This window comes from Spea bombifrons, chromosome 5 (genome assembly GCF_027358695.1).
Source record: "Spea bombifrons isolate aSpeBom1 chromosome 5, aSpeBom1.2.pri, whole genome shotgun sequence".
Classification (NCBI taxonomy): Eukaryota; Metazoa; Chordata; class Amphibia; order Anura; family Pelobatidae; genus Spea; species Spea bombifrons.
Window position 1 is genome coordinate 70,175,766 of NC_071091.1, and position 144,179 is coordinate 70,319,944.

A 144,179-nucleotide genomic window follows, 5' to 3' on the forward strand; every position below is an offset into this window, starting at 1 on the left:
GTGTGTCTGTCTGCATTTGTGTCTGTCTCGGTATATTAGGGAGTGTATCTGGCTATGTGTGTCCAGGTTAGCATGTTTGGGTATATGTGTGTCTGTGTGTGTGTGTGTCTACCTAGATTTGTGTGTGTGGGTACATTTTGGAGGGAGTGTGGTAATTATTCTTTGTGATGAATTTTAGAAGAAGGAAATGCTTGAAAGTATGAAAATGTTGAGAACATCTCTTATATTCTAAGTAATGATGCTAAGTAATAAACAGTTGCTAATTTTCTTTTATGTAGAGGACTAGAACAAAGGATCTTTGGAGCCACTATAATAATAGTATTTATACACTATTTTTGAACTTGAACCCACTATTATTTCTCTTGAGACAATCCTCCCTTTGATTAACACAGATGCATCTTTCACGCAGGTCAGGAAGCAAATTCAACATAAAAAATATGAACAAATTATATATACCGGTATATATATATAGTGTTTACCATCTACAAGAGTGCCGTATCGTGCCACTGGAGAGCTATGAGTACATTGCTCATGTGATGAAATCCCAAAACGGGAGGAAAATAATATTCATGTCAATAAAACGGCTGACCCTTCTCAGGGTTCATCACTGCAAAGATTCCATATGTCAAAAACATTGAGTGGAATATGCCTTGGGCAGCTGTAGAAGTAATTGGTTCAGGTTTTGGATATTTTGAAAACTCATTTATCAATAAGAGAAAGTATGCTTTCACCTTCCAAACAGCAGGGTGTCCAAGTACACATATAGCTTTACTTCTACTATCGCCTCAAGATTTACAAATACAAGCGGCATTACAGGTGTAAGCGCTGCTGTTTCTTGTTAAGAAAGACATTATTACATGTATAACACTAATACCTAAATAAAACGCTATTTGTTAGAACTATGAGAAGTGTGTCGACTTAAACTAAATTGAAAACGGAATCAAATGGCGCATTTATATAAGGCAAAAGGCAGAATTTGAATAAGAAAAACTACCGGTATATTACATTTTCATTTTAATCTAAGGTTAGAAATAGCTTGTTCTAGGCCAGCAATGTTGTTTTTTTATGGAGTGTGTTTTAAATAAGACACACATGAATAGAGCATTAAGTATCTGCTACATGACACACATGTGATCGATAAAACCAGCTTTTGTATACAATTAGATTTTGCTATGTACCCAATGGAATTTTCCAGTAGATTTGTCACACGGGCATCTACCAGAGAAGCGATGATCTAAATCAACACCAAAAAGTACTTTTGTAAACAGGAAAAAAGTGTGGAATCTTGGCAACCAAAAACTCTATGGTATAATGATGTATATCACATGTGATATTTAAGTATTATGGCTTTTTTTGATAGCCGAGGAACATAGACCATCATGAAAGATCTGGCATCAGTCAGTCCAGGGGGGCTTATCTAGCCATGTGGCCTAGTAATAAACACACACTTGGCAGGCAACACAATCGATGTGCACTGCCCAATCCTTTCCAGACACATTTGCAGAAAGGCAATGCATAGAAAACCCATAAAAGGAACATGGAAACCATCCAATCAGCATACCAGTGCAGGCTAAAGTCCTTGTAGCCCTAGACACCCTGGTGTCTATATGTGGAGTTACAAATAAAACACACATTGAAATAAATGATGCATTGGACATTAAGGAGAGGAATAAAATATTATCCTTAAGATTAGTGATATTTCCATCAGATCCTTGTACAATGCGACTTTAAAGGGAACCCACCAGCCATCATATACACATTAATGCACACAATACCTGCATGATCAGTTTTGTGTAGTCTGTTTGAGTATCAGGTGTCAGGTAAGAGCTTTAATTTTATTTTAGTTTCATTTTTTAAGAATGCATATTAAGGGGGGGGTAAAGAACACAAAACTGTGTTCAAACAATTAGCATCCTAGCTAAAGTCTACTCCATTGACAAAAAAAACAGGCAAAACAAACAAGGCACCAACAATTTCACCTTTCTTACCCCAGATTTCAGCCGTCTCATAGTAGCACCACTCCCTACAGATGCTGGGGCAGAATTCAGCCCTGCACCAGTTCAGTCCTGCAGTTAACCAACTATCTAACAAGGATATACGTAGGTGAACCAGTAACCACTGACAGGGCCAGGTCAATGAAAACCCTGGACTATAATCCAGTAATACAAATTCAGTGAAAGTTGAAATGGAGGCCCCATTCTTTTAACTTCACCACAGGAACCGTAAACATCTTTTAATACTTCATGCTGAGAGCTCTACCTCTGGTTGCCTCATCAGGGAAACTTACTAAAGAACATTTTTTATGTATTAACATATATAACAGTCAGCATTCGGTTAATATGTATATAATATATCAAACCAGATGACCATTGTGTAAATTGCCGTACCCCCAAATGTTATGGGCGGTTTGCCAGTGGGAATTTCTGGATTGATCCCCAGAAATCCACTAAGGGAGACTGAAGAAAACCCCACACTGGTAAACATAATAATACAAATAATATTTGTATGATTAAACTATGTCCAGTCATATTTAACTTTTAAAAAAAATTGTAAAGGTCACAGAGCTTGGCTTTCCTTTTGGCTATGGATGTGTACAAGCAGACTTTTCAAAACCACTGAAAGGTTTCTTTTGACCCCGGCAGTAAAGTTTACCCTAGGGATTTAATTAACTGTTGCAGTTGGCTTTATCTTTATACAGGAGTTGACTCATTCATAGTGAAAGCCTTCAATACTAATTTTGTACTTGAAATATAAAAAAACACATTTGGTTATTTGAAATAACACTTCAGTATTTGCTATTAGACTAGCATTTCAACTACATTTTCAGCTTTTTGGTTTTGTGCTTTTACTGGGGAAAGAAAGAGTATAAGCTATTTCGTGTGCGACTACATGTGTGAAGAACACATATCTTGATGAAATGTCATAACCCACTTACATTTAAAGCAACTAGTACACAAAGCGATAAGTGTATTAAACTGTGTATATTTCAACGGCTAATAGTGTGGTGACTATATAAAGGTATCTACATTGTTTCATTTCATTTTGCATGTTATGAGTGATTAGCTCCTGACTTCAAAAATGTTTCTTAATGGATTCACATAGAAAATTAGTAGAAGTATTATTAAACACTCATCTACAGACACCAGACAAGCCAGAAGGCTTGTTTTTCCCTCAGAAAAGTCAGAGTCTATAGGAAGCAGTGCATTTTAATGGGTGCAGGGAAGAGTGCCATGAAAATGTGTGCAAGGGCTCCTTAATGGCAACTCTAGACTCATTGAATGGAAAACCAAACTTGGTAAAACCAATGTTATACCATCAAGTGCCATCTCATTGATACAAAGAAATTCCACATATGTATTTATATAAGGTATCTCACAAAAGTGAGTACACCCCTCACATTTTTGCAAATATTTTATTATATCTTTTCATGTGACAACACTTGACACTCTGCTAAAATGTAAAATAGTGAGTGTACAGTCTGTATAACATTGTACATTTGCTGCCCGCTCAAAATAACTCAACACAGCCATTAATGTCTAAAACTTGGCAACAAAAGCAAGTACACCCCTAAGTGGAAAGGTCCAAATTGGGCCACATTAGCGAATTCCCCTCCCCAGTGTCATGTGACTCGTTAGGGTTACAAGGTCTCAGGTGTGAACGGGAAGCAGGTGTGTTAAATTTGGTGTTATCGCTCTCACACTCTCTCATACTGGTCACTGGAAGTTCAACATGGCGCCTCATGGCAAAGAATTCTCTGAGGATCTAAAAAAAAGAATTCTTGCTCTACATAAAGATGGCGTAGGCGATAAGAAGATTGCCAAGACCCTGAAACTGAGCCGCAGCATGGTTTCACAGGACAGGTTCCACTCAGAACAGGCCTCGCCATGGTTGACCAAAGAAGTTGAGTGCACGTGCACAGCGTCATATCCAGAGGTTGTCTTTGGGAAATAGACATATGAGTGCTGCCAGCATTGCTGCAGATGTTGAAGGGGTGGGGGGTCAGCCTGTCAGTGCTCAGACCATACGCCGCACACTGCATCAAATTGGTCTGCATGGCTGTGGTCCCAGAAGGAAGCCTCTTCTAAAGATGATGCACAAGAAAGTCTGCAAACAGTTTGCTAAAGACAAGAAGACTGAGGACATGGATTACTGGAACCATGTCCTGTGGTGCGATGAGACCAAGATAAACGTATTTGGTTCAGATGGTGTCAAGCGTGTGTGGAGGCAACCAGGTGAGGAGTACAAAGACAAGTGTGTCTTGCCTACAGTTAAGCATGGTGGTGGGAGTGTCATAGTCTGGACCTGAATGAGTGCTGCCAGCACTGGGGAGCTACAGTTCATTGAAGGGAACCATGAATGCCAACATGAACTGTGACATACTGAAGCAGAGCATGATCCTCTCCCTTTGGAGACTGGGCTGCAGGGCAGTATTCCAACATAATAACGACCGCAAACACACCTCCAAGACGACCACTACCTTGCTAAAGAAGCTGAGGGTAAAGGTGATGGACTGATCAAGCATTTCTCCAGACCTAAACCCTATTGAGTATCTGTGGAGCGTCCTCAAACAGAAGGTGGGGGAGCACAAGGTCTCTAACATCCACCAGCTCCTTGATGTCATCATGGAGGCATAGAAGAGGACTCCAGTGGCAACCTGTGAAGCTCTGGTGAACTCAATGCCCAAGAGGGTTAAGGCAGTGCTGGAAAATAATGGTGACCACACAAAATATTGACACTTTGGTCCCAATTTGGACATTTCCACTTTTGTATTCACTTTTGTTGCCAAGGTTTAGAGTTAGTGTTGAGTTATATTGAGGGGACAGCAAATTTACACTGTTATACAGGCTGTACACTCACTACTTTACATTGTAGTGTCATTTCTTAGAGCCGGCAGGAACGTGAGTAAAAAGGGCAGTGTAGGATTGTTGGTACTGAGTTCTAAGGTTCTATAACAGATTGTGGAACATTGCAAAATAGGAAAAAGACTGGAGGTTACAATAAAACAGAGTCTAGATATATTGGAAATAGTCGTATAAGGTGTTTATAAGGACTTGTGAGTGGCTATTATGGAAATGAACTCGGAGGGTGTATGTGCAGGTATACAGTGTTCCTGACTTTCTCATACCAGAAAACACCAGCAGGTAAATTATCCCTTGGAACACTGTTCAGATAATAAAGAGATATGGATACCAGAGCAATGCAATGTTTGTTTTACTAATTCCTAAGTTAAATTAGGCATGAATACCCCTTTAATATGCTTCCTATTTTTCACACCGCTGAGTGGCATTTTGACATTTTAGTTAAAGGTCCAGAAGGTCCAGCTGCCACTTATTCAAGGAATAGATGAATCAGTGTCTACAGATAAATATGCGTCTATGGAAATTCAAAAATGTCCCTTTGTGACTCAGTTCCCATTCCTGAGGCATTTACCACACCAGTTTTCAGAAGCATACAAATAATTCTATTTTATTTCCATCTATTCTAGAAATTATGCTTGAAGCATACAGTAGGCTATAACTTAATAGCTCTCTCTGCCAATGTACTTACTCCAGTACCTGGTTGTAAGCATATTGGTGTTGGCAAGCAAGAAAAGTATTTACTATTTTCAAATTCACTCACAGAGGAGGAAAATTATAATTCTTTACTCACATAACGCCATTTTTAGTGGATCAACACTGTACCTGTATTCAAATAACTAGGTATTGCCTTGTTTCTAAGTGCCGAAGGAGCATCAGACTATTGATTAATTAAAGAACAAGGATGTTAATAGTCAGGGTACTATAGTAGACACTGAGCCACCCAACTCCCCATGCAGAGACAGAGCAGTATATATATACTTATATATATATATATATATATATATATATATATATATATTTATACAGTATATATATATATATATATATATATATATATATATATATATATATATATATATACCTCTTTGGCATCTAGTGGGCAGGAGGCGTTACCTCTCCTTTCTCGACCTTCACTTTGTTTGTCAATGCACAAATTGATTTTTCCCGAAGGTGATCTAAATAGCTATGTAAATATGTGGATACTAGGTTTGTAACATTATTGTTCTTAAACTTTTTGTGGATTTGTTTGGTGGATGGTATTTCTATGAAGCGTTAATTAAAGGAAGATTGAATTAAAATTTTTAGAATATGTTTTTTGTTTTATTTTCACAAATAATCGTTATGGTTTTAGAAGAATCCACTGTGGTGCCGTTGTATACATTGGCATAGCTTTTTAAATCCTGAATATGAGTTATATTCAAATGTGCCTGGCCAAGGGAAGATAGGATATAGTGTAGACTGCAATTTTGGGTAAAAAAAAAAAAAAAAAGTTTTAGGTTTACTACTCCTGCCTTAATGCATTTGGGTGGTCGTTTTTTGTAATTTTCAGTCATCTTGGCAAGATATATATTGAGTTTGCCTCTGGTTTTCATTACATTAATCAAGAGCCAGTTTTGGTACATACAGAAAAAAAGTGAATTAAAGAAAAGAAATTGTCCTTTGTGTGTGGGTAGAAATGTTCTTTATTTTATAATTCCTGATATTCAACAGTTTGATGAATGGAAGGATGTATTCTATGTTTTCTACAATTAGATTTTTCATGATTTTTGTGATTTAAAACTATGAAAAAAGTCTTGGTAAAACAAAAATTACCTGCAAATAACTGAGTGATTTATGTGCCAAAAGTCCAAAATTATATTTTCAGTACATACATACAGATTTATTACCGAAATCTGAGTAGTCTCAATATGTCCTGTTAGACTGCACGTCTGAAGAAAGGCATGAATCAACTAAGGGTTTATAGGAAGTAATAGCACACACAATACTTTTAATGTTAAATGCAAAACAGGTGTTCATAGTAGCATAGTTTGGAGTTACCGATAAGATGAGCAATGTGGCACTGAAACTCTTGGGAAAGGATTTGTTCTCTTTTGGTTACTAGGCTGTTCCGTTCATCTTAGAGGGAACGCTTGCCGGAAGGTAAAGTCAGCATCTGGGTATACCAAAGAAGAGTAAAACTTTTTGAAAGCTTGTTGGGCATGAGGGGTCTGATGAAATGCAATGTACATTGGTTGGTGAACCACAGGCATTGCTTATGGTACAGGTCACTCTACGATCATACATTTTTACAGGGGTCCATCTTAATGTTGGGACAATGCTTGATGTACATGTTTATGATGTTCCTCTAATATTGTGAAGAATATTAGTCAAAGTATGGTTCAGAAGATGACATTTAGGGCATTTATAGAGTGCTTTATAAGAAGAAATGCACACTTGTAGGTGAGTATTGAAATCAGAGGATTGGCCTTCCACGTAGACAAACAAGGATTTGATTGTAGAAGTAAGATACAGTGAGCCTTAAATATATGCTTCCTTTTTTCTTCCCCCCCTTTTATTTTGTTTTTGTTTTCTCGTCTTTTCTACCTCTCTTTTTTATTCTCTTTGACTAAACAGTATTCATATGCATTTATATTTGTCATGGATTTAATATTGTATTATACTTTTTCTTTCTGTACCTATGTAAAATTATTTTTTCTGAAAATCTCAATAAAAACTTATTGCATTGAAAAAAGAAAAAAAAAATATGTGAGGATTGAAGGTATGTGGAAAGTAGGCTGTGAACGTGGGTGCTGTGAAGGGGTCCAGGAATACACTGAGAGTTTAGAGCAAAGATGAAAGGGGCAGAAGCTAAATGGATAACTTTTGAAGTAGGACCTTTTTTTAAGTGAAATTGTGCTTAACCTCATCTCCCAAGAGAAGACTGCAGACAAAAGAAGCATATTAAGACAGAGATGGCTCTGAGAGATTGGTTTACAAATGAAGGAAATAGGAATGCATTAGGCTGTCATGGTGGGATAATGGTATGTCTTACTGGCCAGATTTAAAAACAAAGTGTCCAAGAGTTTGACAATTTTATTTAAAAGACAATCAGAGTATTTTACTAGGTGTGAAATATAAAGTCAAGGACATGGATACGTATTTCTTTTTATCAGGTACTGTATATGCTAGACTATATTTATTTTTAGGATACTTCAACCAACTAGGGAGTTTACTTGCTAAGTAGATAAAAAAATTAGGTGGTCACTGGCGGCCCTCCACTATGACACCATGGTGAGCCCATGCTACATAAAAGGAGGTCTTTACTATTGTGTATAAAAGACGCTTTCAGCATATGCTGGAAGTCAGGCCTGAATCCTGCTCGCTCTTGGCACTGGGGCCAGGAGAGTCTGGCTTTCAGGCTAGACAGAAATGGAAGGTTATATGTCTACTCAGTTGCAATTAGCATCTACAAACGATCTCTCTTATTAACGTGCACGCCTTGAGACAGATCTTTGCTGCATGGCTCTTACCCTATTCAGCTTACTTTTCTGCTTTTTTGTCCAGCTATATATAGGGGCCAGCTTTGATTTGCTTTCTGGCCGATGCTGAAACACCAGGGAACAACATGAAAGTATGGCTAAATAATGACAAGTTCTGTCATATTCTGCACCATACCTGGGACTGCTCACAATATGTCAGCATCCATATTGTGGTTAAAGGAACAGTTACCTTTATTTTCATGTCATTGAATGAATTTGTGTACACATTGAAAGCCTCTCTGTGCCTTGCATAGCCTTTCTTCACTTCACTGCTCATACAGTAACCACCCTAGACTATCTCACTGGTTTCTGTGAAAGTTGCCCATACAGGATACCACTGAGCCCTTTGGTGATTCCGGACTTGGCGTTACCTAACTAATGTCAAAAGACAGTCAATGGATAAATAACGTATCTGAAAACATATTAAGGCTGCTCCCTCTGTAGCTCTCCCTCTCTTGCTCCACAAAAAAGGGGACAGGGCTAGCCCAAACCAGCTTTGAAAGAGGGATATTGGAGGAATTAGCTTCCCCTACCTCATTGAGTGTTTCAAGATGACCCTACCCATTTGTTGTTTAATAGTTCATTAGCCTGTTCAGCCAGCTACAGTCCCAATGGCAAAGTGGAGTCCAATTTAGACTTTTCTGAGACTGTATATGGACTAAGGCATTTTTTAGTTGCTGAACAGAACTAATGGCAATAGAAAAAATTATAGCAATACTGTAAGGATAATCTCATCTTAGGTTGCACTGAAAAGATACTAGGAAGGCTGCGCAGACCTCAGTGGTATATATGGATTCAAAGAAAATCTCCAATATCCCCAACTGACTCACTGAAGGCTGCAGCCTACTAGGGAGGCCAATTGCCCAAGTGGGGCATAAACGATAACATGCAGCCGCCTGCCACTACATGGTATTACTGGCTATGGCTGAGTTCCATGTAATGTGGATATAATGTGATGTATGCATACTGTTTGTGTTTATGCTTAATTATTCTTATTATCTTCTTCTTTCCAGGAAGCAAAAGTCTACAATTCTATTCAATCTATTGATAGGTGGTTAAGATATGGAAATGTATACACTAATAGAAGGCTATACTAGACGTTTAGAGATTGAGTTAATTTAACGAAAGGCTTGGGACACTTAATAGGATTTATATGGCTTGCAAAGTATAGCAGATTAAATACCTTCCAGGCAAATCTTTTCTCTCTCTTTCTCTCTCTCGGAGACACCTAAACCTGTGCTAGTGTCACATTTCCATGTTTATCCATACCACATCTAACCTAGACTGCTAAAAATGTACTCTATAAAAAATAAAAGTTCTGGGAGAGGCAGCTGGTTAAAATGATTAAATGAAGCATAGTTTTCGATAACTGCCTAAACAATCAATTAAATCACAAGTTACATAACTTAGCAGGCATGATCTGAATGAATCATATAAGAGCATGTCTGTGAAAGATCCGAATACGTTTCATGTTCTGGAGGGTAAAAGCTATATTCCCATATCCTATTTAATGTTTCTTCTGACCCCTGCAGTTGAAAGAGAATTATCTGACCCTGCCAGGGAAAGTATTGTTTCAGCTTTCCTATACTTCCTTGGGAAGCTGTGCTGATCTGTATTAGCTCTTGTTATCTCTTTATCGACCCATGGCAGAAAAACACCCCGATGAATGCACCAGATCTTTTATCAAACTGACCAAATATAATAAATATTTTTTTTATATTATTTCTTGGTTAACATAACATTTTCTTATCTTGCATTTTTGCAGCACGATAATAAGTATGTCTTGTTGATACTATTTAATAAACATTGTCTGGAACAAGGTGGTTCCTCATGCCATTCAGCTTAGGTTATGAAGGAACGTAGATTTCTCCACGCAGGGTACATGGATGCTGGGGTAGCTCACATCTTATTTTCATGGAATACAGGTAATGAGTTTTTTTTACAGAGAAAAAAAAAGTTTTCAGGGTTAAGCCTTTTCAAATCTGAATTGTTTTGGCTTTTGTGAAGATATTTAGTTCTCATGGAGCTTTCTTATCCTCACAGATGCCAACCGAGTTGGCATCTAATCACCAATAAATGTGAAAAATGTATCATTTACATAGATGATAATGCATAGCATAGTCCAATATAAGCTTGAATGCCTGTAGGCTTTACAGCCTCATAACTCCTAATGTAACTCAGTTTGGGTCAATGTGTGACCAGGCTTCATTCAGAATGTTTGCAACTGAACATACATCTGTAGATCACTAAAGAAAATGTGTTGCCTCCTTTCTCCTGGTGTCTGCAGATGAAATGGGCTTGAATAATTGTATACAGCATGTAGAAAACAGAAACCTGACAGTGTATAGTCAACAGAGTTCAGGAAAGTTTGGCATGTGCATAAAACTATATTACAACCTGTAAGAATCTGACCATTTTTCTAAGATTAAATTATCACTTGCCTGCTAATGCAGCAATCCAAGCATTGCACCAAAGAAGTAGAAGAGGAAGAGCCCTGTAGTTAAAGGTCCTGTTTCACCTACTGCTGAACTTTTGCTGAACAGTTTTGTAACCAAATAGAGCATACGAAACCTAATTTCAAGTAGTGTTGAATGTAGAGGCACACTAAGACAATGTAACGTATGCTACTTGACCCCACAGTAGTAGGGAGACAGCAGCGCTGCAGGTTGCACAGAGAGTGCAAGTTGCAGTGAAGACAGAGGTCAGAACAAGGTACGAGCGAGGGAGAAATGTGTGAGCTGCATGAATAATGGAAGATAGTGTGTGTATGTCTGTGTATGTGTGGTGTTAGAGTGTGTATACATGTGTAATTGTATGGTGAGTATATACTGTTAGCACATGTAAATATATACTGTTAACATGTGTGCACATGCTACAGTATGGTGTTAGAATGTCTATGTTATTGTCAGGGGTGATCCTGTGGTTTGTGGTGCAAGGGAGAGGAGGGAGATAGTTTGTGTATATGTGTGTAAGTGTAGGGTGTGAAAGTGAGTGGTTGTTAGTGCGAGTTTGCATGTCGATGTGTTTTAGTTACAAAGAAATACTGCGCCATTAACCCTAGGCTCACACCTGATTGAATGCTCAAATGCTTTCCTGAAATGATTCTCTAAACAACTAAAATGTAACATCATTTATAGGTTGTTCCTGGGACATTTGTCATGTGACACAAGCAGGTTGTTTTGGGGATGTTACTATAGAAACTGAAAATGCTTATTAAAGGTTTATGTGTTGCTTTTGTGTGACAAAACCTTTTAAAGGAAATACCTCAATTACCTAAAGTTAGTGGACCATTCAATACATTTTTTGTCTAAGTGAAAAGGCAATATTGGCTGTCCTGTTGCCAGTCCTGCCTATGCAGCGTTATTTTCCACTCCACTTGTGGTCTCACATATTACATTTTAGCCTTTACCCTGACAACACAGCCTTTTGTTTTTGGGTTCTTTTTTGGTGTATGGGCTTCCAACTGCCCAGCAGTATAAATCCATCCCTGACTGCAAACTGTTTTAACTTTTTATTATCTATCCCGAGAAAAGATCCACTTTTCCCCTTTATCTTCCTCATCGTTCCCTTTATTTAGTAATTATCAGTAGCAATACAATTTGTTGGAGTTTTACCATAGCAAGTACCCTTTGTGTGCTGAATATGCTGTGCATTCCATACTTTCATGGCTGCTGAACTTGATCAGGCCTAAGAACACCTCTTAGATTGTTGCACTCGGACAGCCACATAATTACACTACTCTTTCCATTCACTTTACTTGTACGGCAGACAATTCACCCAAAATGTGGGGGACAATATAACAAAAAAGCACATTACTACCAGAAAAACTGAATATCCATAGTAAATATAAAAGCGCTGTAAGTGTATCGCAAGCCATGATATCTGAGGCTTCCCTTGGAACAACAATACTGTGTGTCCTTACCTGATTTCTGTATTTGTAGACTGACACTAAACACGATCACCATAAAATAGACAAAAAACATGTACACACAAAGTAGGCACAAAGTTACACATTCCATACTGGCTCCATAATATTGCTTTATTGGATATTGTAGATTAGAGTAGCCAGCAAAAGTTGTCTCTGAGCACAGAATGTACTACTCTGCAATTTACTATACATACATCATGCAAATCCTATAGTGCTATATATATATACTGAGTAAACATCTTTGATTACACATGAAAAATAAAAAGATAGTTATTACAATAGCTAATAGCACTGGTTTTTACAGAAAGCCATACTATCTACTCATTTTTTATCACAGTACTGTGCAAATATTAAATATGGCTTTTTCAAAAAAAAAAATGTAAGACATTATACACAGATTTCTACTTATCCGAGACAATTAGTCTGTAATTCAGGCAGTTTTCCAGAAGAGGGCATTAAGTACTAAGGCACAACAATAGTTATATTTAATTTCCAATTAAACCATGCTAGTTTGGTTACATGAAGTTAAAAAGTCATCACTAGTGATATATAAGCTGCTACTTACAATAGTCAGTGAGCAGAGTCATTCTATCTATGCATCTGAATTCCACTCCAAATTACGTCAACTAAGACGGGCAAATATTACATAGCACTGCTTTGTCAGCCATTGTTTTTGGTAACGTTTCCCAAAGAGAATCAGAGTTATAAGGCTTTTTGTGGAATAGCAATCTCCGAACCAAACAAATATTTACAATCTTATAGTCATTTATGTACATTTTGTTTATGTTTTACTCATTTTGGTGCTTGATTATGCAACTTCTCCTGTCTGTCTAAAGTGCTTGCTTTTTTTTTTTTGTACTACGGTAATCCTTTGTGTGCAGAACAATCGTCTCGATGGATGGAGATAAAAATGACATCGCTAAAAATAAACTCAACATGTATTAACAGAGAAAGAAAAAATGCCTGTATGTTACCATTTTTTTTTAGCATGCTATATTAGTTTTTGAGATTAAAGCCCACCTGTTGGGCATCACTCCTAACATCCTTCTGCTTCCTATTCTTTTCTTCAATAGAAAAATCTCTATTGCAAATACCCTAAAACCTTCTATATAGCGTGCTAAAAATGCAGGCCGTTCATATGCTCTACTGATTAATGCCATGTGACGTGACACCTCCGATTTCAGAATGAGGGGTTTTTAGAAAGTTCAATGGTAATTCAGATGAAAAAAAAATGAACCTCCTGTTGAAATGTATGTTTCCGTACTTGATTGTTGACTATTATTAGACAGCTTTTTTTTTTATATATAAACTTAATTTCCATAAAATTAATAGAAATGAAGGCTGTACACTGTACATTTGCATATAAATCTTATTGTGCATTAATAGTGTACTGGAACTGGGTATCTTGTACAATATGTTATATGTAACGTGTGGGATCCCATGTTGATTAGCTTGATATTGCTCCTAGGTAATCTTGGTTTGAAATCATGCTGTAATAAGCCCGTGTATACATATGAGTAACATACTACTGATTCTGTAAACAAAATATTCGCCACAAGTTTCACAGTCAATTTGTGCTTTTCTCCCACTTTGTTTCCTAACATTGTTTTTGTAAAAAAAAAAAAGACTGGGATTCCTTAATATGTTAGGTACAAATGCAAAAACTGGTGCTTTTTTGAGGCATGGCGATTAAGGCAGTACACTTTGATTTGCAGCATTCAAAGAGCTTAGCAAGATTTACAAGGATATCTATTTTTTTCCCTTTATTTTTTCATAAAACAACATTGCATCCAATTTTCATCGCAAGCTGTGGGTGGCGTTGCTTCGTCGTTTTTTTTTCCTTTTTAATATATATATATATATTTTGCACCTAAAATACTTTTTTGGTAGCAAACAGAAAACATCTTTTAAAACATCCTAATGCCACAAATATGAACATTTAAGGCACTTCCGGCACTCAGCGGTGCCAAAAGGATCAGTCCTGGTTCCAGATCATCTGCTTTTGTCAAGTATTTCAGTTATATTCCATAAAATACACTGTACATTTCTTCTTGGTTTTCTTGAGATGATAATTCAGCTTCTGAAGATCAAGCACTTCTGCTCTATTAGAGGAGTTCAGTTTATGAGGACAGAAGGCCATACGTAGTTCTCGTTTAAGCCATTCATTAGTCGATCTTCATTCTGCTGTGTTTACCGATAATTAACATTCTGTGTAAGGTCCATGATTGTCAGAGCTATGAATGAACGTTGGTGCATGAGAGGTCATTTCTGATTATTTCATTTACTGTAAAAGAAAAAAGAAAGCAGAATATTAGAGTCAAGATTTTCACGTATGCCGTCCAACGCCAAAAAAACAATAGATAATCAAACATACGGTAATTATTGGGCAACAAATGGAAATCAGCGTCACACACACACATCCGCCATATCCCTGACATTAATAAGAATAATTATACAATTGCTAAACTGAAATGAACAATGCATTATGTTAAGTAAACAATTTACATATTTCAAAAAGAAAACTACACGATTAACAGAGCTCATTAATCTTGTTTTTTTAATTATACAATACTAAAAAAAAAAATCCCGGTTACAAGACCTTTTGAGATGTCAAGCTCGGTCATGGTTTATGTGCATTTGACGCCATTTACCCAAATATAGACCCAACAGACTAATGGCGTTTACTCATATGATATTCAATTAGAATGAGATAAGCGAATATTCTAAGAAGGACATTTTGTTTACTTAACATTTGTTAAAAGGTGAATCATTAATGACAATAGAGGGGAAAAAAGGCAAACAAACTCTTCTGAGTCTTTGATAATACATTGCTATATCATATGCATGCTCCTCTTCTTTCGTTGTCGGATTGTCCTGTAGACTGTCAAGCTATACAGTTCCCACACTCTTAATTCCCTGTTAATTTATCAGCTTGTGTTTTTTGGCAGACAGAGAGGAAATGACTGAACCTGGCAAAGGCCATCCAGAGCAAGCTGTACAACGTCCCTTCTGTTTCCACCTCTCTCTCCCCCATCCACCCACTCACTGCCACCACTGCCACCATCGGCACCTGATTAACACACAGATATGCAAAATGTCAATATGCGTAGGTACCTTCATTTGTTATTCTCTGGGACTCGACTCTTTCATGAATTTCCACTTCATGGATGTAACATGAAATGGCTAAAGTTTGTTCTAGGCCGACAGAGATAACGTAGTCAATCGAGATAATTGAAATGTTTCTGAAACAGATGCTCAGGATATGGTAACATCAGCTTCCTAAAAAAACATCAAACGCTGACGGCAAAGGCTACTAGTGTTAAAAATAATAAAAGGTATTGCTTGTAGAAAATCCCTCTGATGATATGAACAGGAGTGCTGCTAGACTTTACCGTTAAGATTACTTGCTTGGTCGGGGCCCTTCTCACCCTTTGTCTCTGTAAATCCTAATTGTTATGTGAAGCTCTACTGGATTTGTTTTTTTACAGTGCTGTGGAATATGATGGCGCTACATAAATAATCGTAATACATTACACATTCTCCATATACATGTAAAAAAACATGTAGTAGGCGTTATGAAATAACAGCTATTAACAGAGACCAGACTACAGAAGAATAGAAGTGGTATGGTGCTGTAATAAAGACATTTGAAATATATTCTTGATTCTATCAGTGGATCTAATGGACTGGCTTTTTCTTAATAAGCATACTGTACTGCCATTTCAGAGAATTGTTTTCTGGTGTTGAAAGGTATTTTCATTCCTTTATAATGAAATGCTTTTGTGTAGCTGACCTATTGCATATGTAAAAATAATAGTTCTTGATATTTTATTTCAAGGGAAACCTCCAGACTGTCCAAAAGCTCCCGGACCTTTTTTCATAGATCCTTATTTTTTTTGTTTCTGCTCTTTCAGTAAGATTTTCCATATGCATAAAGATTAGAGATACATTATGTGTGAACTTGTTATTAATCCATTTTATTTAAATATGTTGGATTTTTATAGCATTTTTGCCTGTGACTGATTGGTGAAACCATACATATGCAATGTGATAACATACCAAGTTATAGAGATGTGTAGGTCTGTGATTTTGGGTTTGTATGAATGCATGCAGTTTCTTCAAGGTTTTCACTAACATTTCTATTTATTCAGCCCTGCTCAATGCCATATACTGCCCCCATTCAAGCCCCTACCCCAATCAGGGCAACTTGTGACATCACATCCTACCTCCTAATAATATTATATGCAAAGGTCAAAACATAGAAACCCATGTTCCAAAAAAACAGCAGTCAAAAATACAACATTTTATCAAAACGAGTTAACATATAAAGAACCAAATGAAGCTTCTCTATTTAAAGCCAAATTAAAAAAGGATGTGCCTGTTTATACTGTATTCCCCTGAGGATGGTATTGTTTGAAGGCCAAAAGAGATCAGAGTTGTTTTTGGCATCATATTTCATTAGATAAATATGGTCCTTTTCATACCCAAACCTCTGGATTATAAAAATAAATTCATTTCAACATAGATATACACATTTTTAGTCGTTCTCAACACATAAACATATATAACTTAAGTGAAACAATATAGTGAATAGATGAAAGGGTAAATATACTCAATTCCAACATTACCCCTGCTGCATTCCCAGGCGTTAAATCAAAATGTATTATGTACAATTAATGGTGCATATTTAATGAATTTAATTAATCAGACATCCGAGATACTGTGCTGGACTGAATGGTGAACAGCCAGGAAATGGCTATGATTTCTATATCTTCATATTATAGTACTTTGTGCCATATTGTCTTCATGCAGTTCATGTAACACCAAGCACCTTTAACTGATAATATTACAGCCTTCAAATTCTCGGCAATTCTCTAAACATATAAGAATGTCCAACCAGGTCTTCTACTAGATACAGAGCTCCACTGGGGATTACTAAGCAGCCCTGGTATTGTAATGCACGGTAAGGCACTGCAGCCATACAGTATGGGGCGCTATAAGCCAACAACCCACCGGGCATTTACCTGGATAAATATAACCATAACATAATTAGCACATTATAGATTGTATAAAAAATAAATAAATGTAATTTTGGTGAGGGTCATCTCTATAGAATGTTTCTAATTTTTTCTCCACTTTTACCTGCTTGCACCAGAATGGCACTTTATACAAAACCGGTGGGCAACCTCCCACTGACCCCTTGAACTATGCTTTGACTACAACATTATGTTACAGATGAATCTGATGTGCCCATGGTAGGTGAGGATTGTAATACATAAACTATAAAAGTATAAAAGTTAGCATGGTCATCCCTGAGCTTTCAACTGCTGACGCACTTAAAAAAGCTCTGAACACATTCTGTGATTAGTAGTACTAGTAATATAGGCTTAGGAAGCTGGCCAAGTTACAGTGTTTGTTAGTTTTTAAGGTAACATAAAACAATATTTACTAAAAGCAGGCAAACCGTAGGTCACCACATGGGTGCAAAGAACTTCTGATTTTGATGTGTTCCATCTCCCAATTTTCCAATATAATCACAAAACCTGAAAACTTTTCACACGATCTCAAAGTCTGTAAAAGTAAGCATGTGAACAGACAAATAGAAGACATAACATCTGCTGGAAATAGAAAGAGGAAGGAAAGGCAAGCAGAAGAAACCAAAAATGGGCTTCCCCATCACTACCCACCAGAGCACCTGAAAGATGTGCTGTAGGGAATACCCCTGTGGGCGATAATGGAAACACTATCCATATGTTTCCCAGCTCCATCTGTTTGACATACAGCTGAATTACAAGACTTTCGTTCTTTCTGTGCAGGGCAGCAATAGGCACTTAAAATGAGCAAAGAACAATGAAAAACTGATGTGTGCAGTGTCAAGATGGTCATGAAACTATGCTAAAATTAGGACACATACAGAGGCATAGAAATAAAAAGCCATACTGACCAATGGACAATCCTAAAATATATTTAACAACGTGTTAGCTTGAACTTGCTAACGGATGAGGTCTTGACGACTGGACGGGGTCCCTGAGAGCTGACACAGACGTAGCACAAGCGTAACATCTCCATACATGGTAGACACACTGCCTGAGTTAGCAGACCTGTTAACGTTAGCATCCGAGCTGCATAATACACGGCCAAGGTCTCGCTACCCTGACACGTTCAAGTTACCTGGAAATCCATAATGCTTATTACCGTATTTATCATTGCTAGAATCATAATACAATTTTCTTGATTTTTATTTAGGGTTTGGTCTTGATCATTTTTTGTTGTTGTTGTTAACTCCTCCGTGTCCCCACAGTAACCAGTAAAGTACTTTTTCCATTTCCATATTTCACCTTTCCACTTATAAAGAAAAAAATAATGTTTAAGTAAGTAGAAAATGTCAGATAACCTGTGACGCTGACTGGCATTGAATGTTAAATTACAGAATGATTCTGTGATGCTGTAAAGAAAGATACCAAACAGGATGTGGCAAACTGTTACACCACATCATACAAGTGTACTCTATAAAACTTTTTTTTCTTCTGCTTTCCTCCCACATGTTTCATTTCTTCGACTTCGAAAATGGAAACAGAGAACAGCAAATCACAGCAATCTTGCTATGTTTTTAATATTGCTCTGATTTCACTAGCAGTATATTACTTTAGTTTTACCAATTTGACTACAATTTTACAAAAATGACAAGTATTAAAATGACCTTAAGCAAGTTGAAAGGGATTTCCATGGCCTAAAAAATGGCCTGCACGTCTAGCACAGGTGGTGCTAAGCTTTCATTGTTGAAGATTTAGGCGCTAGAGACTATGATGTAATACTTAGCTCACTCATAGAGTTGTTCAGTTGAAATATTTCCCGATGCACTATGAAAAACTGACTCTGGCAAGTTTGCCCTGGGAAATGGGCTGGCCCTGCATAATGTAGCATTTAACTTTCAGTAGATTTACTATGCCTGATGATTATCTAACTCAACTTTTCTTGAAGGAGAAGTTGGCTTTATTCACTTACCACGATGTACAGCTTTAGGGAATAAACCCCTTAGTGTCCACAGACTTGCAAAACAGGTCTTTTCTGCCAATCTGGGTAACTAGTTTTAGGGGTACCTGAGTACATAATTAATGAGCCTTTTGGGAGATATAGTTTCTTTTTATCATCCAAACTTCCATAGGTTTCAAGTCCTCTTCAAAAATTAATTTATAAATGAAAACCCATTCTTCTAGTTAAACCCTGTATTATAAAATGTTGAATCGGCGACATTCACTTTTAATAAAAACTGTTTTGTATAAGCCGAAGCAGAAACATTCATACTGTATGTTGAACGTTCTTGTATTGTCAGAAAAGGATGAAGTTTTCTCCAGTCCTAATTTAGATACTCTTAAAACTAGACATCCTCAAGAGCATCCCTTTTCCCAGTTAGCGCACATCTATGATGTGGATGAAGAAAGTCAATTCTATAAGAACATGAACATTTCCCAAAATTCAAGCAATATACCGTATTTAAAGTGACTTTGTAATCTGAAAAGAAATGTAAGCTATGTTTACGGTTTAGCGGCTCCTTACGTAGGTTGCTTAATTTTGTAAAGGGTAATGCACCCAGGAAAACTATTTCTCAAGACTAAGAGGTCTCTACTTCCTCTTCTTCTGTGATATATATGTAGCAACCACAATTGTACCAGTTCTGCTTTGATGTATACCTTGCGTCCTCCATTTTTTTTTTTTATAAAAGTTGGTTGAGATTCTCAATGTTTGTAATGTGGACAATTTGTCCAAAAAGCTGATTTATGTTTTAAACGGAAGGTGGCGTACAGCGATGGCTTCACAGGAGGGTGTTCCATGGAGTATTAGTTAAGGTGTTGTTAGTTGTGCTGTAAACGGTTGTTATTAATATTAAACAGCTCACAACACGAGTTTAAGTAACCTGTCTCATGCACTGTATGTGAAAAGGAAGTGAGAAGTGGATGCATCATATTGTTTTTCCTTTGTAGTTACAAAAATAGACACTGTCTTCAAGTAACATGCTCGTGTTCTATATTTAGTCTATTGTGCCAACCACAATTATCAGGTATCTGATATTTATGAGCTGATTATTGTTTCATATTCTTGCCCACTGCTTTCCTGTGCTTGCAATGCTTCTGGGCAACCTACGCGTCTCCAGCTGCTGTTGGAGAACAACTCCCAATACCCTCGTCCATCTGCAATCATTGAAGTTGTAAAAAGTTGTTGGCTCTTCGAAATTAAATTGTAATATTGCTTGTAAAACAAAAAAAAACTACAAAGTAAGTTGACAACCTAAACGTGCTCCTTTGTTTCTAGATGCATGTGGATGTTCCTGAAGCCAGTGGGGCGGCCGAGGGGGTTCAGTAGAGGCAGGCAATAGTGGGGATATAGCTTTGCCTGAATGGATATAAAGTGTGCAAAACCAGAGTAGACAGGTCTAAATGCCACTAACCTCCCATGAAAGTATGGGCTCTCCAAGATGCCTGGTTATCGCCCTTGATACTTAAAACATCCAATGCAGATCTGGTACAGCAACGGGTGCACCAATTTTAGCAGCTTGGTGTCCTCAGACACCTGCTTCATTGAGATGTGGGGAAAGATGTAATTCCCACCCGGGTAGCTATATTTGGGCCATAAAACTGATAATGGCCCCCTTCGGAGCAGTCTAGAGAGCAGTTGACCTGCCTCTCCTTACCAGCCCCATCCCTGCAATCATTGTCGGCCAGTTCTTCTCTAATTAAAATAGCATTGAATAAAATAAATACAAAAATATTGATTATTGGATAAACCGTGCCCTTTGTCTCCCTGCCATACCACAAAGTGGAAAAAATGCTGTCCTCTTATTTTAAATATCTAATGGAAATGTGTTCTGTAAGCCACCTAACAACACAATGATTAAAGAGTTTTACTATTATAATATCTACCTGAACATGGAACATTACTAAATAGACCCTTTGCCGGAAGGCTGAGCAACATATAAGAAGATAATGTGTTAATCACTCTTCTTTCATTCACGGGGTTAAAGATGAGGTAAACCATTTCAACACGTGAGCTTAAATAATATGAGAAAGTTGTGAAGTCATGGAAAATATTGTGTAACGCATTCTTGCAAGAGTTCAACCTTCTATTTTTTGTTGTCGTTACCTTAGGTGCATTGGATTTATTTAAAGGTTGCACGATTTGGATCTGTCTAATTACAATAATCTATCGCCGCCGGCAATGCTGTTTTTGGAAAGGTGGATAAGTTAGCTGACAACAAGTAGCGAGGTATAATAAAACCTGATCCCTCCCTTCTGCATGTGGTTTTGGCAACGATGACTAGTATTGTCAGACGTGACTGTCAAACAATTAGGCAAAAAACATTTTCCTACCTCCAGCACCCATTCTGTTTCTGGGGAGGGTGTAAATGAATATAATGCAAAGGACTCCTAGAAGCAAAAATATAACGAAGCCAAAAAAGGATTCTCCGTGGAACGTGACGAGGGGCCATACGAGTGGGAGACAGTAAACTGACAGGGAAAACCTAATAACAAATGGCTTAAAACCTCATAGTCTCCTGGCACATGACTGGTGTGTTTACCTTATACATTCACTATCCGACACAAGACTGGGAGGGAACATATTCCATTTCTATTAATACCTTGGCTGTTTCTTTTTACGCCTCCACTACGCTCTTTTGATGGTTTCCAGCTTTTCCTGTGCTTATTCTCAGACTTCGGGGAGAATAAATAACACGTGACTTTTTAAAAATTCTGCACATGTTAAAATGTAACGGCGAGATTAAAACATTTCTATTACGTAAAAGCGAAGGGCATTGCTAAGTAACTTAGTGCAAGCAGTTTATATTCGGTTGCAGGTGTCTGGAAATTAACATAGTTTAGTACAGTTAAAGCATGTGCAACCACGTGTCTAAATTTAGAAAATACATTGATTTGAATGATTATTCTGCGTAAAGTTACAGGGCACTGTTCAGACTCCCAATGTCTTTTGCCATTCAACCTTTTTATTCCCAAAGACATTATATGGTTACTCCAATCTGCAGGATTGTGCATTCTTTTTCATTTTCTGAGGAGAATGTATTAAGATTTGTACCAAGCTTAGCCATACTAACATTCAAACCGCGCTGAATCACTCTACAGCTCCTCTGGGGTGTTGCTTAATGGCTAGTCCAACTTGGTTGCCCCATCAGGTACCTAACTTTGGTCAACTCATCAGTGCTGTGAACAGTGGCATAACACACAATCCTGGGGCCCCTGCAAGCTGTGATCAGGGCACCCCCCCATGTATGTATCATGTTTGGATGTCAATGGATGTAAATATTATGGAGCCAGTGGTATGTTAACAAACACACTAGGTATGCTCAGGAATGGAAAAGATAAATACAGACATCATTAGTGCTCACTTCTTCTCCAAGAAGCCTTGGGGGATCCCCAAGACCAGAGGTTTGTGTTAGGCCTGCAACCATCTTAGAGGGTATATTAAGTAACTGAATGTGCTTAGTCAAGTATAGGTTTAGTCTCCCTTTGGTTGAATTAACTAAAATGTGAGTTGGAAAAAAATATCTCACCGCAATATGCAGTTTGATGGACTAGCTGTTAGAAAGAAAGATTCTGGGATCCCAATGAGTGTTTAAGAGCTTCAGCAACTTTCTTAATTTATGTTGCTAATGCGAGTACGTCGAACTTTTGTTCCGTGTAGTTAATGCAACAAGATGAACTTTGAAATCACAGTTTAATCAACAACAAAGTACACTACTTGAGTTAGTAGCCAAAAAAACTAATAGATCCCAGTAACACAAACACACATGGAAGCATACATGCATTATTAAGGCTTATCTTTGCCAATGATTAGAAAGTCAGGAATATCCTTCAATAACAGTGCAGTTTAACCCTTTGTAAACAAATCAATGTATGAAGATTGTCATACAGAGGTTTGTTGTGATTCACATGAGAAATAAGCAGCGATGTAGACATGAAAACTATACCCTACAATGCAACAAGTGCTTCATTTGGCACATCTGGCACCATGCAATCTGTTTATTCTCAATGTTTCATTTAACTTGCCACAGGCTATGTACCATGTTGTGCCTAGCATTTTTTTAAATCACATGGGAATGAATTGTATGTTATGGCTCATGAATGGAAAATGCTGCCTCAAGTTTCTTACAAGTTGCCACTTTTAAAAACACCCTTTATGCTTCTTTCATATTCATGACTTCTCCCCGTCATCAGAATTCAATGTTACCTGAATGTTTTTTTTTAGGCAAAAATAATATTCTGTATTTGTCAGTCTTTATTAGGTCTAAGGATATTGCTTTGACCACACAAAGGTCATTCTGTTACTTATAATCATGAAATACTGGAGATTAGTTAAATTGAATTGGGAAGCTCATGAATTAATTTGATTTGACTGTAAGCAATATTACTCTACTCTATTATTGAAAATGGTCATAAGAGAGTACTAAATGAGAATGTAAATCGGAAGTCGTTTTAATGTGTATAGATACATGCATGAATGAAGACCAAAATGGTTTGGCCACTTTATCGGCCAAGTGTCCTGATTATGGGCAGACAATTTCTGAATCAGATGCCCCTTTTTTTTTTCATTGGAACTCATTTTTGTTGTGTATGGGTGTTGAACCATGTATGTTTCCTTTTCTTTTCAAATACATTACCAATGCATTTTAAGGAGAGAGTCTAAATAAACACAAGTAATACAGTCATGGGAATGCCAGGATAAATTACCCTACTACAGACTCCTTTAAACTTCAGTTAGGTGGAAATGCAGATATAATTTAACTTATAGTGATAACTGAACAAGAGTCCTTTATAACAATCCAAGGAACTTGACAGGGCCAACAACATTCCTGAAAATTGGTTAAAACTGCATAGAGGCACAATACATTTTTCAATCAACAATGTGCCAGTGTCAATTAAATCATCAATTTGTTACAAAACTCTAAAAATGAAATGTGATCACCCTAACACCACCTGGCTCTGTCTAAATATATTCCTCCTTTCTGTATGCGTCCCACAAATACCACACATACCTAAATATTATTCTGTGTATATATATAAATATATATATATATATATATATATTGTCCTCTTGCACTGTCAGTTTTGGGTGTTTTTGCTAGAATTCCAGTCTGGTTCCCTAGCTCCCTGTTAAGTCTCGTAACAAAATACGCATCACCCATCGTGACAAGGCAAGACCATAACATTCTTATCCAGCGTTTCATAACCGCTTTCCCCATTTTTTTTTCAACTATGAGAGGTCACAAGTTAAATTTGCAGTAGTAGGTCAGATGTATTTGAGCAGCTGGGAGACATCTGTAGCAAAAGCATGGGATTCTCGGCTAATGAACAACAGTGCACTGACTTTCCTGTGACTATTAAGGGTCTAATCTGGCTGGTATTCTCTGCGAAGAAGCTGGCAAATTGTTGGCAACCGTTGACAGATTGACATAGACGTGAAAGTAAACAGATAATGCTAAGCCACAATTGTTAGTCACAAGCAGGGTCGGCAACTGACACTCCCAGCTACCACTCTCTTCAGCCTCAGACACCCTGTGAGTCAGGGGCTTTTCTGTCCCAGACAACTGTTTAAATTGGGCGCCTTTAAATAAAATAATGTGTACTTGGCACTGCTAAGGGCTCCTGCAGCTTGTGTCTCAAAGCAGCTGCCTGGTTTGGCTTTGTGGACGGGCCCCGGCAGAGGCGTGCAAGTTGCACAACTCTCCAATAAACTAATCCGACAACACATATTTGCAGCTTCTATTTATATCTTGCTACTAATTTCTTTTCGTAAATCTAATTTATGTAACTATTGATCCTCTTGCTATGATGACATTTTAACACTGACTCTCTCAAAGGGAAAGACAACACGGAGTACATTTGGTTCTGATTTTGCTTCTTAGACTCTTTAAACTATAGGTATGTATAGGTATGTATAGGTCTGCATTCATTGGGGCATATCTGCCAATGATAAGGATCAGCTTAAAAAAAACAGCGAAACTTCAACAAAAATCCAAAGAACAGCCCAAGACTGGGGTCCTGTGAATTCCCAGCTCTGCCAGCTTTCTATTATCATTATTCAACATCCTAAACTTTGTAGTAGAGGATGAGGTTGTAGGCAGGGGCGTTCATAGTGCTTGACAAGTCAGGCAGCTGCCTGATGGAGGAACAGTCACCCCACAAAATGCCCCCAAAACGTAGAAATCTGTCTGGCGCCAGCATTATTACGAGAAAACATTACTGGCACACTTAAGCTATATTGGTCTTCCACTGGCACTTTTTATTTCTGTAATGCTTTTAAAGCACATTGCTGTAGCACACAAAATATGATTTTTTTTATACTATAGTGAAAACAAATCTATTAACAACGTCGTTGTTTGAGGATCTGGAGCTTCAAAAGAGAATAGATGATATCAAAACAATCTATAGGGGACTGCTCCTTTATGGCGGTGTATCCTTTCTATATTACATGCATTGACTATAAGAAAGGGAAAGTTTCATGTTGTTCCACATGAGTTCTTACTGTACCAGGTGTAGAACAGGTAATCCAAAATTAAACTTTAAAGAAAATAGTGCGTATATAGGCCCTATGAAAAAGTTCCTAACGATACAATACAAATAAATGTATACAATACAAAAAGTAGGTATTACATTGTGGATCAGGAATGTATATTGGACTGTAATATGAGGCTGGAAAATGGAAAGTTGGGTAATTAGAGGTCTGTAGACGAGAGAACAGGTGGTAAGTCTAAGACAGTAATTATCACCCTTCTCTCTGAAATGTTCCCCAATATTATCTTTCACCTGTAAAAATAACCCATATTTTTTATGTATTTATTCTAAAAGCTATTATTATTATTTAATTTAAACAAAGTGTACCCGACACCAATGAAAACACCCTCTAGAGAAGGTGTACATGTGGACTATGCTGTGTATCTGCTGGTCAGTGCTTGGTCAATGCAGTAGGACAACTATTTCTGATGCATTCATGCAGGAAGCTATGGTGACGCCTGGGACCAAGGCAAGGGCTCTCCTTAGCAACATCTACCAGCTTATTGAAGACGCGTTAAATAGGCGGTACCCAGGGACAAAATTGTTCTGGATTATGATGCCTTGTTCACCCACAGACACATCTGACATCCTGTGGTGATATGTTCAGATTGGTCATGTGTCGTTTCCTACCTCCCCCACATTAAAAATTTTAGCGACATTAGATTCAGAGACATAAAAAATGTGTTGTCATCTATAGAGCTTTGAAACAAAGTCTTTCAGAGCTTTTTGCATAAAATTCTATATTTTGTTGAAACATATTATTGTGATATTGTGATCGAATTTGCTCTTTTTTTATCTTCTGAATTCATCAAGAGGAGCAGCCTTATCTCGTTTCAAACTACGAGAGGATTGGATGACCTCCTAAACATCACAATGCATTGGTATTGTATATTGTGACCTATGCACTCAGATGAACCAGGGATATATATATATTAGCCATATAGTACAAAAACACAGACGGATAGAATTTGAAAGCGGATAAGGACCATTTGGCCCATCTAGTCTGCCCATTTTGCTGATGTAAGACGCAGACCTTAATACAATTTGGTGCCAACTCCTAACGTGTTTTTGTTTTGTTTTTTAACCAAAGATGACTCTGAGTTGCTTCATTGGAAACTGATTGTCGTACTTAAGTTTAAGTATTTATCCGTTGCCCTATATACATGATGTTTAGAACTGCAAAGAATTTTAGTTAAAATTTTAAATATATATATATTTAAACAAGTTTATATTTAGGATTAGGAAAGTATAACTTTATAAGTAGATTGGTGGAATTGTCCATGATTTAGGCAGATGAACTGGTTTTCATACTATCATGTGTCCATAAAGAGGGAAGGGAAGGCAGGGTGTCACATTTTTATACATAAATATTTCATATAATGCACACAATTCTTCATTTTTAATAAGAATAATCACACACTGTATCTTCAGGATCTTCAGATTCATCCAGCAATAAAAAGGTTAATGACTACACTGTGCTTTCTGGACACGTAAAAAAAAGGACTGGGAGACACCGTTTCCTCCCAGTTGATTTTAGCTCTCCATCTGACACATCATTTAATACAACCAAGCCTTTTTTTATTTTCCGCCGTCAGCCAAAAGGAAATAACTTTTTCTGTGCTGGGAGTCTGGGGTTCCTAAGGAACTATCTCAGCTCCTTAAAGATAATTGAAACCCTTACGCTCTGCTCCTATTCTGAATTTTATTGCTTTGTCAACATGAGATTAATTTGTTTGAAAGTTTGGGTTTTTAAACCGGAATGATATACGGTAGTATGCAGTTTTCTGGCAATAGCTACTGTTGATTAAAAAAACTATATAGACAGAGGGGGATATGTTGGATATAAAGGTAGTTGAGAGCCCGATGCTATAAAGCAAAGAACCCATTTAAAAGAGGCAAATAATACGGCTTCCCCCATCCCAGAAGGCTGTAAGGAACGCTTGCTATTGACATCTGTCGCTATAGGATACATTCACCAGCTCTGACAAATCTCATCTGGAGACCGTAATTAAAATGAAAACATCTTAAAATGTAATTTCTCTCTCTTAAACAGTTACAGATGTTAACTAGATCGCTATAGTGCAAAAGGCTTCTGGGTGTGTTTCTTTTACTATACGGATGGAGTGAATCATATTCATGCGTACACAGAACGGTTTACTGAGAAGACAATTACATCTGTGTGTGTGTATGTGTATATATATATATATACACTGTATATATATATATATACACTGTGTATATATATATATATATATATATATATATATATATTTACATATACAGTGTATATGTAGATATAGGTATATACACACTGTATATATATATATATATATATATATATATATATATACTTACACATACAGTCACAGGCTACTTGATTATTAGAAAACCCTTTTGCCATTATGTTACACGGTTAACTTTTCTTGTTTTCCATAATATATATATATGTATCATTTAAAGTAACTCTGAACACAGTCTCAGGAGAGTAGATTCATACCTAGGTGGATCTTTAAACCATATATATAAAATTATCTTTTGTTTGTATAGCACCAACAATTGATGCAGTGCTTCTTACAATAGATATATTCAAGGGAAATGACAAAACTAGAATTTACAAATTAAGAGAGCACTTCTTGCAAGATTACACTCTAGCATGCACGGATCCGGGAGGCTGCGAGGCCAAGTCCAACACATACCTCCCAATATTTCTAGTTTCAAGAAGAGGCGGGGACAAGCTGACGTAAGGTAAGTAAGTTGCGTGTGTGTCAGTGTATCTAGTTGTGTTAGCATCTGGATGTATGTGTTAGTGTGAATGTCTGGGTACGTTAATGTGAGTGTATGGTTGTGTTAGTGTTGAATGTCTAGTGGTGTTAGCGTGCGTCACTGGATGTGTGTTTTAGTATAAGCTTCAGAGTATGTTAGTATGTATGTTTGGGTGTGTGTGAGTACATGTGTGTTGAGTGTCTGGTTGTGTGAGTGTCTCTTTGCGTATGCGTTAGTGTGTCTGGTTGTGTTAGCGTGAATGTCCGGTTGTGTTAGTGTTTGAATATGTGTGTTAGTATGAGTGTCGGGGGTTGGCATTACTATGTGTTAGTGTTGTGTGTCTGGATGTGTGAGTTACTGTGAGTATCTAGATGTGTGTGTAAGTGTTACTGTGAGGGCCCCAGCGGAGGCCAGGCTCTAGATCCGCATCTCCACTATAGAGTATATATGTGTGTGTTTACATTTATTTATACATGTTTGTAGTTTTGCGTGTGCATCTGCTCCTACACCTCCCCAGAACACGTAAATTAGAGTACAATATTACAACATCAAACTATTGCAAATTGTAAATACAAAACTATGCCATTACGTAACCTAGCCTCTGTATTGCGATCACTGTCCCTTATAAATCTGCTTGCGGAATTGAACATAATTTGGCAGTATTAGCTTGTCTCAGTCTCCAAGAATTAAACCGAATAATAAAACCAAAAAAACTGCAGCCCAAATATGTATAACACTAATAATAAAAAAAAATCACTCGAAGTGCTTTGGATTCCAACATGCATTATACAAAGGGGTTTTCTCAGCTGGCTAAAAGGCTGAACAAGCGCAAGTTTCCCCACTGCACACGTGTCAGTTCCACCTCTGTAGTGCAAGTGAAGTGGAACTTTTTCAGTGAGCCAAGCACTCCGAGCTTTACCGAGACATATCATATAACTCCGGAGTACCATACAGAAGGTGATGGCTTAATGCTCCATCCTGACATCCCCACGCCAGACAGATATGTCTACAAGACCCCCCCCCCTTCCTTTAGCAAGTGGCTTTGATTGGAACCAGAGCTTTGGTAGATCAGGAGAAACGTTCTACTTTTTTTTTGTATTATTTCTGTTATTTATTTTTCTATCCACTCACCATTTTCCGGTGCCTACTTCCTGCCATATCTAAAAAAAACAGCAGCTGTATGGCTCTGATAGAGAGGAGTCCCAGGGTAATGACTTTTTTTTTTACAAATGAGGTGGAAAACTACAAATGCGTTTGGGAAAGCAGAATAGGACACTTTAAAGGGGGCGATAACGCGGGCACAACATCAGATCTTCACAACTGAAGCGATAACTCCAATGCCCCCATGATGTCTGCAAACAACAAAACAATCCACAGCGATAGAGACGTGACAATGATAGCTTAAAGTGCATGCAAGGATAATGAGACTTTCTGCGTACAGGTCCTATTGTATTTCATATCAAGTCCAGATTAGAGAAAGTCCCATGGTACAAGATAAAAGAAACACATTTTTCAGGCATGTTACAAAAAAACATTTTCATCCCAGTCCTAGGCCGCTGTTAATTCTGCAAATATTAACCCACACAATGTTAAAACTCCTGGAGATACTTAGCGTGGCCCTTCGGTAAACATAGAGCAGTTGTGAAATGTGTCTTATCACACACATGTAAAATTATTAATGTCACTTTATTAGGACCAGCTTGACAGCTGTACCAAAAGTAAAACATTAACTGAAAAAAAACCTGTTTGGGTTTTGCTTGAATTGTTCTCTGCTTTGTGGGTATAGATGTGCTTACTGGGGGCTTTGCACCAGAATATTTTGTTAAATATATAAAAATCGAACCCCCCGAATCTAATTTGCTCGCACACTGTGACATCCAATACATTTTAAACAGCAGTGCAAAGTTTTCAAAGGTGAAGAAGCTGATTCACAATTCCCCTGTAACCTCTCTTGTCAGCTCTCCATTTAGTGAATAAACCCTAACAACTCAGCAGGAAGGAAGGCAGCCGTGATGTGAACGTCTGGGTGCACTGACCTGGGTCAGGCTCGGCATGCCAAATTTAACCAATTTTATTTTATTCTGTAGTGCAGCCTGGAAATAATAAAGGATTAAATATTTTAGGACATGCTGTGCTGTCTTAACGGAAGCTGGACAGCTGTTGCTAGATACCTGTGGATGATGGCAACTTTAATCCACCAATAACTGGTAGGACACAGTTGCACTTGTTCTTCTTTAATGTGCACTTGTCACTGAAAAATGACACGGCATCACAGTGTAGTGAATTTCAACCTATGCATTGTGCTTCCAGATGTATTGATGAAATGCTATCTTACCTTAATGATTTTAGCATTAATCTCTAATCTCTTGCCAGCGCAGAGATAAAAAAATATGGCCTCTGGACAGACCATTTACCCATACACTATATGGACACCTGACATAGACATTAATATGAAGTTGGTTCCCCTTTTGCAGCTATAACAGTTTCCTCTTCAAAGGCTTTCCACAAGATTTTGGAGTGTTTCTGTTGGCATTTTTTGCCCATTCATCCAGTAGGGCATTTGTGAGGTCAGCCACTGATGTTGGACAAGAATGCCTGGCTCGCAATCTCCATTCCAGTTCATCACAAAGGTGTTAGATGGGGTTGAGATCAGGGCTCTGTGCGGCCACTCAAGTTCTTCCACAACAAATCCAACCTACTCATCCAACCATGGATCTTGCTTTGTACACCACTATATGGATAAAAGTGTTGGCATACCTCATAATTATTGAAATCAGGGTTTGGGCTAGGCCTAGTGCAGGAAAACGCTTTGAACTTTGTGGGAACAGGAAGGGCCCTTTTCTATTCCAGCACGACTGTGCCCCAGTAGACAGAGCAAGGTCCATAAAGGGCTGGCAACGGAAATAGGTGAGGTCTATCCAATACAGCCACTTCGCAAAGCTCAGATGCAGAACATTGCAAGGTGGCCATATGGGAGCTGCACAGACTTAAAATGATTTTACCACTCCTTGTGCCAGTCAGGTTAGATCTAAAAATCCCCTAAATAGCCAATGATCCGGTCTACCTGCAAAAGTGGGACAATGGAGCAGCTATGCAGGAAAGTGATTGGGACTGTCCTGTGAAAGCCATGACTGCTGAGAGGTATGTCTCTGCCCTACGCTAGTCCTAGACAGTTATGAAGAAATCAGAAAAGTGTCTATTACATGAGGTTTTGTTTTGTTACGCAATATCAGATTTGTCTTTTTGCTGCCACATTGCCAAATATAATGCTTTATTTATTGAGATGTTGTAAGGGTTGTGCTCATTTCCAGACATTACAAACCCAATGCCTTGCAGATGATGTGATGTTGTGCTCAGCAGGACCTCGTGATTTCATTTCCCATATTTGCTAAACGTATCTAAATATATTAAAAAAAACAGTAGATAACATGTTACTGGGGGCATCACCTTCACTTTAGCTACAGATGGAAACATTTAAAAAAGTATATTGGAAATAGTATTGTTTGGCTTACTCAAATGTACCAGATGTGTGGTGTCTTGTGACATATAACCCGCTAGGTTGTCTACCTACAAGACACATTTGAAGGAGATACATTGAATATAAATGGTGACTTTAATGCATATGATAGCCAAGTGTGACCTTTAAATTACCCTTTTTGGCATTCCAGTGGGAAGAGGGATTTATCAGAATTTTATTTAATTAATTTGTTTTTACTTTGCTGCATTTAAGTGCATTTACATTTGGTGAACCTGCTTGGAGCATCAAACTGTTTGAGCATGTGTTTTTTTTTCTCCTTAATGCTATATGAGCCAGTAAATAGACGTCCTCGAAGAATCCCAGCACTTAAAATACTATACACAATATATTTAACATGTTGTTTTTCTTTTCATCTTATATAAATAGTATCAATTAATAATTAGCTCAGTTATTTTGAAGTTGGAGGTTGATCACATGAAATGTTACAACTTCCTTCTTAGGTGGATAGTAGGATTCCAATGGAATCTTCACATAGGGATCACATAAAATTAAGCCAAATTAAAGACATTAATGGCAGATGCGATAGCTGGGAAATCTAAGTTCGAACAATTTATAAACAAAATATTAAAAATAAATACAATGAGTAGATGGTTTCCAGTGCTGGATACTAATATGGATTTTGTGAGAGTTCCTCTTTATTGGGAAAGAATGACACCCTAGTAAATTGACACCCTTCTCTTAACCCCTTAAGGACAACGGGTGGTCCCTAAACCCATTGAAAACAATGCATTTTGAGCCCGTACATGTACGGGCTTTGTCATTAAGGGGTTAAAAGAATATCAAAACTACAGGATTAAAATGCATTCTTCATAAGCGCATCTTTGAATGGATTGACTAGCTCACCTTGTACTCAAAATGTTAAATACAACTTAAATCTAAATGTTGGCGTTCTACAATCTGTGATTTTTTTCTTTTTCTTAACACGGGCTTTAAGCACAAGTGAGGCTCATTGGCATGTCGTATTCAGAGCAAGTTATCCGCCTGCAGATGTGGGATCTCACATGGCCACCTGCCCCTGTCGATTAAGTTGCACAGGCCAATCTCTTTTGCGAGCCTCCGGAGAGCTGTGGAGCATGAGGGCCACAGGTTAAACGGGGAGAGGCAATCATGATATCTTGGCGGTCTGATTTCTTTTAATGCTCCCTGCCTTTAAACCCATTAAAGATCTGACCCTAATGAATTATTCTTGCTGTTTATTATTTATTTTTTCAAGCCATCAAATCTAAAACTGCATCTCGAATGTTAACGACTCAGCATGTTTTATCACAGCATGTACTCTTTCAATCATCATTAAAAATGCGGAGGGCCCGGGAATTGGGCATGGAGCCAGATTAGTAAAACTTTCCATGAAGAAACCTCTTTTTCACCCCCCAAAGACTTGGTATTAAAAGGAAGTGGAAGGTTCGGTATCCAGACTGAAGGGGACGCGTAACTTTTCATGCTAACGGCATGTTGTTTTAATGACATATTGACTACTGTAAACCCAGCGTGGATGGCCTTTCAAAAGACATATTTGTGTCAGCCCAAAGCTGATCATAGTAATTGTGATGCCTAAGCACAGCATACAAAAGGATCCTCACTTTACACAAAAGGTATTTAAGTCTTTTGTGTATTACTCAGAACATCATATTCCCCATTTAGGAATCAACCGTTGTCGTGCTGCAACACGTACTGACATTTCTATGATGTCACACTTCTTGGTCTTCCGGCATTTCCATGTCTACCTAAAGCCAGAGCAATCTACATCATTTCAGTTTGATCACAACTCCTATCACTCCTTGACAGCCACTGAAGTAACCAGGAAATAATTACATTCTGTTATCCTCTTGCCATATGTTTAGATCTCTGAGTTTCTGCTGGGGTTGTATATTTTAGGACCCCTGTAACGTATAACACTAAATATGACTGATTCATACCTCCCAACACTCCCAGTTTTTGCGTCCCACTGTCACACTGTTCTGGGTAGCTGTTGGTGACATGGGGAGATTGGGGTGGGTTTTTGTTTAAGGTGGTGTTTTTTGTAGATTAATAAACCAACAAGTAGAAATGCCCATGCACCTTTTATGGAATGCTATACCAAAATATATAAAAAAAGAGTGCATTAAATGCAGCATGCTGACACACTTGCAGTATACTTGCTTTTTTTATGTCATATTTTTTCAGGTTAAATGCTACAGAAGTCCATGTTGCATAAACTCCAGTATTTTTCATTGCATGTAGATTGGTGTCGGCATTCTTTAGTTATTGGAGTTAGAAAACAAGTCTCATTCCCCCCTCCCCCCGGCTGCCTCTGCTGAAAGAAGGTGGGTATCTAAGTACACTTCCTGTGCGTGCTTGGTGGCATTCCCCTTGTACGCAATAGGAACTGAGACTATTGTGCATTACAATGTGTACAGCAGCTCTTGTGCACCAAAAAGCAGTTAGTTACTTGGTAATAATGGCTGACCATACCTGATTGGCAATAATAGCAGGTTACGTGGTCAAAGTAGAACTACAAAAGTCTACCTCATGGTCAGTAGGGGCATTTCCAAGGTGTTATTTGATTTAGTCAGGAATATTCCACGAGTCTATAAAAAAGATCCATACCTCTTGCAGATGCCAAGGGCCAAGATGGCTGCAGAGTCTCCTGGGACCCAAAGGTGCATTTATGGCAATTGTATGTCTGTTAAGGTCCTAAGTAGGTTGGATTTCTAATGTATGTCTTCGTATTCATTGTGTCTGGGTAAACTGTAATTACCTTTTCTAGATATATTTAACATTTAAGGTAAAATATATCACTCTATGTTACATCTGTCTGTATATTTTGTTATTCATATATTTGACCAATACACTTTTTAAAATAATATTATCTTGGAGGCACGATTAGTTCTGCTGCAATTCAAACAAAATCGGCAGGATTAGTTGTCTGCGATTCACAACATGTGCTTTAAGATCAGCAGGTCTCTGCACTATATGGGCCTATATTTGCTGTATCACCAACCTACACTGCATTACAATAGATATAAGGGTACAAACTTTACAACACGTTTAATACATAATAAATGAATCATTGGAGTGTAGGCCATGACATGGAAAGCTGGGTATAGAAAGTGCATGAGTCTGATGATGAGGGACGCCACTCAAACCCATTGTAATCCCTCAAGAATATTACAAGGAAAGTCTAAATATTCAGCTAAGCAGAAGAAAGGGCAAGACCTATTAACGACCAGCACGTAATACAATATGTACACCAAATACGCTTCTGTTTCTTGACTTCTCTGAAGAAAAAGTACAACCCCAGGAGAAATGTAAGTTCATGGACGTTTAGGTGATGCAGACGGCCCTAATTATTTGAGCATTCACTTTGAATTTTCTGTGACCTTTTATGATTAACACAAGCCAGACGTACCTGACATTCCTCCTGTCCTTGTTCAAGCTAATGACTGGCTGTCATCTCTTACCTGGTATGAAGTTACAAAAAGCTCCCGTTTGTCTACAATGACATATTTCTTCTAGGCTCCGCTACTCACATCAAATAGCTATAAAGCTCTCAGATTGAATGCACACAATCTCTCGCATCACCCCGCTCAGCTTCAGTCTGTACAATCTCACCAGTCTAATGATTGAACCATCCCATGGGCATATGAAAGATGAGCTACTGTTTACACGTACACACTACTTGACCTCCTTCACTCGGAGAGCCCCAGACACACTATTATCTCCTGCTCCAAAACAGCTACATTTATCAAGATCCTAGGAAATGAAAGAATGTGTGGGTCATATAGGTTCAATGCATAAAATATAACGGTAGAGTGTGTGTTGCATTTATTTCCTATGATTATTAGTTGTAAAAAGAGGAAAAAGTCACTTTTAAAGAGGGGATACAGGCATGTTCATGTAAGACAAACTGATTAACAAAGCCAGATCAGTAGTCAACGCAATCTGGCAGTTTGCAATAAGTTTCCCACTAACTAGCTAAATTGTGCGCATACACTAATGATCATATATTGACACACTTAGTAGACAAGCAGCTTCCCCTCCGAGCGCCTGTATTTGAGGACAGTTGCATTTCCCCAAATCCATCTGTCTCTCTTTCTTCTTGCCCTCAGTTCATATCTCATAATCTTTCCTAGGTATGAGTACATGACCAGGTTTTATAGCCCTAAATATCACAGTAAAGGGTATATAAACATGAAAACGTATTGGTTTTGAAATTAAATTGAGCAAATAAAATAGCCCACCAAGTCACAAAAAATAATTAAAATTAAAGATATTCGAGTTAAAGTAATAAAGAGAAATAACTCGATCCTATCCCCCACAGATGATAGAAATAAGAGCAAGCAAGTAAACCTATGGTGAGTGACAATTGTTTTATTTGATGCATGACGATGCTACGATTTTGAGTTGCTCCATAGAAATACACGGCAAAAGGTAAAATTAAATCACTTTAAAAACCCAATTATTTTTACATTATTAGTATGCAGAATCGTTACTAGCAGGTCAGGTCACGGGAAATGTACCAAAGTTAAATATTAATATAACTTTTGGAGGTTAAAAGAATGCTCATTCACATGACACAGAAGAACCTGCAATGAACTAACATCCCTTATTCATGCACTAGTTTCTTCATGCAGCCCACAGCGCTTAGCTACAAGCTGTTATATATTAGCAAAATTCATTAGCAAGAGCTACAAAATCATATTCCAAGTTGGAATAAAGAATTAGAATGAGTCTGACTTTTTTTATTGAACTTTGCAGCTGAAGTAATAAGGAAATGTGTTTTTGTCTGGATAGTAAAAAGCTTCCCTTGTTACTCAGACACAGAGCTAATCATTTTTTTTTTTAAATCAGCCAGAATCGTGCTGGTTTAAATGTATGCTTAACAATGTCTTATGAAAGACACAATGAACCCTGTTTTATTTTATATTTTCCCTGAAAGACAATCACATTCAGATGTGGCTTGGCACCAATTAGTTAAAGCAGACAAGTCCAGAGCATATCTGTTTTCATATAGTCTGTAACATGCAACAGTAAATTATAATCCCGTTAAAACAAAAAACTGCTTGTGTATCACGGTAATGCAAAAGTTCAGAGCACTTTGGGGATACTCAAAATAATGAGAGTTAAATCACAGTGCCGTGAGGTCACATAATCACATTTCACATTAACCTTTCAAAACATCCTAATAAATCTTTTAGAAGCAAACCGTGTTCAGTACAGAATTGACAATTTTCATTTGCATGAAATAGGGTTTTATGTTGCTTTTGATGTAGCTACTGAAAGGCACAAAGTCAAGTTTTCATGGATTTTTAAATATACTTCCCACCCCAAAAACTAAATAACTAAAAATGTTTTCCATAAAATATTTTAGTCACTTCTGTAAAATATCAGTGTTCGGTGTTGCTTAGTGTTTTTAGGTTATAAACTATATCGATTGAGGAATTCACCGGACTCATAATGGTTAAACCTTAACAAAGCCAGGTTGGATTAGAATACAGGCTGATGGAGCTGGATGCCCATGTCTCCTTAATAGGCCCATCAGCCCTACAGCAGCCGCAAATAAAACGTTATGAAATCATTTATAGTTGTAAGATGTTGTAAGATCGATGGGTTGGTTGTCAAGGAGTGCTGTTGGAGGAGAGGTGGTTTGGTGGACATAGAGTTCTACCTGGACCCCATTAATTGCTGTACAAGTGAGGCTGACCAAGTGTGTGTGTGTGTATACATACATATTATATATATATATATATATATATATATATATATATATATATAGTTCCCTGTGCCACTCAACTAATTATTACTACTTTTTTAAGTCGTTTTAACATTTCCTCTTTACATATTACCATGATAGGGCTTATCCAGGTCCATGAATCCATGAAAAATTTTTAATAACGGAAGGCATGAAACTCCAGAAGCTGTACAAACTCTTTTAGGGAGCAAACACTGCCAGTTATACAGTCCTGCACTATACTAGAGTGTGGAGTACAATTTGGACGTAGGGAACTGGTTTTCTTCTCTGGATTATAAAATATGCCTCCATATATGTGGGCTATATAAAATGCTATATGATTGTTTTTGTTCGTTTATATCCAAATCAGAAGTTTGTATGTCTCTTGCATAGTTGCCATTTTTCCAATTATCTGTTGAAAGACACGAGGAAGCTGATCGTTACCCCTTCAAAACAAATTTTCACCTCCGTTCTATTGTTATGGATGTTAACCTTCTTTGGTCTTTAAGAGCAGACAATTTAACTAGCGCTATTGTTTGACCAAATGAGCATAGCTTTTAAATAGGAAAACAAATTCAGGATATTTTGTCAAATATGTTTGTCACCCTTGTATTTTAAATAGGACAAGAAAAATCTGGATTTTCTGAAAAAAATAATGACAAAATACATTGGTTTTGTATGGATTCATGACTACAGACAAAGAAAAATTATGAATACTGTAATGCCATCATTTCACATTTTTTTTTGTTTTGTTTTGCTAGACTGCTCCAGCAGGACTCACCGTACCGGAGAATTAAACTATTGTCCTTCTACACAGACGTTATCAGATCACCTGCATGAGCTAACAGCATATGGTTGCAATTACTTCTGTGTAGCAATTGGTGGTTAAGCTACCTCTGTGGTTACGAATGGCACTTAATGCTTAATATACACAGTATGAGAAATGCTACATTAGGAACAGTTTCAATTCCCCCTTCTTACTTTTATTAATTCTAAATGGACATATTTCGGCACCGTCTCCCTGTGCTGTTAATTTATGAGTGCTCCTGGAAGCATCTGGTTAATAAAGAACTTACTGATACAGCAAATATAGTGGAATGAATGCCTCAACAGCTGTGGAACACTTACCATCATCCAAGTACAACTGATCCAATTCCTCGGGTTCACGCTTGATCGTTACAGGAATAGGGGCCAAATTATGATTACTGTCCTCATGCAACTCTGGCAGTGACAGTGGTTGATTGGTTGGAGACTCATTTCTCTGAACCTTCTGCTGTTGGTGCTGCGGTTGGCCCATTACTGATGAGTGGGTTGGACTGCACGGCTGCAAATAGGATGGCTCTTGGGTAATAGATGGAACTGGAGAAGAGGGACTGTTGGGATAGACTGTTTGTTGATAACCAATGGGACAGCTACTGCTCTGATGGAGACTCACCTGCGGCTGCAGCATGATGTGGGAGGATTGGTCAGGTGAACTTGGGTGCACAACTATAGACCGTGGCACTTCCTGTATGGTGGGAACACCTCCAAGGGGCTGCTGAATTCCCAGCTGAGTGTGACCAGAGCATTTGTTGTATGCAGAAGTTGAAAGGTCATGAAGCTTGGGGCTTGAGTTTGGAGATGATGACATCACAGTGTTTCTTTGCTGACAGGATGTGAAGCCAGGAACAAGGCACGAACCAGGATCAGGGGGCATCATGATCTGTTGGCTGTAGTATGGCTTTGAGAGTTGAGTTAATCCTTGGTTCATTGGGCCACAGGTTTGAGCTGACTCATAGTCATCAGCAGGCTCTGTTTTTATAATTGGAACTGTTAGAAGAGAAGAAAAAAATTAAATAAACACAAGTTGCATTTTGGTAAGATCAAGTTGGCTTGTGGCTAGGATACCCCTTGCAAAACAAACAACGTCTTGAATAAGGCTCTGTGTGTCTTTTGCCTCATTCTCCCACCCAATAAAAAAACCTATGAGTCATCAGGCATAAGAAAGTTACAGCTGCTTCTAATATTCAGAAGAACTATTTTCTTTGGAATCTGCTCCAGCTCTAATGTGCTATAAAAATCTATTTGCAAATAACCATGTTGCTGAAGAAGCTTTGGACCCAAGGGCTCCATGGATTTGTAATAATCAAAGCAAAAAATTTAACTTGGATATATTATTGCCTTTCCTTCTGCTACTGATGGTCTATTTGATAAATGCATGCACATTTGGTAAAACTGTAGTCAGACTAAACAGATTCAACTCAATCAAGACATAAATATACACACACATGTAAATACAGTTGTGGTTTATGATGTCATGAGCAACCGGGATAATTATAAATGATATAGCATCCCATGCTGGTGAATGGGTTCAGCTGATGAGTTTTCCAGCTACTGGGGGCTACAGTGTGTCCATAACAAGATATGATATTTGAATGCAAAAGGTCATGTCTAGTGTCAGTGCTGAAATTAAACATGTTCCACTTTACAAGTTTGTTCCCTTACTCTGGCCCCTTCCTCACTACTGAGAGATGAAATGTTACCACTGATTAAATAATCCATCGAATGACCCAGAAAATAAGTCGGAAAGTTACCTATAAGGAAAGGTTTTTTTAATGCTAGATGTTATGGAATAAGTAAATTACACCCTCCACATAAAACGATATACTCAGTTAAGGCTCTAATCTTGATTTCAATCACTGCTGCTACTATAAATTAAAACTGTGCAATGTGTTAATTTCTATATAACATATTAAAAAAATATTGCTGAATTAGTCGAAGGAAAGGTGAATATGTTAATACTGAAAATAAATTCAAAACGGCACAATATTCATTTGCATCCGTTCTTTTGGCTATTCGGAGCTGTATGCCTGGCAAGTGTCGAAATGGAGTACACTCTTGGCTTGGAAAGTCAAGACCTGAAAAAATACTTTGTAATGATATATAAGGGAATGGTACCAACAATTTTGTAATGGTAGCAAAACAAATGAAACCCAATTCCGAGTTCAAGGAATAGCTTGTTGGTTAAGGGATGTCAGTTCTAGTTACGTTGAGCTCTCCAATATTTCCACACCTCTGTGATTGTGGGCGCAAGAAAGACAAGGAAGGTCAGACGAGGGTGAAAGGGCAGAGTTGAGACACTGTGTTAAAAGAGTATTACTAGACAAAGGTTACCCTGTTAAAAGAGACGTTCCACTTAGAGGTCATATACATTTACATAGGGGGAAGAAGTGAAAGGGACTAAATGGAAATGCCGTGCAAGCCATTACCCATTTATCAGATTACATAATGTGAGTTAGAGTCACGGTGTTACAGGAACTGTCCCAATGTTTTAGGCTATGTTGTTCTATGGCAATCATTGGCATGACAGTGATTGATTGAAGGAAGGACCAATGTAGGCATTTGACTAACCCCTGCACCCAGAAAAAACAGAGAGTCAGAAGAAAAAATCTCCATTCCTCTAAATATATGGATTACTTCAGTGCCTTAGTTGTTTGTGTTATATAAAATTGCTGCAGTTGTGGTATTTCCTTGCCAGATTTTTCAACAGAGGAAGTTGGGGTTTGATGCATTGGGTCTGGTTATAGAGTATGCAGGAGAGCTGTAGTTTCATGTCCCTATGCATTATAAAGGGTTAAAAAGGGTTATCTTATTATAAAGAGCCAACCTTCATTGGTTGTTAAAATAATGCTTTGCACAGAGTTATCCAAGCTATTCTTGGAGCAGATACTCAGTGTGGTTGGATCTTCATAATGCAAAAGAGATTAAACTCCAGCTCTTCTGCAAACACTCCCTTTAATGAATAAACCCCTGAAAGATGAGGCTACAATAAGCAGGGTGGATAGCCTACATAGTATATATGGAAAAGCTAAAGTGATCACCATATTGCATTGTGTATTTTGAGGGTTATTCCTTTTTATTTTCCGGTGCGTACACAGACTGTATAATAGTTGCAACAATTTTGTTAAAGCTATCATTGTGTTAAACTCCATATTCCTTCTGGTCAGACCAATGCCCCTGCTTTCTAATCTAGTAGATTTAACTAAAGACTGGTACGGGAACAATAGGATGGAAAAACACAGAACTGCTCTAATAAGAAGTGAAATATTGGCAACAATTTATTAATTTATATTAAGAGATACATTAAAAAGTCAATAATAATACATATGCACATACATATACAAATAATTGCTCTGCCTTGCATGATAACATTATACACAAATTGAAAATAGAACCATATTTAGAATGATGAGTTTAGCTTGTTAACTTTACTATGTATACTAACTTATTATTTTTTATTATTATCCTCTATTTATTAAGCGCTAACACATTATGAAGCACTCTATAACATAAAGATGGGGTGGTTAACAAATACATACAGATACAATTACACATGAAAATTCAGTTGAGGACCTTGCCCATGAGGCTGTCATCTAGCTTTATGGGACTCATACAAAGTTCCTGGCAAGAATAGTGGGTGTTTAAAGGGTCCCACTTGTGAGCTTGCAATCCAAAAAAAAATATGGTTAATTTGGACAAAAGGAGTGGTAAAAAGGGAGTGGTAACTTCTTTAGGGGTAATTAGGGGTAAGTGGTTGCAGGATGCCAAACAGAATGAATAAACAAAATGAACAGAGATGGGTGGGTGAAAACAACAAACAACCAACACAACTTAAGCAAATGAAGTGGTAGTGTATGTATGTGTCCTGCCATTTTGAGCCTTTAAGATTTTATCTGTTGGTAAATGGTGGTGAGGCCAGACACAGGACATATTGCCATATGATGTCATATGCCTTAAACCCATCTGGCACTCAGCCTTTCTCTACTTAACTATTGCATGTATAATTTGGAACATTCCCTGATCTGTGTTGGAAATAGTATGATTGTAATAAAAAACGAGCATTGGAAAAACCAAAAGAGACAAATGCAAAGAATAGAACTATTTGTCAGCATTTAAAGAGTCAGCGCTATATTATCATTGAGTTGTAAAAATGCTTCACCAGTCCTAGCAAGTGAGAAACCTATAAACTTTACCCCCTTGAGATTATGATGTCACCGCACAAGACCAGACTGAGACTTGGCCACAGTGAATGAAGCAAAGCATACGTGAGATAATTTGTTTTGATTTTTTTTTAATATAGAACTTCTAGGGTTATATAGAACAAATAAATAAAATGTTAAACATGTTAACTGGTTGGCAGCTGCACAATCAACATTATTTTTATGGTGATCTAGAATTTAACACTATGCCATCCAACTTCACTTTGCAGTGAAGCGATATTATGGACTTTCCAATAATAATAATCTCATTTTTGATTATAAGAGAATTCACATTTCTGACATTTTACACTGATCAAAAAGTGGGTTTCCTTTTACCCTCAGTGCCTTCAATTATTCATATTATATTATATCTAACCTCTAGAGATAGAGGACATTAAAGCCATCAACCTTTCTGATATTTCACCAAGAACTGAAAGGAAGTATTAATGAAAGACACTGGTAACTAGTTACATGTATACATAATTGAGCAGAACTGCATTAAAAAACCATCACAGTTTCACCACATCCACTTGCTCAATTACGTTTAGCTAAGTACTTTAGTTAATCAGGATTAGGCATTTCTAAATTATGTCGTGGTTCAGTCTGCTTTAGATCATCTAAGATACCAGTAATTACGAGTCTATGTAGAATCCTGTCTACAATATACATGTAATATATCAGAGACCACTTAGTTCATTATTCAAGTAACACAATGGTCCAGTTACCAGTTTTACTACATAATGTCCGTACTAGATTGAAGCAGGAGTAACATAACATTTTGTAACATTCCAATCTTCATTTTTCGAGTAGTAGAAATAAAAAAGGCAACCTTTCTATGGAGAAAACTTAGTTATTCTATATTGCAGATGTCTTAATGTTTTAAACAAACGCTGTCCTTGATTATTGGGAAACTGATAGTGTTTGAAAACATTGTTACACTTAATACAGTCATCATTATGAAATAATATATGTTTTACATTTATTTTCACATGTAAACTGTCAATATGGATATCTAATGCTGAAGAATACACATAACTGGGAATGTTCCAGTAGACGGGTATCGCAGTGAATTACGCCTGGAGCCTTTCTTTGGTTTCTGTGGCTTGGCGGCTGCTCCCAACCAAGTCTCCATATCTTTCACAGCTCACTCAGGATAAGCACTGCCCTACGAACGGTTAGTCACATCTCCTTGGCCTGGTATGGCCAGGTGGGGTAACCTTGCAGAGGGCAGGGCTAATCCCGAGGAAGGGGGAAACCTCCGGGCCAGGATACTTGGTAAGGTGCCAACAGCCTTGGTATTTTCTATAGAGCTCTGTGGATGTCCCGGTTTTAAGTAAATTGGCTCTAAATTGCATCTGCTATGGTCTGCTGAACCCAAGTTCAACATTCGTTAGCCTCTTGGGAAATAATATGCAAGGGTTATATAATGTTGATGTCATGTTTCATGGTGTGTAAAAGTGTAAATGTAAACATTGGTCCTTTCTTAAACCTGACCCTGGCTTGGCAGATGTGGAGGAAAAGACATAGATTAGTAATCAGTGTTTTGCAAGGCTACAAATCTACAGAATTTTGCTCAACCTTCACTTAATTCTGTGCCCTGGTGCAACACATTGAGTTGGATTCAGATAGAAATCTATCACAAGCCTGAGATGTATCTCAGTTATTGAATCTGGGCTAATACCGCTATATCTGCTTTTCATGCCAGTGTCTTCCATTGCAATCTATGCTGTCAGAGAATCTAGCCTAGTTATAAACTGTATTTATATACAATTGTTCCTGGTTGTTTCCAAAGGTTTCCAGAACACAAGATCTCCCAGCAGATACCATAAATTCCAAAGTCCTAAAATTTCAAAGCAATACATGTTTACTTGCTGATTTAATACATTTTACTTAATTCATTATATAAAGGTAAAATGGGACCCAAATCCTGTCATTTAGAGCAATGCTTAGTATAGGCTAATACATTAAACTACAAGTGAGGTTTTCAAAAGGGGTACAGTATATCTGGTTTTCACGTGAATATGCAAGGAACACATCATGATTGTGTGAAAGTGCCATGAATTATCCCTATTCTGCTGTTTAACCTTTTATTACAAAGTACAGATAACGGTTTAACGTGACACGTCATCAAGGGCAAGTTAGATCCAGCTATTAAATAACAGCAGATCCTATACAAGAATAATATGCGCACCCCAAGTGGCATAAACTGCTAGAACAAACCCTTTTTGACCCTATTTGCTGATAAATAAAAAAATAAATATTTTAAGAATATTCTACTATTAGAAAAAACACTTAATCTCTACCAAGATAACTGGATGTATCTGGTGCTAAAGTAAGCTATGTTTAGTAGAGGTTGGTAGAATACCCATCTTGAAACATATTGTTCCTCGACATCAAAAAAGCAGCAAAAGTTCAACTGAATGCTTATATGTGATATAGTGATAAACACTATGGAAATAAATACAATAGAAATGCATGGAAATCAATTCATGTATCAACTGAGTGTTTTTTACATCTGTTATAAAGATCATGATTTACCCTGCAACTCATGGCTCCTGTGGTGCTCAGATATAAACATCTCCATTTGCGTACAACTTATATCACTTACATTACATAAAATATTATGGATTACCGGCCCCAAAATTATTTGTTTAGCACAAGAGTCTGATAACCACATCTATATCCTGCTATTGTATTTCATATATATTTTCAATTAAATTACAATTCAAAATGCAGACGTCATCCTATTAGGTGTCCCAATTTCTGTCATTTTTGATTAATAATATGTGCTCGCAAGAGACCACATATTGATTTTAAATTAAGTCTGCTTTAAGATCTCTTGGTTCTCCAGAAGTGTATCCTGTGAAGAATGTCAAGTTAATCAGAGAAAGCAATGCTGGACTTTTGTTTAGCTTACAGCATAAGGACCTTACAAATAATAAAGAATTTTGAGAAAAATTAAACTTTTTACTATGATGAACTGTGGATGGGTTATTTCCAGGGCTGTGTTTAATGGGAATGGGTGTTCGAGAACGTACATTAATAAATGCAAAAAAGACCTAAAATAACCGTTCCTTTAAATGCTACTGCCTATCCCCTAAAAAAAGCATGATTGCCAGAAGATGTTTTTGACTTCTCGAAGAAGCGTGAGCCAACGCACAGTAAGGCACCTGAATTCTCATTCATTTATATAAAATAAATTCAATAAATGGTAGGACCGTTAGTCAGACTCAAATTCTCAGCTGGGACAGCCAACAAATGAGGGTGTGGGCCTGAAATGTCAATGTACAAAGAACCTATTCAGAAAGCTCTCCCTGCCCATGACTTCAAGGAATCAACATTTTAGGTTAATGTGGAAGTTTACTGAAACACAGAAACATAAAAGTTATTGCAGTTCGGTAAAGAAAGTGCTGCAGGTGTTACCTGTTTATTGCTGCCAGCTTAAAATATTAATAGCTTCTCAGCTCTATTACATCAGGTAGGTTTTTATTTGGTTTTTAAAGCCCTTTGCCATTAATACATCACGCAGCATGGGATTTCAAACAGGGCCATGTTAAAACCTTTCTGAGGTAAAACGGCCTATTAAACTCTCCTCACATCCCAAATAAGGTACGCTAAAGTGTCAGGAAGTTAGTGATTTATGGGAAACGCTACGAGTGGGAGATAAATAGGTAACCAGCCGTCTGCTCAACATCATACTGGAATTGTGCTAAATGCCATAATTTCACTTAATTACTTTCTGGTCTTTATGGGAGTATTTGGTGCGTGTTTTCTTAATGCTGATTCATGGGGTAATTCAGCTTAGTTGGAATAGTTGCAGGTTAGTATTCTGAGGATGCTTCTGAAAGGTCCTACAGTACATGTCAAGTAAGACTCATGAGCACCCAGAAGCCTTCTGACTGTACATCACAATTTCCTTCAGCGATGTGTACTTAAAGAACATACTTTCCCTTTATAAAATATCCATTGTACAGGGTAGCACCGGTCACCTATAAAAAGCAGTGACATGGTGTTCGTTCCAAACTGTCATCCTTGTCTGCGTCGAGGAACAAACGTGTAGCAACAGGTCTCAAGTTACTAAAATTACCTGCACTAGGCAACTATTATACAATGTCATGTATAATTAATTAAGTACCAAAGCTTTTTTTAGACCAAAATACAAAGAGGAATATGTTATGCTTTCCAATTAAACAGTGAGAAGGTTAATGTGTTTGAACATCTCACATATAACCCACAAAACAATAAATAAATATATGCAGGCCAAAACATCAATATACAGTTTAAAAAACCACAGAAGTCTGGTTACATTGCTATTTATTTGCTAATGAGCCAAAGCCCATGCAAATTAACAAGTCCAATAATGGCTCAACAAAGAATTTGATCAATTTATTTTAGGGGGAAAAGGATTACAAAGTTGTTACGCTTACAGCACCCTGTTTTTTTACATCCAAAATACCCACAGGTTTTATAAACCTAATGCTTCTCGGTGATATGTGGGTATTCACATTAGAGTACACGCTAACACTAGCATAACTTTTGTACAATAGTCATATATGTTCTCTTTCACACACTCCTCATTTCTACTCCATACTTAACATACTTCGGACCTGTGATGCCTTTCTTGTGCATGATGTAGATTTGCCTCAGAGAACTGACCTTTGTATTCTCCTTTTGCAATTTTATCCTTGTGAAGCACAGCATTGGGGTCGCTACCAGAATGTTAATGAATGGCTAAATTCATCTCGGTGAATGCATGTGGCTGAATGTGCAAGCAATTTAGAAATGGTTAAGGTGGTGTAGTAATCACTGTGACGGGAGTGGCAAATTGAAGGTATTAGTTGGATAATTTGAGAATTTGACAAGGTGAGCAATTAGGTGACTGCATTTTTCATAATACAGCTTCAGATACCTAAGCTAAGGTGCTCATTCCCGCTCAAAGATCTAAATGAAACATTTAAAAAAGTGGTCTACAGAATAAAAATGTATTAAGTGGAAAGTGGTCTTAAACATTGTGTAATAACCTACTAATATTTATATACAAACTAAATGGAAATCTTTCAATCAAAATCAAAATAACATTTTTAGTCCTTTCAAATCTATTGTACTGGTAGGATATTGAAGGGAGTCTCCTGCCATATTTTTATATCCTTTTGTTATTGTCCTACGGTTCTCATAGTCTCATAAACAGTAACTTTGTAATGTATGTTTAGGTGTCATGCAAGTACTACCATGATCCTCTGCTCTTTGTGAAGCTAGTTCTCCCAAGCCTAGAAGCCTCTTAGAAATTGGACCATGGCACCAAGTGCATCACTCATGATACAGGGTGTGATGCAATCGAATGCATATTTATGCTGCAAATAGCATCATACGTCCTTACACGATCCACTTATTGTGGAGAAAAAAATTAGAAAAATATGCCAGTATTTGCAACAACCCTTTGGCTTCCTGTACAGCACTTCCAACACCAGCTCAGGCTAGTACTGTCCCTTAGTTTATGAAGTCCAACTGGAAAAGGTGACACTCAACTGTGGCCAACACTGGATTTAATGCATCTAAATCCCACTATGAAGACCAGCAACTAAGGAACATACATGCAAAATGATATCTAAATTGCCCTGCTTTTCTGCTTTAAGTAACATCAATGTACTTAGCTTACATTATTAGGTAACGTACAGAAAAAAATGATATTTCTGTATCAGCCCTAGACAACATGGTGTGCGTAGCTCAACTTTATACTTTTTTCTTAGTTCTTGGATTAAACTATTTCAAAATGTGTTATTCTTATTGGCTTTTGCTAATACAGCTGACTGGTGGTAATTAAATACAACTGCAGGTGTACAAGGAAAAATCCTCCCTCAATCAGGCCAGATTTTAAGAGTCCTCAGGAAACGGGGTGACTGGTACTAATCTAAATCATCCGCTGAACATGAAGTAATGACATCATCCATATAGCATGCATTGCATTTAAACTCATCCTTCATCACCCAACATTTTTTTTCAATGTTGTGTCGACAGCATAAGGTTAATATATAATGTCATGATATGACATCACTTGCAATAGAGGCGTTTGTCCGGGGATATATCTGATCCTATAAATCTGGTAGCAGTTTCACTAGCATAATACATAGATTAAAAATTCCCCATCAAGTGCCTTAAAGCAATTTTCCCATGAAAGGTACACTGTAATACACACCCCAGGCAATCACAAGCATTTTGTAGTTTATTCTTATTTAAATATTTACTTAAAATAATTGACCATATCTGATTTTTTTTTTATAAATCATTAACTTTGTGTTTTCGTTTCTTATCCTATTATTGTCATTTAAGCTTGAAACACAGCTTTTGAGTTGATTAAACAATTGGTTAGTGTATTATTATTAATTAATTCAAGTGCAGAAGTCCAGGTTAAAAAAGTCCATCAGGCACAAGTAAAAGTCATCTTTGTGCATGCTTCAGCACATTGCTTTAGCACATTGTCAGCCTTAGCAAATATTTCATTCTCGTATTATCGCACTTATAGGTTTAACTATACTAAGTTACTTGAAACTAACCCAATATGGCTGAAAACAATACATTCTACTTTATTTGTTTATTTATTATTACTAAAATACCAAAACAAATTAAAATAAGCATTGGGAGTCAGGGCTCCAATTAAATATAAGATAATTTGCCAAATAATTATTTTGTCATTTATATGATACCACTGTTCCTTAGTTTTATGTATGCCACATATGTCCTGTGGAGAGAGTTTAAGGGAATTTAATCTACATAATATACCGTATTTGCTCGATTATAAGACGAGGTTTTTTTCAGAGCAAATGCTCTGAAAATTACCCCTCGTCTTATAATCGGGGTCGTCTTCTAATCAGACCTCAAATAGAGGTCTGATTAGGAGACTAAGATCCAGATCCCCCGCACCGCTGCAGGGGACCTGGATCCTCCTGTCGTCGCCCCCCCCCCACACACACACTTACCGGTGCTTCCGGAGGTGAAGTTGGCAGCGGGGGTTTGTATGCGTCCGTCGCAAATACCTTCCCCGACTGTCAGAGATCAGAGTTCCAGAGTTCCTGATCTCTGACAGCCGGGGAAGGTATTTGCGACGGACGCATACAAACCCCCGCTGCCAACTCCACCTCCTTCCGGCTGCCGCGGAATGAGACGTCAACCCGCTGCCCCGGCAATACAGCAGGAAATTGGAAGCACCGGTAAGTAAGTAAGTGTGTGTGTGTGTGTGTGTGTGTAGGGCATTTCTAGAATGCCTTACACACCTATATGCCACTCTGGCACTTAGGGGGTTAAAAGGCATATTATGGGGCAGAGTGGCATATAGGGAGGTATAAGGCATTTCAGGAGGCAGAGTGGCGTTAAGGGGGCATTTAATAGTGCACTCTGCCTCCTGAAATGCCTTATACCTCCCTATATGCCACTCTGCCCCATAATATGCCTTTTAACCCCCTAAATGCCAGAGTGGCATATAGGGGTATAAGGCATTTCTGGAGGCAGAGTGCTCTATATAATGCCTTTTAACTCCCTTAATGCCACTCTGCCTCCTGGAATGCCTTATACCTCCCTATATGCCACTCTGCCCCATAATATGCATTTTAACCCCCTAAATGCCAGAATGGGATATAGGGGTATAAGGCATTTCTGGAGGCAGAGTGGCACATAGGGGGTCAAAAGGCATACCATGGGGCACAGTGGCATATAGAGGGTTAAAAGGCATATCATGGGCCACAGTGCCATATTGGAGTGGCAAGCCTGGGGGCAGATGTGCGTAACTGGGGGACATGTTGGAAAATACAAGAAATAAAAACAAAAAAAAATATTTTTCTCAATCATAGCTTTTATTAAAAAAAATAGTTTACATGAATTAACATTTACTGGTAAAACTTTTTTCCTTTAGGGTCGTCTTATATTCAGGCTTTTTCTTTTTTTCCTAAGTTAATATTCAGATTTTGGGGGGTCGTCTTATAATCAGGGTCGTCTTATAATCGAGCAAATACGGTATATACCAGAAAATCTGGTCTCCCCATTAACCACTCTCCAGTAGGAGGCCCACTAGAATAAGAAAATTATTCCCACCAAGGGTTCACACTCCATTTGCCACCATCAACCATTTGCCAAAGTTCTTTTAAAATCCATTGTAATTGTGAGTGTCTATCTTACTTTAGTACTACCCATAGACTGACCAAGTAAGTTTCTAGCTAGCCTATCTAAGTCATTGTTTCTTATGTTTAACTTACCCATATTGTACTTTAAGAAGTCCACATGGTCACCTTACCTATATTGTAAGTTAGAGGTTCCAAGGGTTACCTTACCCATATTGTATTTTAGAAGTTCACAGGGTGCCCTTAAATACATGCTAGTTTGATTGTTAATGCAGGCTATCAGGGGCGCATGTTGGACACATTTATTAACAGAAATGCTTGGTGGTTGAAATTTTTTTTGTTTTTTTTTTTGCTTTTTCTTCTATCTTCTTGGTAAGGACCCAATAAGTATATGCAAATGGTTTTAACACGGTTTTTGAAGGTGATTTATTATGTTCTCTTATCTCGATGAATGCCCTTAAACTATTGCAACCTTTCTATCAAGTGTAATAACTATGTGAAACGAATGATTAATTAATACCTTGTCCTACACTGTTTCATAAGAATCTCTAGAATCTGAATTTGCATGTAATGTTAAGGGTTGCCTGTTAAAGTCAGGAAAATCATTTTGGAATAATCCTGCATTTTTTCTCTTAGATAATAATTCAAATTAAGTGCCCCAGTGACTGGTTACAAATGTTTGTAAAGCCTTAAGCCTTATAAAATGAGGCCATAAATAATAAGATGCCTCGCAAAATAACTTTTACGCAAACAGTATAAAGATGCATATAATGCCACCTGTATAATTCTGTGCGTATGGGATGAAAAAAACTTGGAATTTACAAGGAGTGGTGCAAAGCATCTTATTTATTCATGGAATCACGGAGGAGTGGAGAACTCCATCACTCTCACTCAATCACTAAAGGAATGTCATTGGAAGAGCTGTTTATTATCTAAAAAACATTAAAGGATCATAGAAATAGCTATTTTTTTTATACTGTTTGCATTTGAAAGATTTTCGTAGAAATACACTTGTTTTGTGTAGAGACCGTAGAAAAGTTTGCTAAGCTCGTTCTAAATGAATTAGAAGACATAGTCTCTAGAATATACCGGTAGTCCAAATTGCAACATTTAATTAATGCATCCACGCCAAGTGTAGTGATCTTGCCTCGCTATGTGTTCCAGAAGTATGAAATTCTTTGTGGATCTCAAAAGAAGCCAAAAGATGTCTCAAACAGAAAAGCCTGCCCTCTGCCAAGTCTATGAAAGCTCTCTAATGGCATCCCCCCCTGATACTTATAATAGATCCTGCCCACCTAAACTTATTTATAACAATCAAGTATGGCAATAAGCCTAAACAAACTATTGCACCCAGTTCTTCCATCCCACCAGTTCAATGCCAAAAAAACAAACAGGGCAAGTAGTTTTGAATCACCTTGCTTCTTAGACCAACTAAATTATTATTTATACTGTTTCTGGCTGCTTAACAGGGGATCCTCTGTATAAGAGCATAGCAACTTTATATTATAAGAAAGGCAGAAAAAAGGACATTTCAGTCATCATCCGGTTGGGGAGATCTGATCAGATCTATCTTGTAACCAGCCCATTCAGATAAGTGGTATTGCCCAAGATACTTCCTTCCAGTTTTGTGGCATTAAGACTGCTGTCCCATAGACCCGGCGTACGAGGCCTAGGCGTAAGCGGCCTAGACCATAATACCTCTGTGTATATATACCTATGTGTGTAGCTTTGTTTTAAAAACGATTTTTTTAAGATTTTTACTGCCTCTAGGTATCTCATTGGTTATTTCCCATGGTTCTGGATTTTCACACTGACAATACTTGAGGCATGGCCAGGGAGACTTTCTAGGTGACTTTGGAACCTAATGATAGATACCAATATAAATAACTATGGAAGAAGAAGAATGTAACTTGTTTCCATAATTTCAGTTATAAACACATATTCTGACGTTTCTGTATGCTATAGACTAGGATTACGGAAAACTATGATAACACCAATTAGGGATATAAATAGAATAATATTAATATTTTAGAGCTTCTTGATCCAAGGAGAAATCCGATTGCCTCTTGGAGTCAAGAAGGAATTTTTTTCCCCTGATGGCAGAATTCGAAGTAGCTTAATTAGGGGTTTTTTTTGCCTTCTTTTGGATCAAGAATAGGAAGGTTAGGTAGAAGGGTTGAACTTGATGGACTTAGGTCTTTTTTCAACCTTATGAACTATGTAACTATGTAACTATGTAACCAAGCAAACTTTCAAGTGCCTAGAAAAGAGGTCCATCAACAGATAGTTAGCTTTGTTTATATCACGGCCAAATGTGGAGCAAAAGGAAATGGATATACCTCCATTAATAAATTGTGCAATCTCTTGACCTTGTGTTAAATTAAATGGTTATAGCTACTGGACGAGTTTCAAATAGGCAACACTGCCTTTTTATATCCTATTTAGTCCACGACAGACATAAATTAACCTGCCCAGGCAAAGAAGGTGAAAGTAGGTTACTGTGTCCTCACTGGCTAGCTTTATTCTTGAAAGGGTGCTTGTTTTTTTCATTTTTTGCTGAACACTCAAGAAACAAATTTAGGTCTCAGGAAGGAAGTCGAGTAGGCAGTGTGAAGACAACGACCTGCGTTTAGCATTGCTATCCATTTTCAGTAACAAAGTGCATTCACTTTTTAAATATAAATAAGCACCGACAAGTAATATATACCACAAAGCTACTGAAACATTGTGGAGTCTGTTTTCCAAAACACAAAATAAATGGCACTTTTGCTTATACATGAACCCAGACCTGCTTCAGTCTTTAAAACTACACCCAAAAAGTAATGGTTTTATACCATCATATGTATTTTATTAAAAAAAAAACCCTGAAACATACTGAAAATTTACTGTCGAATATACCGCTCCTTTGACCTATGATACATCAGTATGTATAACCATAAACAGCAGAGCCATGTCTTCCAGGTGTACAAACAAACAAAAAATGACTTAATCTTACCATATTTACTTAAATTGTACCTTTCTCTAAATTCTCTAACTGGAAATACAAAAAAAATAAAATACAAAAGCCCTCCACATATTCTGTTTCTGTTCACATATGTAATTTAATATATAACATCATTGTACCGAAAAAAGCTACCAAATGTGTAGGATCTATATAAATAAATAATGATAAAAAAGATTAATAAGTAATGAAATATATTTTTATTATTTTTTTTTTTATAAGAACACCCACTTTGGGATATGCTTCTTGATACCAATAAATACAATTTCAACTCAAAGCATAAACTACTACTCCTAAAAACCAGTAGTTGCTCAGTCTTTATTCCAAGACAATTCAACACATTAATCTCATGGTAAGGATGGAAGAGATAACCATATAGTTAATTACGGAGTCAAATCAGAGACCAGTGGACTGTAGTTTATGACCGGGCCTGTATTCTGTCACACTACTCCTTATTGTTTATCATAAACCATTCGCACGCTCCCCAGGTCCCTTTTGGTGATCTCATTCACAGTCAGGTGTTAAAATATTTAGTGGTAATGAAAAGGGTCTTTAACATTAGCAAGTATGATGTCACAGGGCTGGAACAGTCTTCCTGGATGTTGCAAACTTTGCTAGCTTATAATAATTGTGTGCCATTATTTGAAACCTTAGCATTATTACACACAGCTTACTTGATAAGCATATGGGAACTATCTGAGCAGATTTAAAACTTTATTTATGGAAAATTGAAGAGTATTACTCTACAGCAGTTAATGCATAAGTTTTGGGGAGCTACATTTTCAAGTTAAAAAAACAACTCTACATGTGGTCTGGTAAGTTTCTATCCCTTTTCGTGTGGGTACAGTACTAGTTTCTTCTTCCAACTAACTTGTATTAGTTAGAACCAGACACTTGGGCTCAGTGACCGGTTTAAACCTTAATTGGTGTAACAGTGGAAAATGCGTGGTTTGCGATTCGACTCCCTGTCTAAACTCAGCTTTGCGGAAGCAGATTTTAGATTGTGACAGCAATAAATAAATAAAACACTGAAAGCCATAGAAAACATTCGCTACAAAGTGATTCAGTGCAGTGCACTTGTTAACATATACATTTCAGACCACAAAAAAGTTGTCTAGAAATGCTTAAGCACTGTACAAAGCTGAAACACACCCAAACGTACGGAATACCACTTACATTGTGCCAATACAATTTACCACCCTACACCTGCATCTATCTATCCGTCACCATTACTTACATTTATAATCTACCAATCCTGAATAATTACCTTATCAAAATATAAGACTTTCATTTTTTATCAATCTCTACAAATGTGATATAATAAAGTACAAACAACTGTAACTCTGAAGATCTCTGGACATTATAGTTACACGACTTCACTTTGAAATGTAAGGCTGGTTCATCAATTATTGAGCTTACTTTGAATGTTTTCTTTGATCTTATGGGAGATGTAGTGGTTGCTTCAAATCACTGCATGCTAGTCTGTGATTCAGCATTGTTATGTAGATTTAATTGCTCAGTGTTAATTTTATAGATTTATAGATCTTTAAAAAGAATCTAGCACTTTCTGTCTAGATTCAACTGCCCAAAGTGGTTGGTGTTTATCACTGGGGGTGATTCCCAGTATTATTATTATTTATTGTTTTATATAGCGCCATCAAATTCCGTAGAGTTATGCCTATGGACTTTTCAGACATACTTGCCAACCTGCTACAAGTAAAATAAAAATAAAAAAACTAGACACATCTGAACACTTCCCAACATTTCAATTGCCAGTTCTGTTTCAGGGTTGTGTTTAGAGTCATGACCAGGTGACAGGGCTTTAGAAGGACCTATTTATAATGATTTCTTTTAAAAACACTTTATAATTACGTTTTCCACTGTTTCAATATTCATTATTGTGACTTTTAGGGCTGTAGAACACTGTGATACACCCATACCCAGCATATATTCTGAGCTCCTAGAAGGACATTGGTGTGTGTGTGGGGGGGGGGGGGGCACAATTTTTCATTCTGATTAATAAATTAGAAAACAACTGTAATGTTCTATATTTTGTCTTTTTAAGAAAAAACATCAAATAGTTCCAGAACATGGAAAGACAGACAGGACACGTAACAAGTTAGGAAAACAAAGAGGCCTATACTTATGAATGGCTCCTGTTGCACGGAATTATATTTACTCGTCATGTTAGCTGGCAGAGCATTAGTCCTTAACCTGGCACCAGTGTCTGAGATTATCAGATTTTCAAGGTCAGTACTTTATATGTGTGGGTATGTGTGTTGGATGAGAGGTTATTTTAATACATGGTATTAATGGTAACGATACATTTAATTGGTATTGAGCCACTGTGACTAATCATGATGACCACAGCTGTTTAACAATGCTTGTTTATTTAAATGGGAACAGGGCCATTTGCCCAGGCTACTAACTGGGCTTAAGTGGACATGGGCTTTATTTATTTTGATGCTGTGTTACAGGACTGATGTTACATGTAGAGATTTGAATACGAAATCTAATATTAATCAAAAGCAATGTCTTATTTTATTTTCTGGAACAACTCAGAAAGAAAGTCTCCTATTCCATTCTATTCCATTCTAAAAGCTCTTGGTTTTGGACTATTCAGCCTTCTGAGCACCAGAAGGGCGAGAAATTAATGCGTTTAGTGACTTTAAGTATTTATCGTTCTCTATGCTCTCTAAACTGTTATAGTCAGATGTTTTCCAGTATATTAACCCAATTACTCAAACATTTGAAAATGCATTTCTCCTAAGCTTTGCTGGCCAAATTCAGATACCATCAAAAAAGTTACACCATGATAGTGTATTGTGTCCTCCCAACTCTGGCCAAAGTGTTGGCCCACCAAATGCTTGTCAGTGTCCTACAGTAATAGGAAACCAATTAGCCCCAGCCACATGCAATTATTTGTGTGTCAAAGTTTAGAATTGTGTGATTGAAGCACAATCATTTACACGGTAAATTAACTAAACAAGGTCACGCAGATTATTAAAGCACTAAAACCAAAATAATTTAACAGTCCCGAATGTTTTACTATATCTGCCTATTTGTTTTCACCTGGGAGCCTACATTGACTGGGACTTCAAAAACCCATACTGCAAGTGATATATCTGGAGGGGACAGATAAAGAGAACATTTAACATCAACAAGAGTGGTGTATGATACAAGAAATGGAGCAGTTTGGTAAGTTCAGGGCGGTCCTCATATCTAATGGGGCCCAGGGCAAGCATGCCCACCACGAGCCCAATCATATCTAAGTGCAAGGATGGTGGAAGTTGGCACAGATCTCTCCACTAACACTTCCTCCTTTCATGGTCTGTGCATTGGTCAACGATGTCAAATCCCAGCACTGTGCTCCAGCAGGCCATGAATGAGGAAGCATTAGCAGGAAGGTCTGTGATGGCAGATGCACAGACCTCCACTACACTTTGGTGGCTGATGACGAGGACACCTGTGAAACTGCCCTATTAAGATCCCTGGGTAGTGTTAAGAAATGGACAGTGTGCTTGTTGCATCAGGGGCTTATTAACAAGCTATGAGGCGTTCAAATAAATATATACATCCCACCCATACATTGGTGAATAGGGCCCAGAATTTGAGCTGCACTGCTGCTCAGTGATTGGTTGACTGAGATTCTATTGTACATCAGTGTCACTGTGCATGGGGCGCAGTGCTCTGTGACCATAAAACATCATATATCTTCACATCTTCTGGCTTTTACAAGAAGCCACATTACCCATACACAGAAAGAGACAAATAAATGTTACTTTTGTAAATGACTACATGCGATTAGCAACCAGTGCACTGTAAATATTTGGCAAAAAATGATTTTATTTCACATATAAAAATCCACATTATCTTACACAAATTGCATCAGATTATTTGGTCGAAGCTTAAAATATAAACATGATTTCAAAACTTGAGGGGTGTTTAAATATTCTTTTTTGTATAATTTTCCTGTATTTGTCTGTATAAGTGAGACATACCTATATACATCAAATTGCAATCAGGTGTGGCCAAGCCCTTTTTGGGGGGGTTGGCGTTTAACAAAAAAAAACATGCCTCAAAGTGGGCATTAATCTTTACACAGCCCTGTAGTATACATATTATATATATATATATAATGCTTTTAATAATTTACTTAGGTCATCCTCTTGCAAAGACTGACCTGAAACATACTAAAACAGCATTTATCATGTCAAACAATATTTGGTTACGTGGCATACAATTCTTTCCATCAATAACAGTGCAGCCTTTACATCAGATTTGACAGAACAAAGACTTTAATGAACAAATCCTGCAGGGCTGGGCTTGGTGAAATGAAATTCTATTAAATCCACTTCTCTTAGTGTGAAAACAAATAGCTTTCTTCTAGTTAGAGATAGCTGGACCTCTAGCCCTGGCAGGGGAGAAGAGTCTCCGTACGCCTGTTCCCTCTTCGGCCGCACCCCGATCAACAACCATTGTCACGGTTCTACTAGGTTTGTAGAGACCTGTGCCAAAAATGGGGGTGAGTCTATTCTTCCTATCCCCACCCGATTTTGGTGGCCCACCCAGGATGCTTAAATCTATCCTTAAAGGAATTATTTTGTTAATCAGATTAAATGCTAAGATCTCCATAAAGCTCTTCTTATCACAATAAAATGAAAAGCCAATCACTTCTCTAAATCTACATTTGTCTTCTATAAAGTGAATGCTGTCAGCTGAAATACTATAGGTCACACAAGTCCTTCAATTAGCTAGCAGGCCATGCCATCGAGGACAGTAAAAAGGCTTCAGCGTATAAAGCATATCTCTGAGCTTCTGGCAACTAAACAGGATGTTTGAAAAGGGAAAGGTAGGGCAGTGTGCTTTTCACATCAGTAAGAATAATACAAGATACACACAAAAAAACCCTTATTTTATGACTTTCCCATTTTTATGGTAAAGTTTAACAGGATCTCAATTGAAACACAAAACTCCAGAGACATAAGAAATATTTTCATGAGTCAGTGTGTTACCATTGGCTGGCAGATAGGTGAAAATCTGGTACTGGCTTCTTTTCCTCTTGCCGTTACAGACATAAAAATTGACTTGCACGGGGCTGGATATTCTCTGGTTGCGAAAGGGCGGGATCTCCACAACTAGTGAATTCTGTCGTTTAAACACACGCAAAACCATAAGTGTCGGTTTAAATGGTTCTTCACACGTAGAACCGTCAATAAGTCATAAATGATTATTATGCCTAGTAGCCTAATAAATTGGTGCTTCCTATTCGAGCTGGGCAGCTATGGCTCCCAAAACGTTATCATGACATTATTTTATAAGTTCCAATTTATATGGGAATATAACAACATATGGTTCAATAAAAGTCAATTATAGGGAAGAATTTGCATGCAAATTATGTTGTATGCATATGTATAATTTGCAGACTTGATAAAAGGAACACTGCAGTCATTAATGCATTTTATAAGCCACGGGAGATATATGGCTTTTAAAGAAACACAGCATGCCCACAAATACCAATTGTATGCAGGGAATTTAAAAAACAATATTTTTTTTTACCAACAGGGGAGATCTGACATTTATCAGGTAATTAAATACCAAGGAATGGTAAAAATGACAATACTATACAAGTAAGGCACAAAGTTACATTTGGCTATCTACCTGTCCTTTGGACCAAGTATTAAAATAATAATATTGATGATGCCTGAAATTGTTTGTACTTACAGGCTTATACATGTCTTTGTCAGTTTTTGCTTCCATTTCCCATACGTGGTGACCATCTAGAAATAAAACATACACAAGTATGTGAACAGTGGTAGTGTTTTAATTTGTAAATAAGTCGGTTGCAGGCTCTAATTAAATAACGTCCTCAGCATTGGGCCAATGGAGCCAGATGCAGTCTTCTCCTTCTACTAAAGACTTGCAACACAAGGAGATAAACGTTCTTCTCGCCATCGACGTTCTTCTTCAGTGAAACAAGCAGATTTTCACTCATAAATACTGCTCTTTTACTTAAACGGCGGTTTGGTCACCAGCACTCCCTGGCCAAATCAGAGCGCACATACAGACACCTACAGTAGTGTGTTATAAATGCACCCACAGCAGTATCACTTTGCCACGTGGGTGTCAGCAGAATTCAGTTCAGGTATCCAAAATGGCAACTGAATGCCAGCTGGCTGAACTGTCCAATGTGAGTAATTTGAGAAGCAGCAGAACAATGGGGTTCTACTGATTGATTCATGCACAAACACTCTGCAAGGACAAGCTGCGTGAATGAACAGCAAGGTTCCATCTGTACACTGTAAACTTACGTCAAACCCTGGGTTAGGTGAATGAACACCAGGAAGTTTGCAGGACAACAGACATCGTCAGATATAAGACTACATGAAGTACGGTATTTTGCACAGTGTACATACATGCCTGATTCTGCAGAAACAGAGATAGATTACCCCTTCATAGTTAATATGTGAATATGCGGTTAATGTGGAAAAAAATCATCCTAAAGAAACCACTTATTTTAGCGTTTAGAACATTCCTTAGTTGGAACAAATCTCATAGCGTGATGTAATATTACATTAATAGGATAAAATTGTTAAGAAGTAGAAAATGAAACCTGGAACTTCTATTTATGTCAGAAAATATTTCAGTGAAGATTTCACTGATTCATCTATCTATCTAAATACAGTATATGTAGTATTTATTTTTTTTCAGCAAACCCAGAGCCAGTTCCTATTTATCTTACACAGATGGATGGCTTTCTGGAATAAGCACCCTTTACTGGAGTATGAGCAAGCTGAGAAAAGTGGGTGCTCAATAAGAACTCTGCTGATATTATAAAACATATATGTTTTCAATTTAACAAACTAAAAATTTCCACAAATTATTGGCAGCACCATGGGTTCCATTCACTGAAATATAATTTAGCAACCAAATTAGGCACCCTAACTCAGAAGCAGAAACACCTGAAGTCAGTGGTACACACCAGTATCAATCTGAGGATTCTGGTGATGAAGCTCATGATGTTATAAACTAAAGAAAAAGTGATGGTTAGACACTGGACAGCAGTGGCCACATTTCCTACCCTATATAAAAGTACATTCAATTTAGAAGGGAATGAAATGCTAGAGAAGGTAATGGGTCCACGAAAGGACAAAGCATCCATGGCAATCCTTTTGGGAGTTAATAACACATGAGAAGTATTAAAGTCAAGTGGCCATTACAAAGCTTGGAAACTTTGTCTATCATGTGTGTTGGTAACCAAAAGTTTTACTAATAATTCAAAATAATGCCTAAAGCAAATACCCCACAGAGATATCCATACCTGAGTAAAGGTAGATATAACTATCTGCACTGTCTAGTGCTTTTCCCGTACACACTAAATGGCGTTCATAATGCCTGGGATGCACCCACCCATTACATTCACCCAGCACTAATTATATTTAACTTGAACAACTCTCTTTTGTTTAATCAGCTTGCCCAAACGAGAGTCACCCTCCCTCATTCCGTGGATATGTCTTGGTAGCAGCAAAAAATCATGTTTTCCTGATCACTTATTACACATTGTACAACGGTACCCATTGTTATATATTGGGTATTACAGGCCAATTAAACTAAACCTCTGACAGCTCCGTGGCTACTAAGTCCCAACACCACTGGTTTAAGGGATCTGGGGGCATCATTTTAAAACCTCAGAACAATGAACAGTATAAAATATTGGCTAGTGAAGAATATCCAATCCAAAACAAAACTTCTACCAGAGTTTGCAATATTGTCATGATTAAAGATTACACAGAAACTCATGAATTTCATATAAGGAATGTCCTTGATCTCATCTTAGATTCAGGATTACCATATGCCTATCACATGCATGATTAAATGTTATTAAAAGCCACTCCAGAGTACACTGATTGCCCCAAGACACAATATTCACAAACTATTTGTATTGTTAGTAGAGGTGGCATGATCTAAAAAATACTTCTTCAATGGCAAACTATGTGTAATGTAATCTGAATCTATATGGCTGAGAAAAGACTGCACTTAACCTCTTATCTGCCATATGTGAATATTGTTCTTGTCATATATCCATCATCCCCAGTCTCCACTAAACAACCCTTGGTTCAGCCATTCAAGGGAGATCTCAGGATACCAGATACCACCTGTGGACGTCAGTAATCCGTTGCAACCCTTTCAGGGTATGTATGTCAGCATGCAGGCAATGCAATGCAAATATTAGTTATTTTGAACTTGACCGCACAGCCTTTTGCATGCTTTAAAAAAAAACAAAAAAAAACAGTCTTTCGGAAAGCTCTTACTGAAAGCCCTTTTTGTTCTGTACGGACTCTCACGCCCCATACATACAGACTATTCACATGCAGAGTGACCTGATTTATTGCAAACGTCTGAAATAATCATATTTTGTGTACAGAAGTCTCTTTGTGTAAAAAAAAAAAAATCTGTTTTAAACAGAACTCAGATATTTGTGTTAGTTCAGAATATCAGACTCGTTTGCATTCTCAGGCAAATGACTTTGGAGCTCTCATGTAAAGAGACCTGCCCTTCTGTAATGAAGTGCTGTGATTCTTTTTTTTCAGTTTTACACTCCTATGTTCCCAAAGCTCAAAGCTATAAAAAAAAAAAAAATAGAAAAAAAAGGTTGAATAGATTTTGCAGTGGTTGGAGGAAAAAAGTATATGCAATGCCAGTATTCAGATCCTTCTAGCAGTAGTTTATATTAGGTCTGCCAGAACTAAACAAAATGAAAGTTTAAGGGCTTCTGGGGATCACTGCACAGATTTATATACCAGATGTTATTTTTTTTAATCATTGGCAAAACTGGTTTTATTCTTTCTGTCTGAGATATATAGTGCTTTTTATTAAAGTAAGTGCCAGGCAGAAACTGACTATTTATACTCCAATGCTGCTTAACCCTACGCTGACATGAAAGAGCACTGAATTAGCAGTCCCTCTTCCAAGATTATTATTAAATGGATAATAACAATTGTAATGTTAAATTAGCTTATCTTCATTTGAAAGAGCTTTAAAAAAAAAACAGTTATGCGGACAAGCTTTTGCATCTTCTCATCTGTCACCATGTGTTCAATGCTAAAGCTTACCACCACCACCATCTCATTACTCAAATGTGACTGCAGTAGAGTCATTATATAACATTTCTTATCTGTTGTATCCATTGACCTTCAGATACAGTGGAGCATGCATGGTACAAGTTACATGGAAAAGCTTGCAGAAAATATGCGTTAATCACACATCATACAGTCTAGAAAAAATATCTATTTGAACTGCCCCAAGTTCATCTTTCTTGTAAATCTGGAGTTGTCTTCGGCGAGTCTTAGAAGAAACTCATTTGAAACTACTTAACGCGACTCTTGAATATTTGCTGTCAAATGGAACTCAAGTTGAGCCGAGTTGGCCTGAGTTGAGCTTGAGCTGGCAACTGTTTATTTAATATACAAGTTGTTCTTTATCAAGTACCTTGACAAGTTTGCATGAGAGTAGCAACCGGATAATCAGTATGGATGAACTTGAACTACAGGAACAGAACAAAATCTTACCAAGAATTAAAGAGGATAAACGGTCCAGCAGGAGTATTATGCTCATTTTACCCACCATAACTTATTAATAAAAGTATATTTCTATATAATATAAGATTTAATGAAATGGTATATCATTCTTGTGTAAACATACATGTATATCAGACTGCTTAAACATGCTGTAGTACTCTGACACGCTTCTGGTTTTACCTATACCTGGAGACTGTCTGAGATTGGCAATCAAAGTAGATTACCAGGTCTGGGGGTCAGCATTGGTGGTTTATATAGGGGAAGTAGCATTTGGCCTCCTTTAAATCTTTTGTGGAACAGTCTTGCTTTTTGAATCTATACTGCCAGGCATCTTTGGTCCAGGAGAGAAATATTCCAGTAATATAATGATATACTAAAATGTAATCTTCTTTATAGGGAAGAATCCCCTCACGGTTTTTCTAATTTGGATGGGGTGGGGGCAATTCAGACTAGATCCAATAACATATGGTCAAGCAAATTTACATAAACTCAAACCCCCTGTCCACTCTTAACCATCTCAACTGATCATTCTCACACTCAGTGGCACAGACTCACATTGCCCACACTTTGCCACACTGACAGAAACCTAGATGACCACTCAAAACAATGCCGACCACTCTCAACCACATCAACATAAACAAACAGACAACTCTTATCCACACAGAAGCCATTCTCAGTCACACACACACCACTGAATGCACAAGAAGTATCTTAAACAACTTATCTGATCACTTTTTCTCCCATCCAGTGGTAGCATCTGTGTGTCTAGTGCAGGATTACATGACTCACTAAACACAAGCTTTCCAGGTACTGAAAGGAGAGTGATCCAGCATCACGGATCACCCTCCTTTCAGAAAACTATGCTGCAAATGCTTACTGGTTGCAGCCTGAGCTGGCATTGCACACACGGTGATCTTATATGCAGTTCTTCCAGTTGTGACTCCAATATGAGGCCCTTCTATCTTAATAAAGGTTTACAGCTGGTGTGGTGTTGACTGGGTAATGTGTGTGATGGGCACGGTAGGGTATGCTTAGAACAGACATTATTTGTAGACTAGCCTTGACAACTCTTAACCAACTTTTAAATCAGTTGAGGGTGAGATCTCTCAAGGTCAAAGTTTTACAATAGTATCCTGTACACACATCATATCAGTTCACCTGCTCATCTTGGGAATTATTTTGGTTAAGCACCAAGCACTTCATTATTACTTAAATCAAAATGCTAAGAGACATCATTATGCCTTTAATTTCTTATTCACATAAAATGCACCATGTCTGTAGATCATATGAGCCAAATTCAAATGTATCACTTTCGCTATATTTTTTCTTAATTAATTATAGATTAATTATAATCTATTCAAGAATTGCTATTGAAATACTTTATCTGTGGCACCAAATCCAGCCTAATGTCAGATTTATTTTGGATGCTATGATGGCTTTGCTAGCTTGTTATAAAAGGTATGTTCTTGTTTAGTTTTTTCTCTTTGTTTTATGTAAAAAAAATATCATATTTTGCATGTAATCTGATTTAATAAAATAGTACTAATTGAATGTAGATTCTACAACACGTTAGTATTTTAGCAACTTGCTTGTGTTTAAGTCAAAACTCAAATTTTAAAAGCATCAGCCTTATGGGTTTTCCCCCCTAAAATTTAAGTTCACTAAATTACACTTTAAATACGTATACACCGTGCAAGTAATATTTCTTGGCAAAACTCCTAAGAGCCACTGAATTATTTTCATTATTATTATGAAAAGGGCAAATTTGAAACAAAAATGAGTTTATATCTTAAAATGCACAATGTTATACAAAAATAAAACCTGAACTCTGTTTAGTCTTTTGGCCGTCTGCTGGAAGCTAATAAGAGAAATAGTTTTAGTTTCTGCAGGAATTCTACTGAGAATGTCCAGACCTTTTCAGTTGTAAAAGGAATAGTCTACTCATTAAGAAGTAGTGACATTTTATTTAAGAAAAACATAAAGAGCGGGAGCTGTTATGATACAGACGTAGAGGGGGAAAAAAAGTAGACAATTCCTCATATTACGTCTAGAGAACCAACAGGGAAATCTCAACGCCCATGAGCTGGGAGCAAGTCCAGGAGGGAAACCTAAGACCGCTACGTCAGCCCCTTACAGTAAACATGTTTTGCAGAATTGCACACATACGCCAAAAAAAAGGGGAATAGAGCAATTTGTGGGGGCCCATTTATGAAAATGACCCTGCAGAACAGTACAGGCTTTTTATTCTAATGCCTACGTATATTTTGCAGCCCACAAACTCAACAGGACAGCCTCTCTCGTTAGGATATGCCTGAGGACATACAAGCCACAGAAGTTTCCATTGTAAGCCTGCCACATCTGCTCTATGGGGGAGGATTATATACTTTGCTATTGGACTTCTTGCAAAAACAGTGACTGTATTTTTTGCTCATTTTCACTTGATTTCTGCAGTACAAAAAATAACACAATTACAGAAAACTTTTTTTTTTTACAATATTAAGGTGTTTCTCATATGATTTTAATATCTTTAAGGATCATGGGTATTCGATTTTCCAGCCCTATTGAATACCTTTGTGAATGGCAAAACAACATATTCAGGATTATGTACCCCTACTGCAAATAGCCATGGTAAAAGTAGAAATGATCCTACAATTTGGAAAAAAACGTAAGTAGAGAACATATAAAGAAATATACATACAATAATCTGATGAGCATTCTTAATTAATGGGTAGATATCACCCTCACAGCTTTTAGCTACTTGTTTATTTTAATCTATAAGCACCATTACATATGTTTGTTTACTGCATAGAGCCATAAAGCATATGATTTGGTAAAACTGACATATGGGCTTTAAATGTATTTTTATATGTTCGCTTAGTAACCGGAGAGATGCCAACTTCCCATAATCAATAAACAACAAACTGTTGCTAGCTGCCACACTATTTTGGGGTTGGAAGTTGGCAGTGAGGAGTGGAAGAAGTATGATGACCACCAGATGCTTTGCTGTGCTGCTGATCTTGCTTATCTAGTGGAAGAGATCAGGAGGGGGGGCAGATATGTACAGTTTGCTTAATATTCTGGACAATTGTGTATGTAATAATCTAGGTAACAACATATACTAAATGTATGTATATAGAACTGCCAATCAGCCTTTAAAATTAGAACAGCCTTAATAATTGACAGTTGTGCATTTGGATGAAAATAAAACTCAAATGCAAACATGTTCAAGTGGATACCTGGAGTATGGAGAGGACAACTTTATGGAAGATTTTGGTGGAGAAAATTAAAATTGCAGGTACAGGGCTAAAATGTGGGTAATGTATCCAAAAGGACTATGACTCAATGGAGCATGTAGAAGAAGATGAAGCCTTGTAACATCATCAGAAAAAGGTTAGGTTAGGCATAGAAGAGACGATAACAGAATGAGGTACAAGATATATTACACATCAACCAAGGTCCATATGTTTGATTGGATTAAACCAAAACATTTAAACCTCATACAACCATCATTGTGTCAAGCATGGCTTTGACATTTGAGTCCAATACATTTGAAAAATATTTATTAGTTATATATTTTTGCTTTACCTATATTTTATGAAAATCCGCCTGCTTACTTAAATGATCATCAATAAAAATATACCTCAAAACTAAAAAAAAAAAAAAAAAAAAAGATATTCAATATGTTAAAATAGGAATTATTTTTAGAAACCCTACCTTTATCCCACCCTGAAAATCTCAACCAAATCACTGGGCAAAAACCCAAGACGCTAAACAAGTAGAATTTATACAATTTCAAATGCAAATAATTTGACTTGCAGACATAACACAGCTGGAACGGTCGCATGTCAAGCGTTACTCGTGTCAGGACTTTGCTGCTGAATATAAGCAATTGTAATCCTGTCCTTGAATTTTGACATTGTAGGTCTTACGTGTTCTGCTCCATGTGATCTCCTACACTTGATTCTACGGGGATAATTTAATTGAAGACTGCGTGCACTGTGCATTTCCACTGTATCATTTTACTCCACGGTTTATAAGTTAATCTAAATGGAGGCATGCACTGCTATTGCCCTCATTCTATTTCCTCTCGCTAATGATGAAAAACTTTATCCTGTATAGCTTTTGCAGGTGAATACAAAATGTATATAACATGGTGTTTTCTGCAGCATTTTCAATTTATGGGGACACTTTGGTGGCAAATGTCCCCAAAGACAAAACAAAGCAATAAGACTACTATAGAACTATAAATATTTACAGCATTCTTGCACCGATGAACTCCCAAATACATGCCTTTAAATGTAATGGATTTGAAAGATCAATATACTTATATATATTTATAACTAGATATATATATCCATCTATCCTATCAATCTAATCATTAATTTGAATTATGGGAATTTTTCCTTTCCTAATCAAATCCTGCATATAATATATGCTCTTTTATAATACACATTCTCAATTTAGAACAAAATTGGCTGGAAAGTTTTTATATTTTTTAATTGGGACCTGCATATAAAAACAAGAAAAAAAAATCGAATCTATCTTCTACTTTCCATTACCAGCATCAGAAAAAACAAATTCAAACCATAAATCATATGAAGACTTATCGGTTATTAATACTGCTTTGTGCCATAAAGGGAATGCTATATTTAGTAACAAATTAAAGAAATTGTATTTATTGAGAACGCTGTGTGTTAAGTAGCGTACCCACAGGCTCGGAAACTTCCCGAGAATGAAACTCAGTAGTCACTTGTGTCGTTGTCACTTTCTTACTGCCTCTGCATTCACAGATCGGTTTGTTTTTGCTCCAGCAACAATAAACGTCGATCCAAATATAGCACAGCCACATAAATGTAGTGCTTGCTATTTTTGCCCTGGTACAACTTTAGCCTGTCCTGAACCAGTGCTGACCTGGTTGCTTAAATGAAGCTAACCCAGATATGGCCGCTGATATTTTGAATGAGTGTGATAAGTTGTCATTTCAAAAGGACGTGGTTTATGACAAATCTACATCCTGTTTTTCCTAATCATTGGTGCCCTAGTTAAGAAAAATGAATCTAAAATATAAAATGAGTCTAGACTAACAATTTACTTTATTCATCTTAATCACCAATTAAACATATATAGGTTTATTATAAAAGAACAATGAAATAAATATGTCATTGTTGTTTTAACAATATTAATATTGTCATTAATGTCCTATAATATCATTTGTTGTCCATAACATTGGACGCACTATTGCTCTATCACCTTGCCCTTCTGTTCTGAGTCCTAATCTACTCTACCCTCTGTTGGTTCCTTCTGCCTAAACTTCTCCAATACAGGAGAAAATCTCTTCTCTCACTTCCCATCTCTTTACTCGTGCTCTATCATCTGCCAATCTTTCTTTCTTCCTTCATTCTAAAAAAAAGTCTCCCCACCTTTTTTGTTATTCTTCTCCATTTTGCCTTCCCATCCCATTCAATGTCTCTTCCCAAGCCTAGGCACCTTCCAAGAGCCATTTTGCTCTCTGTCTTTAAAATATTGCTGCATATACAGTATTTGTGTGATATATATTAATATCCTACTTTCTGACTCTTAAAAACAAGTCAACCTGGCTATGAAAAAATGCATGCCTGGTTCCTAAATGCCATTGTAGTTCATTATGTAGATGCACAGGGGTATAATAATAATGCTCATCATAATAATAATACAGTCATATCATGGATGTAACAGAACTAATCTGTTTGACAAAAGACCTAGAGGATCTGAAGGAGATGTGGAATTGACACAGCTTTTGATATAAGACAATAAAAAACAGCTTTCAGCAAATGCAATGTTCCACAATAATGTCTTTCAATATGCGTGCTACTAGCAACCATAAGAGGAAGTAAGAGATTGAAAACAGGAAGCCAAAGAGACATAGGTGTGATCAATATGATTATGAACCATAACGTACAATTTTCATTTAAAAAAAAAAATCACATGATACTTTTCTTGGTAATATATCAGTTTGTTCTCATGTTCAAAAAAATTATTATGAAGTACAGAAGAGCGTAAAATTTGATTCTACCTATTAATGAAGTCTAATTAACCAGAGTGTTCCAGAGTATGTCCTCGAGTACCATCAACAGTTGAAGTGTGCAGACTACAGAAGAATTGTTAAAATATACTGAAAATGCAAAGTATTCCCTCTGCATTAATGATTGCCCACACATTATGTAGGGAAGAGGTAGCCAAACACAGAGACTTAGTGAGAACCACTTGGCCCATCTAGTCTGCCCGGTTTCCCTCATGTAGAGATTCAGACCTTAATCAGTCCTTGGTTCCTGTCCCTTTCAATGTAGCTCTACAGCTGTTGTAGGACTACAACGTCCATGTTCCATTGCCAAAATGTAAAAGAAAAATGGTGTACTTGTAAATGATGGGAGCTAGCTGCTGGTTGCCAGTGTTGCATATATTGCTTTTACCTTAATTCTGAGAATGTCTGCCCATATTTTTTTTTCTTTTTTAGACTTGGCGATTGGCGATACTATTTGTATCTAATATCCCATTTAGTCTTAGCTGTAATTTTTACTTGTATATCCCAACCAACGATCCCCTTTCCTTGGCTAGGAAACATGATGTATGGCAATTTGCTATATTTGCTTTGGATTTAAAACTGTGCTTAAGAGAGAAAACAGCTTCATTGAATCATTGCTGATGTTTATGTATATTTTTTGCACATGAATTATATTTTGATTACGAGTAGAAATGTGACACTTTCCTGTCCACTGGCCTTTTAACTATGACTGCTATTGGCAATGAGAATAGCATGGAAAGACCTCTAAGAATGTTATATCTCTTACCAGATGGAGCTTGGCCAAGATTCAGCTCCATCAGCCTTCACGTCACACGTCGTCAAAACACCACTTGAAATCTTAAGCCTTCGATTGCATCTGTGCTCCAATTCAAATAATCATTACAAGCAAGTATAAGAGGAACCTAGTCAACCACAGTTATGCATGGAACAATCGCTCACAGATTAATATTATAAGTACTCTTGTTGGTATACCTCTTAGCCACTAATCAACTTAATGAAATATTCCAATTCAAAAGTAGCACTTTAAAAATGCATTTATTTTGGAGCCATTCTATTCTCTTTTTTTTTTTGCTTGGAGATCACACTGATATAAATCATGCAATCTTATTAGGCGGTCAGAAATACACATCCATAAATGTAAAAGCTGTTAAGGCATTAGAACCTAAGCAAATAAGAGAACAATTATGCCACAAATTCTCTGTTCTGTAAATTACTATTGGCCACTGATTAACCCTCATTCATAGTAAAGCTAAACAGTATATAACCGTCTTATATATAATATAAAATTCATAAACAAAGGAAGAGATACTACTTTTCATAACATCTACTAGTGCATGCGGATTATATTTCATAAATCCTTAATTGCATTAACAGATGAAAAAAAGATGATTTTTCTGTTCATCCATAGTTCATTAAAGGGACACTTCAGTCATCACTTTAATGCATATGATAGCTGAGAGGTCCCACTACATTTCAATGGTGTCCACCAGCAAATGCATGAGGGGATTATATGGAACCCCTCAATATGCATTTGCCCCTTTTCTTACCCCAACAACCCCCCCCCCAAGTTGCTGTGCAAGAGATGTGTTTGGCCAAACACATGACTTACAAATGCTAAGGTGGGAGGTGTATTGAGACCCCTGTGTTTATGAACAAAAAGTGATCCTGTCTATTTCAATGACATTGTTTTTCTGCAAATGAAATCTTGGTTGCAACTGCTTAGTCTATATTGAAGAAAAAGGCATACAGTGGACCTAGTGCAACTGATTAATTTACCGCATTTAAATAAATCACATTAGAAGCGACATTCCACGACGCGTGCAATGATGTCTTCTGAATTCCCCCATCAAGCTTATGTTAAAAAATGTACTCGGTAAAGGACCAGTGTTTTTATCAATGAGCGAAAACTGTGAAAGTTAAATAGGGAAAAGGCTGAAAATACATGAAAGAAGGACTTTCTTTACGCAGAAAAAGGAACCAGGAAATGGAAAGTGTAACTAGGGACGCAACAGTGGTGTGAGATTGTCTGAACGAAGCCCTAATGCATAGCTGGCTTTCAGATGTTACTGGTGGCTGGGGGCTGTGGTTCCCTGAAGCTTATTTAACTTGGATAATTGACACTGGAAAACATGGGCAGAGCTTAATGCTGTAAAATGTTGACTAAAATTCTTTGGATTCAGGAGCTATTTCCACGTATTTATGGGGATTTTTATTTTAAGCTTGCAAACCCTTCATTGTTAAAGCAAATGCCATTGGAAATGCAGTATATGGCTTATTAGACATATAGCCAACAAGATCCTCCTGGAATAAAGTTCTACAGAACCAACAAGTTAATTTGCTAGATAAAAGAACCAGGTTTTTGGATCCCTATAGTGACTTTAGGTTTGCAATAAATACTCTTTAATTGTTATTTATTTTCTGTCTCTGAAAAACATGCTTAATGAACCCATCTAAATCCTGTTGCAGCTTCTAAAAACCTACAGTCACTTCTGGCCTTGCCTGGGTAAATGGAAACCACTATATTTGCTTTCTCTGACATATGTGGCTGGAATGGAAGTGGTTAATAGGGAGATGTTACATACCTTGAATACACGGATACAAATGTATACTTGCAATTTATGTTACCTTTCAGTATTGATACTAAAAGTCAAATCGCATTTTTAGAACAAAAACCTATTAATTCAATGATCACGCATTGAATTATTTTTCAAAGGGGCAAAAACAATAATTCTTCCACTTTCCCTTCTTCATGACCTTCATTAATTCAACTAGTTGTTCCTCTTATTTCATTTAACTCATATTTGTTTTGTTTTTAGTTTCAAGTAGGGGGCCACCCAGGGTTTCCTTCTTTTGAGGTAGGGGCTTCATTAGTGGTGGCTCTGTGCCCAGTTAGCCATTAGTGGATGGGATGTAGGCAGTAGTGGGCAGGTAGTAGGTTGAACCGGGGCAGGGAGTGGGCACAACCGAACACCACTCCCCTAGCCAAAGACTGAACAATTGTGTTTCTAAACATACATTAACATCAGAGGTTCCGATGAAGCCCCCGGACTATGTGGAGACCCTAAGTGGCTGCTTAATCCTTTTTTATAGTGTAGTGCCTCCACCGATTTCAGGTCACTCTGCTTTTTAAGCCTTCCTCCTTACAATTCTTCCTGATTGCTTCCCTGTGTATTCAAATTGCCCTGGAGATTTAATTGGCAAAATCCATGAGAAGGCCTACCATGAATGATCAAGATAACCTAAACTACTAGTATATTTTTTTATCAAGTATTACAGTCTGGAGTCTGATGGTCTTATGACAATAATACAGATTGCAAGGAAGCACGGGGTTAATTAGAAAAGGCAGCTATCCAGTATTGAAGTTCAAGCTCTGACACGATTGTTCTTTTGGGATTCCCTTGGAATGAGTCATTGTTAGTACAGAGACCCGCTATTCACCAGCACAGGATAATACCATGCCTCAGGAGACTTCAGCTGAGAGCTAGTCTTGCAACAGACAGGAGAAATGTCAGACGGGCGTGTAACAGGCCACCAGCACCTTGAACACCTTTTCTACCCAATAGCATTAGCCTATTATTTGATCATAACTCCGGGTAACACAATTACGTTCTAGCCAGTGTTTACATGGCAGGAGGCGAGCCAGCATACAGTCCTTACATCAACATAGTTCTGTATTGATCAGCAGCTCTGAAGACTCCACAGCTCCCAGCCACAGACATGAGACACGTCGCAAACTTGTAATATATGTTACTCAGAAGAAAAATTTGATCTGTATATGACTCACTGCACGCATATAGTGCTGCATAGTAGGAAATGTGTTCTGACGGTATGTAACGTCTAGTGGGCTGGAGAAATAATATGGAGCCAGACAGAAATTTTTAGGAGTCAGGTTCATTTTTTTTTTTTGGAAAGTATACATTCACCGAAAGCAATATAGGATGGCACGGACATTTGGGAGCTATCATTAAGTCATTGAAATCTGGGCAATTACACATCTCGCTTGGTCCATATAGACATAAACTACACAATAGTCAGCGCTTGTTGTTGCTGTTAGATCTGTTTCTCATAGAGGTTGTCCAAAGTAGGGTTTACGGAGGGTGGGGGCACTTATAAATACTGTAATGTGCAGAGGTGTAATGATTTTATTACAGCCCGGATGCATCATACATTTTTCTTACGCATCTGGTTGGCCTATAAGCTATGGCATATGTGCAACACATGTATCAGAGGTTCAGTTCCCTTTAACTAGGACCAGTACATAGCGAGTACTTAGCACCACATTTTACGCTGCATACAGAAGCATCTGTCACGGCAAGGCTTCCATGTGCTGTAAACAGCCTCAAACCTCCAAGGTGTCTGTAAGTACAATCCTCCAGGACCTAATCTACAGGATGTTATGTATGTTTGAAACGCTGAGGTGTTTTAACCCTCTGAGAGCCAAAAGGGAAAGAGCCACACATGTAGCATGATGGAGAACTCCTTCTAGCATGTAGAGAGTTAAACCTCTGGGAATAAAACTGTTAAACAAGGACGGAGGTGACCATTCCATGATCACTTCAACTGCCCTTTCTTTGCAGCTTATTTTAGGTAATTGCACCCCTACTGCTCCCCTTTCAATGTTGCTTACTACAGATTATAATTACCCATTAAAATGCTGATTTTTATGGAATTGCAAAATAGCAAGTGAGGAACCTTTTGAATCCACCTAGTATGATTTATTTTATTTTCTAAGGAAGCATTCATTATTTTGCATGATTTTACTAAGGTATTTATAATAATGACTAACCTTCTCTAATTCTATTAGCCGAAACCCACTAGGAATGTTATTAACTTTTAAGTTAATTTTAATTTTCAAAGAACAAATCTCCTTAGTCGTCAAATGAATAGGAGACCCCCCAGCAGCAATACGCAGGGTGCCTGCTACCTGCTTCCCTTGTTTGTACTCTTGAAGGTAAGAAGAAAGCACCTGGTGCCAGAGATACTGCAGCTGGCTAATTAACTAAAATTACTATTATTATTATTTTTTTTTAATTTCAATTACATTTAAGTGGCCGTGCGCAAAATACAATTAAAACAAGCATTGCTTTAGAATGATGCATCACCATTGGATACGCAAGTATTTTGTCTCACATTAATTGCCATTAAAAGCTAAGTCCAGGATATTTACGAAGGAGGTAAAACCCTTTCAGCATGTAGAATAGCAACTAATTATTTTCTTTTCAATAACATCATGGGCAATATGATGCAAAAACCCACCCAACAAACCATGGGTTAAAAAGACACGAAGGGGATGATTAAAGAAGGGCTCACCTTGAGGCCTTTTTCTTTGCTTTTAACGCCTATTGAGGGGGTTGAATGGGAGGCTTTTTTCGGAGTGGGTTTTCTTAATTGGCGCACAATACAATTACTCAAAGTATATGTTTACACAAATCAGTTAATCGCAGCAAAGTGCTCCAGATAATGTAAACGTGAAGACCAAGATAAAATAACAATTCTATTGAATGTGAATGGTGCGGTTCAGCTGTAACTTAAAACGGAGATCCAGAGGCCGGTAAATGTAAATCAGAGGCATATATAAGGATATAATACGTATTTGCATTGAGCCTAATAGTAAAGCTAGGCGCATTGTGTATTAGTATTTTCAAATGATAACCCTTTAACTCTTCTACTTATTTACTGTATCTGTAACCAGTCCAGCCTCCACTATACAATGTACTATGTGAATGTGGATTATTACTATCAAAGGCTTGGTAGCCACTGCTAATAACTCATCACAGTTTTTTGTATGGAAGTTACTTGTGAGACGTTCGATTCATATTTCTTAATTTAAAAAAAATAAAAAGATTTGTCCCTCATCTACCGAAGGTCAGATAAAGTGCCTTTTGATATATAGCTGAATATGTCAGGTGTAATAGGCCTACAGGGAAACAAGGTGTGCAATGTACAAGTGATGACTTATTCGTATCACAAAATTGTCATTATAATGCATACCTGGTGCTTTTTCTACAAAAATCACTTTAGAATCTTGATGGAAGTTATGTCCCGTCAAAATCATTTTTTTACCGCCAATCACTGGGAAGCTGTCTATGCTCTGTTTTTCCACCAAAGGTAATTCTTGGGCTGACCTCTGGGCTGTAAAAAAATATTACACACAATATTAAAGCAATTAAATAATGGACTGTATACATAGGAGACGATTAGATCTCCAGAACACCATGAAAACCTTAAACTAAATGCAAATTAGTTAAGGGTAAGATGATTATTGGGGTGCAACATACCTTTTTGAAGCTCACACAGAAACAGTCAAATCAGTTCACATATTAAATATGAAAATATGTATATTTGTATATTTTTACACGTCGCAAAATACTTGTTTGAATATAAATATTTGGACACAATATTCTTTTAGGCTTGTATCACTTATTGCTTTGGTTGTATGTATGAATGCAGATACACTTATCCAACAAATGTGATTTATTATCCACAATAATTCAGTTATTTATACTTAGCTCTATACGTTTCACCTGCAAGGTATAACGCTTTTCTTTTTAGGGGATAAGAAATGTAAAAATAACTCACAACATTCAATGGGATTTGAAGCCACTTGTAGGGTTAGAGTTCTGCCGTTGGCTTGTGGAATGTGTACACGGAATACCAGGCGCACTCTTGTATTCTTTCTTCCAATATCGGTCTCTCCTTTTCGCAGTTCGATGTCAGAATTACGAAGCTTTAATATACCAGCACAATCAATTCTGGAAAAGAAAAGGTGATACATTTTTTTCAGCTCAATAATACAATCCCATTCTATATGTGTCCACGTTCATCGTAAATTAACGTTCAACATTTCAGCTGCCAGCCCATAGGATGGATGTAGCCTTTAAGGCTTCCTGCGTGGCCTTCAGCCAGTGTAAAACCACCGCAGATTGTATCATATGACATCATTCCAACATCATTCAAGCCTAAAATATTTGTCTCACCCCATGGTAATATTGGATATCACTGAAGTAGAGCTTGTTTATTCCAGTGGGTTTGGAACTAGAACTATGGAATGATAACAGTGAAAATGCCAGACTAGGAGGACATTTCAGTTATCTGTATACTTGTGGACTATATAGATCTAACCTTTTCCCATCGTATACATATAATCACATACCTATTCTTAAATACAGTCTTTGTGCATCTCTAAATAGAACTGTACATAGTAATGATGGAGGTGATGAGCCAACAATTACACTTTTCATAGCTTTTTTATTCTTGTTAACCAGTTCACGGTTCTTGCCTTGGTTCTGGATGGAGGTAAGGTTCCAGATATTAAGCACAGTTCTTTTTGAAATGTTGGTACTATTTATGAGTGTGTTACTTATTCCAGCACAAAATGCACCTGTGATCTTTAAAACGATGAAATCACAAAGTGCAAATTTAACCAGTTAATGACAAAGAATGAATATTTACTGCACTGCTATATATTTGTTTCTCTTGTGGAGTTTAATCGCAGGCTTGAAAAAGCACTGCACTTCAGAATACAAGATCCAATAAGTGTCCCGCCATAAAGTGAACACTGGGGCTGAAGTGGAAGATATTTACAGCTCTGTAACTGAGACACGTTTTAAAAAAAGCAACAGGCACACAAGCTGAAACACGAGAACCAAAGGCAATCGGTGCTCAGAAACATTCTGGAGGTTTATTAAGGTGGTAAACTGGGGAGAGGTACTTCAAAAGAGCTTTGCTGGCTTGATTGAGAAAAGCTGGATTATTTATAGGATTTATGTAACAAAATTAGCACATATTGAAATCCCTAAGGGGCTAAAGACTAAGGGAGTGTGCCTGGCAAGCAGGTGGCTGGGGGCTTACATGGCTTTCATATTGTTCTCAGGCAGGAGTGGAATTTCCAAGACTTTGGTGTTGGAGATGATTGTTTCATGGCTTGTGGTGGAAACCGTCTTGCCGGTGATGCGATGGACCTGGTAGAAGGCATGGGGCCGCAGCAGGCGATCGTCTGCTGTCCCAATGAACAGCTGGATGGTAAGCGGCTCGCTTTCTAAGTACCCGTGTAGCTGGCAAGAGAACAGAAGGGTCAGGCATGAAAATTGCACATATTAAACTGCTCGGAATAAATTAAACCCTTTATAACGAAAACTATAATTTTAAAACGGGAAGAAAGACTTACACACCCCTCCTGCCACCAGAAAGAAACCCCACAAAATCCAGACAGGTGTGTACTGTTAGGCCATCATTCTGCCTGGCAATATTGGTGTAATAAAAAAGGTGCAAGTCAGAAAAATGTCTCATTATTTCAGTGACCTGAGGCATTTGGGAGAGATTTCATTTTAAAATATCAACTATTATAAGGGTTCAGGGGCGACAGACTGTCTGTAACTTTAGAGGGAGCCCAAATGCTTCCAGCCTTTTTGGGATAAAATTAAGTATTCGCTCTCTAACTCCTTTGTCTCATCAGCGTTGCTTCCAGAATTTTTTAATGGCCCTGCTGATTATTTCCTATGGTGATCAACCACTTTTAAAAATGTGTAAAAGAACCCATTTTTATACATAAACTCCAGAGCAATTAACTATATTCAGGATCAGACTGGGCATTCTAATAGCCCCTTGAGGCCGGTGGCTGCTAAAATGTGGTTGCCGGTTCCTTATAAGTAGTTGCACGCTATGTTCCTTAGCTGGGTGCGACTGTGTATATTCGACACGCGGGATCTCCCATGAGAGGTAAAAAAGGTACACAGTGGGCACCGGCATTTGCCTGATTTGCCCATATGGTCAGACTGTTAACTTACATTCATTTAACAATGAAACATATAAAGCAGATATATACATTATATATATATATATATATATATACACCTAGACAAAAAAGTACCATAGCATGCAAGCATCAGAATAAATTATTATATAATATTATTTTAAGTTGTTCTCTTATATTATTACTTTTAATATTGCCATTTATTTTAGCATGTTTTTTTGCAACATTTGTAGGGAAATTGATATTATATTATATTATATTTCTGTACTTCACGTTTGTTATTGTTCATTTTATAAATGTTGTTGGTAATTTTGTATTCTTCCCTCTTAGTGCTGCAGAATCTGATGCCGTTTGTAGTGGTTGTAATGTAAAATGTTTGGTTCATATATATATATATATATATATATATATATATATATATATATATATATATATATATATATATATAAAGATGAATTTAAAGCCCAGCGCATGCAGAGCCATGTGCCACTGAATGATTTTATCTCTACATCCCATTTGCAGGTGATTTTTTTTTTTCATAGGTGCAAGCCGAATCGTTCCTTTCTTCCGTTACTTGAATAACATGGCTCATATGGAAAGCCGTCAGCTATATGCGGCAGACACGCTTTTCCTCTCTATACTGGCTCTGTCTTTTTTCTCCCTGAAGGAAAATCCTTTTCTCTTTTGACATGGGGTTCTCCAGCCTTTTAAGGAAGTGAGGATGAACAGGTATTTCTGCCGTTATTAAACACGACAGCAAGAAAAAAAACACACAGCATCTAATTCTGCAGATGTCCTTATTAGAGGTAAATCACATTGACCCTGTAGCACTTAATACAACAGGTTTTTCTTTACCTGCCCTGGAAGTGCAACAGATCTATTAGCCAATGGATATTCATGCATTAACATTTAATATATTATTATTATTATCTTTTATTTATATAGCTTTTGGTTTTCTATGTGCTGTTGGGACAGAAGACGCCACTATTATATATATAACGTTATATATATAACGGCTCAAACTGTGTATTTGGATATGTAAAGCTTGGCCATAAAGACCATTACAATATGATATATAATTTAACTGCTTCAGTGCCGGAAAGGTAACCAGTGTATTGTGCAGTAACCGCATACAAGCAAGATTAACTATAACACATGGATATTTATAACAGTGATCAAGAGTATGCTCTGTAATTAACAGTGTTCTGTTCATATTCTTTCTATTAACCCTCCGACACAGGAATGCATTACAATGTAAGCGGCTAACTCTCTGTACACCAAAAATGAGTTAACCCTTTCGGTGCAAAATGTAGTGTGTTGACGCCACATTGTACTTCTGCAAAAATCCTTATGCAGTCAGGATATTCGACAATTTAGTTAAATACTTTCAAAACACTGATTCCACTGATTCCTGTCTGACACTTAAATGGTTAACCTTTACTAAGTGTTGCTCAACAGTTTCTGGCACAGAAAAGCTTCAATTACAGCAATTTCCTATCTGCATGCAGCACAGCCACATACTACACATGTGCGAGTGTTGCCACAAAGTTTTACTAAAGCAGTCAAGTAACACAATTCTCTACGCTAGGTGTAAATGTGTTAACTGTGCTCTTCCCGCAGCCATTCACCTTCCTGTTCACAACCACAGCTTCGGCAACTACCATTGTTTAGTTAAAGAGTCAATTTCTAATGGACCGTTTTCTGTTTGTTGCTCCATAATTAGTACACGGTTGCAACGTCTTGAGATAAAATAGCCCTCCAAAAGAGTATAGTTGTAGGCCGAAATTTAACAAGACAGGGCATAGATATCCGTGTGTATATATTTTACCTGCCAGCATCGAAACCTCTGACATTTCGAATGCATCTTTGCTAACTCCATAATTATCCGTTGTCAGAACAAAGGTTCTAATTATTGTCGGATCTGTTCAGACCTCCCTAACTGGCTTACTCACTTAAGTATGCATTGGAATCATGTTCTACTAATGATTCCTTCACAAAGAAGCCCTTCTTATTAAGTCCCCAAGAAGAGGAGCCATTTACTCGCAAGTACAAAGATTCAGAGGCGTATTCGGATTATTGTGGGTACAAAGCATCTATTTTTCTAATTTGTGCCCATCTCAAACAGCTTGAACCTGCCACTTACTTGGCCGCGTTTCTGTGTGGAGGCTTTTAAGAATGAAAACAAGATGACATGTTGCTGGTATGATTTATCCGTGCCATATCCCTCTGTTAAATTCTGGAATGCTGGTATTTTTCGCTTTTTTTTTTTTAAGGCCCCGAGAGATAACAGCTTGAATGATGATTCTCCCCGAACTACAAGCAGCTACCATAGCTGCCAGATTATTAATGATATCATTCATGCATCCAAACAAGTAGCACAATACCAAGGCAAGCCAAAAAACAGCTTAACAGTGAGCACACACCACTCAACTGAACCTCCGAGCGGAATTAGACATAATAACATTCTTTTTCTGCCACCATGTAACCATTACTTGTTAATCGTCACTTATGGATACCAACCATGTTATCAGCCGGAAAATGAATTAAAAGTAAAAATAGTCAGAAGCTTCTCAAAGGTGCTGTTGCAGACAAAATGATCCCTCATTTTATTTTGTCTGAAGGTATTTTACATATGAAAACAACATATAAACTTTTAAGAAGGCTTCTCCTTTGCTTTCTATAATAATAACCTATGAGTGCCTGCTTATATGTCACATGACAATTAAGCATTCCCTAAAAAAATACATGATTACTTCTGGAGAAGTTTTGAACATTCAGCCGCACTGGGAATGATCATTCTGTTACATTTAGGTATAAACGTGTTAAATGTGGTAGAGTAGGTGGAGTAGGTGAATGCACAGTTTTGCATCAACTAGTTATGCATGAAACGTGTTGATTGAGGATTACAATTTATGGGCGCTATTTTGTTGCCTATGAGGATACGTAAATCTAAAGAATTAAAAATGGAAACAAACGACAGGAGACTGCAGAGGCAGCGCATGGTATTAATTATTACTATTTTTTAAGGCAGTGTCCTGCTCGTTACTCATATTCCTGATAGTGATTAATCTCGCGTTTCTGGCAAATTGATCTTATTGATAGCACACAGCCACCTGTGGCAAGATATTACAAAAGGGGAATGGAAGCCAGATGTTCTGTTTTAGTCAGACATATAAAAATGTATCACTTGCCTCATGTTGTATACCCAGCACTTGGCAGGTAAACTAAAAATAATGGTGTGTCTGGTTGTTGGCTGAGCCAAACTATACAGCAACCTGGCTGCTACACGTCATCGCGCGTTAATCCACAAGGTCGGCTGTGTCCACTTATTGAACGCCTCTCATATGGATTCTTTTTATTTGTAACCAAAATAACACAGCTAAATGATAAAAAAACGGCATGCCCTTTGTGCGCTGGACATCTGTTCTTTGTTCGTTTCACTTTATTGTAAGTGATTTTTTACACGCACACACAAAAATAGTTCACACCTCTTCAAAAAATATTATGTGCAAGGGTGCCTGTCTGCGTGATGGCGGTTAAACAATCATTTCATGAAAGACTTATTGGAAGCAGAGCTGGCACCTACTCCAGCATGTTGAGTATCAGTAAATAAATACTCATGTGTATACGCTATTGACTCTCAATTTGTACATCCACTGGATGTGTGTTTGATCTGTGAGGTCCTTAGATATCTGATGTACTGTCCCCTACAAATGTACTACTTGTCACCAGCGACGCATACGGAAACCCTAGCACTTGCAAGCCCTAACTCAAGTGCATGTTAACGCTTACTAGACGTTCGTACCCAACATACATTTTGAACTCTGCATCAGGAACTCACACCTTAGGGGACCTAGACCATATTAGCGGACCATTCAGCTCAAAGTGCTGTTTGATCATCTCACGAGGCAGGCATCTTTCAACTAGAAGGTTTACGTCGGACCTGCTGAACCACTGTTTACATAAACGTCTACAAGGTGCTATTTACATAGGACTGCACAGTGTGTAAAGTGTGTTTAGCGTTGAATAATTCGTTCACACTATTCACGGATACACACGGAATCGGTCGTCGACTGTTCACACGAGTTGTTTCCTGTTCCCTTTCATATCTCGTGTTTACTTGTGTTACCTAATTCCAACGCAGTATTTCAGAACAAATATTTAAATGAATGCGTGATTCACTTACTAATTTGCTTAGTGGGGGTATGAGCTGGTTATGTTTGACCATTGTCACACACTGAATCTTTTTATACAGTTTCATGCATAGTGTTCTGCGTCAAAGTGAACATACAATGCACTCAAGGGCAGAATATACTTGGGGTTAAGAATAAATTATTCTTATTATTGTCTCAATAGCAAAGATTTAGGCGACATCGTCCATCTGACGTCTATGCAGATTGATGAACGTGGGCAACGGAAATGTATATATGTTCTCATTATTAATATAACAGCTTGAGCTCAGTGTACAACCCAACCCATGGATATAGGTATACACCAAAAAAGTGAGCCTCTATGAGCTGGTTAGTTGTGTTGGTAAAAAAAATAAGCCTCTGTGTAAAAAAGGAAGACAATGGGCCCAGACCCAAAGCTATAATTTATTGCTCCAATCTGATGAAATCATTTACTTGAATGTAATCTTTTTTTTTTGAACTCAGAATATGTGCGAATGTATTATTTGGCAACTTGTAGCCGTGTGAATAGCGTAATAACCTGTGTGGAACGGCTGGTAAAAAAAAGTGCCAGCCGTTTCTGATTGAGCTATAAAATGTCTGCTTTGTGCTGTGTGCCTGGCTACGTTAACGTGTAATAATTGCATCCTGGCTCACAGATGTGTGTTAATGTCTTATTTTCTTTTTTGCACCTCACATACATTATAGGAGCATATGGCTAATAGACACGCTTACAACGTGCAGGCGGGAATGCTCAGGAAACATGGGTGGGGTGCATTTGGTACGGCGCTGCCATTTTTTCTATTATCCTGACGTAATTCATTGGTAACTGGTAATGAAAATAATTAATACACTCCGTGCACTCATTTGAAATGTTTTCTTTCTCGTTTCTACTCTTCCCCTTTCCTTCCTGACTCACAGCTACACCAATATTCAGCTCATTTCAAATTTCCTAGATCCTATTATCATTTTTATTCATATTCTTACTATATCTTTCAGTTTCGTAATATGCTCCATAAACAGATGGCATTCTTTTCGTCAGGACGGAAATTGAAGTTCATGTTCCTGTTAACTACTCTTGCTCCAAAATGTAGGATGCAGGAGTTCCCAGGTATAAGTGTATACATGTATGTATGTATGTATATGTATAAGAATCTACAGATATGTGGTGGCGTCTTTGTGTTCTGTGTATGTAGTGTGTAAGCAAGGTCCGCATGGTAGTGTCTACGTTTTAATTGTAAATCTACCAATTTCACAAATCCAGTGCTGGTGTCCAGACCCGCAATGATTGAGCAAACAGATGAGTCTGACTAAAAACAACTACTGCTACTTCCGACTAACTATATCTCGTTACAGTACGTGCGTTATAGAAGCTGACACAGTCACCTGCCGTCCAAATATATACTATTTTGCTTAACAAAACATTCCTTAGATTCCTTCCGTGCATCAGAACATGTGAAAAATAAAGCCGGGTGTGTGTTTTTAATTTATTCCTTATATGTGTTTTATTAAATCCTTTACAGTGTCATCCATTACATTTATTACGCAAGGAACACGGATTGTTGAATTGCAGAATTCATTCTGGCCACCCAACTTTTGGGATGCAATTTATGAAGGCGAAAAAGCAGCCACGATAACACTATTTTATTTGCTGAGTAGTTTAATTCTTATATACGTTTCATTATATTAGGTGTTTTGATGTTTCCTGTTCCTCACAATCTTAAACCTCAAAGAATTTGTAAGATGTGTTTGTGTTCAGTGTTAGCCCACGCGGAGATCGTACAAGGTTTTTATTTACATAAACAGCGCAAACCTACCACCTACGTCTCCAAAAAAGGAAGAAAATTACACACACACACACACACACATATATATATATGTATGAGATTTTTGGGAAACAAGGTAACTTGCTGCAAAAAAGGGCATGGGAAGGCCAGTCATTGATTGTATATAATTTTAGGTCCGTTTGTTAGTTTTAAGGTAATACTAACATTCTTTTGTGTACGGCATTGTTAAGTATGCCACTTCATTCTTTATTTAGCTGATATTTTTAACCCTGTGCTTCTCCACCACTCATTATCTGCCCTCCTAGACCAACCTATGAAGATGTATGGTTGACCACTGCAAAGAAATGTACAATATAAACCTAGCATCTACTGATACATTTTCCATATTTTCATATTGCGTTGGCTGAATCTACATCAATGCAGAAAAATGCTAACTTATAGTGTTTTTGCGTAATCAATTAAGACATATATATTGACCATTTGCTGGTAAACCCTTGTGGTTTTATGCTACAATCTTGTCGGTCAATTGTTTTTTTGTCCAGAGATCACATCATTTTGAAATGTTTCAGGCACTGAGGGTGGACTCGTCTGGGAAAGTCCGTTTCTGTTCTCTCCCTCGGCCATTAACTAGTAAATGTTATGAAATGATTTCATCGTGTGCCAGGAAAAACAGTGCGTCCTATCACTTGCATACCTGCACTATGGGATGTCCTCCAGTAGATGCCTTCACAGCCCCTCGGCTTCCTTCCGTCTCATAATGAGCTCTGTGATGTGATTTGGGCTGCACATCAATCCGGAGTTCGTAAGGTCCTGACTGGGACGGCAAATGCCAATCGAGAGCAGGCATAGAGGGGCTGTAATGGAAAAGAACAGCTATTTAACAACCATTAAATATTAATACAAAGTATATTATCCCACACCGCAGGAATTTTGCTCTATTACTTTGGAGACCGTGATTAGCAGTTCATCGTTCACTATCTTACATTTGGAATGTCATCAATTGATCCAGTGCTATGACACAAGTAATTTAAAAGTTCACGCAGTAGCCAAAAACCTCTTTCTGCTTTATGAAGATGAATAACTCGAGACTAGCTGTTGCTTTGCTCGCTGTCAAACATCCTACTTAGATGGAAACTCTGTGTGCATTGTTTTTCTTTCCACAAATACTGCTGCTTTTACTTGTCCGGAGTCTGAAAATCTAAATAAATTACTAGCACTTGGATCTACGAGCAACAATCTAGATCTTCACAAAGCAGAAGCTCTCAACAGCGCAAACCAGATTAATGGAACGACTCAGTGATGACAGAGTTAACTGTTTAAGTGCGTGTTATTTAGAGGAATTTAAAATCCCTGGAGGGATATCGGCCCTTTAAAACTTTAAAAAGCACAACAAATGTAAAGGTTTACATACCTATAAAGAACAGGTCAGTTACCAGGACTACTTTAATATTTCTTTAAGACACTATTAATAAAGGATTACACTAATTTTCCCCCAAATGATTGTATGTTAAGTTACCGTACATTATGTATTGGATTTAACAATCAACCAATTACAATGTCTGGGTTTGGTAAAGGGATCATATTTCCTTAAATGCAAATGATAGCTGAGAGGTCCTTCACAATTGGCAAGAATAGTCGGGCCACAGAGGGGGCAACGGCAGATCTGCAGTTTCTGCCTCCACTACGTGATTTATTTATTTACAAGAATGCATATTCAAATACTGACAAGAGTACTTTATTAAATCAACCTCATATATAGCTACATGGCGATTTTTGAAAGTATAAAAAAAAAAGATTTGGATTCTATTTCAGACATGTAACAGAATATTTCTCATATATAAGGGACCCCATGACATTTTCAAGAAAATGAATGCAACTTCAGATGAAAGTTGCATATCCTCACTGAATAACAATCCTCAATCAAATGATTTTTTCCCCAAGCAAAACAGAAAAAGTAACTTGTTCAATTAATTTGATATGGAAACAAAAATGCTATTGGCTGTATACTTTGGCACAACAAACCTTTAAACGGAGGAGCTGGGTTTAGAGAGCAATCTAAAACTTTTTTTTAAAGTATTACAGCTATAAAATGATTATTTTAATACTGGGTGTATCTTGCAGTCTAGTTTACTCTACTAACTAGTTCCCAGAAACACAATGTAAGAAAAGAATATAAAGATGATATACACATAATATTTTGCCTACAGTGCATATAGTTTTCATGCTTACTGTATAAATTACAAGACCTGGTTGAGCTTTGTCAATCTGTCACTCAGGATAAAGCAAGATCTGAGCGAGATCTGTAGAGGATTCATGCAAAGTGATTTAATTAATTGTTAACAATGTGGATTTATCAGCTTTTGCGTATATTATTTAAAAAAAGTCACCTTTTTTTTTTTTTTGCTTTTATCTTTCTCTTACTCTCTCGTTACAAGACATTCTATCCCTGTTTCAGTAGTACAGTAGTATAAGGAGCACTTTTCTCGAAATAGCAGTATCTTGATTGAATTATATTTCCCAAAGTCTCTGCCTGATATTGGCCATTGGGTCACTTATTTTGATCTATGTCACTTGAATCCTGATTTCTTTTTCCTTAGTGGATTAGCTGTCAGGAGGCAGAAACTGTCACTCTGATGCATGACAACCTACATCACAAGGGACAGAGGTAACTAGGAAGCGAGCAGTGTAACGATAGTCACACAAACACAGATTCTCCCCCGAAAGGAACTGCTCTGCTATTTTCTATTGCACACATCCCTGACCTTACAGCTTGGAGCAGGGCTGGGAGAAGAGTTTAAGGGCTGGAAGAAGAGCTTAAGGGCTGGGAGAAGGACTACTGTTTAAGCAGAGACATCTGCATTGAAAATGCATAAAAAATATGAATTAAATCACCAAACTTCTAAAATGTGTTGTTAATTGGTTAAAACAAAGTGTGCTGTAGGACCAAAGTACGTTTCCTAGTCTAAGTCATTAAACCAACAGTGTCCCTTCTTGCTAGCATGGTTTCTTGGCCCAAGTCTTAAAATGCTGCTAAACTCAAAAGAGAGTAAATTACCAAACCCTAGTCACAAGGCAGCACATCACTTTCGGGATGCAATAAATAATGGGTATTATTTCTTCTTGAATGAACATGCATGCCTGTTTTAAATGCGGTAAAAGCAGATCTAAATACTCATGTTGCTTGGAGAAAATGGAGTTAAAGTTAATAAAATTGGTAACGCTTTTTGCAATCAAGTATAATGTGTGGTAGAATCTTCTCATGTGAACATATCCCTGCTGATGTCCTAAGTCAGATGGTAACAAATGGTAACACTGGTAGGATCATTCCCCAGGCTTTAGCTAGTTCTATTTTTACTTAGCCTAATGTAAAAAAAACTGTTAAAAGTCCTTTTTAAACGTTGGGGTTTCCATTCATGTTGACTGTAAGGAACACTGCAGTTTTTGTTCACAATAACATTGTTACGCTTACAGGCAATTTCAAATGAGTCCATAGTGATAATAATCACACTTGCGAGAGGATATAGCAGTGAGGGAGATGCTTCCTCTTCCATTTCTAACATCTGGGAAGCAACTGTCTCTGCTATGTAAAAATATCTCTGAATGTGTCTATGTAATGAAGGCCACACACTGTACGCACTTCCCACAGGCCCTCCATAGCCATTGGAGATGACTCAACAATTGAGGCTCCCAGTATTACTCACAGTGGTATGACATTTCTCATTTCATTCAAGAAATGTATGATATCATAGCCATAGGTACACTGTTTCCAGAACAATTTTTGCTCCTTTCATTTCTGAGAATGTTTGATAAATTCAGTGTATCAGAAAAAAAGCATAACTCACCTCCAACTTCAACTGTGTATGCGTGTGTAAAACGTTCAGAACATTTATAACAATGTGTGTATGAAACAACAATGCTCTCTGAGTTTAGTCTGCACCGGATACATCTATTTTTCAGAAAGCAGGTCATCAGATGGAAGCCTTCAAGTAGTAGGACAAGGAACTATAACGCAATCAGTTCAATGTTCTATTCAGAGGTTAAGAATGATACATATACTGGGGCTGTTTGAGTACTGAGCATAGATGACACAATGGATCTGCTTTCGAAAAATGTAATTTTACAGTTGGAAAGAAGGTTAGTTAATATGATGATTCTGCCCTCTTTTGCCCCCCCTGATTTCAGCTTCCATTAGGTAAAATAGTCCATTTTAAGCCAACTAACTACAAAAACCCGAGTACAATAAAAAGCTATAGGTATTAATATTAAACGTATCTAGGTAGGCCAATGGTCTCTCACATTCTTAATTGTCCTAACTGAAGGAGATCTCCTCAACTGTGAGAAAAAGTGTGTTGCGTTTCTTTAAATGGCCCAGTTTTATCATATTTCTGAAGTTAAAAGCCTGAAACAGAACATGAGAAATGTTAATTATAGGATGAGAAACAGCAGCTGAACTGGAGTAGAGGTATGATGGGAACTTGTTGGTCACCGTGAATCACTCAGCGTGATATTTCTAAATGCTGAGAGTTAGTCAGATTCTAACAGTTACGGCAGATTATTCTTTGCACGCAGCACTTGTAACTTGACAGTGAGTTAGCTAGCGTTCCAATGGTCAGATGACTTTTGGGATCACAGGGACACAATGTTTATAATTATATCCCAACATAGAATTTGCTCGTATTTTAGGGTATGTAAGACTGCGGGAATCGAAATAGGCCCTTTCAGCTGCAGAATGCCTGTCTCTGAAGTAGCACCCAAATCTTTACTCCCACTAAAGCTAAACATTTTGATGTCAAGAGGTCAAAATCATGCCGTTATATTAAGATGAGACATTATCAAATGTATAGGTCAAATAGGTCATGATTTTGTCAAATATTTCACACAAGGTTGAGTAAACCCCAAAGACAGAAGATATTACTCAATGGATGAATATATGAAACAGAAAAAATATTATAACTATTTTACAACTATTATTATTATATTTACAACTATTTTAATTTCGAATAAAAAACACAAAATCATGTGACAGGTAATAAGAGTAAATTATTATTTTTATTGTTGCTCATAATATTATTATTATTATTCTCTTATAATTGCATAAAGCCAACAGATATCACTGCATTTCTTCATGTTCTTTTTTTAATTTAAAATAATTATAATTTGCAATGTAAAAAATCCCAAAAAGGTTGAAATTACAGTCAAATAATTAAGTCTAACTTTTTATCTACCTGTGCGCACTGATATATAAGATATATACAAAAGCCAACTGCATTTTTCGTAAATCAAAGGACATTAAAATGTAAGCAAAGGAAATAGGTTCATAGCCTTTATTTGAAACAAAAAATGAAATTTTTTTCCATTGCATAGATTTTGACCCCGCTGACGTTTCTCACTTGTTAATAAAAATGTTGCAAACATTTGTGTTGATAGACTCTCAGTGTGGAAGGAAGTTTGGTTAAAGAACCTGATTAACAAATTTGTCTAAATTTCTCTGCAGAAAAAACATTTCAGGTCCCAAAGCAAAAATTAGGGGGGGTCAAATGGAAACATATTGAACGGGATCAGGAAACATATTGCGAACAAAACAGTGGAAAACTGTACAATATAGATCTTTGTAAAGGCCAATTCTACTACACCCCATCGCTGCTAGAGTTTTCCGGGATAACAAATATGTAAAAGAGCTAAAACATCCTGTCTGTCAAGTGATATCTAATCAGCACAATAATCTATAGCGCTAGGTGGATACAAACTAGTCCTAGGGGTAGTTCTTTAAACACACCCCATGCTCTATATACACATTAAATATCTTAATCCTCTAGACTTAGCAGGGCCCTCCTCACCTGTTGTTTCTGTAAGTCAAATTGTTATGTTATATATTACTAGTATGTGCTGTGGAATATGACGGTGCTCTATAAAACAATTAATAATAATAATAATATAATACAATTCCAGTAGTGGTGTTGATGGCTTTATTGCCACCCATTACCAAGAATCCCTTCTTGCTGAATAAACCTATGCGTTAAGTGAATCTATTATGTCAAGCAGGGGTTTGTGGCTACGTGTGGACAGGGACTGTCATGTCTGACAGTGCAGGAAAACCTGCACTGTGTTTTCATAGCTATTCACAATTAAAGGTGACAACTACAGCAAAAGACAACGATGCCTCAGTGTCTGAAGCCAATGGGAATGAACAGGATGGGGAAAAAAAACATGCTGGAGAATTGTTAATTTTTTGGAGTAACTTGATAGAAAGACTCTAATACTTCATGGGTCACTGTGTTATGTTTAACCTATGGCAAGGGGTTACAGGGGGTAACACTAACGTAAACTCCCTCCATTGTCACTACATTTAAACCCAATAAAAGAAACTGTCACCAACATACTGATTCATCGATAAAGGCCAAGTTTCACGAGCAGCTATTCATAAGAGAGAGAGTGAAACATAAGTTGTAATTTCCTGACCTTCAATCCCAGGACTGGAAACCACAAGTACATGTTTATATGATTCTTGTAATGACTTTCCTGGCCGTATGGTCTTAATAGTGCAGGAGCTGAATCACTTTCACAAAGACAGACCCACCACTTAAAGGGGACTTGATATATTGTGGTGCTTTAGCACTGTACAACAATGTCTCTTATTATCAAGGACTGTAAGTTGCCCTGGTATAACAAACATGGGGTTTGCTTTCTAAAAGACTAGCATTCAAATGTTGTCTACCCATGCTATGATGTTTCTGAGACGTCAGTGACATCCCAAAAAAACATTAATGCAGATAAACTTGGTGGATCATTACCAAACATCAATAATAGAGTTTTGGCATATGACAGTTTTGATAAACTGTGTCTATCTTTGTGATCCCTCTTGTTGATTAGGGACATGTAGCTTGCATGCATGGGCACTGTACCTCCTCTGTCATCCTACACATACATACAGTACATCCGGACATCCAGCTTTTTAGTTCCTATTAAAGACTGATCCAGCCAACATGAAAATCGGAATTTCTAGGGTTAAATTAAATGATTTGCTATAGTGTGTAGGACTATGTATCCCAGTGAAGTTTGTATGATTAGGCTCTCAGCATTTTACACCAATCTATTTAAATCTCAGTTTATCATTGTCAGTTAGACAAGAATCTATTTAGTCACCAAAAAGTTAATTTTCTATGTAAACCACGTTTTAAGTATTCAAGTGTATTGTGCTTTATAGCACATCTGGGTTTCTTGTACTATTCTGTTTTTATTTCTAGTATTCATGTTTTATTTCATTAAACAAATATATACTTTCATATGGCTGTTTAAAGAAATGCTGGACAAGGAACTAAGACAATTTAATTTGGTGACTAGGAATAGAAAACAGAAATATACAATATCCCTCTAATATTAACATGTGTCACCTACATTGTGTACAATTTCTGTATACCATGAAACCCAGAGCATATACTGTGAAATAGCCTCCGGCAACGCAGGTGCCTTCTTTCAAGTATTCTGACAATGAGATCATGCTGACACAACAATACAGACATGATGGTCCAGCACAGAGCTTCTTAACTCTATAATCAAGGATATATCAGAAGGATATATTTTCTAAAAGGGTACACTTGGCTCTCTACGTAACACAGATCTACAATTAGGTCATAGAGTGATATACCTATGCGTATTTTAGGAGATCCTAAGGTAGTTAAGGGATGAAAATCTTTGACCAAGGTAATGCAAGTAACCTAAACATTTTTTTCATGGATCCACTTCTAGGACCAGTCCTGCATTAAAGGGACACTCCAGCCATCATGTGCACTTTATGCACCTATTTTCATGTAGGAGATGTGTTTGGTAGAACTTAATGCCAGTCATCTCCAGCTCTGGCTTGGTAAAGTGCAATACGTTTTTATCCAGATTTTTTTTAATAATACATATTAAAGGGGTGGAAACAAGTCAGTGCTCCTTTCAACTGTTGTACTTTATTTGCACAGCATAATGATACCTACAAAAGTGTGTCAGAAACTACATTTCTTGTACAGTTTAATGGCCAATCCCTTCCCAGAAACAAAATGTCAATCATGTCAAATGTTGACAAGTTGTTTTATGTGATTAAACGTTCAGAAAAAATGAATCAAACTACAGTTCACTTGCTAGGCTCATTTCTAAAGGCAACCAGATTATTATTATTGTTGTAATCTATAGAGAGATGTGTTAGATTGCATTTGGAATATTTTTTTTAAAAAAATGTCATATTTACTAAACATGTTAACATATCCTCTATAGGGAAGTACCATATTACTTGGTAACTTTAGTACTTTATGGACACAGACTATTCTCCCTCTCACCAACTAGTCACGACTTGTGACTAGTGTTTCAAAACAAGAATGTGAATCATGGCAAGAACTCCTGAGATTATTTTCTAAGATTGTTTTCTAATATATTTAAACTCTGAAAAACCAGTGCTGTATTTAAGAATTTACCTATTTAACGATTTAGCTATTCCCACGCAAAAATGCTACCTCCAATGGGCATTTTGTATAATTATATCCTCCAAACATTAGATAAACCTTCCTTTTGGTAGAGGAGGTAAATCAGAGTAGCATTATAAGTGAAATTGAATTGATACATGTATTACGTTATAAGGACATAAGTTTGATCCCAGTAGAGCAACTTACCTAAATTTTTATGTATAGTCAATAAAAGCGCTAAAGTTACTAAATAAAGGCACAGCGAAAGTACACCAGTGCGCCACAAGCACCAATACCTTCCCCTATAATGTACCTACGATAAACGCATGATGAATGTATGATGGGAATATGTAATAGAATATTTTGTACATATATCCACATGCAATATCTTTAAATTCTTTCTAGACTGAGTCACTGAAGCCCAGATGTGGAATGTATTCCTATCAGTGAGACTAATGTAAATATTTAACACTGCTTAATGCTGAATATGCATGCCACACAGCAGGGGATACTGGGTCAGCCCCAGCAGTACCCATGAAATAAACCTAGCTCGACAAAATTACCGTATTTGCCCGATTATAAGACGACCCTGATTATAAGACGACCCCCCAAAATCTGAATATTAACTTAGGAAAAAAAGAAAAAGCCTGAATATAAGACGACCCTAAAGGAAAAAAGTTTTACCAGTAAATGTTAATTCATGTAAACTATTTTTTTTAATAAAAGCTATGATTGAGAAAAATATTTTTTTTTTGTTTTTATTTCTTGTATTTTCCAACCTGTCCCCCAGTTACGCACATCTGCCCCCAGGCTTGCCACACCAATATGGCACTGTGGCCCATGATATGCCTTTTAACCCTCTATATGCCACTGTGCCCCATGGTATGCCTTTTGACCCCCTATGTGCCACTCTGCCTCCAGAAATGCCTTATACCCCTATATCCCATTCTGGCATTTAGGGGGTTAAAATGCATATTATGGGGCAGAGTGGCATTAAGGGAGTTAAAAGGCATTATATAGAGCACTCTGCCTCCAGAAATGCCTTATACCCCTATATGCCACTCTGGCATTTAGGGGGTTAAAAGGCATATTATGGGGCAGAGTGGCATATAGGGAGGTATAAGGCATTTCAGGAGGCAGAGTGCACTATTAAATGCCCCCTTAACGCCACTCTGCCTCCTGAAATGCCTTATACCTCCCTATATGCCACTCTGCCCCATAATATGCCTTTTAACCCCCTAAGTGCCAGAGTGGCATATAGGGGTGTAAGGCATTCCAGAAATGCCCTACACACACACACACACACACACACACACACACACTTACTTACTTACTTACCGGTGCTTCCAATTTCCTGCTGTATTGCCGGGGCAGCGGGTTGACGTCTCATTCCGCGGCAGCCGGAAGGAGGTGGAGTTGGCAGCGGGGGTTTGTATGCGTCCGTCGCAAATACCTTCCCCGGCTGTCAGAGATCAGGAACTCTGGAACTCTGATCTCTGACAGCCGGGGAAGGTATTTGCGACGGACGCATACAAACCCCCGCTGCCAACTTCACCTCCGGAAGCACCGGTAAGTGTGTGTGTGGGGGGGGGGCGACGACAGGAGGATCCAGGTCCCCTGCAGCGGTGCGGGGGATCTGGATCTTAGTCTCCTAATCAGACCTCTATTTGAGGTCTGATTAGAAGACGACCCCGATTATAAGACGAGGGGTATTTTTCAGAGCATTTGCTCTGAAAAAAACCTCGTCTTATAATCGAGCAAATACGGTAGTAATGAATTTACCTGCCAATTCACACCAAGCCATTATAATTAACATCCCGTTAAAGATATCATGTATTAGCAGATTTTCAATATAGATGCCTTCATTCTGACTCTAGAACGTTGTGCCTTTATCTCATAGTACTTCACAAACCATGAATGTCCATGATCTGCAGCAACAAAACCCTTTAAGTGTTAAAGTCTCTTAAGTTTTCACAATATATATTCACACATATAATGCCTGTCTCAAGTGCTTAGAATATTATATTCGCCACACATCTAGCTTGCTGCACAATGGCTGCCCTTGTAACATGGACTATAAAAGATGCAGATATCAGGAGATCTGAGAAAGGTTATAAAAGTCTATATAAATATTTGTATATTAACAAGTTTCAGAGCAGGAAGATTGCAAAGTGCTACTAAAAGCACATAAAAACCCACCGACTCTAGTTAAACCTTTCTAAGCACATACCTGTATTCTGTATTGATTATTATAACATTCTGAGCTTATAACTGATAATATATTCAAATAAATTGTGACCTAACTGGCAAAGTCTGGGATAGGCATATCGCTATCATGAATATAAGACAAGACCAGGGACTGAATACGTTTAAAGTCTTTACAACAAAATAACAAAAAAGATAAACCTTACAATAAATCTGCTCTTGGGAAAAAAAACTGGTTTGTATTTTTTTAGTGTAAATTTAGCAATTGTTAACAAGTGTGCATGAATGAGAGACTTATACATACATTACACATATACTATACCTCGTATCCAGTTCTTGAAGTATCTTATCTTGATCTGTTTTGTTGTCTTTTTCCTATATTTGTAAAAATGCCTGTCTGATCCATGAATTCTACATTTTTTCTCATGGCTCTCATGGTGGGTGCGAGTGAGGCCTAGGTGCCCTTAAAAAACTTTTCTTAAGAATGTGAAAGGGATGAGTAACACATGCAGGCACTAAATAGTTACTGTAAATCCAAGGAGTGGAATGTGGAGCCTGGCATGTAGACAGCTACTGCTGATCTGCATGCTCTTGTAAATACCTCCTACTTTGTCAATATCAATGACCACTGTTGCAAAGTTATTGTTATTTGTAGTTGTTATGGGCTGCAAATTTAATTCTACTATTTTGGCTTTCACATCTGTTCAGTAAATGTCTGTTTACAAATACCTATAAATATGGTGTTTATTCTGAAGTAGTGGCAACAAGATAATGGCGGCTGCTGAACGACAACTCTCAGTTAGCATACACTTGAGTCCTTGACTGCCTTAGATGCATTACGTTGTAGAATCAGAACATCTGGATAGCTCCACTCCTGTTCTAAATTGATCTAGCTATACAGCAGTCTGTCCAGCATGCTCTGAAATTTAGCTGCCAGCTATGTGGGTCAAATATTCACTTAGTTGCAAGCAAATCTGTAGAAAGAGGAAACAGTTGTTCCTGACACCCAAACTCTTTCTAAACTAAAACACCTAATGTTTGATGTAATTCAGCTTTAATCTGTATTCAGCCTTGACAGCTGCCGACTTCAAATGTTAAAGAATCTGCAAATAGACCCAAGATAGACAACTCTATTCAAACTTAATACCCCATAAGAACATGAGAAAGTAAATGATAGTTGAGATGTTATGGTCTTACCTCATATATGAAGTGGGAGACACATTCTTTGGTTTGGCCCACTGATAAGGGTGCTGCGGAACTGATAAATATTGATCACAAAAGTTTCCTTTCCTGATATGATGGAATCCAGAATACTCTTCAGGTGATAAATCAGTACCTGGTGACATTGTACCATGGTCATCACAAGCTGGTTCAGTTTTAAGAGACATAGATGGTGAGTGATCTATTGCAGTTTTTCTGGATTTAATTGGAATGCCATCATTCATGTCTATTGGGTCAGTGGTAAGAGCATTAATTGCTGCAACTATGGCAGAACTGGTATATTGGTGAGTATTTCCCAGCCACGTCTCATCTGTTATACTAACTCTTGGGGAATTATGAGGAGATGGGGTTGGTGAATGGTGTGGTGAGTAGGAGGTCTGCCTACCATTAAGGCTGTATTTTCTTTTGTTGCATGGAGAAGTAGGACGGGAGTTTGGAGCAGTTAACCAGTTTTCATCTGAAATACTTGTCCTCGGAGATGTAGACGGAGAATGCCTAGGTGAGCCTAACAAAGTACAAGCCACCATGCTCCTCTGGTACCCTTCTTCTGGATCAGTGGTTTTGGGAGAGACACACGGTGACTGCCATGGTGACGTCTGTGGGGAAGTATATGGATAAGAATAATTTGATTCAAATGATGAAGCTTCAGAATTACAGCTTCTGGAAGACAAACTGCTGGCAGGACTCAAGCATGAAGGGTCACGGTAGGTTTCAACGTTTGGCAAGTTCAAGGTAGCAGTGGAATGAGCACGCTTAGTGTTTGGGATGGCTTCTTCAATATCTCCTTCATGAAAAAACTGATTATTGTTGCTGTGCATTCCTAAACATGATGTGATCTCAATTCTGGGGCTTTCTAATGTAGGAGCTCCGTTGGGTCTTATGTTGGGAGACAGGTAATATCCAGAAGCCTCGCTTTCAAGGTTTCCTCCATATCCAGATGGATGACTTGTAGATGGAATAATGGAAATGACGGGGTTTGGTGATTGAAGGCCATGGCATGGGGTTGATAATGAAGAATTCATCATACCCAGTGACAGACTGGCACTTAAATTGGAAGATGCATAGTTATAGTGCTCTGAAAAAAAGTGATGACAACAGGTGCTTATATTAGTTAAATAGAATGCTGATGATATGCAACAATATTTTATCCCAGAGATCAAATAAAACAATACAATTCGGGGTGTAGAAACATATAATAATCAGTATCTCATCAGTTTGTTATTACCAGATAAACTATAGCTCATTGGAAAGCAAGGGATACATGAAAATGTCCATAAGTTAAAGAACTTATATATTTTAGGTACATCTTGGATTTAATTTGCATTTATCCTCAAGTAAGGGAAAGCAATTTTTCTTTACACCTGTCGTTTTGTATTTTTTTTTGCTTTACAACACCCACCTGCTCAGGAAAACTGCTTTCCCTAGGCTACTAGAGAAACGTACGTGATATTTCAAATAGCCATTGAAAACTCATATATACCAATATCATTACATACAGATTTGTGAATAGTGCAAATACTTTAGCAGTTTCCCTGCAAAACAATATGATGGCCAATTCCACTTATTTTGACAATTTCTAGGGAAGCCCTTTGGTTTTCTTTGAAGGCAGGGATAGCAGATGGATACTAGAACACTATAAGATGTCTATAACTATGCAGCGGTCCGCAGTGATGTGAAATAAAAGAAATAATAACTACACTTAGCATTAAAGATGAATATTCTGATGCTGCTGCCTCTCATCAAATACAGACTCCAGCAGAACCGCTGCTCTTTAGCAATCAACACACAAAAGTAATAATCGTTGCAAAGCAGAGGGCTCGGAATTAGTCAGCCACCTAAATAATTTAGTTAACTGTGAATCACCATCTGGCAATTTGTCGCGCTTTGGGTGTTATGTCCAAAGTTACTCACAAGTAGAAATGGATAAAATGTTACAAGCTGAAAATAATGAAACGCGTGTTATAATAAAACAAGAATGGAGATTCGGACTTGAAAGGTGTAGACCAAAGGTGTATTTGCTATGATCTGTTGCAGGCATCATATTTACGACGCTAGTACCATGTACGAACAGCCTTAAGGGAATATATGCTAGTTACTCTATAGAGGTAAATAGAGGCCACATAAGCCTTACTGAGGCTGTGACCGTAGCTTGGCAATCAATATGACCATTAGCTATAGTAATTATAAGTGCAAGCCTGACTAGTTCCAGGACACAGAGGCCCACATTTGAAATTAACAATTCTGAATGAAAGAATATTCCACTACGCAGTAGAAATTTGCACCTTTTTAAAAAAATAAATTGTAATAAATTATGCCAGAGCTGAAGCTGTTTCCTGGAATTATTTGGCTCCTTTGCACCAATGATCCCCTTCTTTTTCCCCTTACTTTCCTGGTGACTGTTGACCTGCTCCTGACAATTAGCCAAGTATTTCTGCGCATGCATAGAGAGCATCCACTCAAGACGGTTTCACACTCCCAAAACATTCTCCACCGGTATCAGCGCATGCATGGCCATATTCTCGCGCTCCTAAAGCATTGTCCACCAGTGGCAGAGCTTTCCAAATGGGCTTCCCAGCAATCACACGAAACAGGACATCACCAAATGGGTTACACACAGAAACTCTCTGTAGACCACAGCGGTGCTGCGGAGATGGCAGTGCTCAGGATTAAGAAACAGTCACATAAAATGACACGAGCGTTTCCTTTCCTTTATACTTTAAAGCATCCCATTGTACAGTGCTACAGAATATGACGATGCTATTAATAAATAGACGGTCCACCGAATTGTTAATTCATAACGCATTCTAACGACAAGTTTTATTCTTGTTTCACAAACGGCAATGTGATTGTTGCATTACTTCCAAACCCGATTCAAGTCATTTGCAGCAATCCATGGACAGCAGGGTGACTGTAAGCAGTATTTCTGCTCAGTGTTACGCGGCGGCAGCAGCCTGTGTGCTTCCTTTAAAAACTTCTCATGTTACAGGCTGCTGTGAGGATCATGTTGTGTGGTAAGCTAACATCTAACATTGTTTTCTTTCCCGGTGACATCATATGGTCTCTTATTTTTTTATAACATACATTGATGTGACATTAAAAGCGCTTAAAAACAAACTGACAAAGCATGGCTTTGCGCAATATTTCTGTCTTCTCATCCATGCATAACAAAAGGACAGGGCCTGCAATTTCAATGCCCAGTAAATAGACTATAATTAGACTTCTAACTCTGTATAAATCCATTTCAAGACTTGTATGCCAGGAGTTCCTTCCATTCAGTACATGCGGTCCTCGGCTTGCCAGGGGTGTTAATGGCAGATGGCAGCATCCCACTGTGGAACAACTACTAAACCACACGCCATTTGGTGACTTAAATCAGCATCTACTTATCTGTTGCAGAATCACAGAGATGATTCAAATGCTGATTAGCAGATAACGGAGGAGGAACTTTTCCTGGTGGTCTTCAGGAAATACATCCAAAGGACAGTTTGGCCATATTGGGTATGCTTTGCTTTCCTTTCTCTGCTGCTGCGGATATTCATCTGCGTTAATGGGTCGTATTGCTTATTTATGTAAAATCCCATGTGCGCAGCTTGTAATACCCCGCCGTAAGATTCTCTATGGGGTAAAATTACTTTTATTATGCAATTCATTGATGAAGATAATAATGGATTATTAAATAAAAAAGAAACCCAAATGAATGTAATCCATGTGAGTTGTAATCTATTGCTAGATTACCAGAAAAACTACAGATTACCCATACTTTTTCCCTGAGAGCCTTCGATAAACTAATTATAAACTAATCTTAAAACTTGGCAGTACATGTTTTTAGTACTTATATGCTTGTTTTGAGAATTTTTTTACCAATGCTCTATGTGTACATCTATACCTAGGAAGGGACATGAATGTCCTGAAAGCTTCCATTTAGCATCCTCCCAGCCACTAAAGGTTTCATTTTTTTCTCAACGTTTGTGAAATATTACAAAAATACCTTGACTCCTGTCTTATCTATGGTCTGGAACAAAAAAATCACAAACTAAACTGAGTAAGATATCATCATCATCAAAACTAAGAGAGCATTTATACCTTTTCAAGGTAGAGCTGGCAGCTTGCAGTCCAGTAGGCAAGTCCAGCCAAGTGGCCCAGTAATAGAGCTCCCAAAACACAACTTTCCTGCAAGTTTTCACAACTAAAGCTTCTAACTGCAAAGCTAAGAAACCATATTATTGTCATATTAATATTGCGTTAGAGGGCCTTTGCAGCCTGGAAGGGATAGATTTGTTTCTCATGCGCAGTACTGCATACTTGGTCTATACCCACCGATGTAAAAAGCTGGTCCTCATCAACATATAAATAACTGTAAATATTTGCTACAATTCAGTTTACAAATAAGTACAGATCAGTTTCCCCATCTTGCCCTCTAGAAAAACATCAACATTTATACTGCAAACTATTTATTATGGAACGCATAACTCACTGACAGTTTATCTTTTTTGTATAATCTTCCGTTCTGTTTCGCCCTGATTTTCCATCAAAGAATGTTTACAGAATGAGCCCTGATGCGTTCAGGCAAGTACAGAGAAATTCTTCAACCGGACATTAATGAGTAGGATTTATAAAAAAAAAAAAAAATCAAATAATAATTTAGTTTTATGCTTATATGGTCCTAAATAAACCAAGTTTACAGAGTCTGCTTATTGTGAGCAATCCTACTTATCCCTATGATATTCCATGGACCCAATTTCTCACGCTGATGAGCTCTTTGTGCATGGAGATCCATGGGGTAAATCCAAATAAGTTTTAAGGTTTTTACAGCAAGAAAAAGTAAGCAAAGTAGATGCTCAGAACTGTTATTTTCTGCTGTCAGATTCTATGACATCATAATATATATATATATAATATATATATATATATATCAGAAACTTGAGAAAAACTGATGTCCATGTTTGAAACTATTCATTTATAAAAAATACTATGGAGTTCGGTTGCCTGTGATATGTATTTGAGTAACTATGTCCGTGTGTCCGTCTGAACTCTTGTCTCTTATTGTCTCTACACTTATATTCGCCATGTACGCTCTCTGCCACCTGCACCATCAATGTTTATTTATAGAGCACATGTAAAACAAACTCATAATCATCAACGGACAAGCACAGTCATTATGTGCAGTTGAACAAACGGAAAAGGAGAACAAACGGATTCGGCAGACAGTCTCCCAATAGAGAAGGGTGAAGCCAATTCATAGGACAAAAAAATACAATAAAAACATAGTACGTGCCATATATAATGTCAAGAAGTGTACACTTATTTTCTGCCTTATATATTTTACAAAATACTGAATGTTAGTAAAATTGTTAAAATCTTTATAAACAGTTGTCGATCTTTATTAGATCTCAATGACTCAAATGGAAAAAATTAGAGAGGGGCAATAACAAAAGTGATTTTACTATAGTCTATGAAAATACCGGGGTAATATTAACATAAAGCCAATTATATTGTTATGCAAGTAACAGCTTGCTTAGAAACTATCATACTGTATTTGTATTTTTAGTCTAAAAATAACTTAACCTTTTAACTCCTGGGTTATGTGTGTTATAACCGTAAACAATTCACTTTCATTCACTGCCTAGAGGCAGAGAATTTACAACTACAACCTATTCAGCACCATGTTTGTGCTTTGCCAGACACATTGTCAGCACTGTTAGACATAAATATCCATTATATTTAGATCTTAGGCCTGTAAAGCTTTGGGGATCATCAAATAGTGCCTATTTATGCAATGTATACATTATAAGGCGAGGACATCTAGTTGTTGGTCCAGAGCAGAGATGTAGACAAGAGGTGGCAAATCATAGGGTGAGGATTAGGCAGGAGAACTAAAAAAATTGATCTGATCCCAGCAATGAGAAATAAAGACTTTTAAATAGGAGATGTGTGGGGGAGGGGAGATAAAATGGCCCTTGACGTAGCTCACCAAGAACCCCTAGGGAGTCCCTGAGTCCACAATTCATTATGGCCTCCACATATGATCAAGAAGCATTTTTTGGTGGTCACTAAGGCTTCTAGAGGATATTGTACATGTCTGATTGCCTCCAAAGTGATATATATGAACTTTGCAACAAAGGTCACATCACCTGTTGAATTAACCTTAATATAGTACATACTACATACTGCCAAACCTCATCTGGGTAGATTATGAATTGGAGTGCCCCCCCCACACACACACACACTGTTAACATGTTGCATGTCCTGCCCTGGTTGGCACTACGTGGCTATCATGGACAAAGTCATGTTGTAACATTCTACTAAAGGCAATTAGGGTCTGAAGTGACACCTCCGTGGCCGAATCCTCACTCCTGCCCCAGAGCTCCTGCCCCTCTTTCGCAGCGATCCTACAGTACCCAAAACATATGGTGATCTAGAGGGATACCCCTTAACCCTACGTGCGCCAGGGAGCTGCTGCGAAACTTTATGGTCTTCAAAGGGTTAATCACACTATAAACAGTAACTTTGTGAATACTACACGGTGTCAGCAGTTCCTCGCGGAGTAAATCTAGACGCGGTTGTTGTGATCTCTGCAGATAAGAAAAGCAAGTGCACGCTGGAGGCAGCCCGAGCGCTGGTAACCTAAAGCCAGCGGTACCGGGGCGAACTCTTCCTATAATTAGACGCACAGTGTAGACACGGTACGTGTGACCCCGGCCGGGGTGTGAATGTCTGCACAAACCTTTGTCCCCGCTCGGGTCAGCGTTCTTGTTGTACTCATACTCGAAGAGATAGTCGAAGTCGAGCTCCGCTTCCTCCCCGGGGGCGCTCATATCTGCCCGGGTGCAGGAGCAGCGCGGGCTACGGCTGGCTGGAGCTGCCACTCAGTGCTGTCCCCCGGCTCCTCCTCGCCGCCCGGGGACCTGTTGCTGAGGCTGCCTCGGGTCCCTCCTCCTCGTCCTTTTTGTCTATACTGAGGCTTCCTCCAAAGCTCCTCCTGTGCGAGTGAGTGGCAGAGGCAGCGGTCCCTCTCACCTCCCTCTGTGTGTGTCTCTCCGGGAGCTCTGCCTGCCAGCCCCCGTGTGCCGCTCTCGGACTGTCTCTTCCCTCCCCGGTGTGCCGCTCTCGGACTGTCTCTTCCCTCCCCGGTGTGCCGCTCTTGGACTGCCCCCTCGCTTTATCTTATCACTCTCACAAGCTGCTCCGTCTCTCACCAAGCGAGCGTAGCCCTTACTCTCAGCACTCTCCCCCCTCCATGCACTCTCCCGCTGCCCCGTCTTCTTCTACCTGCCAGGCTGGCATTATTACGGCATGCGGCGCCAGGCGGGTGTATCTCGGCCACCGCTCGTGTCCGTGTTTGTATAAACACACGCTTTCTCTGTGGTAAATAAACCCGCGGGCTATGGGCAGCGTGTTCTATTTGTATGACCGAGGCTTGGCTTTTTTTATACTTCCCTCCACCACACGTACCCGGGCCTCATCAGCATGCATTGTGGCTACAACTCTGAGTATGCTCATCCATCACTGGAGTCCCGCTCCACACCAACTGGAATGTCAGTTATCTTATAGCACCCCTGGGGTTTACAAACACGTGCTAATTGTCTTATCAAGGTGCCAAAAGGCCCCATTAGCCAGTCAGTGCGAAAAAGGCTCATATTACCCTGCCAGCCCTCCTCCCCCATGTCACTTAACCTTCACCTGGCAAGTGGTATGGAAATGTATTGGATGACCCCTATATACTATTACTTTGTACTATATATATATATTACACTGTTATATGATTCGATGAGCTAGCGATCTGTACTTATTTAGCAGCCAACTATGGATGCCTGCGTTCGGTCCTCACAGCGCATGGTGTGTTTAGCTGCAGCACCCACTAGCGCTAATAAACTATTGGCACAGTTCCTGACAGCCACATGGCATCTGCCAACCTGGACATCACCGGTATCCGATCACTGCAGCTACAGATACACCGGATTGGCACCAAATCCTTAAAATAAGTCATTAATAAACTGGACACTTTTACTGCGATGTCCAAATAACCGTGTCACTGCCTCTATAACATAAACCGGCAATAATTCATTGCCCCCTATTTAAACCTAAATTTACATTTGGCATGTAAGCGGTTAATTTTTTTTTTCTTTACAATAGGACAGTAGAGACCTCAAGACGCCTTAAGCCCTTCTGACTCGGCTGCTTTATATACACTGTCACCTAATTAGTTAACCGTACAGCGTATACATCGTTATCTCCCCCACCGGATTATGGAGCCCCCGGTTTAACTCGTGTCAAGATAATGATTTCATCCCAAACGCTGCCTTCTTGCACTTTTGCTTATATTAAGGTATTAGGAATGAGCCTGAGACAGGCTTACCAGCCCAGGGAGATGTGTACATACATGGGCAGGACATGGAGGAATGTGTAGGGTCATTTACATGGAGCTGCATGCCTTAGGCTCGGTGTATGGGGGGCTGTTTGGATTCCCTATAGAGCATTCATGTGACATGGTGCGGGGTATTTTAGATCGCCTTATAATTCGAAAATGGAAACAGCAGCATAATATGAAGAAATAAAACTAGTTTATAAACCGCTTTATAAAACGTATGCAATCGCAGCGATTCCCATTCACGCGGACCTCAGTTTATTGTTAATATACATTTATTAATAGTATTAACAGTAAGTCACAAGTAGGCATGGAGGTTTCTAGCCGTGGGGCAATAAAGTGTATAAACATAATTTCTGTATTTTCATAGGTGGGGAAGTGAGGGAAAAGGTTTTTAAACCCCTACATAATATATGCCGGCACACACTCACACACACACACACACACACACACATAATGTGTAGTTATAGTGTGTTCACATATAATGTATATGTTATTTACACAAAAGTAAAATGTGGAGTGCGAGCTAAATATTTGCATACAAAATATTCGAAGGTTGAGTGTATGTGTGTACTATATATCTATCTATATATATAGATATATATTATATATTTATATTAGCTATAATGCTATATATGCTATATATATATATATATATATTCTTTTTTGTTGTTGCTTGCACAGAAATCTCTGTTATACTGCTTTTTTGCTATTCCCTTTACAAAAATGTACACAATAAATGTACACACACATATATGAAGCTAAAAAATATAGTGTGTATATATATATATATATATTTATATATATATATATTTATATATATATATTTATATATATATATATTCCAAGAATATTATATAATGCTATATACGTTGTGCTCTGTTATGCTGATCTCTAGCCTAGTGATCCCTTTCTAGCATCAAAAAACTCCTTAAAAAATCCTACTTAATATATAATTGATTTTAATTGATTTGATAATTTAATTCTCCATCCTTTTTTATTGAAGAAATAATCTCTGTCTTGGGGGTAAAATAATTCACACATACTAACATAAGTATTTGTGATATAAAGGATTTTAATTATCGATTACATACGATTAATAGGACACATTGTCTGCTACATGTATGTTTTAGCAGAACATTGTTACCTTATTACTGATATAGTTATATGTAAGTAGCTACACCTTAACAACTTTCATTTCAGCACAACTGCTATAGGATTCGCTCAGAATATATAGAATAAAATATGTCTTACTTGTGTGTTTGTTTACATTGAAATGTTACATACACATCCTTATATTTATTGAAAATCTGCTATAGGAGCACACACTGACAGACTGTATTTATGGCCTTGAGATAGATTCAGACCAAATATGTCTTGTAGATCAGATTAGATCTTCTAAGTTCTAACCGTCCTCCTTGTAAACTTCTTGTAAAATGTGAACGTGCACTCATTTTATTAAACGTCTCCGCAGATCCCGGTATACACTGGCATACTAAACACGATTAACCGCAGAAGCACACACACACATACTGACACTATGTTATACAGCAAATAATGCAAGCTTTCATTCACGCTGCCTGCTGCTTTGGCACTATATATTACGTGTGTCTTATTAACAACGCAGGCACTATACAAACACTTGGCAAACAGAAGCATCCTAATAGTAAAAAGTTAACCCCTTAAATGCTGGAAGAAGACTAACACAAGGTTAACAATCTGGAAATATTATTTAAGATGCATATATACATGCAGCCTTAATAATAATACTAATATTATTAATAATATTAATAACAATAATATATATATGTGTGTGCATCCTAAATACTAATACTAATATATATATACATCTATCGCTATGTATATGTGCGTATATATATATATCTATATATCTATATATATATCTATATATATACACACACACACATATGAATAGATACATACCTCTCTCTCTCTCTCTATATATATATATATTTGAATAGACATATACGTTTATCTATCTATGAGTATATACTGCATATATATATATATATATATATACTATATATAATTTAAAAAATACATATTTTTTTAATTGAAGGTACATGACAATACATACATATGGATTTAAGGGGTGTGATGGGCTTTAAAATAATTGATAACCCCTTTGGTTTAAGGGATAAACTAGCACAGTATCTTATAGGACCCACAGCACATGGCTTTAGGGTAATAAGCCTGCTGCCAAGAAACCCTATTCAATTCGGGAAGGTTACTTCATCAGTGTCTGTCCTATAGATTTAAGGACCTTATAGTCTTCTAGAAAAATAATATGACAATTGCTAGACCCAGAAGAATAGAATCATAAAGCATAAAGGAATCACCATTTCGAATTGCTGTGGTGCTAATGTGGGGGTCTTAAATAGATCATGATTTTTCACTTTAATTTCAAAAGTTTTAAAATGATACCAAAAGCTAAATCTACTTTAACACTTGCTTTATTCCCTTCTTACATCAGAACAAACTTAAAAGGAATTCCAGGTCACATAAACATCTGATTAAAAAAAAGAAATGTATTTTTTGGATATGATATCAAACCACGCAATACATTTTAAACTTTTCAGTCTTACGGTGCTTTTAATATTGCCAGAACAAAGAAGATGCAACATATTTTTGTATGATTTTTCTCCACCTCTGGCAGGAAGATTGTCATCAAATGGAACTCACCAAAATTATGTTGTCCTTGCCAAGTATTCCACCTGGCAATAAACATTAGTGAATATCACCATATAGAATCTTTGAATTAAAGAGTAAATGGTGCTTTTCCCGACACGTGTACAGTCCTAAATAATCGGTTTCAGACTTTTTTTTTCTGGAATTGAAAAGGAAGCTAAGAATCTGACCTGAAAACTATGGCATTCAGTAATTGACCACAAATTCTCCAATCTATTTGGGATTTGAAAGCTTTAAAGTTCTGCGAATGGTTTTAATTATGGGTGTGCCTAAACACTACTAGTTTGGGTTTCATCATAATTTAGTCTACTGCTCACTGTAACTGTCCAGCATGAGAGCACAAAGACAAGCTCTGTGCTAACCAGAACCAGCCATCAGACTTTTTAGTAAATCACCCAACATTAAGGGGCAGCCAGGAAGACATGCCGGATTAGTGTCTTGCCCCTGGCACCCTGGCATTTATTAGATCGCAGAAGTAAAGGTCTCCTGGCTAGACACTTAAATTAGCTTTACAGACAGATCAGCCCAGTGAATCACTACCAGCCATGAACACATCTGCTTCCAAGATGAAGCTACGTGAAGATGAGGAGACACCTACAGGAGGAGAAGTCCCAGATACAATGACAGCTGGATGGGGGAATACCAGGAGAGATCCCAGCTCATCCTGATGGCTGGGAATCCCTTCCATTGTGTGACTACCGTAACACACATTATGAGATTACCTCTGATTGTGATAGTGTCACATTGTTACTTGTATTTATTCTCCACACAATTATGGCTGCAACAAAAGATTCTAATCGAGGAAGCAAACGATCCGGAGAACGGTATCTTAAATCCGATGTCCTGTGCATTACACCTGTTCAGCCCCGAGGGCTGTTTAACTCACACCCATAAAATAATCAAAAGCAGCCATATATACCAACTGAAGGCTAACAGAGCCATCCCAAAGAAAACAAGAGAGCCATCACTGAGAGCTGTCAAATGAATATTTAAAGGGCTTATTCCACTGTTATTATCGAAGTCAAAGAAACCTAATTACTTTTTATTAATCATATATGACATTTTAACCTAAGCCAGATGTGTCACAACTCGAACTCCATCTACCATTTAGGAGTTAATGATCCATGTGAAGTAACGGTAAGGACCGTGTAATGCCTGTAGGTATAGCATAACAGAATGTCTACGATCAACCAGGGATGGCACCAAGCGTGGACATGAGACACGCGATACCAACCACTAAATGTATATCGCAACAATCACAGGGTTCTCTTATTGCCATGATGCCACTTTTCCAGTTACATTAGTTTCAGTATTCTTCGTTTACAAGACGTGTAAAAGTTAGAAGAGTTGGTAGTGGGGGTCAGTTTTCCCGACCGCTACTTCTTTGACAGATCAGCAATTCATGTCTAGCATTCACACTCACAGACTGACAGATCCACACGTCCACTTAAACAAATAGACACACTAACTGGGTTGCACATCAAGATAAAGACTGTCATATTCTCGTGACACACAAAACCGTGCACATTGTGCCAGATCCACGCAGATATTGTCATGTCCACACAAATAACGTGACATATCTAGAAGCCACATATACCGACAGCTGCACACACACACACGGGAAAGATGAGGTTGGGGGTCCAACAAGTGGGCTCCTGAAAGACTGTACCTTCCTCTGCTGACTTCATGATGAACGGGAAGAAAGGCTGGAAATCCACAGTGTCTCTGATGCAGGCTGGAAGCAGCGGACCGTGGGGCAGAGTGGACGGAGAGCTGGCTGCTACACTAGTGCGTGGCATCCACTCTTCTGCGCTGGATCTGATTACCCCGGGACTGAGTCTTTTTCCACCTGATGAGGAGTCAGGAGACTGCTGTGTGCTGTGACTGTCTAACTGGGCAGGCTGCCTGTAACAGTGTGCTGTGCTATATCACACTACTACACTCTCAGTACCAGCACACTACTACAGCAACCAAATCAAATCCTATGTCTCTGGATAACACAGAAATAAATGTCCTTCCTAGTAGCTAGCCTGTGACTTTGTGCTGGACGTAGCCCTATGCAATGCACTTTTACAAGCAGGTGACATTAGCTGCTCTTTGCATTGGCACATGTGTGTGTGTGGAGGAGCTGCATGCACTTAACATGTGGAGTGAAGGAGTGAGAAGTTTAGGAAGTGTGTGTGACTTATTCTCTCCTCTCTCTCTCTAGCTGCTTGTGCTAAGCTGGGAGTTGGTAAAGTCTCAAAGTCTCTCTCTGACGCAGACCTGCTATGTGCCTGCTGCCTTTTTAAAGCTGGAAAACACCCCCTACACACACACACACTTACACCACCTTCCTCTCTCCCTCCTTCTCCTCCCCTCTGGTGCACCTCCCCCCTCCACCCTATAGGCAAAGTGACGTCCTAGAGACGGCTCCTCTTCTGTCTATGAGAGGCTGCATAAGACTAAGTGCTGGGGGTGTGTCTGTGGCCAGAAGGGGGGGTAAGGACTGAGGGAGGAGGTCTCCTCTCAACTGAGGTTGGAACATCTACGCATTGATTTGGGAACTTAAAGGACCTCATCAGCAGACAGCACCGGTGCCCTTGGACAGACTCATTGGCTAACTGACTAGCAATGGTTAAAACTGTCTGTTCTGGTTGTCTTCTGACAAGTCAACACCTCCAATGATCTGTCCCAACCAAGGGAAGACTTATAATGTCTGAAACATTGGAATGGTATGTGTAAATGAGTCAGGCACCATAACATATCAAGTATCGCTTGATATTATTATTATTAGTATTATTATTAGTATTATATGACATTGAAAAGTTCTTACAGCTTTTAGACTTGTAGTTTCAGCCGCTTTGCAAAGTTAACCCTATTAATGTCAATTCCTTAATATTAAATAACTACGCTAAGAAGCTAGGCACTTTTAATGGAAAAAATATATATATATATAAATAAAACTTGAATGTTAAAGTCATTATGTAAGTCATAGGCTTCCCCCGCGGTGGAAATTTGGATAAGAAGAAAAACTGGCAGGCAACAGAAAGGAAAATCCCATTCTGCTAAATTACTTACAGATTCTGTGGCTTTGTTTCAGAGAACGATAATGGTTATTATTTGTTTGCATTTCATAAATATCTCACTATTGACACTTACTATGGTCATTACCGTCACTCTGAAATAAACTTCCGAAATGCAACGACCAGTATTATACATATAGCTGTGTTTATTTAGGAGGCAGATGGCAGAAAATGGGTTAATACCTTAAGTAAAAGAGAAAAATCCTGGTTCCCGATAGAATCCCCAGTGAACTGAAGTGTCTGCCTGTGGTCATGAAATTATTTGCACTTTATGAACTTTACAGGAAACCCCATTCCATTGTGTTTTTTCTCTTTTACTTTTTTTTTTTTTTTTTTTATAGAATATTAACCCAAATTTGTTCTAGTTAGTATGGGACAGGGTATGTTCATATATTTAAATGCTTTAAGCTAGAAAGCATTGGACATCCTCTCATCCATCATGTTTAGAATTTCCTCTTTTTTGGCATGCCAAGACATAAACTATTCTTTATTTATTTATTATAAAGCACTAAACATTTATCGAGCCGTAAACATAAGAAAGAAATAAAAATCGGTCTGTGTTCAGGGTTGACTATTACAAGAAACAAATACATATAAACACATACAATTTGGGTTCAAGATTACCAATCGGCTATTCTGTTATATTTTCATTTGTATACAGTATATTTCAAGTGTAGCGCTCAAAAGCGACGAAACTCTTTTACCATTTTACGCTATATTCTAAGGAGTCTACTAAATAACATTAGTAGTAATTGTGGTGTAAACAGTTTTTGGTGATTTGGCATGTGAAGGACATTCACAACCAGTTTTGCACCCCAGATAACAGGCCAAAGTGTTACGGGGTTTTGTGAAAGTGTGTGTAACTTTGAAAGCAGAGGTTAAGTCTAATCAAACCACTTTCCCTCTTGCTGTGCTGCTAAGAACATGGTGCCCCAGGCTGAAAACCTAACCTGTCCAGTGTGAAATCAGCCATTGTCACAAGTCTTTTATTGGTCTTACATCAAAAAGCTGAGTTACAATTAAAGATATTCCCCCCATTGAAGCCTGAATTTGGTCTTTAGGATGCATTTTTTACTTGCATCGTTGATGGCTCCCACATGTCCTGGTTTCTTGGCACCGTTTTTTTGTTATGGACAGGAAATAAGGGGAGGGCTGGTACCTTCTGTCAGGTACAGCTGAGTGACTCCCAGCCCCCCCATAACATAACACTTCCGCACACATTTGCATATACGTACTCTCATTAACACACACACTAACACACAGTCATATTATCATACACACTAACACACTTATACATTCCCTCACACACACACTCAAAAATACTCTCTATCAATCACACCCTTACCTTGCCTTTTGTCTTTTCCTAAAGCTACCGGCCTAGGGGGCAGTTGTCCTCCTGGGCCAGTCTGCCCTTCCAGGAAATCAGATAAATATTAAGGAATAAAAATGACTTCTTAAGTCTTATTTGGCCAAAATAAACACTATCCAGCAATCTTGGCTATGTTTGCAAATAAGTCTACAGGGTATATAGAAGTGGCCCAGCCTCCATGGCTTAATAACCAGGTAACTGCTGTGTACTGTGGTCCATGAACGACTATATGTGTCTCCTAAACCAATGCAGATCAGGGCATTAAAACAGAAATATCATTTGCCCTTCTGTCACTGCAATCACACAATTCTTAGTTTATAACCCACGGTAGAATTCCAGTGCTAATCCTCACTTGCATTCCCAAGTGTCTAAGATTTCTTAGGGTGCATCAAGAAAAAAATGTGTGATAAATCTTTGTTGCCATAGAAGTTCATACCTCAAAAATATAAAATACCAATTTTCCTGCTGTGCCCTTGAGATTTATTCGCTAGATTTCCTTCACTATGTAATATGAAGAGCCAACCTCAGTACACTTCTGCATGCAGAACTTAAAGGACTCTACATAATGGATAGTTAAATCTGGCTTATCACCCGCTATTGGTTCTTAAAGTATATAATGAAGGGTTTAAACGGCAATTCCCCCTTTTAGTAAATAGGCCTCCCTGTCTCAGGACCGAAACAAATGAAGACAAACAAGTAGCATTATTTCCCTAAAACCTTATTGTTATCTTTCCAGTAAATTCAGTTGCTTGCTCCCACTTTCGGAGTCGCCCTTGGCAGGCTGTAGGTACATATTTTAGACAGAAGGAATGTGAGTTCTAGGGCAGTTTAAAGGTCTGGTGTCTAAAAAATACATAAATCCATTACACAACACTAGCATGCGGTTTTAAATAAACCCAATAAAAGCAAAATATCTGGTACTTCTGGGGATTCAGAGGCAGTTACCGATTCTTCTTTCAAAGCCAATTTCTCTATACAATCATTATTCAAAAATGTTCCACAGAGTGCACTAAATTTTATCCTCCTCTTGTACTATCATGTGTTTTATTCCACAGCCTCATCTAGATTAGATTACTACCCTGCTCTGTTGCAATAGAAGGTGCTGGTGTTCGTAATATTATACCTATAATATAATATTAGACCACGCGTATAGCAACCGCATTATCACACGCATTATTATTTCTATTTAGTTTACATCTGTATTTCCAATTTGACGGTACCCTGTTACACTAAAATTGTTTCCTATTTAAACACACGTTATACAAATTATCTTAAAGTATGTATTGTGTACAGAAAACAGTAAAAAAAAAGTTGTGCGAGACACACACAAAAGAGAGCTGGTAAGGAAGCCCCTCCTGGGCTGCTCTGATATGAAGGTTGTGGTCCACTACCTGAAACTTCTTTGTGTGTTTTATTTCCAAATCCACGTTTAGCCATCATGATTCAGGGGTAAAAAGGGCTTTAGTCAAAATTTACCCCAACTGCATTAGTTCTGGCTCCCTTTATTTTGTTTCTGTGGAGTTCATCTAGGGGACTATGTATTTGACAAGCCCGGATAGTGCATAGTCAGTCGTGGAAGTGGCAGCTTCATAAGTAGCTCATGTGTCCCGGCTTGTCTTCTTTGCGGAATGTTGCCAGGTTACTCCAGGATTCATTGAAAAATGGTAGGTTGAACTAGTCATAATATGTTGGTGTAGTATGAGTGCAAAACCATATTCACACCAGTTGGCCAGGCCTAAAGGAGACGGTGATAGAAATAGCAAGTTATTTAATTAAACAGGGACAACCATCAAGAGTCAAGACATACCTCAGAAACTAATTCCAACTGGTACTTTGCCCCCAAACAAACAAGCACTGGGGCTCTCTTATTGGTGCTTAAATATGTGAAGGATGTAGGGTGAGAATGAGGGTGGGTGGTTAGGTTGAAGGGTACATATAAAAGTCTGGAAGTTGAAGATGATGCATTTGCATGCCTTTTTCGCTGTAGGGATTGTGGGATCCACATGCAAAAGCTCATTCTCATCTCCATTTGCATTAATGGTGACACTGTCCTTGGATATGGTACCATATCCCTACACATCACACATAAGGGAGATTTGTCATGGAGATCTGTGCCATCAAACTTCTTCCCCTACTGTCCACTATCAGAGGAAGGGAGTATATAACTGAAAGCTCACAATCAGCTGGTGGCAACAGGAAATTATATTGGTCCTAGGAAACAACCCAGAGTCACATGCACAGCCCGCTACCACATGGTTTATCGAAAAAGTTTAAAGATACAATCTTTACCCAAAATGGTGGTGGTTTTTATTTTAATAAATATTGTAGTGAATTTGTATGAACGTCAAGGCATTTTTCTTTATGCAAATAGGTGCATGCATTCTTTAGTTGATGGATTTAGAAAATGAGACTTACCCAAGTACACTTCCTGTACATGTTTTGCAGAACTCCCATTGAAGTCAACAGGAGATTACTCATCTACTTCCATTTGTGTTCCACAAAACACCTAATGGGAGTAGTGGCAGCCAAATACATTTTTGCTAAACATCAATATTCAGCTAAGATAAATGTGACTACATTTTGTGTATTTAGGTTGGGTGTTTCTCTAGGCTTTACCCGGGGCCCTCTCCCCATGGCTGCTGTTCTATCTGAGTGCTCACATATAATGTCATATTCTGGCATTATGTCAGGCTACAGCACATTCTGAAGGCTGTGTTGACTAGAAATTGGGTTTGAAACTCAGTGACTGTGGGACTCATCCCCATTGCTGTCAAGGCCAGAAAAGAAAAGGAGATAGATCCGCTGACAATCTACAGCAAATTGTATTGGCCGTACCAAGTACACTGGGTCAATATCCACAGCAGAAAAATATCTGCACAGAATAAATACAAAAGCTACAAGTATGATCAAGTACAATGTCTTAACAACACTGCACCCCACCATACCTAGTGTATTTAGGGTTTCACAAATGCTGTATCACTTCTCTGTAACCCCTACCTCGTTCTATCAGAGTTTCTCTCTTTTTAATTTTAAATGCTTACTAAACAACCCATTCAACCATACAACTTTCTTCTAATACCCCAAACAAGCATCCTAAAAAGCCTTTCACCCAGCTGCCAGATCTACATACTGCCTTTGTTACAATCAACTGATTCCTCTCTGTGTCACTTCCCTCTGAACTACCAAAGAGCAGGGCCCTCTTCTCCTTCTGTACCAGTATATCTTAAAATGTGTTAATGTTGTTGTCACCACAAACTGTCTTTGTTAATTATTTTTGATAATAATTCTGATACATGGATTGTGCTACATGATGGAGTAGTTTTAGCTAAAACACTACCACATTTTTAGTGCTAAAGTGGGCTTTGTGCCATCTTACTGGACTATAGTTGACTGTTCCTGAAAATCTGTTAGAGAGACCCAATCTCCAGTGCACACAATGAAATGTATAATTATAATAAATCCAATTAGCTTACTATTTAGAATACTGCTATCACAGTGTTCATGTAGTTCCCTGTGGAACTCTACACTGGATATGTAGGAAATTTACATGGGATATTTTTTCATTGGAGATCAAATCCATTTGTAGTATTTTTCTGTAGGGAAATATCCTCTTCCTACAGCACTACCTACAAAGTTCTAGTCCTGCCATCAGCCAGTTCCTCAGTCCGTCTGCTGCTGTCTGCCATTTCCTCAGTCAGTGAGTCCTGTTCCTGTAGATGGCGCCTAGGAAGAAGCCTAAAGCCATCTACATCCAGGTGCATCTACACCTGCCTGCCTCATGCAGGGTTCGGATCTCGAATATTGTACATAACACAACATACATAGTGTAGTAATTCAAAAACAAGTGAGGGCTCTTCCAGCAAATAACATATGTTTTTCTCTGGGATTCATATAGTTATGCAGAATACCCCATAATAATGCTTGTGTGTAGATTAGGCCTTTGCATTTGCAAGACTACAGGCAGTTTTTGTTCTAACTACTTCTCTATGTAGACATTCAAAGAGTTAAAAGGTGATTAAATGGACAGTGAAATATGTATTGCGCTTAAAAGACAACATTCATTAACCAATGCTTGGACATTGACTTGTATTTTGCTATAATTGGACATGTTGTATTATTTAATATTATACAAACTTGTTCTAACTCAGATACATATTACTTATTTTGTAACATTTGTATAATGTCCTTTCGGATTTGGATGAAAGAACATTTTTTCCTTTCTTTTCAAAACTGTTTATTCAATGGAAAAAAGTTACATGGGACAAAAACATGGAGGCGCCATGTGAGATACACATTGTCTGACTGAGGGAGAGCATGAGTTAATATGTGGATGAATTGTCTGAATGAGGGAGAGCATGAGTTAATATGTGGATGAATTGTCTGAATGAGGGAGAGCATGAGTTGTCTGAATGAGCGATAGCATGAGTTAATATGTGGATGAATTGTCTGAATGAGGGAGAGCATGAGTTAATGTGTGGATGAATTGTCTGAATGAGGGAGAGCATGAGTTAATATGTGGATGAATTGTCTGAATTAAAGTGTGAATTAGTGAGTGACTGTAAAAGTGTTTGTGTATCATAGATGTATAATTGTGGAAGGGCAAAGATAGCACTAGCAGGAGGTTTGAGCCTTGGGGACCAAGATGGCACAGGCAGGGTGTATATGGGACAAAGATGGCACAGGCTGGGCTGTTTGGGGACAAAGTTGACTTGTGCTGGGCTATTTGGGGACAAAGATGGCAAATCTTCTGTGTGTTAGCTGGGTGCTGGTCAGGTTCTTTGTGGGCAGTGTGGACGCCAGGGCTGGCTTTGGGGTGTGCAACCTGTGATCTATGCCTGTGATTTAGGGGGTTTTAAATATACCTTTAATGCAGTGTTTTTATGTGAATTCCAGTTGATCTATACCTGCAAAGCTGTTTTTTGTGTTATTCTGTAGATCCATATCTGTTATGCCATGTTTCCATACATTATTTATGTATACCTGCAAATACAGGGTTTGTTTGTCTGATTCTGTTTATTTGATATATACCTTCAGTGCTGAGATCACAAGTGAATTTCAATTGATCTATACATGTAAAGCTGGGTTTGTGTGTTATTCTGTTGATCTATACCTGCTATGCTATGTTTCCATACATTATTTATGTATACCTGCAAATATAGGGTTTGTATTACTTTTTCACATAGGGCCAGGTAGGGTTGGGTAGCTTTTTTCATTTTATACATCAAATCATCTTTTAAAAACTGCATTTTGTGTTTACTCGGGTTATCTTTGTCTAATAGTAAAATTAGTTTTATGACAATCATGAAAAATAGAAGAAATTGGCAAATACTTTTTTCACATGACTGTATATGTTTGTTTTTATTAATTTTATCGATAATCAAAAGGCATTTTGCAGAAAAGAATAAAAAGTTATCAATAACTGCACAGCCAATGCACGCGTTAAATATCCAGGTTTTCTTGAACAACTATTGTCACTAATGTGAACTTACCTTCCAAATGGTTCTTGACCACTAAGCAGTATCCCAGACACCTGTTATGAATTGGCGGTGGTAACTATGGGAAACCCAGGTATTTTATTGCTTAGTAAAAGATAAAGTTAAAGATTTGTGTGCAAGGCAGAGGTGGTCATTTTACACACAAGCAGATAGCTTTTGGGAGTAAAAATCCTGCATTTGATGAACATATCTGCACTTCATTAAATGCAAATATAAAACAGCATAAAAGTGCAGCACAAAATGCTGCATGGAACCTTCTCTCCATCTATGAACAGGGTTTATAAATCTAAGTGATCTATCTACCTACTGGAATTATGCTATGGTGCAAATATGGACACAATAATAAGACAGTTAACAGCAAACACCTTGCAAATCATTAGCTTTAGGTGTCACTGGTATCAGCTTCAAAACCGACTTGCCCACCAAGAAGATTCTGTGGCCCTCTGTACCAAAGGTAGCTATGTTACGGCCATGTTAGAAGAATGGATAGTAATGAGCTTCCTCATATTTAAGGACTAAAAACAGGGGGAATACATCAATCAATAAAGCATAATCATAATAATACATATTTAAAATCCAAAACAATAGAAGGCTGTAGAATGATTTTTAATAAGACATTTTTCTATTTGACTTTAATATTGTTATCTTAATACATTTACCTAATTTCTTCTATTTAAAACATATTTTCAGATCATTCAAAGGAAGGTTGTGTTTGGGGGATATTAGATACCTTGACAAGTTTTCATTAAAATAACAAAGGCACCTGAAATATTTTAATAACTGGATACATGCATGTTCTTAACTTTATTCAGATATCAAAATCTTCATGCAGAAATTATTAACACAGTAAATCATTCATTTAGGACAGGATGCAGGATATTTGACCAGTTTGACCAGATTAAAATGTAAAGAAACAAATTACAAAGCTTGTAAAAAATATATCAACTGCAGGATCCTTTATTAAAAATGAAATCGTATATTACTTATAGATCATTTAGTCTTTTACCATTAATGTGTTTAGGATTTTTTTTAAATAATATTTTTCTACAAATTATTCAAACTGGATGTTTGTTAAACAGATCAAATAACTAACAAGGAAATTTGACCTGTCAGATACACTCTTCTATATCCTGTGTTTGAACAGCGGTGACACCGTGCCCAGACAGAATAACTCAACACTGTCAATCTCTGAGAGTGCCCAAAAATATGTGTAGTGTGTCATTATTCTATACTATACCTAACCCCACTTGTTTTCATTTGATTAGGCAATGTCAAGGGAAAGGTTTTTTTTTGCCTTCTGACTTTCTTTCCTGTCTGCTTCCAGTGCCTTCCCTTCTCTCTCCATTGAAATGACGGAATCCCCAGTCTGTTTCCTCCTGTTTAATGCCGTTGCCTGGAGCACCATGGCACAGATCCAAGTTGTAGGGAGTTTTCTTCTCAGTCCGTAAGCTTTGTTCTGTGCCTTCTCCTCTCTGTTCTCCCATACTTTCTCCTTTTAAATAATCCCCGTCATTACTTTTCGGTGTCTTTTTTCCTCATGTGTGGGTTTTCCATCTATTTTTTCTTTTTTAATCCAGACATTCCCCAGCATATTCCTTTCACATTTGCCGCAGTAATATTTGGCAGCTTGGCAGTCATGTGTCATATAAAATAACCCATAAGCACATTACTGTCCTATCATGTTAAGATGTGTTTTGCTGCCTAAGTGTTTTCATAAAATAATACCGCTTAATAAACCCTGGGCTCTAACTGGTGGACCACTGCTTGCAGTAAAACATTATCATTTCCCCCATTTTTTACCATTCTTGCCATCATGCACACCAGAATCTTGTGGTCCGATATTCACTTTGCAGTTTTGTAACAAACACTCTTTGAAAGGTCATAAAGCACTCTATAAGGGTACATTCTAAAATGTTATTAAAAGAAGAATCTTAATGTTTTGGGGTTTTTTTGCTCAATATTGGGAAATAGTTGCTTGGCTCTAAAAGTGCCCCTGGTCTTACCTTGAACGCTTGTGCTTGTTTAGAGATTTATTCATATGTATAGTGTATGTAAATCTCATGTTCAATGTTGTTAAAGAGTTGGATTGTGCCACTTCATTGTATCTGGCTCTTTGCAGTACTCCCTTGATGGTTTGGGAGTGTTTGGACTGGTGTTCCACCAACAGGATGGAACCTCTGTACACACCAAGGGGACCACCTCTCCCTTATTCTTCCTATAAAGGGGGAGAGGTTGTTCCCATAATATGCGCTTAAGTTCTGCCCTGGTACCGAACTAATTGGAAGAGCAGAGAATAATGCAGAGCATCAGAGAAGGAGATGGAGGAGCAGACCTGAGGAGAAGGAGACGGAGAAGCGGAGAAGGAGACAGAGACACGGAACTAGTTTTTGGAGAGATCTGAGGTAGAGTGATTGAGAAAAAACAATGAATTTCAAATAAAACTTCTGTGCCTTCTCCTTCATTTTCTTTTTTTCTCTTGTTTTCAGACGTTTGAATGAACAAATTTAACAAAATTTGTTATAAATAATTCCGTACATCTTCAAGAAGTATGTATATTACCTGATTAATCCATCTTCACCCAGGGAGGGCCTTAGGTCACCGAGTGGACTCTGATTGGCTGTTCAGCCTCATTACTTACCTTTGCAGCAGTCCCTTTCCCAGGCTGTGCAGGAAGTTCTTCCCTACTAGTGAGAGGACCTCATCCTTAAACCAACAAGAAAGTATCTTGAAGCGCAATGGATTATAGCATCTATATGTCAGTTTAAAGGGGTTTACGTGCCTAGTTTTTTCCATCGATGTGTTGTGTGGTATATGAAGAATTTTGTTGTGCCCTACATTACATTTTTTGCCAATTATCCTGATATGAATAGGACAGTCCTGACCAGAAATTAAGTGCCATTTACCAACAGTCCTGTCCAATTTCACAACAAATTGGCACTTCATTGGCTGCACATGTGCAATGCATCTTTTTGAGTTAAAAATGGATTACAAATGTGTAGTGGACAGGACTTAGGTAATGGAAAAATTTAGCAAAATGGTGTATTTTTTGTGTTGGCATTGAAAATTAGTAAAGGATAGCGGGGCCTTTTTTGTGTAAGTAGTCCAGGGCCCCAAACTGCTTAACCTCCTTGTATGAAAATCCTCTGTTCATTGGGTGTTTTAATCTGTCCAAATTCAGATATTTTAGGTGAAATAAACCATCTTAAAAGTCTATCATTACTTTTATGTTACAGAGGCAGACATCAGCAGACATATTGTCCATCACAAGTTAACTGTAATGAAGATGTTTGAGTTAAAATCATTTTATGATACAGCTGACCTCACATACATCTAGTAGGTTGGTAGTCAGTTATTACGCAGAAATGATACTTTTAAAAGTAATGTATAACAATATGAAAGTAAAGTAGAAAAAAGTGATTTTGAAGAATATTCCTGCTGATTGGACAATTCCTATGGTTGACATTGCGACAAAGCATATTTTTAAATATTTTCAAAACACTACATAACCCTAATTGTTTCAAACTGTTTACAATCTATTGACTTGACTGGGATGTGACAGTTATGTTGTGAAGACTAGCAAGGCTGGCTCGTAAATCCCTCGCCCTGAGATTCCATAAAGCTTGCAACTGAGTCCTTGTCATTGGTTATCCTATTTAGGAATGTAACAGAAATGCTAAAGAGACAATCACCTCAGATATGGCACTGTAAGAGGCAGCAATACCATTCATTTTTATGTATTTTTCATCAAATGACACCAAAGAATGCATAGGTCTATAAACTCATTACCTTCATGTTTATTTGCTACAAATAATTATACCTGAAGGTGTTGGTTGATGCATCCTGTGTAAAAGAAAACATAAACTCCACCTGTTGCTAAGCATGCTATGTGTACCTTGAAGGAGAAAAGAGAAAGTGGATGTAATAGAAACATTTAAATACAGAAAATAACATAGAGGTCAGTTTGGCTGATGTCAATGGGCTGTCCCGTTGACATTGTTGTAGGGCAAGTGGGCAGGAAGTGGGGAGTGCCGTAATGCCGCTCGCGAGACCCAGAGTTCGCCTGTTGAGACCCGGCGCTTTACCCGGAGTCTCCAGGTGAAAACTGTAAAGTTCCAACATATGGTTATAATCTAAACTAGAAGGTCAGATGTCTAGATCTAATGTAAGGAAGTTTGACTTTACTGAGAAGGTGGTAGATACGTGAATGGTTATTATAGTGTTAAACCACTACTAGAGATCACCCTTCTAAAGCTATAACATCATTTCTGTAAACTATTACATTGATTGTAGAGGTAATTATAGGAAAAAAGTGGTGTATATTTCCAAGTAGCATTTTATTCTTTTCTTGGTAGCTGTATGTATGGATTGCCACATGAAAAAAATTGGAGCATAGGTGTGATGGTACACATAATTTCCGTGCCAGGACTAAGTAGAGCTCCCTCTGGTGTTTCCCAGTGCTGTCCTCATAGTTAAGACATCGCCATTCCTCCCTGAGTCCCACATGTAAATAAGCATTTATATACTCCATGATATATACTATTTCCCTCAGAAGTGTTAAACCTTTAGGTAACAAAACTTTGCTTGTGATTTTACATTAAATGGACTACAAAAAGTATGTTTAGTATATCACAACATTGTGGTGTCATCATACAATTACTGCATACCCAATGTTTTAGTTCCCCAAAGTTGGAGACCTTCTTTGCGGGCGCATGGCCCCTTCTCTGGGCTGAGCGCCGAACCATCCACCTATGTTACACGTCCAATTACTTCTAGTGTATTAATGCAGAAACACATCATAATGGAGCTCAATACTAAGCAAGATGGCGACATGGGAGCAGTGATTGAGGTCTGTGCTGCTAAAGTGCAGGCTTCATTTATTTAGACTTCTTGGGAGGTATGATATTTTGGATTTTTCATCCTTCACAGTCAAATTATGAGAAGATTGTGAGAGCAAAGAAAACAATGTGTACATGTATAACTCACCTTCACTGTATGCATGGCTTCTAATATTCTTGACTACAATAGTTCAACCATTGCAAGCCCATTTGGGAATTTAGATTGTAAGATACATGCTAAGAAAACCAACAAAGAACTTGGTGCCTGCCTGGAGAAACTTTATAACAATATTTTAAAACATAAAACACATTGTGTTCTCTAATTGGTTTTAAAATATGATTTCTTTTAATTCTAAATTGAGCTAATAAGGTGACATTATTGGGTCCATATTTTTCAAGTAAAAACTGGACAAACGCTTGTGTTAAAGTATTACATTTCAACAATCAATATATATGTTTCACAGATGCCAGGTATACCACTTATTAATATTATTTAATGTCAATATATATATGTCACGTACATATATCATGCCAACACGTCATGCATGACATTACATATTGCATCGTGTATGACATATTGAAACTGACAGAGACAAACCTATACATAAGATGGAGCTTCTTGCAACAGATTGCTCTACTTTTGCCTTGATAAATATGTCCCCATGTGTCCTCATTAAAGTACAGAAAACTCAAGAGAGACTACTGAAGTGTTCATATGTTGGAGAGCTTCCTCCTCTGTGAACACCCTTCTGTTAATCAGTGGAGACTCTTTGTCAAGCTGATGGATCTGCTCCAGAGATCTAATACTGATCTGAAATCCTTCCAATTTTTCACATCTTAACAAATCTCCCCTAGAGACGTAAAATTAAATATCTCCCAACCAACAAGGACCTCTGTATATTTTACGTTTCTTCTTGTTTTTAGCTTGGCTAGTGCACTGGCTGACACGGTAGCCCATGATAGGAACCTCTGTCAGACTACCAACTCCGTGTCTTCTTTGTAAAAAACCTTACTCTCCAGATGTTCCTCTGCCCTCTGCCTTGTGCTTTTTGTCTCTGTCTCAGTAACCAAGCGTATCTTTCCTCCCTCCCCCTCTTTGACAGCTGAATTCCTGGCTGGATCTCATGTGATTTTTTTTCCCTTCTACTTTTCCTCTCTCTCTCCCTGAGTTTGTTTACAACTGCTACCAAGAGCCACAACTCCTCTGATTTTATTTTAGGGATGGACGATGACTAACAAAGTTAAATGGATCTTAGCACTAAAAACAAATCTATTTATAGATTACTGTTTTTATATATTATCAGACCGTAGTCTAAAAGAACGATTTTGTTATACTGTAGCACTGGATTAGAGTTTGGCATGTTGACTATAAAGCCTGTTCCATTGCTTTCTTCAAGGGAAGTGAAAGGAATCGCCTTTGGCAAAACTTGGATCATTTCATAAAGGGGTCTATCACATTCCGCACACGCAGGTGTGTATGATCGTAAATAGCAAATCATGCATGAAAGAGTCACACCAGGTGCTAATTTAAGGTTGGTATAAAGCATTAACACAAATTTAAAGGTGAGTTGAAAAAATATCAAATGCCCATCTGGTATCATCTAAAACCACATCTAATATTTTTATCAGGCAGCGGAGTTTTATGTGGCAAAGTCTGTTATGTTTTTTAAGACATCTGCAGGAGAATTTTAAAAGGGAAATTCAACCCGAGACAGATGTTAGCCATTTTTAGGTTTATAATAGATGTGGCATCTCCAGGCTGAAGTCATGTAAATAAAATCAGAAGACCACAAGTCTTATGAGTAATGCCATCTTGCCTTGTTAGCAGACTGCACCCAAGAGAGGCCTAATAGCTACCATGACAACGCTTTTTCTTTTAATTAAAATACTAACTAAAATATGAAAATGGTGATCACAAATACATCTTTAAGAAGTTTAAGAAAAGAAAGGTGACTGTACCTTTTGGTTTTTTTCCCCTTAGTGTTTACAAAGATATAGTCGGAACACAACAAAGAATTCTTAAATGCCGTCTAGGAGCAAATATATTATTACTATTACTATTAAAATAAAAAAGTGATATGGTGCACTTTAGTGATATCTCTGATAAATCAAACATATACAACCTTATCAGAGATATCACTAAAGTGCACCGTATCACTTTTTTCTTTTGTATATTTCGGTTGTGTGATTGAGGTTGTGTGATTGAGGTAAAACACAGATATTTAGTGCTGCTGGTGAAAGATATAGGCGCTGAGTAACTGACATCACATTCACCTTTTTGTGTATACTATTATCTATTGAGAGAACCTAAAAAGGTTGAACTCGCTTATATATATATATATATATATATATATATATATATACACTAGCGTTTCCAAGAGCAGATGATGGAAGCCAAGTCTGCAACGTCTGGCAGGTACCGGCAACCTTTGATACTTTATTTGCTTTAGAACAAAGCCCCCATAAAGGTCATACAGCCCTCAATCTCACTTACACGTTTTATACAATTATCCTGCCCTGCTCACTTCCAAAAAGGTGTTTGTTGCTGAAGAAACCCAGGGACACACGACTTTACTTGGAAGCATGCCTGTTGAACTTGAAAATGAAGTGAGCTGACCCAAGCCGGGGAGGCGCATGCGAACACATGCTAATTGCAGATCTTCTGCTCAATGCTGATTAATCAGTAGCCGAACCCTAACCCCCCCTCCCCCCCCAAAAAAATACGGACATTTCTCATTTTTGGGATAGATTCTTTTTAGACCAGAGAAGCATTTCAGGAAAAAAAATTACTGTTTCTCAGAAAAATTCAATCTCTCCATGACTAAAATATAAGGAATCCTATATTATTCTCCCAAGTCATTGCTGTGCGTAAAAGCATTTCTGCCTGATTGTGGGGGGTAAATGTTGCAACTATTTTGAGTCATCTTTCACACATCTTCTCATTTTCCTTACTTTTACAACCTCTATAACTTATTTTTTTCATTATATGATGATTAGATTGTAAGCTCACAAGAGCAGGGTCCTTGTCTCCTGTTGTACCCGTTTTTATTCAACCTACTCTGATTTAAAGCGTTATGGAATCTGCTGGCGTTATATAAATAAATGTAATGCAATTATACTACAAAAGTAGTAAAAAAAGATTTAAGAAGACTAAAATGACAAATTTCCCCTGTAAACGTACAATCTACTAAACATTTTCTGTTCTTGAGATTTTGCAAACTTTTGGGCAAGGAAGTTAAGTAAGGCGTTTTTTTTTAAAAAAAACATTTATTAATAAACCCCTGGATGAAATGTAATTACGTCTTCTTGTAAACATAGTGTGGCATTCAGTTCATCTCAATAAAAAAATAAGAATTTTAGCAGACATGAGTAAAATGGTCTACAAAAGGAGGAATTTATTATGTCCTTGTCAATAACAAATTGCAAATTATGTTGTTTTTTTATAAACTTAAAAAAAATCTCTACAAGCTCTACTTTTCCCTTGGGTAGATTCCAGCAAACCTTCTAATTGAAATCAAGTAGTTTAGTTTGACATGACGTATCCTACATAAACCATGTTAACTGCCATTAATAATGTTCTTGTCTGAAATGTATTCCTGAATACTGTCCCTTGGCAACCTTTCAAGTAGCTTCCTCCATATCAATGTCAGGCTTAGAGACCCGTAACTCCCTGGTTGAGATCTTATTCCATTTGTGAATAATGACATCACATCTGTTTTTTGTTAATCTTATGGTATAGAACCAGGGGAACCCAAGTTCCTGAAAATGTAAAATAGTTCTTAGGCTATGCTTGCTGTTTGAGTGTTTTCTTGTTTTAAGATACCGATAAAATGTTATTCCCACTTTCCTGGGTGATGGGAATTGTAGTTGCAGATACCTTATTGGATAACCGTAAACCGTTTGTCAATATATGATGACCAGAGCCGCCCTCGCAGTGTACATTGCATTGGACTGGAAAAAAAGGAGACCAATGTCCTTCAATATCCCTTCTAAATGACAACTCGGTGTATAATAAATAAATACATATATTTAAAAAATTATTCTGGTTGCATCTTAATTGTATAACTACTAGAACTAATCTTTCTATTGCACCCACAGTCAGCAATGAACGGCTGTATGCTAACCTTATTCAGAAGATGGCGAAAATCAAATCTTATAAAAATCGTACATTTTCTACATTGTCTGAGAAGAGCATATTCTGTTGTTGATTTTCACTCAATACTTCCTATAAGAAATGGTTTCTGAACGTCACCCAGCAATTACATAAATCATAGAAAGCATTTCTTAGAAAGGGGTCTCTGCTTGTTTGGAGTTGTACTGTGATTTTTATAAAAATACTTTCTAAGGTAATGCTGAGAAAGGAATATACTTCTGAACCCATATGTCATTAATAAAACTAAAATGATTTCTTACCTATGACAATGGAGAATCAACATTAAAGTGCCAATGTGGTTTGAAATGATTGTACTATATTTACAACTAGGACATTTTCTGCAAAAGCTGCCTAGATGCTGGTTCAAATCTGAACGCTGCTCACCTGTGTGCATGCATCCAGTATCATGCATGCAAGCTTAGTGTGCCTCAAAGTGCTGCCTGCTTGAACGCTCCCTGTAAGGCGAACAAGAATTCTTTTACACGGTTACACTACTTTCTAAAACAATTGCATCAGGAAAGCAAAGGCCGCTATACTGATCCGTCAGAAGAAAAAAAATACTGCCTCTTTAAATAATAGCAGAAGATGGAGCATCAAGGGTTAAGCTGGATAACAGGAAATAAATTGCCAAGCATTATCATGATTGCAGGGAATTTCATCAGTCTGTCTGCGCATCTTTCACGCATCACTTAATGAAGTCCTAACCAGGTGAACAGATAAGGAAACAGATACTACCTGAAAAAAATGACACAGCATTAATCAGATGTGTAGTACAACGGTTCTGCTGAACTACAACTTCTCACACAATCAGTCTAAGAACTGGCTGAGAATGACAGGAGTTGTATCCCAGCAATATCTGGAGAGTTAACTTGTTGGTTTTTCTGCCGTACTAATAGAAATATTTTGAAACTCTGATCATCGTGATCTTCCCTACCTTATTCTCCCCATATATTCAGCAGACATATACTGCATCCTTATTGTGAGAATACTGACATAAAAGTGTCCTTATCTCATTTTGTTGCACTAGACGTCCTTTATCTGCAGACTCGAAGCTGCCATTGTTGTCATTGGTGATATTTTGGGTGACTCTTCCTGCTTAAACACCACACTGAGCTGACTCTTTATGGCAATGCCAAGTAGTCGCTTCCTCCATAGACCTTCATTAGTTGGAATGTCCAGCTGGGTGATTATCACTGACCATTGTATTACTTGCTACAGACAGTATGATAAGATGTCAGGGTGTTTGTCTAGTAGATTGGGCTAAGAAAATAGAGCCAGAACACATACAAATGGCTGATATGCTGCTGCCTGAAAACATTACTTTAGGCAAAAAAAACTAGAACTGCTTTAAACATGAAAACAGCACAATGTTTTATTACCCAGTCTGATACTAGTAATACATATAGTAGGAGCTCCCCTTTAAAGATGACCTTGTATTCCATAGGTTGGGTACAGCGCTCATCCATAAAAGCATATGTCATTAATGGAGCAGATGTATCAATTCTCAGGTATGCATACCTCCCAACATTTCAAAATGTGGAAAAGGGACAAAAAAAAAAATCTCGCAGAACTCACAGATACAAGCAATTGCAATGTTGCGCATTCATCGCCACTTAAAACACGCTTTGTTTTTGTCAGCACAGTCATGCATATTAAAAATAACCAACACATAGAATTGAATTCCCATGAGCCTCAGCCAGACATACTACTTCCATAATGCTGGCTGAGCGTCACGGGTAGTGCAGCAACAGTAAAGCTGCAGATGCTGGCTGTGAACTAAAATTCCCATGATTCTCAGCCAGCCAGGTGTCCACAATATTGCTGGCTGGAAGAGTAGTCCACAGCAGCAGAGATTTTTTTGAATAAAAAAAGGCTAATGTTAGCCTCCCTCCCAGGACCCTTACACACTGCCTGCCCATAAACACACATATACACATACACTGCCTTTACACACACCAACCCATAAACACACATATACACATACACTGCCTTTACACACGCATATACACATACACTGCCCTTACACACCCACATATACACATACACTGCCCTTACACACCCACATATACACATACACTGCCCTTACACACCCACATATACAGGTACACTGCCCTTACACACACATATACACGTACACTGCCCTTACACACACATATACACGTACACTGCCCTTAAACACACACATATACACTGCACTTACACACACACACATATATATATACACATACACTGCCCTTACACACCAGCTAACAAATACCTATACTGCTCTTCCACACTCACAAACTTACAAACACATACACTGCCCTTACACCCCTTTCTCCCAATCTCTTACCTCTTCCACCATCCTTCTTCCTTCTGCCTCCATTCTGTATCCTGCATCCTATGGTGGGAGCGTGAGGTCTATCACTTTACTACTCCCTCATCAGTACGTGCAGGCTATTGCTGCAGAGCGCAGGGATGACGTCGTGGGTAGTGATTAGGGAGCAGTAAAGTGAGGTCTGAAGTGAGAGACCTCGCGCTCCCTAATGTTGAGCCGACTAGAGGGAGATTGCGATCTCCCAGCTAGTCTGCAGACTGCAGCTGCTTATCGGGCGGCTGTGCGCCGACCCCCCCCCCGCCGCTGCACCTGAAGTGAGTACAGATCTAGTCTCACCCTTTTTTACCCAAAGTATGCCACCTGTAAACTAACTATTCCTTACTTTTGATATCAACAAAGCAATCTTTAACCCATGGAAAGGGTCCATGTAAAAATAAAATAATAATAAAAAAGATTTAAAAAAATACCCTCATGTACCAGCAGGTACTTTAATAAAAGACTTTAATAAAAGGCATCACCTACAAGGCTCCACTGACTATGATCACAAATCCTGGCAAGTCCAAATAAAGCTGTACTGGATACTGCCTGAAAGTTAACGCACTTTAGGCGTAGGGCAATTCAGATGCTGTAAACAAAGCTGGATTTCATTTGAGAAAAACTAGGTATTGGCCTACTCTCGACATTTGTCCAACAAAATTCTGCATTGAAATTGTTAAAGAACCTGAAAAATACCAGATAATTTCTAGCACTCAATCTACATGATGGGACTATGGCAGGGATCTTTCATCTGGTGTGCCTACCTACATTATGCCATCTAAAGTGTCTGTAGTATACATATTAATTAATTGGCCATGAACTAGAAACTGATACTTTTTATTTGGCTTTAGTGTTCTTCCATTTTGTTTTGCAAACTTTCATAGAAGGATTCCTTCTCTAAAAGAGTTATTGATTGCCCATGACACACCAATAGCACAGTGACAGGAGGCCCAGGGCATAATATGACATTTATATTACATTTTATGTAACAATCTTCCATGAGTCATTATTTTTGCAGGAATCTATTTTGCAGGGCTCCAGAAATGTGGTCAAGATAGGTACTCAAAACTCCATGAAGGTGTCATTGCTCCAACAACTACATATTGTGTGTTGCAAACGATGATGCCACCTTCTGTTTGTCTACTGCCAGCGCTGACCTCAGATTACATTTGACTCTGCATGAACTCTGCCTGCCCACAGCTGACGTTCTATTCATCTGCCTCATCCCAGAGGCCCTGATGCTGAATCTTCAGCTGATCACCAGTTAGCATAGCTCTGCAGGTCATCATTGCCCAGCGCTGCGTTTAATTATTTACGGATCTCACTCACATGCCCACAATCCTGGTACTGTCTACATCCTCAAAAAAAGGGTGTACTCAACCTGAAGCTACAAAACAAATACTTCTACTAAAGATAAAAATCCATCTGCTTGCAAACCGCTTTATAATAATGATAACTTTATGTGTTGTTACTATTATTATTAAAGATGTAAAGCACTTTAGGCTTTGGGTAAAACAAAATAGAAACTGTAAAAAAAAGTTAAATGAAGATTTTTACTCTGCTCAATATGACATCATTCCCAGATTGAGGAATAGCTCTTTAAATAGGTCATACAGTAGGGTCACCTTGAAGCCAGAGTATAGACAGCCTGCAGGGTAAGAACTGTCTCACCCCTGCCTGAACTACACCATCAATGCTCTGCTTCCACCCACACATAATTAAAACACCATGCAAGGAAGAGACAGGCTAATTACACAAGGCTGATACAAATTTGGGGATTGTCCCAGCATTGCATCTCGAGCTAAATGGTTGTCTTCAATATATTGCTAAGGTAGGAATGCAATTACTTAACCCCATCCTAAACCTCTTGGGAACCAGGTGAAGCAAAAAAACACTGGTAGAAAGGTTGTTGAGAGGTGAAGTAAAGGAGGAAAGAAACACACAGAACAGCAGTAAAAATAAGTTCCAGGTCATAATATATAGCAAATGAGAGGAGGGGGAAATCTCTGCCTGCACAGACACACAGGGCTCGCTTAGGACTAGAAGGGGACATGCATATTTCAATTTTATAGTAGCTGTTTCTAACACTTCACAATACTATTCCGTGATAGCTGCATGATGTCTGAATAGCTAAGTTTTGAGTGATCTAAAATGTTGTTCTTTTGTATTTTATCTTCAACAAACCACTTAAACAATAATTGCAACACTACTCTATTCCCATATACCTGCCATAGAGGGATGTTTCTGATAGTTATCACTTTAAACACATGCAGTTTTCTCATGTCCCATCACTATTAATGTCATGCCATTTTTTTTCAAATTAATGGAAACTAGGGCATTGTTTCGGAAAGATGATGTTGAAAGTACAACTATGACGTGCTGGATTAACACCCTTAACTGCATTTCACCACCCAAACCTTGGCCATACAAAGTACAAAGGTTTAATCATACTGTTTCTTTTATTAGCATGTATGAATCAAAACTTTAACTTTACTTTCATGTTAACTATATATTAGACTTGGGCGCCGGCAGAAAGTTCATGCTCGTTTTCGTATTCGTTTTTGTGGGAAAAGTATCTTCGTATTCGTCGAAATTCATCTGTCTCTGTCTTTGTTCGACGTTTTCATTTGTCCGGTTGCCATGGAAAAAATATATAAACGCGTAGAAGTAGTTCAATAGGGGATTTGAGACCAATGGATGGAAGAAAGAGGGCCAAAATTAGTTTAGCATTATAGAGTTAAGATTAAGGATAGTAGTCGACTGGTTAAATGAGCTTAGTTAAATTAATGATCTTAATTAAAGTCTTAGACACTGTGAGAAATGGCAGGTGGAGGTTCACAGAGTCTCACACCGAGGAATCTCACTCAATAAAATGTTCAGATGCAGCACAGCAGTGTCACATAAAGCAGTCGCAGTGAAATGAACAGATCCCCTGCCTGCTCTGCTCTTATATAGGCTCTTTTCATTACTTGTCTGCTTTTTTTTTGCTCTTTTCAGCACAGCCATTGGACAAGCCCTCAGCATGATGTGACAAGGGAGAGCTGATTGGACAGATGAATATCAGCTCACTCAATGTCTCAATGTCTCCTCCTCTTAGTGTAGTTAAATCGGTGGCCGCGGTGGCGGGCCGAATTAACGAACATTTTCCTATACCGCACACATTTGTTTTTCGTTTCTTTCATCCAATGTTGCGTTTGTTTGTTTGGTATTCAGACTAATGGACAAAATGGCAACATTCATCCAAAAACTAATGAGCGACTATATATATTGGTGTACATTTAGCCGATAAGCTTACAAACAGCTTATGTAGTACCATATCTGGGAAGCCCAAGCATCTGGGTCACCCTGCTCTTTCTCCACTGCAGGAGAGCAGTGTTTGGCCATGCCCACTCCTTGCTCGATTTTATTTCCGCTCCCAAAACGCTCCCTACTGCCTGCAAAAGTAGGACGGGGGGGGGGCAGCTACCTGGGACAGCGGGATGGTGCCTGAAAGTATGATCTGTCTGAAAACAACTGGGACTGTTGAGAGATATGCTATTCGTAGGGAAACCTAGATTATTTTTAGGGCTAGATAAGCTAGCCATACATGTATAGTTTAAGGCAAACCATGGTCCACATCATATAATCATACAAATGCAAAAAAAAACAAATAGTTTTTTTTCCATATTATTTCCCAACAAATGTCAAAAAAACTAAAAAAAATTATGAAATATACAGTATATGGCAGTATATAGCTGTACACACAGGTAAGTTGCACATAAAGGTCACGTAGATAACAGTATTGCAGGGTAGAACATCCAATATGGGTATGACAGAACCCTCCATCACTGGGGCGGCCTGAGAGCCAGCCTCCTCCCTACCAACTGCGGACCCTGGCCTTGTGAAGACTTCTGTGTGTAGGTACAGGGGGTCAGTTTCTACTGATTTCCCCTCGCTACAGGTTTAACCATATTTCCTAAATATTAGAGACTCTGAGGACTGTGGAGCGCTGATATTGATTTGGGATTGGTCCTGTATTTTGCCAACACAGATTATGTTTTGCAATTACTTATTGTATGTACAGGGCATCCCGTCACAATAGGGTTTATATGCCATGCCATAGACCCACAATCTAAACTTACTGGACTGGGGATAAGTAGGTGGCCCCTTTTTGGGCCGGTGGTCGACAAATTACATATGTGTGGCAGTCACACACTACTGGACCTGATCTGCCAATGGAACAACAGTATCAGTAGGTATTTCAGAACCACTTGTCTTATAATATAAAAGCCAATTCCAGATCCAGCTAAAATTGAAGTATGTATTTTCTTCATATCAGCAGCAAAACCTAACTACAATATTAACAAAATAAATCCTTGCTCCTCTGATCACTAACTAAACACAGGCTTTACTCTCTCTAGGTTGAGCTGGCTTCCCCACCTCCCAACAAAACACTCCAACCAAACGAAATAAATCCAGCAAGGTTTTTGCCCAGCAGCTGGTCTTTCTAAACCCTCTGAACTAGACCAGGTGAGCTGTAGCTGGTCATCTGTAAATCCTGGTCTGGATTGTAAAAGGCTGTTGGAGCACCAGCCCACCCTGCTCTTCTGGATACTCCACCCCAGGGACCCATAACACAATTTATAAGCCTCCCACTAATTTTTCATTATTTATTGTGCGTATCTTTCCCTGGGGCTTCAATTTTACGTTTAAGGGCAAACAAAATTAGCCAAAGTAGGTTGTATATACTGCCCATCCACTACTGTTCCGTCACAATATATTATATTTATGTATTTATTTAATTTTAGGATGCTTTGCCCTGTATTTTGTTATATCACAGTGCTTGATCCTTAGGTTACATGCAATTGTTCCTGCATTCTGACAAATTGATCTTACAAAAGATCAGCTGCCATCATATTAAGGTTGATATGTTTCTTCGCTGTTTACCATAGAAATATCTTCCATACATTCAGGGATCGGGATTTTTTGTTTGCTACTGAAGCTGCTTCTCAGTCACTGACCAGATGGCCACAAACTTTTTTCTCTAATGAAGCCTTTATATTTAAATGTAAAGCTTCTATATGGGTAAAAGTTTATACTCATTGTTACAGAATCTACAATGAAAAAAGACAGAGAGAAAAAGAAATATTTATGCATTATATCGAACCTTTCTATCTATTAAGAACCAAATAAATGAATAATTGCTTCTGCACTATGTATTTTTAAAGGAGGCCAAGCCTATAAAGATTTTGTGGCTTTCATCGTGCGGATGACTATCTCATCTATACTCATCCTGTCAGGCATTTTAGTTATTCATAAAAAATATCCCTTCTCATATGCCTGGCTATTTCTGTGATCTATGCATTTATGTCTACTGGAAGTTAAAACAGCAATATTTTCCACAAACCGCTCAATGGTAAGAGTCAGAATGCTAGCCGCAAGTTCCTCGTGATGGAAACCTGGGGAGAGATGTACAGTAATGGATTCTTAGCGCACCAACTTACAACCAACACAGAAAATCGCTAGCATCGTGGTTTTCTGAAATCTTGTGACGTGAAGGAAGCATTGCCTATATTGTTCAATAACAAACTTAAAAATAACTGAAGTAAATTCCTACATGAAATCTACATTTCAGAAAAGACCTGCTCAGGACTAAGGCAGAAGAACACTGATCTGTCCAGATATGACTAAACTGGTCACAGATAGGAGTGACCAGAACTATGGGAAGATGAAGGTGAACTTCTCCAGATGATGGCAAATGCCAGCCAGGACCAACAGAGATGCTGGGCTAGATTCTTTTATCAGAGATTAACATATTCCACTAATTCAATACTGGTTCTGACATAGTCTGCATCAGGAATTTGGGCATAATAACCAATGGTAAGTTGTATTAATTTTATTAAGCGTTAAAGTCTAGCCATTTGCAGAAAAAAATGGGACAAAGGCTAAACTAAGAAAAAAGGGACATAAAATTAATATATCGCCTGCGAAGACGGGGGATTAAAATACGGCCTAAATAAAGCCATCATCTGCTATACGAGTGGCAATAAAGGTAAGTGAGAGGTACCAAATGGCGCTTGTCCATCGATTTCCCTGATGGCTACTTCGGACTTGGTTCTGCATGTCTGTAACGTGTATACACAGCTGATTGCTTTATACTTTCAAATCAAAAAGGAAGAAAATATGGCCGCCCCTTTACTATATAGAACACCTCAGCTATTCTTTGTCTTTGCAGAATAGCGCCTTAAAATGAAGAGGGGGAAAAAAAAAAACAGTAAATGATATATAACACGGTTTATTGTGTTGACATATTAACTATTACTTTTCAGGAATGCTAAACAAGTGTACTAAACTATTCTGCACCATGAGGGGGATTACTTGTAATAAAGTTTGCCTTAATGTACATACTGGGAGAAGTATGCAGATTACAAAACCCCCAGTGTTCCAGCATTCTAAAAAGAGGAACAGCTGGATGGGGAATAACAAAATATAATGTGCACACAGTTTGTCATAAGCCATGTGTCATGAACCAGAGCAACAAGCATTACTTGCAGACTACGACACTCTATTTTCACGAGTGCGCAGCTCCATTAAAGGTGCTGTTCCCCAGACAAAATATTAATTGCACTCTAGCATGCTAAGCAAATAAGCCTTTAGCAGACCTGTCATCGTCCTTTTTTCTCAGAAAATCAAGTCACACAAAGACAATAAGGAAACTTTTAAAGAAGCTTTTTAGTTCATGCCTTTGTATAAGATGAAAAATTATGTTTCTAATGACACATTTAGTTACAAAAGTATTATGTCCAACAAAGTAGGTGGAACAGCCCCGTTAAAGTATACTGTTTAGTTTAAGTATTCTATACACTTTAGAAAAAAAAAACCGAAAAGGAAAAATAACAAATAATGTATTTTTTTTATATTAGATGTATCTTCACATTATTTTCTGCTCTGAATAATTTATGAATTTGGAGGTTGCCAGAATAAACAGCTACAAGGGCTGGTAGTCCTGGCGATTGGGTGTTACACAGGAGAATCAGTTTAAGTAACTTTGGCAGATCAGGGGTAAAACTGACTGTTTACAGTGAGATTAAACACCTGCAGTGTTCAGTTTAAAGGGACATTCTAGCTATCATATGGTTTTTAATTCATATTATAGCGGAGTGTCGTCTTAAATCATACATGTTTACTTTTAAGGGCATAAAGGGATTCAGTAGAATCCTCTCTATACATTTTCCCTGCCCTCAAGAAGATGCATTTGCCAGAGGGTCTAAGGAGACCTGTGCGAAAATAAAATATTTTCCCGAATTGTTATTAAATGTGGTAAATTAAATAACAAAGAAAAACCAGATATTATTTTCTTTAAAAGCTCATTCCACTCAAATGTACATTACGTAGTTGTACAAATACAAAGGTTGCATGTGAAGGCCATGTATTATGGGTGGGAGACACATGGAAGTTTTATATATAATAATTATACCAAAGAAACACAATCTAGCCATTCATACTACACAGTTTTTCTAGTACCTCTAGTACCTCTAGTTCACTCACTTGTGTAAGTTACTACTCTGATTACTCCGAATGTGTGTCTATTTATAGGGACTTTTGACAGGTGAGGGACGTTTGTATTGTCGCAATATCAAACTGCTTCATGTAAGCAAGGATCTGGTAATTTGAATGCATGCTGACAAGCTGGTCTATAGATCAGCTGCAGCATGAAGCAGTGCCAACACATTGCATTTGAGCTATACAAATCTGCTGGTTCCATACACCGGTTGCTGCTCATAAGCAGGGGTCAGATCATTTCTTGTTTTGAGTTTTAGGAAAATCTTCTGATTAGCTAGTGTAACCCCATCATTGGTCCCTGAGGTTAGAACATAAAAGGGATCAATGAACCATTATGGTTTAAAAATGTTGGTTGTTACATAAATGTAGTAGATTCATAAAATGTGATGAATCTACCAAAAGTCACTTGTTTGCCTGCCAAGTGTAGCTGATCATCTAGAAATGTGCGTAGATGCCGGCAGCACATGTAAGCATTGGGTGTGTGCTGGTTTCTGTAACCTTGTAGCATGTACTTATGTTGGTATATCCCACAGTACAATACAGGTGGGTTATAAAGAAATTTACAGTCAATCAACACTACACAGTAGGTTAGGAGCCTCCTCCCAGACTCATTATTCTTGAACAAGTTTATTCTAGATGAGCCGTAAACACTGTTGTCAGTCAGTCGTGGCCAGCATAATCCAGCCTGCCTCTTATACTAACCGTCTGTTCCATACTATTCCAATACACTTGTGGTGGGTGTCTTTGTAGTACATGTTAATTTATTTACTTTTAACTATTTTATTACTAATTCGGTGAGTAGCTTATTGCAAACTTCCACAAGAATTAAAGGGTTAATACGTCTGAGCGGATACAAAACAGCAGGAAGAACTGTCTGGGCCTCAAGTAGCCATGTTCCTGCCCATTTCCTATGGCCTCTTCCAGGTGGTTTGTGAAGATGCTGCTAGAACAGGAAATACAGGAGGACATCTTTAAAACCAAACACATGTATGTCTGCTTTGGTAGATGATTTTAAACTCCCGGAAGGCCAACAGATGTTCCCTGCTGAACTGCAGCTACGAGTCCAATCTATACAGAAGGAACCTAGCCATAAAATACGTGAAATGAACAAGTTCAGCAGTAAAATATTTAATTTCTAAAGCTTGCCATTGACCCTTATGCAATCAGAATGCTATAGCGCCTTAGAACAGTATCATGGTTCTGGTGCACATTCCACAGAGAAGAAATGCATTTGTTCTTGAATTCCAGGAAACATTTATAAGATTTGTGCATGTTGTACTGACACATTGCTTGGTTCCATCATTAAATACTTTTGGTCTTCTTTTGGGGACAAATCTCCGCAAATATAAAGCCAGGACAGGGTGGAACTGTCCCAGATTATTACACTAGGCTCCCAAGTAAAACAAAAACATATCTTCATGTGAGAGGTTATTGAAGAGCCTTCAATAATGTTCTAAATGATGATTCCAAGCTAGAATGCTTGTACAAGAATTTCTTATTTTCAGCAGGAATCTGTTTTCTGTCTCTGATTTTAAAGGTGCTCTGTTGGTTGCATGGGCTCTATACAAACCAAAACTCTTCCATACAATCTCTAGTAATTGATAAAAAACAGACAAATTTAGTTAAGTCTTCATATAGTCGTATATATGGACACGATCCGGTATTGGCTTAAATCAGGTACTTCTCACCTTGGCATGAAGATGAGAAGTAGGAGCTTTAGCCGAGCCGGCTTAAAGCCATAATCTGTTTTTTTGGACTTCTTGTATCTGCCTGTTTCCCGAACATCCAGCTTGGCTTTTGCACAACTTGTCGCTCACATACCTATATGTACAAACAGAATATTGCCTGTACTATATCAAAGAAATATTCTTTCTGAAAGAAGCATTTTATTATGTTTTACATAAAGTCCAATAAAAAGGCCACCATGGAAATTCAGTGAGTCCATGGAGAATTTCACATAGTTGCACTGAAGGGGTTAAAAGGTACAGTCCAAGCTAAAAAAAAACTTTTTTATTCAAACCATTTAAGCATGGCTAGCAGAAAAGAAAAAGAGGCTTACTTTAGCATACATATCCTTCATTAAGATTTCTGTCTTCGATGACTAGGTTACAGCAAACTAAACAAGTCATCCAGAAATGGCGTTGTGTGTATACGATGAAAATCCCTGCAGTGTTTACATTAACGGCACTGAGACCTATTGTGACCTAGCTGTTTGCAGCTGTGGTGACAACATCACTGATGTCAAACTGAGGCCGGATCCAGGACAGAGCTAAAGTTTCTTGAGCAGAGTAAGTTTATTCCATACAACAGAGCGTTCTTAATATATAAGTGACACCCTTTAACTATTTGCATGCCAAATGAATGAGAGATTCATACATTTGAGACATGAAGACACTATCAAGAAATATGCTAGATCCCTAGCAGAGGCTGTAATTTTTTTACTCAAATTTACAAATTGTGATTACCGTATTTGCTCGATTATAAGACGAGTTTTTTTTCCAGAGCAAATGCTCAGAAAAATACCCCTCGTCTTATAATCAGGGTCGTCTTATAATCAGACCTCAAATAGGTCTGACTATGAGACTAAGATCCAGATTCCCCGCAGCGCTGCAGAGGACCTGCATCCTCCTGTCTTATGCCCCCCCCCCACTTACCGGTGCTTCTGAGTCCCTGGTGTGTTGTCCAGGCAGCAGGTAGACGTCTTCGCGATTTGCGTAGACAACTTCCGCTGCAGCCGGAAGGGGGTGCGGTTAGCAGACCTTCCCCGGCTGTCAGACATCAGAGTTTCACGCACCGGTGACAGCCGGAGGGTTTATGCACGATGGACGCAGACAACCCCCGTTGCTAACCGTAGCTCCTTCTGGCTGCAACGGCTACACGCCAGGGAGTCCATAAAGACATGGTTTTATTAATTTGGTGTGGAGGAACTTGAATGCCCTGCACATTTGGGATGAATTGGAACACTGATTACAAGTAGACTTGTGCATTCGTATTCGGGCGAACATGAAAAGGAATATGAAGGTGTGTTTTCGCTGTTCAGCCCGAATACCGAAGAAATTAACATGGCGGCAAAACATATACAAAGACAAAGACACACAACACGAAGAATCTTCGTGTTGGTCTTCGTTTACTAATCTCCCTGGTCCCTTTCCCATCTAGCCTACATTTTCTACCCCGACAACTCGTTGATGCTAGAGGAGGACCGTGCCGGCTAACCCCTGGCCGAGTTTCAGGATTTTAAGTCTGTACAAGCGACTCTATTGGTCACCAGCAGGGGGCTGCTCTGCCATCAACCAGTGAAGTGCAGGTTCACTTCATTGGTTGATGGCAGAGGAGGCACCTGCCAGTGACCAATAGAGCTGCTCGTACAGACCTTTGAAATCCTGGCGCCAAAGCTGCAGCGTAGTGCGTACTGTGTTAACCCCATATTAACCCCTAAACTAAGAAAGAGTTGCCTGGCGCCCAAGTCTAATTACAAGCCAGGTCTTCTCATCCAACATTAGTGCGTTTTATGGAAAGTCTTCTCATACTGGTTTTGCCACAAACCAGAGGCCAGCTCTGTGTGTGATCTTGGGCACAACATTTTGTATCTCTGTGTCAGATTTGCCCCAAATTAATTGGCCAGTAAATGATACAGTTGTAAATGTAAAGGATCAGAATCAACGCACACAGTCAGGCTAGATCAGACAGTCAGCATCAGAAAGGTGACTAGACAAAACTTCTAAAATGTAATCCATTACCCTCTCTACCTACCAACCCAACCTTGATGGTAGGGTTTGAAGGTGTTTGTAGGGTGTTATTCTTAGGAATTAGATGGTAAGTCAATGATGTTATGTCAAGAAGGTAAAGTTGATATATGAGATAACATTCTATTTTATGACCAAGAAATAGTTTGGGATAAGGAAAGGGCTGGTGAATAGGTAAAGGGTAGAACTGTCCCAAGACTACTTTGAGATTAGAATTAAGGGTCACTACCATTATAAGGAAAACAGATGTAGCTGTTTCAGTCCAAAGAAGAGGGAGTCTTTTGTAGAAGGTGATACCCTTTCTGGCCATAAAAAGACAAAGATGTGGCGTCTTCAGGAAACTTTCAGGCTCTTAAACATCTCATCTTATGTTCATGTGACAGATTTTTTAATGTTGCTTAAAAGTAGCAGCGACAAGCTTGCCACACATTAATTGTTTTAGCTTGGGTAATTGTATAGCACATAAGTCAGATTGGTTGCACTTCTCTTCTGCTCATGCAGTCAAATAAAACTAAAAGGGAGAGTAGCTAAAAAGAGCTAAAGCAAACGGAAGCCAAACTGATCATTTGTTGATCTATAGTGCCCTCTAGTGCAATTTGGTATCAAAACATCAAACTAACCCAGTCATGAATTCTAGTTATGTGATAAAATGAGGTGCCAGCAATATATGGAAATACCAAGTTTATTAAGCATCTTTCATTGAAGTTTTGTTGTCGTGGTCTAGTAAATAAGAGGTCCTTGCAGAGTTTAAGGCTAAATCTAATGATCACAGTTTGTAATGTATCATTGTTGTGTTTAAGGCCAACAGAATTTTTTATTTACTGCTCCTAATATAAGTAGCATACTCCTTTTTAAAGTACTGTTAAAGACAACTTTATTGTGGAGTATCAATGGGTCTAAAAGTTAATGGGATGAAAGGACTGACTACTGTTCACCCTACTCAACCCAACATGAATTGTGCAACATTTCTGGACCCAAAAATTTGCGATATGTGGAACAAGTTGAGAAACAACGTTTTGACCTTGACATATGCATTAGTTTGGCTTTTGCAAAACTGTTACTGTATGGGGGAACCAAACAATCACCATTTTCTGTTTTTGAAATCTGTTTTATTATGCCAGAATCGTCCAGCCCTGTTCAACATTTATTTAGATTATTGTTGACCTTATTTGTATGCGCCTACCCAGAATCCCTTGTGGTTGTGGCAGCACCATGAGATTTCTGAGGGAAAAAACACTTATTTATTTGAAGGCAAACACACCGAAATAAAATCTATGAAGCAAACTGCTCACAGTTGTTAGCTTAAACTTGCTAACTGATGTGATCTTGAGTACCGGATGGGGTTCCTGAGAGAGCTGGCACAGACATAGCACCAGCGGAACATCTCTTACATGGTGGGCACAATGCTTCCCACTCACAAGGGACCTAGCCCGCAGCGAGTTCTACACTTAGCTACTTGTGCTAGTACCACCCGAATTAGCCTCAGACAGCTAGATGCCAGTCCAATGCCAGCTGGGAAAGACCACCCGCCAGTGCTGATCAGCTTGACCTGAGACGACATAAAAAGGAGAGAGGGAAGCGAATATTTGTGGCACATGCATCCAAAGAAATCTGAAGTCAGTGAAGCTTTCTGTTTTATAACGTCCGATAATTCCTGCTCACAGGCCCCTTCTCTGTCTCTGAACTAAACCGTGGGCACTGTTTATATTAATTATATCACACATCCAGTCAAGTACCTCCTTCATTAATGCCAAATCATGTGTTGCTACCTAAATGGGAACACCCTATCCTGAACCTATAACCATATCTATATCTTAATTAATTCCCATGCACTTAAGTAGACCTGTTAATGCTAACTCCTGGGCTGTCGAGGACAATACACAGCAAGCTCTATGTACCCTGACACATTAAGCTCACCGGGTACACTCCAAGGAGGCTACATATTGAATGACCATTCCATGCAGCCCTTACATCAGTTCTTGATTCCTTGGCTGTTTTGACTGGCTCCCCCAAGTGCTTATCAATTTTCTTGAAACATTCAAGGTGTGATACAATTTTTTTTCTAGACTATATGCATATATTTTTCAGATTTACAAGTCCATTTGTATTATAGGGAAAGGGCAGAAAGAGACTGAAAGTAGACACAGCTTTAAGTTCACTTAACCCCAAACATATCATTCTGCTCTTCATCGTGTGTGTCTTGATCAATATTTAACTTTCCATGTTTGCCTATGTACAATGCTTTTAGGGTGCTTTGAGTGAACCAGACAATAAATAAGAAAGTACACAACAAAGCAAGAAATTAGCACACACACCCAGCAAATCCTATTTAAACGCACCTAACTAAGGCAGAAATACTGGGGATTCCTTCACACCATACAGCCATATACTACTTGGTCTGCCACTACTACATTTACTGGAAATTGCTCCTCTTCCCTACCGCTATCTACTGGTGTTCCTCAAGGCTCAGTTCTTGGGCCTGTGCTATTCTCCATCAACACTTCTTCCCTCGGAAAACGTATTTCTTCCTTTGGTTTCCAGTACCACCTATATGCAGATGACACCCTATATTTCTGCTCTTGACCTTTCCCCTCTCTGCTAACTCGCTTCACTGACTGTCTATCAGGAATTGCATCATGGATGGCGTCCCATTACCTAAAGCTCAACATCTCTAAAACCGAACTCATGGTAATCCCGCCATCTGCTATGTCCACTTTTCCTGACATCTATTACTGTTGATAACTCCACTATCCACCCAACAGACCAGGTTCGCTGCCTTGGTTTCATCCTTGACTCTGCTCTCTTCTTCATCCCTCACATCCAGTCCCTCACCAAATCCTGCCGCCTCCACCTAAAATCCTCCCGAATCCGCCCTTTGTGTTTCTGTATATATAAACTTGCGTGGTGTAATTCTGTTCCAATATATGGGGAGCTCATTGGCATATCTCCCAATCTTTCAAAAGGCCAAAAGCATACTTTTCATTTAGGCAGTGATGTATTCAAGTGGTGTGCTGGCCCTGGTGGGTACCTCCAGACCTACCTTACAGGATCCTCTTTCTTGTGCTCTGTGTACTTATCCGCAAAGCACTGGGAAGCTGTTAAGGTCATAAAGTGTTAAAAAATATTCATTGATGTATTTAGGTTGGTTACTGCCCATGGCCTGAACCCAACCCTCACAACCTACCTTTGAGGCTGCCATCCTCCCTGCTGAGGGCCCATCATAGTTGTCACCTAGCCTGCGTTTATTGGTTAGAGAAAAATTGCTTCTCCAATAATGACATATCTTTCTCTCTTCACAAACGCACATGTATACGTAATACATATAGTATACATATTTAACTAAATTCTAAACTACGAAAGAGGTCACATTGGCCTTTAGACCAAGTTACATAAGTTCAGCCTCCGTCATGACAGATTTGGCCACGCACACATTGCATGGTTGAATGATGGTTTGCCTCTCAGCCAAATAACATTGTTTCCCTGTAAGACTTTGCTACTGCTGCTGTAATCCTCATTGTAGAGTAAAAACATTTACTCAAAGTAACATTGCACCTGCCATAAAACATATAATGTAAGAGTGGCATATACTGACTCTTAACATTAGATAATTCTTTGAGTTCAGAATGGTGTCACCCAACCACATAATGACAGGCAGACATGCTGATTAACGCAATGTATGCGTGGAAAGAGACATTTTTATTATTCCTCTGACAGATCTGTCATTTTATACATTTGTTTATTGGAAAATGACTCAATAACAAAATCCTTTACACATTTGTAATTATTATTTTACTCTGTATTATACTTTGATGTATGACATCTTAGTGGCATTATGAAAAACTCCTATGTTTTTCTCCTTGAGAAGTTCTAGTTCCAGTGTTTTGCAAACAAATGTGTACAATACTGCAAAAAGTTGAATGGGTTGATAAAATAAACCATTATCAAAACCTCATCCATCCAAAAACAAGACTGAAGAGGAAGGTGCATAAACAGACATGATCCAGACTCACTGTGACATTTGTCTCTTCTCACAACCATTTTGGAAGCCCATCAAAACCATACAAACCTTATGTATGCGTGACAGGGTGGATAAGTAGATGTCCATTGGTATACAGTTTAGCAGTAGCCAAAATCCTGTGGCAATTATACAGAAGCCCTGATACCGTCAGATTAAGCGTGCTGAAGAGGAGACCATGGTAACAGGAGGTCTGCGATCAGACACACTCTGAGGCAGGTCCTTGCACTAGCTCATAAATGAGACTGGGAATGAGAAGGATATGGTACCAGAAGTAAAATCTCACAAAAATATTTTTTTTGTCTCTTGTATT

The 144,179-nt window shown here is 38.0% G+C and overlaps 1 protein-coding gene and 1 long non-coding RNA gene across 8 annotated transcripts; one reads left to right on the forward strand and one right to left on the reverse strand.

The window, feature by feature from the left end:
- Positions 1-12,395: 12,395 nt before the first annotated feature.
- NFATC1 (nuclear factor of activated T cells 1) lies at positions 12,396-109,617 on the reverse strand. Of its 7 annotated transcripts, none has more exons than XM_053466121.1 (10): positions 108,963-109,617; positions 96,196-97,294; positions 85,047-85,206; positions 77,496-77,698; positions 76,224-76,396; positions 75,636-75,776; positions 59,730-59,785; positions 59,021-59,153; positions 39,314-39,687; positions 12,396-14,589 (listed from the first exon to the last, which is right to left on the reverse strand). In XM_053466121.1, exons 1-10 carry the CDS (start codon positions 109,090-109,092, stop codon positions 14,587-14,589), a joined length of 2,472 nt encoding a protein of 823 aa, XP_053322096.1. In that variant the 5' UTR covers positions 109,093-109,617; the 3' UTR covers positions 12,396-14,586. The 7 variants fall into 7 exon arrangements, with proteins under 7 accessions (XP_053322096.1, XP_053322090.1, XP_053322093.1 ...); XM_053466115.1 differs by having other exon boundaries at positions 39,007-39,687; XM_053466118.1 differs by lacking the exon at positions 12,396-14,589 and adding an exon at positions 38,616-39,202.
- Positions 77,592-80,930, forward strand: LOC128496481 (uncharacterized). Its single transcript, XR_008354240.1, has 3 exons — positions 77,592-77,666; positions 78,939-79,125; positions 80,670-80,930. It is a non-coding gene; the product is annotated as an uncharacterized LOC128496481 (long non-coding RNA).
- Positions 109,618-144,179: the final 34,562 nt, after the last annotated feature.

Excerpts from the sequence above, each read along its gene's own strand:
- NFATC1 (XM_053466114.1), bottom strand. The coding sequence starts at position 109,092 with ATGCCACGCACTAGTGTAGCAGCCAGCTCTCCGTCCACTCTGCCCCAC. Across the intron at positions 76,397-77,495 it reads GAGAACAATATGAAAGCCAT|AATTGATTGTGCTGGTATAT; the intron begins GTAAGCCCCCAG and ends TTTCTTTTCCAG. Across the intron at positions 59,786-75,635 it reads TTTTGTAGAAAAAGCACCAG|ATGGTCACCACGTATGGGAA; the intron begins GTATGCATTATA and ends TTTTATTTCTAG.